The sequence below is a fragment of the Haliotis rubra genome, unplaced genomic scaffold (genome assembly GCF_003918875.1).
Source record: "Haliotis rubra isolate DU_JTF1 unplaced genomic scaffold, ASM391887v1 Scf1, whole genome shotgun sequence".
In the NCBI taxonomy this organism is placed as follows: Eukaryota; Metazoa; Mollusca; class Gastropoda; order Lepetellida; family Haliotidae; genus Haliotis; species Haliotis rubra.
Genome location: NW_025764891.1, coordinates 9,624,532 through 9,768,710, shown reverse-complemented (window position 1 = coordinate 9,768,710; position 144,179 = coordinate 9,624,532). Strand labels below are relative to the sequence as shown.

The window sequence follows — 144,179 nt, the reverse complement described above, 5'->3', positions numbered from 1 at the left end:
TTTATAGTCGCCACTGGACCTGACGATACGGTGATTGACATGATACGCATTAATCTACGTAGTTGGCTAACGATAACATTTATCAACCAAGTCAGCGTCTGACCACTCGATCCCGTTAGTTGCCTCGTATGACAAGCATACTGAATACCATTTCTAACCGGAACATCGCCCTGTTTTGTCAAATAGAATCAAACATAGAGGAGTAAAACCACTTAAAACCACATCAAACCACGAAATATCCCTTAAAATATCATTTTGTAAGAGCTGATATAACTGACGAGGGAATATTAATGTTGGAGGCGATGTTAAGTGGATCAGGTGTTTACTGTAGTTAGTTGACATTAGGAGGTATGCTTTAAATCAGCACTGCATATTTTACTTCATGGTTTGCAAAAACACAAAGTTTGTTATCTCCCTTTGACTGTTGTGGCCATTGTCATTGCGTTACCGGTTACACAACACCAAATGTTTTCCCATAGACTTCTATGGTAGCCTTATATTTTTTTTTAAATTATCCAGGTTATCAACAGCCATTCCATGTACACATGGGTACACTCTGGCCTTTAAACTACCATAAAAACACAATATCTGGCCAACTTGTCCGGCTTGTTTTGCGAGCACAGGAAGCGGAACACATCAACCCCAGTTCCGCACCAAATGTCACCTACTGGAAAATATCTGTACCCACAATAAGTCATGGTGATGAAAATCACAGCACTGAATACTTAAAATTGTGGTCAGTTTTAATTACTGGTTGGATATGCTTTTAAAAACATAAACATCTTACACTATTTCATCCAATCACAGCTGTCACATGTCTCTATCTCTTCATTTGTTTACATACGGTTCTCGCTCAGTAAGCAAGCGATTCTCATTTAGTGTAGTATAACCTGTAATTTTTAAACTGGTTTCACTGCTGTTTCGCGCAATAAGCTTAACGCTATTACCCAACAGGGACAGGTGGTGACATGAAGGTGTATAAATATGTATCCAGTCCTAGTGCAGTCGTTAATATACATGAAAAACACGGACCCAATCCGCTCCTGCTGATGATGTACACGGTGGGGATTTAACGAGTGCTTCAGTCGTATCCGATTTCTCTCTCGGGGCATTCTAGAACTAAATGACTTTTAAATGTTTAATCAGTAAGAATATGCACAGAAACCTCCCATGAAGGCTGTAAAGTTTGTGTCAGGGAAGTATGTATATTATACTAGAGCTATTTACACGGAATATGTTTCAATAGGGAAACTAGGACTTGGATGTATGTTACGTGGACTCTCAGATCCTACCCTTCAATTTGTTTTTAATGAGATAATTGCCTCAATGGCAATATTGCTAGGATTTAGTGAGGAGGCTATGAATTAAGCACTGTGTGTGTTGTTGCAATGAATGTTGTAGTGATGACATTATTATATTAGGTAATTAATCTCCACTGCAGGGGCGGTGGGGTAGTCTAGTGGTTAAAGCGCTCGGCGAAGTACGGATTGCGATTGACAGCAGTATATGGGAAGTCTTGCCCATCATCTGCAACCATCAAGCGATGGGTGAGGGAATTCCAGTGCGGTAGAGAGGGTCTTGAAGATGACCCCGTCCTGGTCGGCCCACAACCAGCACCAGCCCGGAAAACATTGACACCAGGTGCTCACTCTGGTAATGAGCAACCGTCGAATCTCCATCCATGAGAGATGGGTCCCAAGAATGCTCACCAGCAAAATAAATCTTACGAGGATCATCATAAGTAATGCCATGAGAACAAGATATGAACAAAACCCAGATGACTTCCATTTTAGGTTAGTTACTTGTGACAAAACGTGGATTCATCACTATGACCCTGAGAGCAAACAGGAATCCATGGACTGGAAGTACGCCAAGTCTCCTCCGACCAAGAACTTCCAGTCGTCCAGATCGACCAGGAAGGTTATGGCCATCATATTTTGGGATAGCCGAGGCATCATCCACATAGATTACCATCCACCAGGAACTACGATGAATGAGGAATATTATGGTACCCTACTAAGAAAATGAGACAGTCCATCAAGGAGAAGCGCCGTGGCAAACTCAGGCGTGGAGTTCTTCTTCATGAGGACAACGCTCCAGTCATACCAGTCGTGTTTCACTGGCCGCTGTCGAAGAATGTGGATTTGAAATCCTACCTCACCCACCCTGTTCTCCAGACCTGGCACCAGGTGACTACCACCTGTTTCCTAATCTGAAGAAGCACCTCCCTGGTAGGAGATTCGAACATGATCATGAACTCAGCTGTGGAGACGTGTCTACAGGACCAAGAAAAGGACTTCTATAGACAAGGCATAAATACCTGACAGACAAGATGGACCAAGTGCATTGATTTACAAGGCGATTATGTTGAGAAATAAATGGGGATTGCATCGATGTTCTGCCTGTAAATATTTTAGGCTCAAAATTATATCCTATTTTGATAGCCCCTCGTCTGGTATTTGCCACAGCAGTGTGTGATTCCGATAACTGTTTCCGTTGTGATCATCCGTTGGCCTTGTCCTTGGAAGGAGGAGTAGAAAGACATCCACTTGTTGGGGAACCATTCATCACAACTCACATCATTTCGTAACCCAAGAGTTCACTACGAATGGCTCATTAACCAGACAAAATGCCACCATGTAACACACATTATATTTGGGATTACGCTTTCTCAGTAAGGTACGGATTTTAGTACTTTTGTTAGGTTGAGTCCTACCCGGGATTCGAACACACACACACTCGGAGTAATGCACCTAATCGGCAGCACACAAAGTCAGATCCGGGCAAAATGTCACCAGATAAATTGGTGCGAACCACTGAAGAATCATTATTGTGCCATGGGGGCAGATAGATTGATTCCTCCCTTCCATCCACTCACTCACTCACTCATTCACTTACTCACTCCAGAAAAAGCCTGTATCATTGTATACATGCCAACCTTGGTGATTATCGAAACTATCGCTGCACTTTTGTAACGACCTACCAAGCAACCACTCGCTGTTATATCATCCTGACCTGTAGCACAAAATGATTCTAAGTTCCAATGTGTATTGTTGAATGAAGGTCAGCATGGCTCACTGTGCCTGGGGCGGTGGGGTAGCCAAGTGGTTAAAGCGGTCGCTCATCATCCTGACGACAGGGTTTCAAATCCCTGGATGGGTACAATGTGTGAAGCCAATTTCTGGTATCCCCGCTGGTTTATTGCTGAAGGCGGCATAAAAACTCACTCACTCACTCACTCACTGTGCCAATATAGAGCAATCATACTAACTAACACAAAATTCATTTTCAGGACGTGACATGTGAAAAGTTGTTGGTTGCACTAAAGCCCTTTTTCACAAGGCAGGGATTTCAAGTGGCTTATATATCACAGGTCAATTTCTATCCTTGCCAATGAAACAGATTTTCACAGTAAAGATACGTATTACAACCACATATGTTGCTCTTACAATAACAGACTAAGATATACAGACTAAATACAAAATAAGCACCGCACCGAGTCACTGCCACAAATGTTTCACTTAAACGGATGCAAAATGTGATCATAAACGTTTAGAAATGCCTTAAAATACTTCTGGGGGGTATTGCAAATCATTGCAAATTTGACAGGCGATTACACTGGCAATATTAGCCACCACATTTTCAGAATACTGATGTAAATCGTTCCCAGATCCATATGTCCATATGTCCGTTCATATGGTATATTATCTTGGTTGGTTTGTTGTTTAACGCCGCACTATATTCCAGCTATATGGCGGTGGTCTATAAATAATCGAGTCTGGACCAGCCAATCCAGTGATCAACAGCATGAGCATCGATTTACGCGATTGGGATACTGTGGCATGTGTCAACCAAGTCAGCGAGCCTGACAACCCGATCCCGTTAGTAACAAGCATGGGTTACTGAAGATCAATTCTAACCCGGATCTTCACGGGTCTCATATATTATCGCAGCACATACGACTTTAATGACAATGTCCATCTCTATAGTACCAAGCCCTATTTTGTACAGCAGCTTTGAGAAGACAAGTGGATAAACCTTCTCGTCTTTAAGCCATTTCAAACCAAAATATATTTTGAGGCAAGACAGTTATTTTGGTTCTTGTCACCTTAAACAGGCAAAATGTCCACTATCCAGTATCAAAGTCCATTTATCCACCATTGTGATTAAAGTCGCATTTGCTGTGATACGATGTGATATAATGTCAGTGTGACATCGGTCTACACATTTAACGTCCGTGTCCTCAACATGTGGTGATATATATGACGTAATTTACCTTGTCAGGGGAATATTTGTACTCACGCATTTTAATATAAACAAGTTCAGGCAGTAACGTGGTAAATGAGGAAAACATGGCTATCGGAAACACATCCTTACTGAAATTAATTATCTCGTGTAAGCTAAATCGCAATTTGTGAAACCGAGAAACGGAACTCCATGCTGTTTTCTCAGAATTAGTTAGACGTGGCACAAGTGGTGACGGAAAATTATCAAGAAACCAATTAGTATCACATCATAACATTGGCAGACACTATATCCGGGGATATAATAGCTTAATGTAGCTACACGCTATTCACATTTGAAGTACGTCTTTTGACTGAGACCATAAAGTATGATTTGGATACTCGTTGTTTCCCAGCTCTTATTTGGTTTTTCAACCAATGCCAATATTGTAAAGAAACATTGTCAACTGATAGAAGAGTACAAGGAATTCCAGACTACCATGGATACATACTTGGCATCGAGCGACGACGTCTGTCAAGGCGAAACTGAAAACTACAAGGGTGAGTATTTCTTTGTGAGATCCACGTAGAGTAGTAAATGACTTGGGCGTAAATGAAGTGGTCGATGGGGTAGCGTACTTGTAAAGGCGGTCGTTCATTACATCAAAGGACTGTTTCGTTCCCAACATGGGGATAATGTGTCCCCAGTCTTGGTGTTTGTGGAATATTGATATTAAGCACCCTATAGCGGTGTTCAAACAGTACTCACAAAATATCTTAGCGACGTTTCGGCTTGGGTACCTATAATAAAAATAATACCTGTATAGCGCTGAACTCCACCCGCACGGGCATGCTCTAAGCGCATACAACGTAATGGAAAACCCATGCTGCCTGTGAGTCATTTCACATGATCCCACCGGTACCCATTTTCTGCTGGGTGAACAGGGGCAATTTTCAACAAATTCACTTGCCTAGGGTGAGGCGTGGCCAGGACTGATGTCCTACTAAACTCTCATCGAGTCTCGCTGCCAAACACGGTCACCCATCCAAGGACTTCCCGTGACCAACGTCGCTTAACGTTAACTGTTTTGTGACCTGGGCTCTATGCGTAAGACCACACACACAACCACCAATATGATAGGAGTAACTCACGCAATTACATAATACATATCTGCGCGCACATCATCAACCTATAATAAGGTGAGGTGAGGTGAAATTGGGTTTAACGTCGTGCTTGAGCATATTTCGCTCACATGACGACGTGCATGCGTGTGTGTGTATGTGCGGCTGCTTGTACTAGCCCAGACTTAAGCTGGTTTTATAGTGCTAGCCCACTAAGATACCATGCCGCAGTGAAGCATGAATACCCCACTCAGACACATTATACTGACTCCGAGCCGACCAGTCCTTGTTGTACCCATTAATGCCGAGCGCCAGGCAGGGACCAACAAGTACCATATTTTAACGTCTTTTGGTATGACGCGGTCGGGGATCGAACCCGCGACCTTCCGCTTTCCGGGCGGACGCTCTAACCACTTCACCACGGAGGCGGTCCCTATAATAAGGGACTGTGGCATTGTCGTGTAGTTGATCCTAAGAGATGGACAAACTTGATCAAATTAACCAACATGTGACTAATTCCATGTCCCTAAAGCGGTACCAATGGTTGACCAATGGTTGCATGCTCGCCTTTTCGATGTTCGTGCTTTGAGCATTAGTTGTCTGTTTTACCAAATGACACCAATGCGATGATGTGACATTTCCGAGGTATAAATATAATTATGTAGCTGCATAGTAGCCCTGTCTTAATGTGTAAACGAAGGTGTTAAAATAGACGTCAACACGACACCGACACGTTGTTGGTTACGTCTCCAGTGCTAAATCAATCCCTATAAAATCAATGTAAACAGACTAATGTCTTGACTAACAAGAAGATGACATTAGACAACAATGCAGTTTTCTCGAGCTATTTTTTTCACAAACTGGCTAGTTCTATTCAAGGTTGCGTCTTGCGAGTCATATTTTGACAAAGGTCACTTTTCAAAATCTGGAAACTGAACGACAGAAAATCTTATACATGGTCACTCCCGTATGGCAGTAATTTCCACCAGTTATGCAAAGTCTCATCACTTTGAAAAGTTTGTCCAGTTTAAACCAGGGATAGACGACGACGCTATCAGGTGTACAGCCCAGAACGGACTTATGGAATTCGCCCTGTTAACCCTTTCGCGGTTGTATGACTGTATTTAGTGTTTTCAGTCTTCGATTGTATATTTATAAGGACAAAACTTATATGCATAATTACTCCCCCACTCGCTCATACAACAACTTCATTTGTAGACCAGTTGGACAGCTGAGGTCATTATGTACAATCCGCCGTCATATTGTTGGAATATTACTGAGTGCAGCGTTAAACAACAAACGAACAAACAAGCAAACAAAGAAAAGGGTCGAGAGGCTGAAAGTCCGACAGAGAGTTATTATACCTGTATAACTGATGCCTGAACACCAGGGTCCACTTGAATACATCCTTACATATGTACAAGTATCAACACTCTGAAATTTCTTCGTGAAATTCGAATACAATGTTGTACCTCTCATATGTTGAATACGAATCTATAATTTCAGATTGTGCAAGTATTTTGAAGGAATATCCTAATGCTGGAGATGGCGTGTACAGGATACAACCCTCAGACGAACAAGGCTCTTTCAAAGCGTACTGCGACATGACCCAACATGGGGGCGGCTGGCTGGTAAGTACATTCACGCTGCATTAACGGTAACCTCATCTCTGTGTCATCGACAACAAGAACTAAAACAAAGTAAGAATTTTGGGGGGCATGTTTCTCCTTCACGAAAGTTTGTATGTGACTGTGAATGTTGTTCAGTGTGGTGCCAGCTCTAACATGGCGACCTGGACAAGGAGTAATAGTGAAAGGGACATAAGAAGCCACCAGCCACGGTAAAACATCCAGGAGTAGGAACACAAGGCTCCCACCTTAGTCAACCATTTCCAAAAGCATGACATGCTGATGGCCTATTCTGACTGATTCATAACTAGCGATAAAAAAGGCTTTTAGAGCAGGTCAGCTGAAAAGGACTAACGATGCTTGGAAATACTATGGAATACGTTGAAGAATACGTTGGAAATTAAAGTTGAAAAACTACAGATGAATAAAGAGTAGTAAAGGTTGGATAAAGGAGCACCCCTTTGAATGTGCGTTAGTTGTCAGTCGTGTCAAATGTATTTGAGCAAATACAATCGGTCGTTGATTGTTTTAGCTTTGGAATGCATCACCTACAAAGTGCATCTCTTAAGTCTTAAAATCATAATTGATATCCATTTTCTGCTTTCTCTTGCAGCCGTCGAGTTGAGTTGAGTTGTACCATAGACCGTTCAGTGTTACTCAAATGTAAAAGGAATTGTAACCTGGTGTAGAAATACATAGTTTTGTCAGCTTTAACGTGGGTGTACATTGTTGCACATCTGCATATTTTGTGTTGAAGGTGATTCAGCGGAGAGTGGATGGGCTGGTGGATTTCTACAGGACTTGGTTTGAGTATATGGAAGGCTTTGGCAATCTCACCGGGGAGTTCTGGCTGGGTAAGAATGAGTACAAAGACACAATTGCAGATAATATTGAACATTTAATATCGTGTTATGTGATGGAATCTTAAAGTTGGAATCGATGTGTTCTTGAAAACTCGTCATTTTACACCAGCATTATGACAGTAACATAGCATAAGAGGATAATGGTAAGCATGTAGATTGAGAAAGTGGCCTGTTTGTCACACGAATGGTCACAGTGACATGTCATTAATTTCTCTCTAAATAACAAATTCAGGTAGGCATTTCTGTCCAAGTGTCTGGGATGTTTTCCTAGAGACCCTTTTACCAGGGAGAGAAGTTACCATGATGTTCATCATCAGTGACCCTTACGTACATTGAACATGTAAAGGCTTAGTCTCCAATGTTAGGATTTTAATAACTAAAGGTATTTGCAGTGGAATTTGAAGTTAGACCATTAATGTGCAGATCAACAGAAATATTTACAAAGGAAAATAAGACGTAAAACACAAATATAAATACAAAAATAAATACAAATATATGATGCTACATTTGAGTGAGTGATTGAGTGAGTTATTATTTAACGTCACATCGGCAATATTTCAGCCATATCATGACGAGAACACTTGACATTGAATGCTACATTTGACGTGCAGGAAGTACTTTATTTATTTGCAGGTAATGAGAAGATACACCGTTTAACCCACCAGACAACATACGAATTACGAGTTGACGTAATGTTTATGGATGGGAAGATTGCATATGGTCACTACAGAAACTTCCGGGTTGATAACATGTCAACCTTTTACAGGCTTGTCATTAGTGGATTCTCGGGAAGTGCCGGTATATATTTCTTCAAATATTTTAAAGTTCTTTGAGAAGTAATATTTTGTAACTGGTCTGAGAGATAAATGTATGTTCGATAATTTACTGTTGTGTCTACGGTACATTAAGTAACAAGCATTTACAAGACCGTGGTGATACAGATCATGTGCTACACTGTACCTCGACATTATAATATCACAAATACAACACATGTGCTACAACGTACCTTCACTCCACATCATCACCTGTACAAAACACGTGATACAGCGTACCTTCACTCCACATCACCACACATACAAAACACGTGCTACAACGTACCTTCACTCCACATCATCACCTGTACAAAACACGTGATACAACGTACCTTCACTCCACATGATCACATACCAACACGTGATACAACGTGCTTCACTCCACATCATCACATACAAAACACGTGCTACAACGTACCTTCACTCCACATCATCACCTGTACAAAACACGTGATACAACGTACCTTCACTCCACATGATCACATACCAACACGTGATACAACGTGCTTCACTCCACATCATCACATACAAAACACGTGCTACAACGTACCTTCACTCCACAACATCACATACAAAACACGTGCTACAACGCACCTTCACTCCATATCATCACATGCAAAACACGCGCTACACCGTACCTTCACTCCACATCATCACCTGTACAAAACACGTTATACAACATACCTTCACTCCACATCATCACATACAAAACACGCTATAACGTGCTATACTCCACATCATCACACATGCAAAACATGTGCTACAACGAACCTTCACTCCACATCACCACACATACAAAACGCCCAGAGAGCGGAAGGTCGCCGGTTCGATCGCAGGCCGCGTCATACCAAAAGACGTTAAGATATGGTACTTGTTGGTCCCTGCCAGTCGCTCGGCAATAATGGGTACAACAAGGACTGGTCGGCTCGGAATCAGTATAACATGTCTGAGTGGGATATTCATGCTTTAGTGTGGCATGGTATCTCAGTGGGCTAGCACTATAAAACCAGCTTAAGTCTGGGCTAGTACAAGCAGCCGCACATTCACATACATACACATGCACGTCGTCATATGAGCGAAATATTCTCAAGCACGACGTTAAACCCGATTTCACCTCACCATCATCACATATAAAACACGTGCTACAACGTGTTTCACTCCACATCATCACATACAAAACACGTGCTACAACGTACCTTCACTTCACAACATCACCTGTACAAAACACGTTATACAACGTACCTTCACTCCACATCATCATCTATACAAAACACGTGCTACAACGTGCTTCTCTCCGCAACATCACACATACAAAACATGTGCTACATTGTACCTTCACTCCACAACTTCAGACATAAATATATGCTTTAATATACCTTCACTTGACATCGTCACATATAAACTTGTGCCACAACGTACCTTCACTCCACATCATCACACATTCAAAACATGTGCTACAACGTACCTTCACTTCACATCACCACACATACAAAATACGTGCCACAACGTACCTTCACTTCACATCACCACACATACAAAATACGTGCCACAACGTACCCTCACATCACATCACCACGCATACAAAAAATGTGCCACAACGTACCTTCACATCACATCACCACGCATACAAAACATGTGCCACAACTTACCTTCACTCCACATCACCACACATACAAAGCATCAACTTCAATGTAGCGTCACTCCAAATCATCACATATACCGAAAACGTGCTTCAGTGTGTCTTCACGCTAGAAGTTCACCAATACAAAAGGCTTGCTGCAATATATCTTCATTCCACATCACTACACATACTAAATATGTCCTATATCTATAAAGATCACAGATTCTAAAGATGTGCCACTGTGTAGTTTCATTTCACATGACCACTCATAAAAAAACTATTAACATACAAACGTTTCATAATTACTTAAATAAACGATAAAGGCGTTTCAAATATTAACACTTATCAACATTTACAATAAAGTACTAATATGTTTACACGAAAGGTTAAAACTCAGTTACACAAAGTTATCATTTACAGTCACGTATTTGTACATGAGAATACGTCAATTGCAGGTGACCCTCTGACTGCGCATAACAGAATGCGTTTCACCGCCAAGAATCTGGATTTGGACACACACAAGACCGCAAACTGTGCTGTCAGTTACCGGGGAGCATGGTGGTACAAAGCATGTCACTCATCCAACCTCAACGGCATCTACAACGACACCACAACAAAAGGAATGAGATGGGGTAGCAAGTCCTGTCTGCGTACAAGTATGAAAATTCGCCCACAACACAGAGACAATGGAGAATAGTCTTGTTTATACTGTTCGTAATCTAATCTAGGATCTGCTTTATCGAATGCAACCAACCCATTTATTGGTAGAGCTGTGACGATATATCGTAGTATCGATGATCGTGATACTTTATCTGACGATGAATATGTCGATACTTTTTTTCGTATCGTGATATGTATTGTTGACCTTAAAATTATTAATTTTCAGCAGAAATTGGCGGTTATGTCAAAATTTACACTGTTACTTGCTATCAAAATATACATTTTGAAAGAAAATAACTAAAGATAGCATATCGTGATATGCATTGAATCGATTTGTATCGTTCCAAGATATCGCAATACGTATCGTATCGTGAAATGTCTGTATCGTCACACCTCTATTTATTGGTAGGTCTGTTTAATTGTATACGATGTGTAAAAATATCTTAAACTGTTACATCAATTCACTTTGCAGTTAAAACAGCTTGGTAAAAAACAGACTGACTCATATTCGCAAGGACTGTACATTTACCCAAATTTACCCACATTCCCCAAATGATGCAACTGGGTGTTCATATTCTAATTTCCCATTCCTTACTTAGTACACAAATTCTCTGGCCAGAGACAAAACGAGACACTTTGAGAAGTATTCGGTTTTACTTGGCCAGACAATGTCAAGGTTTGTAGGTTTCTAGATGAATAATGTCTGTGTATGAATTCATTAACCATTATTGAACGTCACTGAGCTTGTCAGATTTCACAACTACGATGTTCTGGGATCTGTACTATTATCGGTGTTCAAATGGTTATTGTAGCGATGCAGTATCTACAGCATCTGATTGGGTGGCAGCCTGAAGGTCTGCCTTTAGTAGTGACCTCAATAATTGTTTCTTACACGCAGGATGGTTAAGGTTACACAACTCCAACTGTTTTCCAACATACTTCTAAAATAACCTTATATACTAACCTTTTAAAAAATTATCCAGGCTATCAACAGCCATTCCATGTACACATGGGTACACTCTGGCCATTAAACTACAATAAAACACAATATCTGGCCAACTTGTCCGGCTTTTTTGGCGAGCACAGGCAGCGAAACACATCAACCCAAGTTCCACACCAAATGTCACCTACTGGAAAATATCTGTACACACAATAAGCATAAGTCATGGTGATAAAAATGACAGCACAAAATACTTAAAATTGTGGTCAGTCTTAATTACTGGTTGGATGTGCTTTTAGAAAACATAATCATTTTACACTATTTCATCCAATCACAGATGTCACATGTCTCTGTCTCTTCAGTTGTTTACATGCGGTACTCGCCCAGGGAGCATGTGATTCTGTAGTGGAACATTTAGCAGACATTATAACTGTTTAAGTTTTTGAAGGGAGTGGATATATCACACAGATTACATCCTTACCTTGTCAGTATGAAGGGGCGGTGGGGTAGCCTAGTGGTTAAAGCGTTGGCACGTCACGCCGAAGACCCGGGTTCGATTCCCCACATGGGCACAATGTGTTAAGCCCATTTCTGGTGTCCCCCGCCGTGATATTGCTGGAATATTGCTAAAAGCGGCGTAAAACTAAACTCAGTCAGTCAGTCAGTCAGTATGAAACTTCGTCTGCAACCTAAATACTGGGAAGGCGAAATTGCTCAAACACTCAAACAGTGTATCTTATAGAATTGTGTTTACTACCTCAGATTTTACTGTTTTAAAAAACCTAGCAAAATTTATAAATGTGATCTTTCCTACAGTATCACAATAGACATGTTATACCAACAACTGATTTTCTACAATATATTGTTATACTCCGCCGCCATTTTGACTGTATGTAATAATTGTTGTGTGTAATATGTACTCTTATACCACCATAGGTGGTCTATTGCGAATAAAGTAAAGTGAAATGTGTGAGAGGCACGATAGTGTATTGTTGTGATTAGTATTAAGAAACTATTGTAAGCTTACTACTTTCAAAGTGTACCCAATGAGCATATGCCTTTATGACTTCACGTTGTAGATGCTTCTGTACTATAGTGAATACACTAGGCTCGTTTCCTAGACGCGCTTCATATCAAAGGGCTTAAACATGGACTGGTCAGTTTGGAGTCAGTGTAATGTGCGTGCAGGGTATTCATGCTAACCTCTGACATGGTAACTCTGTGGGATGGCAGTAAAAAACATAAAACATAATACTTCTGGACTACAACAAGCAACCACACACTCGTGTACTTTGCGACACAGCTTCAATAATCTTGGAAATTAACACTCAGTAACCAATAACCCTCACCTCACCGTGAGTGACGGTATGTGACGTGCATATCATCTGTGCCACTCATACATTTAAGGGATCATCATAAGTGGGTCCAGAACCTTTTCAACTAAACCTATGGATAATTTGTCATTTTATGTTTACTTAGGAAACAATATGTGAAATGTAACGCATGATATATTTTGGATTCCACTTTCTCAGTAAAGTAGAGATTCTAATATTTCTCAGACCCTCAGAGTCCTGCACCTAATCGCCTGTACTTTAATGAGAAAGTGTAATTCCAAAAATGGCATGTGATGGGTGCCAACGGTGTTGCGATCACTTGGTATCATCACTACTTAATCGCGAATGTTTATGATTACAGAAATGTTTTTTGCCTCTTTTATTGACCGATAACATTACATACGACACGACACATAATCTGTAACGCAACACAAACTCTAATGTAACATGTAGTCATTCCACGTCCATCATTTTTTTAAAAGGCTTGACATTTGGACATTGGATATACTGCAAAGTCACACAAACAGATTTATACAGACATTACGATACTTGATTTACATACATTCTGTGTCATTTGTGAAGTTCAGAAAGGAACTGGGGTCATCACATGGCTATAACATAGGCCTTAGCGCTGTCATACTCACAGTCACGCAAGCAAATAAACAGAGAAAGTCAATTACAGGCCTGACACATGAACAAAAACACCGGTGTTGTTCTGTTGAGGAAATGGAAATTGGGGCATGTCGTTTAATGTAAACATGAGCAGGAAGTAGCATGCTACTTCAGGAAAACACTGCTGTCGTCAGAAAACTCCTTACACAAATTAAGTACCATAAGTGCAAAGAACCCTCATTTATGAAACGGAACTATGTATGTCATGATAATATTTTAGAAGTGGCACAAGTGGTGACGGAAAATTATCAAGGACCCAATTAGTATCACATCATAACATTCGCAGCCACATATATCCGCAGATATAATAGTTTAATGTAGCAACACGCTATTCACAGTTGACGTGCGTCTTTTGACTGACACCATAAAATATGATTTGGATACTCGTTGTTTCCCAGCTCTTATTTGGTTTTTCAACCAATGCAAACATTGTAAAGAAACATTGTCAACTGATAGAAGAGTACAAGGAATTCCAGAGTACCATGGATACATATCTGGCATCGAGCGACGACGTCTGTCAAGGCGAAACTGAAAACTACACTGGTGAGTGTCACATTGCGTCATCTTTTTTGTAGATTTGGGCTTTACTGATGGCCTGATGGAGAGCGTCTGCACGAGGGATGTCGTATTTCTTTATTTCATACTGAAAGGCCACAGGCCTATAGTACATTGATTAATCATGTGCGGGTAGTAGAGCATTCTTTCGGAGAATAAAAGCTTTATGGATATATATGGACAATCTTTCTATATGTGTTTTACTGGAATTATTCATCAATGATATAAACTTATGCATTTCAGGATGTACATAATAATATTTCTTTATATATCTATTTCTTAACGATAAGTATGCTGGGCAAACACATAAAAAGTGAAATTCATCTTCGACCTCGTGTAAGTTGCACATTTGGCAGATTCTACTTTCTTTCTCAATACCTTGGTATCTCCCAGTTTCAACATATAAATCATGCGCGGAGCAGCGGAATCTCGACAATGAAGATTTATATTTCCTTATGGTCAAGACTGAAAGATAATGTTCTGCATATATGGAATCTTTTATCATTTTGTAATAAAAACATTTATTAGATAATGAGAGACTAGTTATTACCAATTTTGAAGGAATATATCTTTAAGTCTTTGTTCAACTGTACAGACAAAGTGAGAATGACATTCTACAAATTGTTCATGCCAGGCATTGCCGAAGCCGATGGATGATAATAACTGTTTTATGTCTGTTACCCAATTACGTTTCCCATGGCTATCATATAGTATCATCATTTCATAACATTTTCTTGGCAATCTGTGTGAGGGCATTGTTAATAATTTCAACCAATATCTAATAATTTTTACATTTGATTCTATGTACAATGGATATCTTCCACATTCTCCGTAGACCATACAAGTTGACGTGGCTGTTTTTACGCCCAGAAATTTCTTGCATGCATACAAATTGACTTTTTCTATGACATCAAAAGTTTTAAAACCCCATACTTCTGCACCATATAACAAAATTGGGTATATTTTGGGGTCAAATATTTTGAAACAAGACTTGTAAGACAAGTCGCCTAAAATATGTATATATTTTATTATACCTATTAATATTTTCTTTGCTTGTATAGCTGCCTGTGATGTGTGTACTGCCCATGAAAGATGATTGGTAAAATGTACGCCTAAGTATTTATACGAAGTGGTTGTTTCCAGTCTTGAAGAACCATTTTTCATTATTGGCTAGCTTACCTCCATTTTTAAAAACAACTATCTTTGTTTTAGACTGGTTTACAGTTAGTTTCCATTTATCACAATAATTCTCTAGTTCAATAATTTCTATTTGTAGGCCTTTAATTGTGCTTGAAAACAATATGATGTCATCGGCAAATAGTAACAGGAATATTTGCATTATATCTGGATGTAATTGGATACCGTTTGAACAGTTTTCTTGGATTTGGGTTGCTAGTTCATTTATGAAAAATGTAAATAGAAAAGGGCTTAATATACAGCCTTGTCTGACTCCTAATTGGCTCGGAAATGTATCTGATAATACACTTTTACTCCTTACACAAATTTTCACATTTGCATATATGCTCCGCAGTAATTTTCCAATTTTGCGACTGACACCATTATGCCCCTATCTTCTTCAAATGCTTAAATACGACCCGGGCATAGTTTACTGGTTAAAGTGTTCCTTAGTCATGCCACATTTTAGAGTCTCGTCCCCATGGCACTGATTGACTATTTCTGAAAGCGTCGTAAAACCACACTCGTCCGTTTCTCATTCAAAATCTTCAAAATAGGTCCTTACCTGTTTATCTACAGCTACAGACTTGTGTATTACCTGTGTGTTAATGTATCTTTCTATGAACACCATCGGATCCCTCTGGGGTAAAACTGCCACATTTTGATATAACTGCCACTTTCTAGATGAATCCATTGTCATGTTAACGGCCTTACAAAACCAATGAAACATAGAAAATTGTAACTCGACATCCACTTGACAACACTACATTTTTAACAACTGTTGCATTTTGCCCTGTTTGAAAGATTTTCTTTGCATTATTTACCAAAAGACAAACACGTTATATTTCGTTGCCCTATCTAGAGTGCGAGGGAAAAGGGGTTAAAATGCCAGACACATGTTGCTATAACTACCACTTTCTACATGACTCCAGTGTCATGTTATCAGCCTTAAAGACGAAGTTAACCGCTTAACAGGATGTTCCCTACAGCTGCTATAGATTGGGTCCGGAGGCTGAATCCAGTCAGGATGTAAAATTAACGTTTATGTGTGACCATCGAATAACTGAGTCACATGAGTACATATGTGAAAGCATCGCCAATCTGAATTGCCTTATGAAAAAGGCATCTCCAGGTTTGACTTATGTATTTATGTTCATATTTATATTTATTTTTAGATTGTGCAAGTATTTTGAAGGAGTATCCTAATGCTGGAGATGGCGTGTACAGGATACAACCCTCAGACGAACAAGGCTCCTTCAAAGCGTACTGCGACATGACCCAACATGGAGGCGGCTGGCTGGTAAGTATATATGTATATATATACATGCACGACGCGTCGTTATATATCCGTGCTGTAATAAGCTTGGTTTAAAAAAATGGCAATTTGGCAATGTAAACAAATATTTTCAAACCCAGGAAAAGAATACATTTTGGGGAATTGGAAAAAGCACTGACCAAAAGCAACCATCCCAGCTTCAATGGTACCATGACATGATACTCATTCTTTCTACTACCCATCAAAATTACATTTTGGGTAGTGAGTGAGAAAGTGCATTGCACTTACCAAATGCAACCATCAAAGATACTGATAACATCAGTCTCATTCTTCACAAAATGTTAAATTTACAGTCTTAAATCAGCTAGATTTATTTCTGAACGTATTTCCAAATTCTTAAACAGAACAAAGGTTATTCGGTATTTATCCTGAAATGCCAACTATGCATCATGGCCACATGTACATGTAAAAGCAATCATTTGTTATTGCGTGATCCCAGGTGTTTACGTGATCAATCATACTCGTGCTTCTGAAGTTTTCTGATTTTTCAGTTTACTGAAAGCACGGAAAGGTCGGGGATTGTGAAGAGCATTAATTCATAAAAACAACTCCTTACAATTGGAGGTCATGTATGATGGATTTTTGCGTGTATATGATCCCAGAACAAGGTCAGGTGCAATCCTTGCACTGCAGCCACACACGATCATGATCTACTTGACCTTCTGAACATGTGTGATTCTAAATTCCATTTCATGATGAACCCGTGAAGATCCAGGTTAGAATTGATCTTCAGTAACCCATGCTTGTCGTAAGAGGCGACTAACGGGATCGGGTGGTTAGGCTCGCTGACTTGGTTGACACATGTCATCGTATCCCAACTGCTTATATCGATGCTCAAGCTGTCGATCACTGTATTGTCTGGTCAGGACTTGATTACCTACAGACCGCCGCCATATAGCTGGAATATTGGAATCCAGGAGGAGAAAAGGAGTGATAATCACTTGTTACTATTAGATCACAAATCTAAAATATTAACTAAATGTCTAGAGTTACCAGAGACTTTATCCTTGTATATGTACTGATTGAAGTTTGGTGTCAGTTGTTGAAAGTTCAATGCAGACGAAGCCTCTTGAGTTGTCGGTCTTGAAACGTCGATGTTAGCAGATTGATGAGCGTAAATCCAAAGTCGTCCCTTCATCTCAACACCCACCCCTTATATACCTATTATATAGTTCGAGATTTTCCTGACAAAAGCCATGCCACACCGCCAAGTTGTCAGGGCTTCCAGAATCCCACCGGAAGCAAAACAAACAAAGGGAGCAACTCCTCAGTCCACTCTTAACAGGTGAAATTACATAGCCTAAGTAAAAGATGCCAGTTCAAATCCACATTCATTAAACTCTTGTGACCCATAATAACTAAAAATGAATTAATGTGACTTCATAATCAATAAAAACGCACCCTCATAACATGTTTAAATGCGCGTCGAGCCTTGGCATTTCAAATATTAACTTTGTCTAAATTATGGACTGTAGGATGTTTGCAAAAATATTTTTCAGCTTTCTTCCTGTACATTCTTGTCTGTTTGCATTCATTTTTGAACCATGGTTTACGAATGCGTGGAGTTGCAGAGGACTTTGGAATTGTTCTGTCAGCAATGTTATTAAGTATATCCCCAAAAGACTGAATAGGATCTTCACTTTTCCTGAATAGGTCATGCTTCTAGCGTTCAACAAAGAGTCTCATATAATGACCAATCAACTTTGGCGAAGCCCCTTCTGGATACAGGTGGATCATCGCCAGGTTTTATTGTTTTGAGTATGGTGGGAAATTGATCACTCCAACATAGGTCATCATGGACCATTCATTCAAATTCATTATATAAGGTTGAATGGGTGAGTGGTAGATCCAGGAAGAATATGTTCCCGTAGCTTGATGGAGATAAGTGGCTGAATCATCATTGAAAATACATAGATTTGTATCGCAAATAAGTTCCTCAAGGATTTTACCTTTATTATTATTGTGGACTCTTCCCGAAACGGGTTGTGTCCGTTGAGGTCACCCATGATGATAAATGGGTTTGGAAGCTGACCATATAAATGTTGTAGACCCGACTGTCGAATGTCAGAAGAAGGGGGCATAGACAAGCTGCACAGAGTCGATGCAATGTGCAGGGTCAGACCAACAGCTAGAGTCTGAAGATTTGTATTAAGTGAAACAGGGCTATGTATTATACCGTACCGCATTAAAATGGAGGCACCCCTAGTTCAGCGTAAGACTAAACCCACTTGCTCACTCCCATTTGATGATGAATTCTGAAATTAGAACATGTTATGTTGAAGGTGATACAACGGAGAGTGGATGGCCTGGTGGATTTCTACAGGACGTGGTTTGAGTACATGGACGGCTTTGGCAACCTCACAGGGGAGTTCTGGCTGGGTAAGGATATATACAAAGACAAAGTTTAAAAGACCATTCCACTTTGCACATTTCTTATGGAAACTAACAAATCCACCACAATAACAAAGGTGTAGGTGTTATCAATGTTTTCAGAACTCCAAACAGCTGACAGAATAAGTATATTTTAGGAAAACGATAAGCTTATCACACTATAAGTTTAAAAACCAGTCCATTTTCCCTGACTGAAATCTTTGGACGTCAGTAAAAAAATACATTCAGTGTAGTTCAACGTTGACGAGACTAAATCACGTTTTATGTCTTTGTATTCATTGCAATTCTTGCTTTCTGCTTAACTGACCTGTTCATGTACAAATGAATGCACAAAGCCATGGCACAGTGGTCTACTTCCACGGCTTGCGAATGTTACGGAATCTGAAATTACAGTTGAGGGAATTCCCTTTCTGCCTACCTGTCTCATCATGCATAACACCTTTTGCGATATTCATTCATATTCTGGGTTGTCCCTTCCAGTTGATTTTAACGCAGAGAAACTCATTTGTATATGGCGCTGTTGCCATAATACTTTAGTTTATAATGTTCACAATGTGGATAGTTATTAAAGGGTTAGGGCACTATTAAGACTCACTCACTCACTCGAAGGACAGGAGGACAGACGATTCCCCATTTAATATTTCAAATGGTGAGGGACAGCAATGTGTCTACAGACCTCTGGGGAGCGTTATGCTTAAGTCTAATTCATGGAATGGAACAGTTTTGTGGATTGTTTTCGGTGATGATCTAGAGTGAAATAAGTGTCCGTCGGGAACCCTTTCAGGACAAGTTGACACGTGAGATCAGATTCTCTTACGACTGTCAATTCCGTTTGTTAAACCCCATGCGCCAGAATTTACATTCCAACTGGATAATTGCCCGTCTTAACACGACCGGGACTGCTGTGGTGTATTTGGACTCGTTATGCCAATACTATGGAGGTTAAACACGTTGTTCAGCCGACTTCTTATAATCGCAATATCCACCCATCAAAAGATGGGTGGACATTGTTTCTAATTTCGTTACATTAAAATATTTAGGAAAACCCGAAGAATTTGCTTTCTGTGCCCATCCTTACACATATGGCGTTGCTATGGCTATGCTATTTGGGATTATCACATTTATACAGTGGACATTAAATATGCTGTTTAGCAATCTTCTTATGATGTCAATATCCACCTACTAAATTTTTGGTGTTGTTTTATTTCCAAATTTAGAAAAACATAACAATGCAAAATGCACAGTTACTTTTTGTTTATTGCATTCTTTAACAGATGAAAATATTACTTTGAAACATTTTCATATGCATTATCCTACGTTATGAATTTACTGAATTTATTGTTTTGTATGTGAACTCAGAACGTATTATGTAGAAAGTATTATATACCACTTCAGGTAACGAGAAGATACACCGTCTCACCAAACAGACAACCTACGAACTACGAGTGGACCTCACGTTTACAGACGGGGAGACTGGGTTTGCCCACTACAACAACTTCCGACTAGGCGACATGTCGACCTTCTACACTCTTGCCGTCAGTGGGTTCACGGGCAATTCAGGTAAATGATGTCAATAGTATTTGTCTCGTATAATCGAGACTGATTATTTCGTTTGTATTTAGAATATTTGACGTATATATTCCATGGACGCCGCATTCTTGCTTTTGTAATGTTTAAGGCATATTTCACTTTCAGTTGTTTTGTTGTATTTAGTCCACCTACCTTCGTTAGAAGGTGAAATATGCATTGACATAGCGGGATTTGGCATTAGGATTTGGCGTATTGAAACTGGACCACATGTTTTTCTTCATCAGAATGAGATTGTGAAATATCGTTGTACGTTATTATTTTGTTGTTTTGAATCATGGTGTACAGAAGAATAGCAGAAGACTTAACTTCAATTATTAAAATATAAAACAGTTTCATTAAACATTTTTAGGCTATATTTTGGTCCGGCTCATCAAAAAAACAATGTTTTCCTGTTTTATAATCGCAGTTAAAGTAATTGGATTGTTGCTTGTAAAGTATGATTTTCTATTTTTCAGGTGACAAAATCACGTGGCATAATTCTAGGCGCTTCAGTGCTAAAAACCTGGAGTTGGACCTGAATAAAGGTGAAAACTGTGCTGTGAAGTATCACGGAGCTTGGTGGTACAATGCTTGTCACCTCTCCAACCTCAATGGTCTTTACAACGATACCACAAATAGAGGAATGAAATGGGGCACTGTCCTTGTTTGCACACATACAAGTATGAAAATTCGCCCAAAACACAGCACCGAAGAAGACTAGTGTGTGCGAGGCCCGATGGTGTATTGCTGTGACTGGTATTAAGAGCTAACGAAAGCATAGACTTTCAAAGGACTGTTTCTCAATGTCTTTATGTCCAATTTCAAGGCTGGACCTTCACGTTCGAGAGCGCCCCTGTAGTGTAGTGGGTATAGTGTCTGCTCTAGGAGCGGAAGGGCGAGGGTTCGATTCCTGGAGTTTTATTATTATCAGTGTTCTTTCCGTGTCTGCTGCCTCAAAGAATTAAAACATGGACTGGTCAGTTTGAAGTCAGTGTAATGTGTCCGAATGGGTTATCCATGCTAAACTGTGACATAGTACCTGTTGGGAGCACTATAAAACCATAAATAATCTTAACTACTACAAGCAAACACACGCACTTGGTACGTCGCGACACAAGTTCAATAATCAGGAACGTTAAACAAACAGTAACCCTTACCTCTTGACACTGTAAGTGTCAAGATTTGTGACGTGCATGTCATTTACGTGCAACTATAACTAAATCTTTGGCCCAGGATAATTTGTCATTTAACGTTTACTTACACCATGTGAAATGTAACGTATGATATATTTTGAATTACGCTTTCTCAGTAAAGTACAGATTATAGTACATCCGTTGGGTTGAGTCCCATCCTACAATTTGTCACAATTACATAATTACACAATCATAGGGAAGAAATTAAAGCAGCTTAAATCAAACGTTCGGGTGTACCAATTTATCAGAGCCTTGTTCTTTGATGGCAAGAAACCTAGCATATGCTGCACTCTTGTACACATAGTCCACGAAAGATAAACTCCTATTAACTAGTTGTGCCAACTATCACATATTAAGGTGGGTACATCGAGAACACATACAACTACCTCACGTAGCTTTAACATTATCAGCTTAGATTATCAGTGGTACAGATCAGAATCTACAGCACCTGGACTGGATGCCTGTTGGACAGACATAAGGCGTGAGACAGTTTCATATATAGAGGATATTATATGAGTACACATGTCATACTATGTTTACGACACGAGTGCCTAAATGTTGGTATTTCCCGAGCGAGAGCGAGGGATATACCGATATTTGGGCACGAGTGTTGTAAAAAGCCAGAAGGATGAATTTCCCTTCATGTCCAACAACATTCAAGCAGCTACAGTTTGTGAGTGAGTTAGGTTTACCGCCGCTTTTAGCAACATTCCAGCAATATCACTGCGATGGACACCAGAAATGGGCTTCACACATTCTACCCATATGGAGAATCGAATGCGGGTCTTCGGCGTCACAAGAGACGCTTTAACCACTAGACTAAACCACCGCCCCACCGCCTACAGCCTTTGCCTTCTACAATCGAGCATATTGTACCAGGACTACAGAGAGCGCAATTCCACTCTTGTCCCAAAGTTATTTACGGAGAGTTACAACAATCAAGATCTAACCAAAGCTTCAAATAGGTTTATGGAAGACATGTGGAGAACATTGGTCGCATCAGTGAGAACATATAGGACCGATGCAATTCCTTAAGTTGACTTGTGCCTTGTGGTCCCTTTTTCAGACTGATAATTTACTTACCTGTTCATATGTTTGTGATGGTTGCCCACCGGTTTGACAAACATCAGGTTTCATCAGTATTTAATTGCAAATCATGAACACTTGCTATAGTTGCAACCGTCCAATGTCCTTTGAGTATAGATTTCTTATGATCATAGAAATGCATTTTGCCTCTTTTAATGCCAGGTAACATTACAAACGACTCAGCAGATAATCTGTAACGAAACACAAACTCATTCCACGTCACATGAAATTATTATACATGTACTCTCTTCTTGTAAAAAGCTTGACATTTGGACATTGGATATACTGCAAATCCACACAAAAAGGAACTAGGATCATCACATTGCTATAACATACGCCTTAGCATCGCTGTCATAATCACACTCATGCAAAGCGAATAAACAGAGAAAGTCAATTACAGGCCTGACACATGAACAAAAACACTGGAGTTGTTCTGTTGAGGAAATGTTAATTAGGGAATGTCGTTTGATGTAAACAAGAGCAGGAAGTAGCATGGTAAAGCAGGAAAACACCGCCATCGTTAAAAATTCCTTACTCAAATCAATTACAGTAAGTGCAAAGAACCCTCATTATGTTACGGAACTATGTTTGTCATGATAATATTTTACAAGTGGCACAAGTGGTGACGGAAATCACCGAGAAGCCAATTAGTATCACATCATAACATTCGCAGCCACGTATATAATAGTTTAATGTAGCTACACGTTCTTTATATTTGGAGCAAGTCTTTTGACTGAGGCCATACAATATGATTTGGATACTCGTTGTTTCCCACCTCTTGTTTGGTTTTTCAACCAATGCGAACATAGTTAAGAAACATTGTCAACTGATAGAAGAGTACAAGGAATTCCAGACTACCATGGATACATACCTGGCATCGAGCAGCGACGTCTGCCAAGGCGGATCTGTCAACTACACTGGTGAGTGTTACATTGCGCCATACCTTGTTAAGATTTAGACCTCTTATAGCTTTTGGTCCCATAAATGGCCTAATGAACAAAGCGTCTGCACGGAGATCGCACAGTGGGTGGTTTGATCCCCATAGCTGTGTCATGCTTAAATATCGTACGTGTTCCTTCCCTGTCTCATCTCACCATGACACCTTAAAATGTTTAAACGACTAGTGGATAACTAACTGGTTAAAACATTAGTCATGACACATATCCTAAGCCCCTATTCCTCGAAACGTTCGTAGTCCTAAGAATTGTTAACTTTGATCGTAGTCAATGTGTTAAGAATGGGTTTAAGAAGTTCCTAGGGCTACGAACGTTTCGCGAATAGCTTGCCAGGTCGATTGCAAACATGGGAACCAGGCATAAAGCCACTTTCCAGTGTCTCTTCCCATGGCAGGGATTATTTCTGAAAGCGGTCGAAAACCGTATTCGTTCGCTCCTCACTGAAAATCTGAGTGTATTTTCACTATGTGTTAATGTGTCTTTCCATGAACACCATCAGGTCCCCAGTGTCACGACTTTCGACAACACTACATTTTGATCAACTGATCAACATGTTGCCATGTTTAAATGATGTTCTTTGCATTATACCAAAAGCCGAACACGTGACATTTTGTTGCCCTATCTAAACTTCGAGATAAAAGGCGTTAAAATGTCAGACAACGCTACGTGTTTATTGTCCTTAGTACTCCAATGGACTTGTTGAACTTCTTTCCAGTGGTGAATAATCCACCAGGTTTTTTTTCAGCTTGACATTGTATTTTTATTATATTTCATTCAAATCTGGTCCCCAACAGCTTTTCAATTTGGTGATGGGGCACATTTGGTCGAGTCCTCATACTGCCTTGAGTTACCTTCCATTATTACCTATTATTGTGTGTTCGAATCCAAGATCCGTCCTTATTAAGCATTTTAACCTGAATCCACTTGATATTTTAAGTCTAAGACCTTGGATTTTCCGCCACATCAAGCTGATACACCATGATATTACTGCTTTACTGATCTCAGTGTTAGCAATTATTTGCAAGAGGGTACATGTGTGGGTCATCAATCTAATATTGCTTTGTAAAAATAGGTCCTACTTGGTATATCTACACTTACTGTTTTGTAAACATTCCCTCACTCACACATTCATTCATTCAACAGCTTCATGCTCACTGCAGCTACAACATTTTGGGTCCGGAGGCTGAATCTCAACAGGATGTAGATTTAACGTCCATGTCTGGTCATTGAATACCTGGTTCCAAAAGTACATATGTGAAAGTATCGCCAATCTGAAATGACTTATAAAAAGGCATTACCAGGTTTAACTTATATATAAATATCTATTTTAGATTGTACAAGTATTTTGAAGGAGTATCCTAATGCTGGGGATGGCGTGTACAGGATACAACCCTCAGACGAACAAGGCTCCTTCAAAGCGTATTGTGACATGACCCACCATGGGGGCGGCTGGCTGGCAAGTATATACATTATATAACCTTCTCATCTGACAAGTGCTGAAATAAAGGTGGTTCCAAAAATGGTTTATTTGCCGGCAATGTAAACAAATAGAAAAACATACATTTGGGGGAATTAGAAAGAAAGCACTGACTGAAGGCAATCATTCGCGCGGTTCAGTGGTACCATAACATCAGTCTCATATTTTGGGGTATGAATGAGAAAGTGATGACCAAAAGGAACCATTAAATATTTTGTGGTACGATAACATCAGTCTCATTCTTCCCACACTGTCTTAAACGAAGCTTGACTGATTTATTTCCTAAACAGAGCAAAGGTTATTCGGGATTTATCCTAAAAGGCCAAGTATGTATCATGACCACCTGAATATGTGAGATAAATCATAGATCAGTCGTTGAGTCGCGTCAAACGATTTGTATTTATACCATAACATGTCAAGAGATTGGGTCGTAACCTTGTGTAGAAATACATAGTTTGATTGTTTTGTAATCTTGTAACGTGGGTGTACATTGTTGCACATCTGTATATTTCGTGTTGAAGGTGATTCAGCGGAGAATGGATGGGTTGGTGGATTTCTACAGGACTTGGTTTGAATACATGGACGGCTTTGGCAATCTCACCGGGGAGTTCTGGCTGGGTAAGGATGTGTACAAAGACACAAGTTTAAAAGACTTTCTACATTACTTTTCACTTATCTCATGGACAGAAACAAATCTACCACAAGTACAATGGTTCAGACTTTATGGATGTTTTACGGAAATCCAAACAGCTGAAAGAAGAAAATAAAATACAAATTACTCATACATTTGTCCCACAATTATCTCGAACTTATATTTTAGACAACATATCATATGATAAGCCTAAAGGCACTATGTCACACATTTTCGATAATATTTTGGCATATAGTATACACACTGGGGCATTTGCGCGTTTACTTTAGCTTCCTATTGATGCAATAAAAGACGTATTACCCTTGCCACTTGCCTGAAATCGATAATTGAAACTTCGAGGCAACAGAGAACATTCGCCATATATGGAATGTAAACAACTGCCCCGTACATCAAAAACTGTCGCACGTAGTGTTGTCAGTGTTTGCCGAACTGGTTTCTGTGTCCAAAGTAGTTGTAGGATATTCGTAAAGAGAGCTCCAAATGGACATAACTCTATGGGTTCCACTTGAAATAATGTTCGGCCGGCAGAGGGCGCGAGGGTCGAATTAATGCAACGTTGCATTAATTCATTCGAAGGTTTTAATTTAATACTGTAATCTAAATACGTAATTTGGGGGGAAATCTAAATATGGTATCTTCCCTGAGGGCGCGATAGTTTATATTTTTGACAGAAATGCATTATTTATCTTCAGAGAAGTGATATAGTGCCTTTAACAACCAGCCCATTATTTACAGTGTGACTGACATCTGTTGACATCAGTCAAAACATATTCAAAGGAGGATTTCAAAAAGACAATATTATTTGTTTTCTTTGTATTCATTGCAATTCTTGCATTCTGATCAGCTGAACTGGTCACGTACAAATGAATGTACAAAATCATGGCACAGCAGTCTACTTTCACTACAATCGAATGTCAGAGAAAGTACTTACCACCATTTCAGGTAACGAGAAGATACACCGTCTAACAAAACAGACAACGTACGAACTACGAGTGGACCTCACGTTTACAGACGGGGAGACTGGGTTTGCCCACTACAACAACTTCCGACTAGGCGACATGTCGACCTTCTACACTCTTGCCGTCAGTGGGTTCACGGGCAATTCAGGTAAATGTTGCCAATAGTATTTGACTGGTTGTTTTCGTTTGTATTTAGAATATTTGACGTTTATATTCCATAGACGCCGCTGTAGTGCTCCAGTGGTGGGAACTGAGGTATAGTTCACTTTCATCAATGGATTAAAACACAAAACTTTAAAATGTCGACCTTCTACACTCTTGATGTCAGTGGGTTCACGGGCAATTCAGGTAAATGTTGCCAATAGAAAATGTCTCGGCGGATAATCGAGACTTGTTGTATTCGTTTGTGTTAAAATATTTGACGTTTATATTCTATGGACGCCACTTTCATGGTTCTGTGATGTTTTCAGGCAAATGAACAGTTTCCCTACAACATTAAATGACAGGGTTATGTGTATAAGTAAACAGTTACTTTAACAAATACCCAGCATTAGATAAGGCGTATTGAAACTGGACTACAGTAGTATCGTATATTCACAATGTACAATAACTTTAGTGTTTTAAACCACCATGTACTCAAGTGTAGCAGAAGATTAACTTCAGTAAAAAGATAAAGCAGTTCCATTATACATATTAAGTACATATTTCTTTCCGGCTCATCAGTAAAACAATCTTTTTTTTCTGTATACTATGAACGTCTAATATGAAGCATGCTTTTTCAGGGGACAATATGAAGTACCATAATTCCAGGCGTTTCACTGCTAAAAACCTGGACCTGGACCTGCACTCGACTGTCAACTGTGCTGTGAGCTATCACGGAGCTTGGTGGTACAATGCTTGTCACCACTCCAACCTCAATGGTCTTTACAACGACACATCAGCTAGAGGAATGAAATGGGGATCTGTCCATGTTTGCACACATACGAGTATGAAAATTCGCCCACAACACAGCAACGAGGAAGACTAATATGTGCGAGGCCCGATGGTGTATTAAGACTTTGAAAGGAGTGTGTACTTAATGGCTTTATGTCCAATTTCAAGGCTGGAACTTTACGTTCGAGTGCGCCTCTGCAGTGTAGTTGGTATAGTGTCCGCTCTAGAAGCAGAAGGTCGATGGTTCGATTGCTGTGCCTCCATTCACTAATGTTTCAGTGTTCTTTACTTTTCTGCCGCTTCTTATCAAAGAGTTAAAACATGGACTGGTCAGTTTGAAGTCATTGTAATATATCTGATATGGTATCCATGCTGAACTGTGACATGGTAACTATTGAGAAGCACTATAAAACCATAATAAATCGTGACTGCTACAAGTACACACACACACACACGCGCGCGCGCTTGGAACTTGGCGACACAACTTAAATAATCTTTAACGCTAAAACCAAGTAACCCTTACCTCTTGACACCGTAAGTGTCAAGATATGTGACATTTGTCAACATTAAATTCATCATAATTTCAAGCAAGAAAATAAACAGCTTGAATCAAAATTTCTAGTGTTCCAATGTATCTGAGCCTTGCTCCATTGTAAGACACCTGCAATATGCTGCACTCTTGTACAAATAGTCCATGGATAAACTAGATCAGTGATTGTTGGTTTTGAGCGGCTATTTTCGTTGCAGTTGTCCAGGACAGTTTTTCATTTGACGTTTACTTTGGAAGCAATATGTGAAATGTTGGCCTTCCTTATGTAAAGCATCAGATAGGTATCCCGTCAGCAATGGGGGCAGAGTTAAGACACAGGTACATACAGACTCATGAATACTGGAACCTTGCAAAACGCGTCAAACAAGAAAGTCCTCAACCTAGCCGAAACTTTTACACGTGTCAAGCTCTGTGGTGGAACTTGAACTGTAAACCAACTGAGCGAGGTCAATCTAATTTACCAGCACTTTAATTAGCTGCTATTCACAATCAAAACAAATAATATATAATAATCTTCTGTCACCGGCAATATGATTCATAATGTCTGCCTTGATTGGCAAGAATAGTGAAGGGAATAAGTCCAAGAAGATTAACTTCATAAAATGGTTGTATCTGACTGGTTTGGGTTTCTTCAATAACGATGGAATAGCAAAGACAGTTCTATTGATTTTACTTACCAAGCTGAACCATAAACAAAAGAAACCAGTTAAACCCCATCATCACTAATGTCTTTCATTTGTCGATATAAGAAACCTTCAGAGTGACAAAAACGCTACTTGAGACATAAGGGTAACCTAACTTTCCAGAGTCAACTTTCCCTTCATGCCCAACAACATTCCAGCAGCTACAGTTTGTCAGTGATTTTTGTCTTACACCGCTTTTAGAAACATTCCAGCAATATCACGGCGAGGGATACCAAGAATTAACTTCACACGTTGTACCCATATGGGGAATCCAACCAGTGTCTTCGGCGTGACGAGCGAACGCTTTAACCACTAGGCTACCCCACCACCCCAACGCCAACAGCCTTTGCCTTCCACAATTCCACTCTTGTTCAAACGTTATCTACCGAGTCTTACAACATTCAAGATCTAACATAAGCTTCCACAAGTTTTATGGCAGAGAAAATAGGTCGCATCCGTGAGAACATTTAGGTCCGATGCAATTCCTTAAGTTGCCTTGTCGTCCCTTTCTCAGATTACTAATTAACTTACCTTTTCATACGTTGTGATTGGTGCCACCAGCTTGACACCCGGTATCATCAGTATTTAATTCCGAATCATAAATAAATGCTTATGATATAATCGAAACCATCCAATGCAGTAGGGATTTCTTATGATCATAGATATGCTGTTTGTCTCTTTTATTCACAGGTAGTATTTCAGACGACTCTGCACATAATCTGTAATGCAATACAAACGTTTATGTAGCATGTAGTCATTCCACGCCACATAATATAGATTTACTCTCATCTTTTAACAAGGCTTGACATTTTGACATTGGATTAACTGCAAAGCCACACAAACATTTTTATACAGACATTGTAAATCATCACTTTTCAAACATTCACAGAAATACATTCTATATCATTTGTTAAGTACTGAAAGGAATTTGGATCATCACATGGCTGTAAAATGCGCCTTACCATAGCTCTCATAATCACATTCATGCATCCAATTAAATGAGAAAGTCAATTACAGGCCTGACACATGAACAAAAACACTGGTGTAGTTCTGTTGAGGAAATGGAAATTAGAGCATGTCGTTTAATTTAAACAAAAGCAGGAAGTAGCATGTTACTTCAGGAAAACACTGCTATCGTTAAAAAAAACTCCTCAGTCACATTAATTACCATAACTGCAAAGGACCCTCATTTATGAAACGGTACTATGATTGCAATGACAATATTTCAAAACTGGCACAAGTGGTGACGGAAAATTATCGAGGATCCAATTAGTATCACTTTATAACATTGGCAGCCACTATATCCGGGGATATAATAGTTTAATGGAGCTACACGCTATTCACATTTGAAGTGCGTCTTTTCACTGAGACCATAAAATATGATTTGGATACTCGTTGTTTCCCAGCTCTTATTTGGTTTTTCAACAAATGCCAATATTGTAAAGAAACATTGTCAACTGATAGAAGAGTACAAGGAATTCCAGACTACAATGGATACATACTTGGCATCGAGCAATGACGTCTGTCAAGGCGAATCGGTCAACTACACTGGTGAGTGTTACATTGCGTCGTACCTGCTTTAGAATACAGCCTTCCTTAGTCATGCCTCTTTTTAGCCTTTCTTCCCATGGCTTTGATTGACTATTTCTGAAAGCGACCGAAAACCACACTCGTTCGCTCCGCATTCAAAATCTTCGAAAATAGGTCCTCACTGTTTTATCTACAGCTACTGCGTTGTATTTTAAGTGTGTGTTAATATATCTTTCCATGAACACCATCGGGTCCCCAGTGTCACGCCTGGGGTGAATCTGCCACATATTGATATAACTACCACGTTCTACATGAATCCATTGCCATGTTATCATCCTTACAAAACCAAGGAAACATGGACAATTTTAACATCGACTTGACAACTCCACATTTTGAACAAGTGTTGCATGTTGCCCTCTTTGAATTATTTTCTTTGCATTATTTATCAAAAGCCAAATACGTGACAGTTTGTTGCCCTGTCTAAAGAACGAGGGAAAAAGAGTTAAAATGCCAGACAATGCTGTATAGTTGTTGTCCTTTGTACTCCAATCGACAAGTTGAATTGCATTCTTAACAAGAATAACCCAGAGCGATATTGTTTCAGCTTGAAATCGTATTTCTATTATATTTCATTCAAATCTGGTCCCCAACACTTTTTTCAATTCGCCGATGGGGCACATTTGGTCGAGTCGTCATGCCTACCTTGAGTTGCGACCATACAACCTAATATCATGGGTTCGAATCCAAGATCCGTCCTTATTAAGCACTTTAACCAGAATCCACTTGATACCTTCTGGATTTCCCACCACATCAAATTAATACGCCATGATATTACTGCTTTACTGATGCAAGGTTTAGCAATTATTTGCAAGAGGGTATTTGCAAGAGGGTATTTGTGTGGGTCATCAATCTAAAATAATTTATTGCTTTGTAAAATAGGTCCTAACTGGTTTATCTACACCTACTGCTTTGTAAACATTCCCTCACTCACACATTCATTCAACAGCTTCATTATCATTACAGCTGCAACAGATGAGGTCCCGGGCTGAATCCCAGCAGGATGTAGATTTGACGTGTGATCATGGAATACCTGGGTCCAAAAGTACATACGTGAAAGCATCGGAATTGCTTCGCCTTCTGAAAAAGGCATCACAAGGTTTAACTTTCATAAAATTAATATAAATATCTATTTTAAGATTGTGCAAGTATTTTGAAGGAGTATCCTAATGCTGAGGATGGCGTGTACAGGATACAACCCTCAGACGAACAAGGCTCTTTCAAAGCGTACTGTGACATGACATGGGGGCGGCTGGCTGGTAAGTATAAACGTTATATAACCGTCTCGTCGGACCTGTGCTGAAGTAAGCTTGGTTCCAAACGTGGTTTATTGTAGGCAATGTAAACGAATAATCATAGACCCAGGAAAACATACATTTGGGGGAATTAGGAAGAGAGCACTGTCCAAAAGCAACCATCCCAATTTCAATGGTACCATAACACCAGTCCCATTCTTCCTACTGTCCAGATAAAAACACATTTGCGAAGTGAGTGATAAAGTGCATTGTACTTACCAAAAGCAACCATCCAAGATACTGTGGTACAGTAACAATAGTCTCATTTTTCCCACTGTCACAATCAATTTACAGTCTTAAAGGCAGCTACGTATTTCCTAATTCCTAAACACAACAATGGTTATACAAGACAAATCTTATGGATAACAACTTCTTGATTTATTTTGCACAACGTTTCTGGGCTGGTTCTTGCCCCTTCGTCAGGTGGATGACACTTGTCATCCATAAGATTTGTATTGTATTACTATACCAACTTCTAAATGTCTTTGAAGAATTTCATTAGAACAAGGTTATTCGGGATTTATCCAAAAATACCTAGTATGTATCAAGACCACATGTACAGAGGCATGTTTTATGTGATCAATCATACTCGTGTTTTGGAACTTTTCTGCTTTTAGTGTACTCTATCTGCAGAAGCACAGAAAGGTCGGGGATTGTGAAGAGTATTAATTTATAATAATAACCCCTTACATTTGGAGGTCCTTTCTCATAAATTTCTGCTTTTGTATGATCCCAGAGTATGTAAGGTACAATCTTTGCACAACAGCCACACATGATCATGATCTACTTGATCTTCTGGGCATACATGATTCTAAGCTCCATTTGATGATGAATTCTGAAATACTGGAGATGTTTACATGGAGCATGTTATATTGAAGGTGATACAACGGAGAGTAGATGGCCTTGTGGATTTCTATAGAACTTGGTTTGAGTACATGGATGGCTTTGGCAATCTCACCGGGGAGTTCTGGTTGGGTAAGGATGTGTACAAAGACACAAGTTTAAGAGACTTTCTACTTTACTTTGCACCTTTCTCAGGGTTCAGATTATATGGATTTTGTTCAGAAATTACTCATACCTTTGTGCCACAATTGTCGAATATCACCAACGTATATTTTAGGAAACATATCACACGATAAGCTTAACAACCAGTCCATTTTCTTTATAGCGTGATTGAAATCTTTGGACATCAGTCAAAAAATTATTCAATGTATTTTAACTTTGAAAAGACAATAACACGTTTTTCTTTGTATTCATTGCAATTCTTGCATTCTGATTAGCTGAACTGGTCACATACAGTGAATTGACAAAACCATGGCACATAGGTCTACTTCTACATAAACTACTTCCGAATGTCAGGGAGTCCGAAATTACAGTTGACAGACAGACAGATTGATTCAATAAAGAGGCCTTGGGCCCATGATACATACTTTCTTGGTGATACCATATAACACCTGGGTGAGAATATAGCTGCTGAGCAGGCACGGGTATGAAAATTTGAAATAAATATTATATGGACAACAAAATGCATTTATAAATTATTGGTTTGAAATGATGAGCTTTACTGTGTACCAGTGATAACTGAAGGGCTGTGCTTTGGGTTAATAGTGTTGGGTCACAGTTTCCATACTTTATATAAATACAGACATTTACTATGCAGGATAGAGACATTACTGTGTACCAGTAATAACTGCAAGGCTAAGTGTTTATGGATTAATAGTGTTGGCTCTCAGTTTCCATACTTTATATAAACACATACGTACACTATGCAGGATAGAGACATTACAGTGTACCAGTAATAACTGCAAGACTAAGTGCTTATGGATTAAATTACAGTTGAGGGAATTCCCTATCGCCTTACCTGTATCATCATGCATAATACATTTTTGCGATATTCATGCATATTCTAGGTCGTTCCTTCCAGTTATTTTTAACATCGGGAAACTCATTTGTATACTCTTCAAAAACGGAACTTAACATGCTGTTTTGGAGTTTACTTACTGAGTGCATATAACTGATTTAAACATGACATCATTGCTCAGTTACAGTCAAATCATCACTTCACAAATTTCCAAAACATGATTATCGAGAAAGTGTGTGGTCAAACCACAGAGGGCTATTAAAGCCACTTGATCAGAGTAAAATGTTAGTATCTGGTGTGACCACCATGAGCATCGATAACAGCTTGGCAGCGGTGACCCATAGAAGAAAGGAGATACCGAATGCTGTCTTGAGGAATGTTTTGATACACTTGCTGAAGTGCAGTGTGCAGTTCTTGTACATTGTCTGAGGTGGCGGATTACGCTGGTGCAAGCGTCGATCAAGAGTATCCCATAGATGTTCAACGGGGGACAAATCCGATGATCGAGAAGACCAAGGTGACAACTGAACATTGTTTTGCTGGAGGAAGACCTGTCAAACACGCGCAACGTGAGGTCGAGCATTGTCATGCTCCAAAGAACACGTTGAGGTAGGGAACGACGTGACGTTGAACTGGTCTTCTGGCAAATAGTCTGGCTTCCATAGCCAATTGCTCACTGTCTGGTCGGAGATTCGGAGCAGTCCAGGGGTTTGAATTGTTGTGGATGATGCGGGTGTGGTGTTTGAACGAAAATGTCTCAACCGGATGTAGCGATCCTGGGCGGCGGTGGTAACTCCAGGTCCACCTGACCTGGGTCTGTCATTAACACCCCCAGTATTTTTGTATCGGGTCCATAGGTTTGAGATGGTCTGTCTAGACACACTGACACGCTGTGCCTTGCCACATCATGCTGCGATGTCGGTCCTTGTAAACGGCCGATGGCGTTGTGTCGTTGAGCTTCTGTTAGTCTTGGCAATCTCTTGTCGTAAATAGTGTCTTAAAGCAATGCATTTGAAGTACCATTGATGTGGCTTTTAATAGACTACAGTCAAAGGCTTCAGCTCAAGGTGTTACACAATTTCATGATGCTCGTGCATTTCATGTAGGGTGCGTTTTAGCGATTCACTACAGACGTGAGTGTAACGCTACGTTTTTGTTAAACGTTTCTTTTTTCAAAGATTTTGTCGTCGGCAACCATTTCCCCACATGCTGGGATTCAGCATGGACTGGTTTGTGTCAAAATATTTTCCTAAAATTCATATTTGTCCTATTTCAAGTTTCTTTTTTCTTAAGAGTGTATAAGGCGCTGTTGTCACAATACTATAGTTTATAATGTTCACGATGTCAAAAGTTATTCAAGGGTTGGGGCACTGTTACAATTCACTCGCTCTCTCACCAACTCACTCACTCTTTCACTAACTTACTTACTCTTTTCTTTCTTTCACTCACTCACTCTTTCACTCACGCATTTCCCATGGTGAGGGACGGCAATGTGTCTACAGACCTCTGGGGAGCGTTATGCTAAAGTCTTAGTCATGGAAAGGGATAGCTTTGTGGAGTGTTTTCGGTGATGATCTGGAGTGGAATAAGTGCAGGTCGGGGAACCCATTTAGTTCTTGTTCAGGGCAAGTTGACACGTGTGGGCTACAGAGATCAGATTCTCATACCAGTGGCAATTCCGTTTCTTAAACGTCATGGACCAGAATTTACATTCCAACAGAATAACACGTCTTAACACGACTAGAGTTGATACGGCGTATTTTGACCCGTTAAGTCAAAACCAAGGACATTAAACATGATCTTTAGTCGTCTCCTTATGATCTCAATATCCACCTATCAAATTGTTCTATTTTTAAATTTAAAAAACAAGAATGCACGTTTTCTTTTTGTGGGTAGTATTCTTTAACATGGAAATAATACTTGGACACATGTTCATATCTATTATCCTATGTGCATTAATTTACTGAATTCATTGTTTTGTACATGTACTCGAGAAAGTACAATATTTCGTTTCAGGTAGAAGATAAACACACGTTAATGAATTTATTTACGTTACTGTTTCCACTTTACAGTGAAAAGTACTTAACACCATTTCAGGTAACGAGAAGATACACCGTCTCACCAAACAAACAACGTACGAACTACGAGTGGACCTCACGTTCACAGACGGGGAGACTGGGTTTGCCCACTACAACAACTTCCGACTAGGCGACATGTCGAGCTTCTACACTCTTGATGTCAGTGGGTTCACAGGCAGAGCAGGTACATGCTACCAGTAGTATTTGTCTCTGCGGATAAACGAGACTGATCGGTTTTGTTTGTATTCAGAATAGTTGACGTGTATATTCTAAGGACGCCGCTTACCTGCTTTTGTGATGTTTACAGATATATCTCACTGTCAATAATGAGTTAACTTGTTTTGGAAAAGAAACAACTTTGAAACATTTGAAATTGTGTTTAGTCCACCTATAAAGTAAATTATGCATTGACATAATCTAGTACTAGGATTTTCATAAGTGAACATTCACCGGCAACCACAGATGACCGGGTTATGTGTATGAGTGGACAGTCTCCCTACAACTTTACTACAAGTTAATAGTCACTGTATATGTCGTAATATTGTATATACTGATGCAATAACTCCTTACATTCATAAATGACAGGACAAATATCCAGCATGGGATGAGGCGTATGAGTCCCGATTCACAAAGAGTTCGTAAGGTTACGACCTGTCGTAATTGTATAGGTACTCATAGGTTTACGAATGTCGTAAAGCTACTAACGCTTTGTGGTTCGGGACCCTGAAGTTTGGCATCAGTTGTATCATATTTTACAATATATTAATATTTTAGTGTTTTCAACCAAGGTATACTCAAGTGTAACAGATGAATAACTTCAACCATAATATAAAACAGTTCCATTAAACATGTTTAGTCTATATTCTGTTCGACTCGTCAGAAAAAAAATGTTTACATGTTTGATAATCGCAATTAAGATAATTGAATTTTCGATGGTTATTTCTATGATTTTCTGATATAAAACATATTGGTTTTTTAGGGGACAATTTGATCCAACATAATTCCATGCGTTTCACTGCTAAAAACCTGGACTTGGACCGGGAGGAGAATGGAAACTGTGCTGTGAGATCTAACGGAGCATGGTGGTACAATGATTGCTACTCCTCCAACCTCAATGGTCTGTACAACGAGACTACAGGTAGAGGAATGTACTGGGGATCTGTCCTTGTCTCTACACGTACAAGTATGAAAATTCGCCCACAACATAGCAACGAGGAAGACTAAATAAGTGCGAAGCCCGATGGTGTATTGTTATTAAGAGCTAATGTAACAGAGACTTTGAAAGGAGTGTGTACTTAATGGCTTTATGCCCAATTTCAAGGCTCGAACTTTACGTTCGACAACTTTACACCTCTGTCCGGAAGTGGGTATAGTGTCTGCTCTAGAAGCGGAAGGTCGATGGTTCGATGTCTGGACGTTTTTAGATTATCAGTGTTCTTTCCGTGTCTGTCGCCACTTATCAAAGGTTTAAAGTTTGCCAGTTTGAAAACAATGTTATATGTCTAAATGTGGTATCCATGCTAAACTTTGACGTTGTATCTGTTGGGAAACACTAGCAAATGATAAATGGCATAATTAATCTTGACTGCCACAAGCCAACACATACATACTTGGTACTTGGCGACACAACTTCAATAATCTTGAACGTTAAAACCAGTCTGGTAACCCTTACCTCTTGACGTCCATACCCTTTTACACTATTACATTCATATACCATCATTAATGTATCGAAGAAGACAAAACAGCTCAATCAAACTCTCCGTTGTACCAATTTATCTGAGCCTAGTTCTTTGATTGCAAGAAACCTAGCATATGCTGCACTCTTGTACAAATAGTCCACGAAGGTACTAGATCACAGATTGTCGGTTTCTCAGCTATGAAACTATCAACTTAAATCATATAAACTGAATAAACACCTATTAACTAAAGTTTTATGTTTTGTTCCAACTGTCACATATTAACATGTGTAATGCCACGTTGACACTTGCACGAATTTTGTCCCCGCGTGTCAATGCGTGTCAGCCCGATTTTGACCCTCAACTAAACGATCTTGATACAAATGGATGACGGTATGTCCGGCCAAAATGGGTGTGTGGTCGAAGCAAGCCCTCTGATGGAGTGGTCCTTCTGTCTATTACGTAACAACCAAATTCAGGGGCCACTACGGGACAACTCGTTAAGAAGGTGTGAACGTGGGGGCCAGTGTGGGACAACTTGTTAGTTGTCAAAACAAAGAGTTAATCTGCTACTGTGGGTAGAAGGTGATAACTTCAGAGTACAAAGTAGGGTCTGGTTACCATTAATTTAACATGAATGGTTTGTGTAATATATTTATCTTAATCTACATTTCAGAGGGTAATGTTGTTAACTGCTTTGTCCTGATTTCGTCAGATTGTTGAGGAGGAAGTTTGTGTAATAATCTATCTCATCAATTTTGTGTGTGCCTGTTTATCCTTTTCTCATAGACGATTTTGTTATAAGCTAGACTTCTTAGGGGTAAATGACTTCCAAGCTGATTCCATTTCTATCTTTTTACCCATGATATTTGAAGGGAAAGATTGTTCCTGGTATGATAAAATGGACTTTGATTTATTTGAATATAAACTGATGCCATTGCTAGAAGAATGGACATTTTACTTAGGTAAATTACATATTTTAGCACAGCTTGTGGTCATTGCACAACTGAACAAAACAGTGTCGGCCCATAAGTTTTCACATGCAATTAAAATTGCACTTGAATTAATGTGAACTTTAGTGATATGACCTACACGTGTTATTTGTCATTGACTTGTTGCTCCCCTCTCAAAGTGAGGCATGTAGTGATATGTAAAATTAATATTATGGATGATCAACGCATTTTCCGATAATACGCTTATTGATTAATTGCTTTTATCTTACACAACGTTTCTGGGCTATTATTGTGATATACAATTAAGAAGAAGTTGTCATCCATAATATTTGCGTTTTACTTGAACACCAACTTCTAAATGCCTCTCAAGAACCTAGTGATATGTATATGCAAAGCCAAGAATAATATAAATGAATCGTAAAACACTTTTTGGTTTGTTGTTTCTTTTTAATCAGAGCTCTTTCAAAGCATCACACCTCCCTAATTAGTCCAGCACAGTTGTTAATTAAGCTGATTGGATTAAGAGAGGCCAGTGTGGGAACACTTAAGTGTTCAGGGGCCTCTCTGGGAAGGTTCGTTAACAAGGCGTGAAAACTCTGGGGCCACTGTGGCAAGGGCCACTCCGGGCATAAATAGGTTGCAGGACAGCCTGCCTTGCAACATCTCCAATGTACACTTGTATTGCGTCTCTTCTGTATTCTGAATTAAAACCTTGATAGACAAGGTTACGACCTCCTTGCGTATTAGGAATGAACTCTAGATTTACCTGTACGTTAGCCAAGGTCATGAATGATGTTGACATTTTCCTGTGTAATATATACCTATTAACAAGATGAGTTTATGCAGTGAGAACACGGATAATTGGTGAGTTCATACCAGTCTGACAATCTATCAGTTTGGAATCTCTCCCAAGGCCATGAGTTTAGTTCATGAGACGATCCCTTTCCTTATAACAACATCACTAATCCTAATCCTCTACAGGCTGCCTGCACAGTGGATAAACCTCCTCCACACACCTAACTTTCTATACAGGGAACGTGACGGTTATATCCCAAAACTTCCATATCCCAAAACTTCCATATCCCAAAACTACCACACATTGTTAAAACAACAACTCCTCATCATCCCTTTTTAGGTAATAGGATAGCCCAGGAAGTGCACTGGACTGAAACAACAGATAATGATACATCACCTGGGTTCTATGCCGAATCTTCCATATCCCAAAACTACCACATCCCAATACTACCACACATTGTTAAAACAACAACTCCTCATCTCCCCATTTTAGGTAATAGGATAGCCCAGGATGTGCACTGAACTGAAACAACAGATAATGATTCTGATCACCTGACTGGTTTTCTTGTAATGTACATTATAGGTGTAATTGAATAGTCCAGGAACTTTGGAGGAAGTGCACTTTCTTTGTTGCCCTAAACAGGGAACAGAAGAGTAGTAGAGACTTAGCAGAGTAGAGATTTCGTAGAGAAAGGAGCAGTTAGTTAATAAATTTGAAACATATATATATATATAGATGTTGAAAGTGCTTCATTTCATCATCATGGCAGGTTTAGTGAAAGTGGAGTTTGTATTGTCTCAGAAAGGAACGCAACAGATCCATGTGAATGGCTATTTGTACAACAGGCATGTTGTAAGACAGTCGTGCACACATTGGAAATGTTCAAGTACAAAGTGTAAGGCGAGATGTACCACTGTAGGCGAGATTTTGAGGAATTCTACCGAACACTCCCATCCACCAGAAGATTCCAACAAGGTCAGATTCATAAGCAACATGAGGAAGAGGGCCCGAGAAGAGATTACATAGAAGAACTTGTGTCTCACTTGCCGAGACGCAGAGAATAGATTATTTCGCCTGCGAAAACAACTGAGACATGGACAAAAGACACCACTCCAATTTCTCGATGCTGTTGGACATTATTTAGGGTTTTGACTCTGAAAAGTTCTTGTGAAATCTTGGATATTATAGGACAGAAGTTCTTTATAAATATGTAGTTCTATATATATATAAATGTCCTACATAGACTGTTATTTTAATGTATTTTTATTAATACCCATGCCTTAATAAAATATACAATCTATTACTAAGTGATTGTTTGTATTCATTACTGATTAATGGGCTAAACCATTACAGACTGAGGTAATCAGTATGCAAAGCGTGTGCAGTCAACCAGAAATGTTGTTGTTACTTATGTGGAAGTACTGGGATGTGGAAGTACTGGGGTTACTTATGTGGAAGTACTGGGATGTGGAAGTCTTGGGGGGATACCAACGTGACAATAGCCACTTGAGCTGTAACCAATGCAGCGAGGTCAGTGTATCGTAACTGCAACAAGCAAAACAAAACATAACAATGTTTTGTCAATTCGAATCATAATTTCTGCATAGATTGGCAAGAGTAATCAAGGGAATTAGGCCAAGAAGGTTAATTTCATAAGCTCGTAAATGACTGGTTTGGAGTTGTTCGATAAGGTAGAATACCAATGCTTTTTCTACTGATTTACCCATCTAAACCATAAACAAAAGAAATCACTTAAACCCCCTCATCTGTTTCATATGTCGCTATCTGAAACCTTCAGAGTGACAAAAACGCTACACACGACAGAAGGGTGACTTAAGATTTCCAGTAGTCAAGCTCCCTTCATGCCGAACAACATCCAAGCAACTACATTCTCTGACTTCTACATTCACTGTATTTGAGGTACAATCGAGTGTATTGTACCAAGACTACTGAGAGCGTAATTCCACTCTTGTTCAAAAGTTTTACAACAGTCAAAATCTAACCTAAGCTTCAAATAGTGTTCTTCATTTAGGTCCTTAAGTTTACTTGTGCCTTGTGGTCCTTTTTTCAGATTAACAATTTACTTACCTGTTCATATGTTTGTGATGGGTGCCACCCGTTTCACGAACACATGGTATCATCAGTATCTAACTGCGAATCACAAACACTTATTATATAATCGGAATTATGCAATGCACTTTTAGTAGAGATTTCTTATGATCATAGAAATATTTTTGCCTCTTTTATTGACAGGTAACATTGCAAACTACTCGGCACATAATCTGTAACCCAGCATAAACGCTAACGTTATCATCATCAACATCTTTATTACGTATGAAGGCCACAGGACCCTATAAATATTATTGTACATATTCCGAACAGGTATGAAGGCGTAAACGAAAAGAGAAAACAATTTCTCAAAGATTCATAGCATTTTACCTGTCTATCTGCTTAGATTATCTTACACCCCCAGTGAAAAATTATTAGTAACATATCTCTGTATGGCTGTACTGGAAGTTTTTAGAATTTTAATACCTATTTCTATGTTTGAACTTTTCTCTCATTTTGTAGGCATAATAGATAAAACGAGCTAGATTATTAATGTCTTCGGTTTTGTTTTGTTTAAGGATATTGCTAAACTACATCATATTAACTTGCAAATTCTTTGGCAAACAAGACTATTTATTGCACTATTTAATCGCGAATGTTAATGATTACAGGAATGTTTTTTGCCTTTTTTGACAGGTAACATTACATACGACTCGGCCATAATATGTAATGGAACACAAACTGTAACATGTAGTCATTCCACGTCACATGAAATACATTCATTCTCATCTTATGAAAAAGGCTTGACATTTCGACACTGGATTTACTGCAAAGCCACACAAACATTTTCATACAGACATTGTAAATACTTGACTTTTCAAACAGTCACAGAAATACATTCTATATCATTTGTGAAGTTCTGAAAGGAATTGGGATCATCATAAAATGCGCCTTAGCACAGCTCTCGTAATCACACTCATGCAAGCAAATAAACAGAGAAAGTTAATTACAGGCCTGACACATGAACAAAGCACTTGTGTTGTTCTGTTGAGGAAATGTAAATTAGGGCATGTCGTTTAATGTAAACAAAAGCAGGAAGTAGCATGGTAAACCAGGAAAACACCGCTATCATTAAAAACTCTTTACACAAATTAATTATCAAGTGCAGAGAACCATATTTATGAAACGGAACCATTTTCATCATGATAATATTTTAGAAGTGGCACAAGTGGTGACGGAAGTCATCGAGAAGCCAATTAGTATCACATCATAACATTCGCAGCCACATATATCCGCAGATATAATAGTTTAATGTAGCAACACGCTATTCACAGTTGACGTGCGTCTTTTGACTGACACCATAAACTATGATTTGGATACTCGTTGTTTCCCAGCTCTTATTTGGTTTTTCAACCAATGCAAACATTGTAAAGAAACATTGTCAACTGATAGAAGAGTACAAGGAATTCCAGAGTACCATGGATACATATCTGGCATCGAGCGACGACGTCTGTCAAGGCGAAACTGAAAACTACACTGGTGAGTGTTACATTGCGTCATCTTTTTTTTAGATTTGGGATTTACTGATGGCCTGATGGAGAGCGTCTGCACGAGGGATGTCCATGGCTGCTTCATACTAAATGAAACCCTTAAACCCTATTTCACTATTTCACGTTTATGAAAGGTTGATCAACCAAACAACCAAAATTCAACGTTGATTCAACGTTGATTCAACGTTGTGTGCCCGCTGGGTAGGGTCTTCTTCAAATGCTTAAATACGACCGGGGCATAGTTTACTGGTTAAAGTGTTCCTTAGTCATGCCACATTTTAGAGTCTCGTCCCCATGGCATTGATTGACTATTTCTGAAAGCGTCGTAAAACCACACTCGTCCGTTTCTCATTCAAAATCTTCAAAATAGGTCCTTACCTGTTTATCTACAGCTACAGACTTGTGTATTACCTGTGTGTTAATGTATCTTTCTATGAACACCATCGGATCCCTCTGGGGTAAAACTGCCACATTTTGATATAACTGCCACTTTCTACATGAATCCATTGTCATGTTAACGGCCTTACAAAACCAAGGAAACATAGAAAATTGTAACTCGACATCCACTTGACAACACTACATTTTTAACAACTGTTGCATTTTGCCCTGTTTGAAAGATTTTCTTTGCATTATTTACCAAAAGACAAACACGTTATATTTCGTTGCCCTATCTAGAGTGCGAGGGAAAAGGGGTTAAAATGCCAGACACATGTTGCTATAACTACCACTTTCTACATGACTCCAGAGTTGCGTCCATATCAGTTATCAAGACGAAGTTAACCGCTTAACAGGATGTTCCCTACAGCTGCTATAGATTGGGTCCGGAGGCTGAATCCAGTCAGGATGTAAAATTAACGTTTATGTGTGACCATCGAATAACTGAGTCACATGAGTACATATGTGAAAGCATCGCCAATCTGAATTGCCTTGCCATGAAAAGGCATCTCAAGGTTTGACTTATGTATTTATGTTCATATTTATATTTATTTTAGATTGTGCAAGTATTTTGAAGGAGTATCCTAATGCTGGGATGGCGTGTACAGGATACAACCCTCAGACGAACAAGGCTCCTTCAAAGCGTACTGCGACATGACCCAACATGGAGGCGGCTGGCTGGTAAGTATATATGTATATATAACCTTCTCATCTGACGATTGCTGAAATAAAGGCGGTTCCAAACATGGTTTATTTGCTGGCAATTTGGCAATCGAACATATTTTCATAGCCAGGAAAAACATACATTTGGGGATTAGAAAAAGCACTGTCAAAAGCAACCATCCCAGCTTCAATGGCACCAACGACATTCTACTCATTCTTTCCTACTTGCCCAAAAAAATACATTTTGGGAAGTGAGTGAGAAAATACATTGTACTTACCAAATGCAACCATCAAAGAGACTGTAGTACGGTAACATCAGTCTCATTCTTATATTTGAAACATAGACTGTTAAGTCTTAATCAGCATGTTAAGGGGTTGGGTCATGACCTTGTGTAGCAATACACACTTTGATTGTTTTATAATCTTGTAACGATTGTATACACCGTAGCACATTTTGTGTTGAAGGTGATTCAGAGGAGAGTGGATGGCCTGGTGGATTTCTACAGGAACTGGTTTGAGTACATGGACGGCTTTGGCAACCTCACCGGGGAGTTCTGGCTAGATAAGGATGTGTACAGAGAATTTGAAAGACCTTTTTCATTACTTTGCACCTTTCTCCTGGAAACAAAAACTCCAAGACGAATACAAGGGTTTAGATTTGATAGATTGTTTTCGGAAATCAAAACAGCTGAAAAAAGAAAGCAAAACACAAATTACTTATAAATGTGTCCCACAATGGTATGTTTACATGTACATGTATTATCATGCATTTTGCGATATTTATGCATATTCTGTTCCAGTTGATTTTGAACATATGGGAACTCATTTGTATAAGATATCGTAAAATATAGTCACAATAATATAGTTTATAATGTTTACAACGTTGACGGTTATTCAAAGCCTGTAGTACCGTGAAAATTCTCACACGCACGCACGCACGCACTCGCTCAAACTCAATCACTCACACTCAGTCTTTCACTCGCTCTCTCGCTCGCTCATTCGCGCATGCACGAAACTCGCTAACTCACTCACTCATTCATATGCGAGCGAAGGCACTAACTCGCTCCCTCTCTCCTTCACTCATTCACACACGCACGAACTCACGCACTCAAACTCTCTCACTCAAACTCATTCTTTCACTCACTCGCTCGCTCCCTCATTAATGCAATTATGGACAAGGATTTACAATCCAACACGATAATTGTCCGCCCTAACACGGCTGGGGTTGCTACGGTGTATTTGGATTCGTTACGTCAATACCATTGACATTAATATGCTCTTCAGACGTCTCCTTATGATCTCAATATCCACCTATTATATTTTTAACTTTATCTTAGTTTCAATTTTTTCATGGAAATATTACTTGGGAACATATTTACCTGAACGTATTGTTTTGTACGTGTACTCGAAAAAAGTATGATATTTCGTTTCAGGTAACGAGAAGATACACCGTCTTACAAAACACACAACGTACGAACTACGAGTGGACCTCACGTTTACAGACGGGCAGGCTGGGTTTGCCCACTACAACAACTTCCGACTAGGCAACATGTCGACCTTCTATGATCTTGATGTCAGTGGGTTCACGGGCAATTCAGGTAAATATTGCCAATAGTATGTGTCTGATTGTTTTCGTTTGTATTTAGAATATTTGACGTTTATATTCTATACGCGCCGTTGTAGTGTTCCTGTGATGTGAACTGAGGTGTTTTCACTTTCATCAATAGATTAAAAGAGAAAACTTTAAAATGTTCTTTATTGCGTTTAGTCCACATACGTTGTTAGAAGTAAACTATGCATTGACATAGTAGGTACAGCCACAATACAAATTCACATGACATGGTTATGTGCATAAGTAAACAGCCACCCTACAGCCTTACATGACCACATTATGTGCATAAGTGAACAGTCAACCTACAGCCTTACATGACCTGGCTATGTACATAAGTGAACAGTCAACTTACAAGCTTACATGACCTGGTTATGTACATAAGTGAACAGCCACCCTACAACCTCACATGACCACATTATGTACATAAGTGAACAGTCACCCTACAGCCTTACATGATCTGGTTATGTGCATAAGTGAACAGTCAACTTACAGCCTTACATGACCTGGTTATGTGCATAAGTGAACAGTCAACCTACAACCTTACATGACCACATCATGTGCATAAGTGAATAGTCAACCTACAGCCTTACATGACCTGGCTATGTGCATAAGTGAACAGTCAACCTACAACCTCACATGGCCACATTATGTACATAAGTGAACAGTCAATAAACAAACTCACATGACCACATTATGTGCATAAGTGAACAGTCAACCTACAGCCTTACATGAACTTGTTATGTACATAAGTGAACAGTCACCCTGGAACCTCACATGACCACGTTATGTACATAAGTGAACAGTCAACCTACAACCTCACATGACCTGGTTATGTACATAAGTGAACAGTCAACCTACAACCTCACATGACCACATTATGTACATAAGTGAACAGTAAACCTACAACGTTACATGACCTGGTTATGTACATAAGTGAACAGTCAACTTACAACCTTACATGACCTGGCTATGTGCATAAGTGAACAGTCAACCTACAACCTTACATGAACTGGTTATGTACATAAGTGAACAGTCAACCTACAACCTTACATGACCTGGCTATGTTCATAAGTGAACAGTCATCCTACAACCGTACATGACCTGGCTATGTACATAAGTGAAGAGTCAACCTACAGCCTTACATGACCTGGTTATGTGCATAAGCGAACAGTCAACCTACAACCTCACATGACCACGTTATGTACATAAGTGAACAGTCAATCTACAACCTTACATGACCACGTTATGTACATAAGTGAACAGTCAACCTACAGCATTACATGACCTGGCTATGTTCATAAGTGAACAGTCATCCTACAACCTTACATGACCTGGCTATGTACATAAGTGAACAGGTCAACCTACAACCTTACATGACCTGGCTATGTGCATAAGCGAACAGTCAACCTACAACCTTACATGAACTGGTTATGTACATACGTGAACAGTCAACTTACAAACTTACATGACCTGGTTATGTACATAAGTGAACAGCCACCCTACAACCTCACATGACCACATTATGTTCATAAGTGAACAGTCAACTTACAGCCTTACATAACCTGGTTATGTGCATAAGTGAACAGTCAACCTACAACCTTACATGACCACATTATGTACATAAGTGAACAGTCAACCTACAGCCTTACATGACCTGGCTATGTGCATAAGTGAACAGTCAACCTACAACCTCACATGACCACATTATGTACATAAGTGAACAGTCAATATACAACCTCACATGACCACATTATGTACATAAGTGAACAGTCAACCTACAGCCTTACAGAAACTTGTTATGTACATAAGTGAACAGTCACCCTGCGACCTCACATGACCACGTTATGTACATAAGTGAACAGTCAACCTTCAACCTTACATGACCTGGTTATGTACATAAGTGAACAGTCAACCTACAACCTCACATGACCACGTTATGTACATAAGTGAACAGTAAACCTACAAGCTTACATGACCTGGTTATGTACATAAGTGAACAGTCAACCTACAACCTTACATGAACTGGTTATGTACATAAGTGAACAGTCAACCTACAACTTTACATGACCACGTTATGTACATAAGTGAACAGTAAACCTACAACCTTACATGACCTGGTTATGTACATAAGTGAACAGTCAACCTACAACCTTACATGACCTGGCTATGTTCATAAGTGAACAGTCATCCTACAGCCTTACATGACCTGGTTATGTGCATAAGCGAACAGTCAACCTACAACCTTACATGACCACGTTATGTACATAAGTGAACAGTCAACCTACAGCATTACATGACCTGGCTATGTTCATAAGTGAACAGTCATCCTACAACCTTACATGACCTGGCTATGTACATAAGTGAACAGTCAACCTACAACCTTACATGAACTGGTTATGTACATACGTGAACAGTCAATTTACAACCTTACATTACCTGGTTATGTACATAAGTGAACAGTCAACCTACAACCTTACATGACCTGATTATGTACATAAGTGAACAGTCAACCTACAGTTTCACATGACCTGGTTATGTACATAAGTGAACAGTCAACCTACAGTTTCATTAAACATGTTTGGTCTATATTTCTGTCCGGCTAATTAGTAAAACATGTTTGATAATCGTAGTTGAGGTAATTGAACTTTCGCTTGTAGTTTCTATGCTATTCTAATATAGAACATATTCTTCTTTTCAGGGGACAAGATGAAGTTACATATTTCCAGGCGCTTCACTGCTAAAAACCTGGACTTGGACCTGAGTAAGACTACAAACTGTGCTGTGTACTGTCACGGAGCTTGGTGGTACAATGCTTGTCACAACTCCAACCTCAATGGTCGTTACAACGACACCACACATAGAGGAATTAAATGGGGTTCCAGAGTCTGCACACATACAAGTATGAAAATTCGCCCACAACACAGCACCGAGGAAGACTAATGTGTGCGAGGCCCAATGGTGTATTGTTGTGACTGGTATCAAGAGCTAATGTAAGCATAGGCTTTGAAAGGAGTGTTTCTCAATGTCTTTATGTCCAATTTCAAGGCTTGACCTTCTCGTTCGAGAACGCCCCCTGTCCAGTAGTGGACATTGTGTCTGCTCTAGGCGCGGAAGGTGGATGGTTCGATTCCATGACGTTTAAAGATTATCAGTGTTCTTTCCTTGTGGGCCGCCTCTTATCAAAGGTTTAAACATGGACTGGTCAGTTTGAAGTCATTGTAATGTGTCCGAATTGGGTATCCATGCTGAACTGTGACATGGTAACTGTTGGGCAGCACTATAAAACCCTAATTAATCTTGACTACGACAAGCAAACACACACACATTTGGTACTTGGCGACACAACTTCAAATATCTTGAACGTTAAAATCAGTAGCCCTTACCTCTTGACACCGCAAGTGTCAAGATATGTGACGTGCATATCATTTATGTGCAACTATAATTAAATCTATGGTCCATGGTCTAGGAAACAATATCTGAAATGTAACGCATGATATATTTTGGGATTACACTTTCTCAGTAAAGTACAGGGCCCTTATTCTCGAAACGTTCGTAGCTCTAAGAATTCTTAACTTTTATCATAGCCAATGTGTTAAGAATGGGCTTGAGAAGTTCGTAGGGATACGAACGTTTCGAGAATAGCTAGCCTGATTCTTGCACTTTTGTTGGGTTGAGTCTCATCATATCATTTGTCACAATTACATAATTACACAATCATTAATTTAGGGAAGAAAATAAAACAGCTTAAATCAAACGTTCTGGTATACTATTGTATCTGAGCCTTGTTCTTTGATGGTAAGAACCCTAGCATATGCTGCACTCTTGTACAAATAGTCCACGAAGGCAATAATTATTAGAGATTATTGGTTTTCTCGGATATAGAACTATCAACTAAAAAGACTAAACTGAAGTTTATTGATTCTTTATGAATTGAATAAACTCATATTCCTATTAACTGAAAATTATTGAGATGTGTCAACTATCACATATTGTGGCGTGTACATCGAGAGGACCTAAAACTAAAACATGAAGCTTTAACATTATCAACTCAGATGGTCAGTGTTACAGATCAGAATCTTCAGCATCTGACTGGATGCCTGCTGGACAGACATAAGGGGTGATATGACTCACAAAGACAGTTTCATATATTTCCGTAATCCAGCAAATACAACCATAAACTGTGATATAAGGAAGAATTTCTTCATATTCACAGTAAGTATTTGAAACGAATCAAATTCATATTATGTGGATTCTAAAGATCTGCTTGAATGTTTCAATCTCAAAGAACAAACTTCAGTTGTCTTAAAACATTTGGGGTTCTCAAATTGTACACTGCTATTCCACAGAACACACTTAAAGGTCACATGCAACGTAAAACACAACTTTGCAGATTCTGATACCTTTCGGTATGGACTTACCGAAACAAATCGTCAAAAATGCAAATTCAACTTATCAAGTTGAAAAATAACGCGATGGAAAAAAAACGCGCGAAATCCTAGTTCAAACGATTCACTAATTTTCCCCCAGCGTTTGGGGGGAATTCAAGTGGTTTCAACAGCTGGGCTGCGCTCATAGCACGTGCGCAGTGAAATAGTTTCGAGCAGCTTGGAAGCGGGTTTGTCGGTGAGTACTGGGTGAAGGCTTTGGTGTGAGCTATTTTTCGAATGTTTTGTTAATATCTCACAGGCGCGAGCTTTTTTATATGTTATGACAGTAAATTAACTGTTTATATAATTTCATTTGTCTATTTCACCACACGTTCTTCTTACCGAGTCACTTTCTCAGTTCGATACTTAAAAGCAATGTCATTATTTAGCGTTGACAGAATTTCTAACTGTGATATAGATATGTCGTTGTCACAGACAAAACTCATTGTCTTGTTTTATTGACACCTGTGTGTCTGCCTGCCTGTCTGCTAATGACAATATTCAATACACAACTACTATCACTGACCACATGCAATTTGAACTTAACACCAATCAGGCTATACACCATAAACAAAATGCATTGATTTATGGCCCGAGTTCGGTCTCTGTCACATTATGTAATTACACAGACAGGCAGGTGTGATACTTGAACACATGACATGTTATGATGTCTGTTGATTGCAAAATGTTATACACAAAAAAATGAGCATGTATTTACAAAACCCAACATCTCTATATATACACACACTATGAGCCGTGAGAGCATCTGCAAATGAACCAGCCGTTACACTTGAGTACACACACCCACCAGCTCTGACTGGGTTCGTATCCCGGCTGCTTCGTTTCTTGGGAAGTAAACCGAAGTACACAATATTGCACTTTTGATTTGCGATTGTACGCTTATAATTTTGTTTTTTCATAATCAGCAATGTATATTATATGTCATAAATAAGTGATAATTGTGTTTTAAGTATGTTTGATTTTTTTGGTTGCATGTGACCTTTAAAGAAAAGCTTCATTCCTTGAGCCATGGAGCGTACGTCAGTAAACGTGGTGACCTTAGTTGCAGTTGTCCAGGATAATTTGTCATTTGACGTTTCCTTGTGAAACAGCATGTGAAATGTTGGGCTTCCTCATGTTCAGCATTAAATAGATATCCCATCAGCAATGGGCGCAGAGACACGTTGCAGGTACACCCAGACTCATGGGTACTGTAACCTCGCAAAACGCGTCGAATGAGAAAGACCTCCACACAATCGATGTTGCTTTTTTTATATCGGAGGTACGCGTCAGGCTCTGTGGGGGAACCTGAACTGTAAACCAACAAAGCGAGGTCAATCTGATTTACCAGCACTTTAACTAGCTGCTATTGCCAATCAACACAAATCATATATAATAATCTTCTGTCACCCGCAATACGATTCAGAATGTCTGCCTAGATTATGAAGACTATTGCATGAAATTAGGCCCAGAAGGTTAACTTCATAGGATTATTGTATATGACTGGTTTAGGTTCGTACCATAACGGTGGAATAGCAAAGGCAGTTCTACTAATTTAATTTACCAATCTGAACTATACACAAGAGAACCCAGTTGAACCTTCTCATTTGTTTCATATACAGATATATGTTTTATATTGCATGAAATTAGGTCCAGAAGGTTAGCTTCATAGAATTATTGTATAGGACGGTCTGGGTTTGTTCCATAATGGTGGAATAGCAAAGACACTTCTATTGATTTAATTTACCAATCTGAACTATACACAAAAGAAATCAGTTAAACCCTCTCATTTATTTCATATGTCGATACAAGCAACCTTCAAAGTGACCAAAACACTTTAAAAGGCAGAAGGGTGACTTCAACTTTCCAGAGTCAACTTTCCCGTCATGTCCAACAACATTCCAGCAGCCACAGTTTGTGAGTGAGTTAAGTTTAGCGACATTCCATTAATATCACAACGGGAGACACCAGGAATGGGCTTCACACATTGTACCGATGAGGAGTTATGGTACCTGGGTCTTCGGCGTGACGAGCCAACGCGTTATTCACTAAGCTAGACCACCGCCTGCAGCTTTTGCCTTCTACAATCGAGCATAATGTACCAGGACTACAAAGATCGCAATTCCACTCTGGTCCCAAAGTTATTTTCCGAGAGTTACAACAATCAAGATCTAACCAAAGCTTCAAATAGGTTTATGGAAGACATGTGGAGAACATTGGTCGCATCAGTGAGAACATGTAGGTCAAATGCAATTCCTTAAGTTGACTTGTGGTCCCTTATTCAGATTAATAATTTACTTACCTTTTCATGTATGTGATGGGTATCATCACTGTTCAAACATCTGGTGGGTTGGCGGGGTAGCATAGTGGTTAAAGCGTTGGCTCGTCACGCCGAAGGCCCGGGTTCGATTCCCCACATGGGTACAATGTGTGAGTTGCTGGTGTCCCCCGCCGTCATATTGCTGGAATATTGCTAAAAGCGGCGTTAAACCATACTCACTCACTCACTCACTCAAACATCGGGTATCATCAGTATTTAGTTGCGATATATCGGAACCATTTGCCCTTTTAGTAGAGATTTCTTGTTATCAAAGACATGATCTTTGCCTCTTTTATTGACAGGTAACATTACATACGACTATGCACATAATCTGTAACCCAGCATAAACTCTAACGTAACATGTAATCATTCCACGTCACATAAAATACATTCACTCTCATCTTTTAAAAAGGCTTGACATTTTCACATTGGATTTACTGCAAAGCCCCCCAAAATTGTATACAGACATTGAACATTCACAGAAATACATTCTATATCATTTGTGAGGCTCTGAAAAGAATTGGGATATAAAAAGCGCCTTAGCATAATCACATTCATGCATGGAAATATCAAATGCGCTCAAGCATCGCCGTCGTAATCACATTCACGCAAGCTGATAAACAGAGAAAGTTAATTACAGGCCTGACACATGAACAAACACACTGGTGTTGTTCGGTTGAGGAAATGTAAATTAGGACATATCGTTTAATGTAAACAAGAGCAGGAAGTAGCATGTTACTTCAGGAAAACACCGCTATCGTTAAAAATCTCCTTACACAAATTAAGTACCATAAGTGCAGGGAACCCTCATTTATGAAGCGGAACCATTTTCATCATGATATTATTTTAGAAGTGGCACAAGTGGTGACGGAAAATCACCGAGAAGCCAATTAGTATCACATCATAAAATTCGCAGCCACGTATATCCGCAGATATAAAAGTTTAATGTAGCAACACGCTATTCACATTTGAAGTACGTCTGTTGACTGAGGCCATAAAATATGATTTGGATACTCGTTGTTTCCCACCTCTTGTTTGGTTTTTCAACCAATGCCAATATTGTAAAATATTGTCAACTGATAGAAGAGTACAAGGAATTCCAGACTACCATGGATACGTATCTGGCATCGAGCGACGATGTCTGTGAAGACGAATCCGATAACTACACCGGTGAGTGTTCCATTGAGTCGTGCCCTTATCAGAGTGAGTGAGTTTAGGTTTACGCCGCACTCAGCAATATAACAGTTATATGGCGGCGGTCTGTAAATAATCGAGTCTGGACCAGACAATCCAGTAGTCAACAGCATCGGTCTGCGCAACTGGGAACCGATGACATGTGTCAACCAAGGCAGCGCGACTGACCACCCGTTAGTCGCCTCTTTCGACAACCATGGGTTACTGAAGGCCAATATTCTAACCCGGACCTTCACGGATCGTACCCTTTTCAGAATATGGCCTTACCCTTTTCAGAATGTGGCCTTATTGATGGTCTAATGGAGAGTGTCTGTACGGAGAGCTCAAAGCCCCCTGATTTGATCTCCATGGCAGCATCATACTAAATTATCGTACGTGTTCTTAGCCTGCCTGGCAGATTTAAACCCTATTTCACTATTGAAGCTCACCTAAGATCTTCTTCAAATACTTAAAACGTCTGGGGCTTAGTTTACTGGTTAAAACATTCCTTATTCGTGCCCATTGTTCATGTCTCTTCACATGGCATTGATTGACTGTTTCCAAAAGCATCGTAAAACCACACTCGTTCGCTCCTCATCAAAATCATTGTCTATTTTCACTGTGTTGAAACCTTCCCTAAGCCATGCATTTATATACTCCGTGTCATTAATGAATGGTCTAGGTAGTGTTAACACTATTTCTTAAAAGTTGTAAACTCTTCGTTTTTGTTTGAAATTATATACAACTGAATGTTTTACAAACTTTCTTAACAGTATGGAAACACATATCAGGCCGTTGAAATGTCATTATTACGTTCGTTAACGTCCAATACATTCTGTTACAAATGACACATATTTTATTCAAATTGTCAGTATGGAAATCCACCTGCCACTTACTGTCAATGATTTGCACGTGCAAGTCGCTCTATCCAGAGAAAGTGGAGGACAATACACATGCCTTAATGCAGTTCACTGTTGTACCTGTTTGAAATTGCAGCTTAAAATTTGGGACGTTTTTGTGACACGTTCTGAAAGGGGTCAGACTATAGGCCTTTCGGAATCTGGACAGGTTGCTGTCCACTTTAATGTGAGTGCTATTGGTAGACTGCGGAAGAGATTTCAAGGCAATGGGTCCGTGGAATATGCACGCCGAAAGGGGTGTCCCAAGAGTCACAACACTCCGAGATGATGGGCACATGATTAACACTGCGTTACGTAACAAATTTCTTAGCGCAGCAGATCTTCAGACAGAACACGTCAAGGTTAACAATGTAAGGATATCCAGGAGCACCGTTCGTCGACGTTAAGGGCAGCCGGACTCCTCTGTAGGCGACCTGCAGTTCGTCCACTACTAACACCACGTCACAGGCAGGCGCGTTTGAGATGGAGTAGACATCATGCCCGCTGGAATCAACGTCAATCGTCTCGTGTGCTCTTCACAGATGAAAGCAGATTCAATTTGTCCTTCCATAATGGTCGGCAGAGGATTTATCATCGCAGTGGAGATGCAACTGTGGCCACGCATAACCGATTTGACAAGGGGGCGGGGGGGCGGTCATGGTTTGGGCAGGGATAACTCCTACTGGACGTACTCCATTGCACGTGGTCGACCGGACAGCGTTATCGGGACGAGATTCTGGTTCCTATAGTGGTACCATTCCTGCGAGCTGTGCATGGCTTTTATGCTCGACCCTCTTTACTGCAAGACGACAACGCTAGGCGTCTTAGAGCGGGTGGAGTGGCCAGCATGCTCGCCAGACCCCAATTGAGCTGGCCTGGAATGAACTCGGTCGACGTGTGTACACACGTTACCCAGCACCAGTGGATCTCCCAGGACTTCGCAGAGTTCTAGTAGAGGAATGGAATGTGATTCAGCAAGCTTTCTTTATGAACTTGATAAGGAGCATGAGAAAAAGATGCACCTGTGTTTTGGACGCGCGAGGAGGGTGCACAAGATATTGAATGACCGAGTGCTTCATTGTTTGTCATTTTCATGTTAGGGGGTTGGTCTATACAACTGATTTTTGCTGGTGATGCTTGAAGTTTTTGTCTGTATGTCACGATGTGTCACGTTTGTCAACACATTAAACATTATGATGGCACTCTTAGTTCTATTATTTCTGAGAAACTTTTCTTTACATGTGCTATATATTATTTGAACCTTTATTGATTACGCCTAGTATACGGTGTATCTAGACTGACGCTTAATCCCTGAATGTATATAATTTTCATAGTTGATAGTTTAAATTGAAATGGAGCCCCAGTGAGTTGAGGAAATCTAGACTTGCGTCATTTATGGCTTTAGCATTGCAGGGAGGGCTAGGCATTTGGGAAATAATGTGGTTCAGGGACTGTGAGACAGACTATGGTTTATCTACAGCTGCTGGAATATTACTCTGTAATATAACCTTGTGTCAATGTAATTTGCCATGAGCACCATCGGATCTCCAGTGTCACGTCTGGGGTACAACTGCCACATGTTGGTATAACTACCACGTTCTACATGAATCCCTTGTCATGTTATCGGCCTTACAAAACAAAGGAAAATGAGACAAATGCAATCGTTTCACATAGAAATCTACTCGGCTACATGTAGGTCAACTATCTGCTTGTTGCTATGTATAAGTGATATTCTAAGCCAAAGGCCGAACGCGTGACATTCCTATCTAAAGTGCGGGAGAAAAGGGGTTACAATGTCAGCCAGTGCAACATTTTTATTATCCTCAGTACTCATCTTCAGCTACTGCTTTGTAAACATTCCCTCACTCACACATGCATTCAACACACATTTGCACTACACAGATTGGGTCCGGAGGCTGAATCCCAACGGGATGTAGATTTAACGTCCATGTGTGACCATTGAATACCTGGGTCTACATAAGTTCATATGTGAAAGCATCGGAATTGCCTCGCATCACAAGGTTTAACTTTCATATAATGAATACAAACATTTCTTTTCAGATTGTGCAAGTATTTTGAAGGAGTATCCTAATGCTGGAGATGGCGTGTATAGGATACTGCCCTCAGACGAACAAGGTTCCTTCAAAGCGTACTGTGACATGACCCAACATGGAGGCGGCTGGCTGGTAAGTATATATGCTATATCGGGTGGTTCCAAAGAGGGTATTTTTGCAGGCAATATAAACCAATACTCATATACCCAGGAAAAACATACATTTGGGGGAATTCGAAAGAAAGCACTGACTTAAAGCAATCATCCGAGCTTCAATGCTCAATCTTCCTAATCCCCAGACAAAAATATATTTGGGGCAGTGAGTGGGAATGTACATTGTATTTACCAAGAGAAACAAGACATGATCATGGTCTACCTGATCGTCGAGAAAATGCTTGATTCTAAACTCCATTTGGTGACGAATTCTGAAATTAGAACATGTTATGTTGAAGGTGATACAACGGAGAGTGGATGGCCTGGTGGATTTCTACAGGACGTGGTTTGAGTACATGGACGGCTTTGGCAACCTCACCGGGGAATTCTGGTTGGGTAAGGATGTATACAAAGACACAAGTTTAAGAGATGTTTTGCTTTACATTTTTCTCCTGAAACACAATCAAATCCACCACAAGTACAATTTCAGATTTTATGGATTTGGTTCAGAAATACAAACAGCTGAAAGAAGATATGAAAATACAAATTACTCATACATTTTGTCCCACAATTGTGGAATATCACCAACGTATATTTTAGGAAACATTTCACACGATGAGCTTAACAACCAGTCCATTTTCTTTACAGTGTGATCGAAATCTTTGGACATTAGTTAAATTAATATTCAATGGATTTTAATTTAGACTTTGACTGGCTGACTTACTGACAGTTTGGTTTTACGCCGCTTTTAGCAATATTCCAGCAACATCACGGCTTGGGTCACTAGAAATGGGCTTCACATATTGTGGGGAATCGAACCCGGGTCTTCGGCGTGACGAGCCAACGCTTTAACCGCTGGGCTACCCCACTGCCCCACTTAGACTTTAAAGAGATGATTTGGAGTGGAATCGGACAACCCCTTTAGTTCTTGTTCAAGGCAAGTTGACACGTATGAGATACAGAGATTAGAATCTCGTAAAAGTGGCCATCCCGTTTCTTCAACGTCATGGACGAGGATTTTTTAGAAAAAAAATAGAATATTCTTGTTGTGGCTAGTATATTTTAACAGATGGAAATATCATTTAACAACATGTCCATATGTATTATCCTATGTGCATAAATTTACTGAATTGATTGCTTTTTCGTGTACTCGAAAAAGTATTATATTTCGTTTCAGGTAACGAGAAGAATGAACTGTCGCACGTTAATGAATTTTTTTTTACCTTACTCTTTCTCGAATTTTTAGTACCTTTATCCCATTTCAGGTAACGAGAGGATACACCGTCTCACCAAACAGACAACGTACGAACTACGAGTGGACCTCACGTTTACAGACGGGGAGACTGGGTTTGCCCACTACAACAACTTCCGACTAGGCAACATGTCGACCTTCTACACTCTTGATGTCAGTGGGTTCACGGGCAATTCAGGTAAATGTTGCCAATAGTATTTGCCTGATTGCTTTCGTTTGTATTTAGAATATTTGACGTTTATATTCTATGGACGCCGCTATTCAGCTTCTATGATGTTTAAAGGCATATCTCACTTTCAATGAATTAAGTTGATATGAAAAAGACAAAACTTTAAAACGTTTTATTCTGTATTTAGTCCACCTACATTGTTAGAAGGTAAACTATGTATTGCAGGACTTTTAATAAGGGAACGTATTGAAACTGGCCTACATATTTGGCTTCATCAGCATAAGATTGTAAAATATGGATGTACGTTAATATTTTATTGTTTTGAACCATGGTGTACGCAAGTATAGCAGAGGACTAACAATTAAATATATTTTAAACATGTTTAGTCTATGTTTCTGTCCGGCTCATCAGAAAAAAACATGTTTGATAATCACAATTAAAGTAATTGTTTTTTCGCATGTAATTTCTATGATAATCTAATAAGAAACGTATTCTTTTTTCAGGAGACTCTATGGAGTATCAAAATTTCAGGCGCTTCACTGCTAATAACCTGGACTTCGACCTGAACGAGACCGACAACTGTGCTGTGATGTATCACGGAGCTTGGTGGTACAATGACTGTCACCACTCCAACCTTAATGGTCTTTACAACGACACCACATATAGAGGAATGAAATGGGGTTCCAAGGTCTCCATACAGGCAAGCATGAAAATTCGCCCACAAGGTAGCTTCAAGGAAGACTCAATGCCCGATGGTGTATTGTTGTGATTCCTGAGGTTCGATTCCTGGACGTTTAATTCCTGGACGTGTTCCTTCCGTGCCTGACGTTTGTGACCAAGGGTCAAAACATGGACTGGTCAGTTTGAAGTCAGTGTAATGTGTCTGAGTGGGATATCCGTGCTCAAGTGTGACATGGGAACTGTTGGGAAGCACTTTAAAACTATAATTAATCTTGATTACTACAAGCACACACACACACACACACACACACACACACACACACACACACACACACACACACACACACACACACACTTGGAAACAACTTCAATAATCTTGAACGTTAAAACCAAGTACCCCTCACCTGTTGACACCGTAAGTGTCAAGATATATGTGTTATTTGTCACCATTGAATTAATATACAATCAGTAGTTTAAGGAAGAAAATAAAACAGCTTGAATCAAACTTTCTGGACTTCCAATGTATCAGAGCCTTGATCGATTGCAAGACACCAAGAATATGCTACATTCTTGTACAAATAGTCCGCGAAGGAACTAGATCAGAGATTGTTGGTTTCTGGGCTATTTCAGTTGACATTGGATTCACCGAGAACCGTTTGGCACTACATTCATAGATACGTATGTCTACAAATATAGTAGTTTAGTGTAAATACTTTGAGTCAAATCGTTCTTTGCCAGTTCGTTTTGCTTTTCCAACCAATGCAAATACTGAATTAGTCGACTGACACACTGGCGTGTGTTCATGTCACACCGTTTATAGCTTTGAGCCTCAACGCATTGTCCATTACACCATCACACCATCACACCATCGGCCGGACACATTGTCCATTACACCATCACACCATCGGCCGGACACATTGTCCATTACACCATCACACCATCGGCCGGACACATTGTCCATTACACCATCACACCATCGGCCGGACACATTGTCCATTACACCATCACACCATCGGCCGGACACATTGTCCATTACACCATCACACCATCGGCCGGACAATGTCTCTGGCCGATAGTGTGATGGTGTAATGGACAATATGTCCGATGCATTCAGCAATAATCCAGTCTGTAAATATGATTGAACTATAGCTAGTTGAGATACGATGACATGTGTGAACCAAGTCAGAAACCCTGATCACCCGATACTGTTACTCGCCTCTTACGACAATTATTGGTTGCTGAAGACCAATTCTAAATCGGATCTCATTGGTGACAAGAGAGGAAGTCGCCTTGAAAGAGCTGGTGCAGCATAACATTGACGCACGCACACGCACACGCACATATGCACACAAACCGTTTAACCCCACCTTACTGCATTAAAGGAGAATCCGAACGAAAACAAAACATTTGATATATTGTAAAGGATATTCTAAAAGTCACCTTCCGTGATTTAAATTGAACAAACAGTTTGTTAAAATAGCAATAAAAACACAATAAAAGTACTCGTATTTCCGCCCTTTACGGAAACACCCGACAGTTAATGAGCAGAGGGGGTATCACGTGACATGACGTCATATGTGCCTGTTGCTGATGGCTGCCTCTGATTATACCTCACAACTTAACAGTGTCCATGGATCCTGAAGCAGTAAAAGGTGTTCCTGATGTCATTTCTGAAATGGATGTTAGACCGTATCAATACGATCCGATTTTACATCTTGCAAGACAATCTTTCAGTGAAGAAGAAGAATCAAGCGAAACGGAGGCACCGCTTGAGTTAAAAAATAAATTTAAGAACATACCATATAATTTAACAAGAATACTATTTGACAGCAAAATGTGATACAGTTCCAACCAGCAAACCCACCCCTATAAGTATATGACCAGTTCCTAAGAATTATATTTTTTGCAATGTGATTGCAGTTCCGTTTGTGTCAAATGGGTGACTGTAGGGTGTCTGGGATTTAAAAACACAATAATTATGCTTCAGACGGGGGAAAATAGAAATTATCTGCTACAAAAATTACACTGGAGTTATTTTGTTGAAAAAAAATTAGGATCCTAGTTCTCATTAATAACGTAGCAAGTCTCCACACAAACTCCATGCCTGGTCGAGCAGAGATAATATTCGCGACGCAGGTAAGTTATTCCCCGAAAACTGGGGAATTATAAAATACTTGTCAGGACAATGTATGTTTCCCCAGTGTTTGTTTATGGAAATAGATATGGTACTCGGCCATAGCCTTAGAATGGCATCTTGTCAGCCAATGTGAACACAGAACAACTTTCACGGCACACACTACTGACAAATAGCGAGTCTGATGCCGACGTGCGTAATTGGACAAAATGGAAAACAATGAAAGCAACAAGTACTTCAAAATTTGCCGTTGTATTCAGCAATGTTTCGGGTAGTCTGCAGCATTTTGGGCTCCAAACCGAAAAGAACGTCATAGAGAAACATTTTCAAGCTCATGTGAAATCTCTTACTGATTTTGATAATATATATCTCATAGGTACAAGTGGAACTGCCGCAGCTACAAAATGCCCCAGCAAATTTGGTCTTTCATTCTATTTTGTTCAAATTTATTTAAAATGATTAAATATATGCCGCAAATGCATAGTTTTTTGTCAACTTTGATATTATGTTCTTCAAATAAAAGTTATTAAGAAGTAATATTTCTGATAAATGTTCCATCAGTAAACGCTTAACTATGTATATACTTTTATATGAAGAACATAATATCAAACTTGACAAAACTATGCATTTATGGCCTATATTTAATCATTTTAAATAAATTGGGGCATTTTGACTACTCCCCATGGGGCAATTTGACCAAAACTCCGGTGCAATTTGACCAAATTTGCTGGGGCAATTCGACTGGCAATCGTACTTGATTTAATTTATGTTAAAAATACCACTGACAGTAAGCTGTAACAGGGAATGATGGAGTATAAATGAATCTCGTGGGTAATTCTTCCTTCTTCAGTCAAGCTTTGGGATTTGTATGCCTCATGTGTGCTTGTCTCTTTCATATGCGTCCGACTCGGAATGATCGGAGCATTTTTCCTGCCTAAGTCTGTCTCTTTACTTGGAAAACGGAAGAAATGGTGGCTTTCCATTGTTCGAAGATTCCGTGCATCCCCAGGCAACAGAATACACCATCGTACCATTTACAAAACGACAGAACAACACGATTTGTACTACTGTAGCGCTTGGTCTTTGGCAATATGGCAGACTCTGGGCACATTTGACGTCACGAGCGGAAAGGTCACGTGGGTTACAGCGAAATATGCATAATGGCCGAAGCTGAGATTTACAGAAGTTGTTTTTGCGATTAAAACATATTTATACATAATTTGTAATTGAAAATTTGGGAAAATGTTTCTGATGACTTTATCTTTCACCTAGCAAATTATTGCAATTCACTCGTATTCTCCTTCAATCCAACCGCCATATTGTGGACTTACGTTTTCTAGAAGCTAAAACAGGTTCTGCCACGTCCTTCACGAGTCGATACAAAGGATCAAACTCCGTGACTCTTCTGCTGTCTAGTCAGCACCTAACACAGTTCGAGTGATATACAGTCTTTCAGTTGTCTCCGTGTGGTAAGGCTAACTACTCGTGAAGATCCGGGTTAGAATTGGTCTTCAGCAACGGGTAGTCAGGCTCGCTGACTTGATTGACACATGTCATTGAATGCCAACCGCGTAGATTGATTCTCATGATGCTGATCACTGGATTGTCTGGTCCAGACTCGATTATTTACAGACGCCGTCATATAGCTGGGATAGTGCTGAGTGCGGCGTAAAACAACAAACAAACGCAACGTTAGGGTAACATCTCAGTGTAACAAGACATCAGTGTCCTGAAAAACAATAAAGATGACAACTAATACTAAAATATCGAACATAATTTTAATGATTATTTCATATTATGATACAAAGTGGACATGTCGGATAGAGAAACAGGGCCCCTGGAGACGTGCCTCACACAAGAAACTTAAAAAAATTAAATTTAGAGACTAGTGGACATGTATCGTAATAACGATACAGAGCATGGACTTGAATTACTGAGGTCATTATCGCCTTTGTGTTTTGGAGGTTTGATCCCTCTTTGTCAGTATACTTTCAGATACAGTAACAGTAAGCGTGACCCCGGAACCAACATAACTTTCAAATGTTAAGCCGTATTTCTATGTACTTTTGAATTAGATAAACCGGCAACACGCACACAATCTTTGTGACTTGTAAGTCACAATAAAACATTTTTTTCAAAATATTTACGGTGGTTTCCGAAAATTAATCCCAAGACACCAGGAGAGTATTTCAGTTTAGTTTACTCAGATACTCATGTAACGGCAAAGGGGTCGGGGTTGTGGCAGTTTCTAGGAGGCACGCTTTCTGGGCAATACAAGTTCATCGTGCGAACTACGAGTGAGTGAGTTTACTTTTACGCCGCCTTTAGCATGGGTACAAGGGTGTGAAGGGGCGTGGGTGTAAAAGCCCATTTCCGGCGTCCCCCGTGGTGATATTGCTGGAATATTGCTACAAGCGCCGTAAAACCCAACTCACTCACTCACCCAAATAATACTGACAAGACTTCATCCATGGTTACCATTGAGTTGAGATATGATTAAACTAGTTTATGAGCCTTCCATGTTTTCAGTCACGAGGTTCAATGGATCCCTGCAAAATCCCATGATGGTTGCATTTCAGGAGGCTATAGAACTCCTTCGTTTATTGCCAGTCATAAGCCTACACATTTGTGGTTTTCACTGTCATGTTTTTTTAGGTGTCCATTGTCAAGTGCAAACCAGGACCTGAAAACTTTCCATTTCGTATGAACTAGTTCACGGATTTTCCAAAACCTCATGATAGGATTTCGAAATTTAAAAATGAAATAAAAACACATGTTATCCTGTGTAAGTATTGTGAGTTGGTGAAATAATATTTGTTTTAGAGTCAAGTAAAAGGTTTATTTTCTTTCATTGACACATCTTAAAAGTTTTAGAAAATCGTTTAGTTAAACAATCGTTTAAAAAGTATTGGCATCGTCAATTGTTTCGCCGACGGTTCCGTAGTTGGAAAGCCAGCCTCGGCGTCCTCGCTTGTACAATGTATATGTTTCATTCCGCATTTTTACACTCGATTAACGAGTATGGAAACTTTCGTGAGTTTTTAGTCCTAAGCTATCCGTGAATTATCAGCGAAGTTGCAGAATGTCGGTAGATCATTTGTACGAACTGGGTCAGAGTGAATCCATGGAACGCAACGTTCTCCTGGAATCGTACATGTCAGAACGAGTTGCTTCCCTTAGGCCGTTTCCTAATTTCCGCTGCGTCTCCATCTGGAATCTCAAACAACTTTCTTCATAGAATCTGCCTTTTATGGTAAGAACTTGTGTGAGGTTTTCATTTACGTTGTAAATATATTATGATAAGTCACCAGCAAGAAACTGCATGATTCATCTTGCACTTGTAGCAGGCCTGTGGTATATTGTCATAACACGTATATTGTCATTACTCTGATTTTAGCAATATTTCAGCAATATCACGGCAGTGGACACCAGAAATGGGTTTCATACATTGTACCCATTTGGGGATCGAACCCGGGTTTTCGGCGTGATGAGCGAACGCTGTAACCACTAGCTTACTCATCGCCCGACGTATCCAAGAACGACGAAAAAGATATGGACGCTTAGCTCTTAACCATGACCCACAAGACATCAGCACTGTTCATGTCTTTTCACCACGATTGCGGCAAGTTGTAACTCTGTTCTCACTAATCTGATTGGTTCTCTTTTGTCTGGATGAACGGGGTTTCAGACAAACGAAACAGGGCATTTGATTGGCTGAACACGTTTTCTGTAACAGGGCATGACAAATACTTGTATCCGATTGGTCACACATTACCACAGGTCGAAACAGCGACTATTTGATAATGACCATTTCACTGACAGCAGAAGTCGATGTGATTGAGGTATGTTTTTTTCATGAGGTAATACTGTAACAAGCTTGCCATATGATCCAGTTTAATAAATAACCCAAGTGAGCGCACGCGTGATGACCATGAGATTGATCTCCCTTTGTTCAAGCACGCTTCCGTTTCCAAGCATGCTTCCATATATTTGATAGACACACCGTCGAATGAAAACGATAAAAGATAGCTAGAGGGCTGGATATGTGAGTGAAAATATTCCAGGGCAACACTCCAAAAAAGTCAATTTGAATAGGGTTAGCTTCTGATTGCTGGACCTCAAATGTGTTTATTCCCCACAAGGCAATATTTGAGACCAGCAAAAACGTAACAAACTCTCTCCCTGGTTTCCGTCTCTCGTGGTCTTTGACATACGCATACCTCCTCAGAGCGTTCATAATAAACACAGTTTGTACAGTAGCTTGAAACATGCGCAGAACGCTGGATATAATGATAAGAAGGCTCTGCGCTTGCGCGGAAATGAAGGCGGCCGAGATTATGCTGAATAGGGGAAAACGTGTAGATTCCAAGCAGAGATATGAGAATAAGAGATTCTTCTAAATCCAGCGTTTTCTCAAGACGGAATCGGAGACCCTGCATCTTGTAGAATGCTAATATTACAGCCAACGAGGTCAATATGTAGATGACGATTTCTGAGAGATGCTCAACCATGATAGCGGCTTCGTTTCTCTCGTGGGAGCCAATCAGAACAAAGAACGTTATGACGGAAATGACGACAGCTACCAATACGAGGATACCGAGGAATAAGCCTCGACTTGAGCCTGTACAGTCGAGGCTGAGGCGTTGAGCCTTCGCCTTAGCCTCCCTCTGTTCTTCCTGTTCGCGATTGATTCCCCGTTTGCCGATGTTTCGCCACATGACGAACAGAATACCTGTAAACAAAAATACAAAATCAAATTCACAGAATTCTCTATATAGCTTATCACTCGACAATCAAAATTACCGTAATCATTCTTATCTGATTCCTTGTCGATTGACGATGAGATCAAGGGACAAAGACATTCAAAGCATATTTTCACACACTAGAACGTCATTAGCAATGGTCGGATCCGCCAGTCGTGTGGTCGAATCCCAGATACGACGTTCACAAGGATCCGTTGTCCATCACCATGCTACTGGATTTTAATATTGTGGTAAATTATCTTAGGTCTGGGTCAGTTTTCTCCCACATTATGGACACGCCGTAATAGGTACGGTATTATTGTTTAATCGGTGTTAAACAATCTTGCTCTTTTTCTACACACGATGAATTCTAAAACCACTGACAAACATAATCAGTATTTATTGTCTATTTTTGTTCCATATAAGTGATTGTTTTTGCGTAATATTCACGTTTCTAATACGAATTATAAACTTGAAACAATTCACTTTATTTTAGTGTTAAAAATGCAAACGATGGCTTGTAATATTTTGTTAAAGAAACAAATACAGATCGAAAGTCGTGAAGTTTCAAAATATATCCTCGAATAACAACATCGATCGTACCTGCGCAGATAAGGCTGTACTCAATACTGCATGGGTAAAGGTACGGCCCCGACCTCTCCACGACATTCTTCATCAAGCTCTCCTGATGACAGTGTCGCCCCGGTGACGGAGTAGTAGTTGTTGTAAACGCTGCAACAAAAGATGGGACTGTATTGAGGAAGTAATGATATATCATTATCTACATATCTTGAACTGGCTTTAGTTTCGTAATCAGTGTAGATACGTTCCACATGTCTCGTACCACTCGCCATGCTGAGGCAAACACAATTCATTTAACTAATTAACAGTTCCTCCGCAGTGGAGGAAAAGGCTGGAGGGTTCTGAATGGCTAATTTCTCGAACCTGGGTTACTGGTTGCTGAAGACCAATTCTAATCTGGATCTTCACGGGTCCCTGAACTACGTGGTGAGGTGAGGTGAAATTGGGTTTAACGTCGTGCTTGAGAATATTTCGCTCATATGACGACGTGTATGCGTGTGTATGGGTATGTGTGGCTGCTTGTACTAGCCCAGACTAAAGCTGGTTTTATAGTGCTAGCCCACTGAGATACCATGTCGCAGTGAAGCATGAATACCCCACTCAGACACATTCTACTGACTCCGAGCCGACCAGTCCTTGTTGTACCCATTAATGCCGAGCGCCAGGCAGGGACCAACAAGTACCATATTTTAACGTCTTTTGGTATGACGCGGTCGGGGATCGAACCGGCGATCTTCCGCTCTCCGGGCGGACGCTCTAACCACTACACCACGGAGGCGGTCCTGAACTACGTACCTGGTTGAGGAGTTGCTATAGTGCTAGACTTGTTGGCCGAGTGGACCCTAACAGAGATGTTCCTGATGATGAGAGGCCCCTGTCCCATCCTCATCTCACTGACGTACTGCTGCAGCTCCACCAACGTCTCCTCCACGATGTTCTCCAGCCACACACATATGTTCGTGGCAACCAGATGCATCACGCCAAAACGCGACAGAATCTTGAAACGTTGGATGCATATCTGAAACAGTCATTAAATGTTATATTTTGAAACATAGTTCGTACGTATCTTGATATAGGCGGCTGCTAGAAATACTTAGAGGGTAGGTAGGACATAAATGACGAAATATCCAGCCTGGTTCTCTGGGTACGCTGCGCTGGCGCTACTTCCTATAGCGTCAACACAGTCTACCCAGGGAACCAGACAAATAAATACGTATACATTACACTCTAGTTGCTGTATTGGTTACGATAATTATAGTTAAGAGTAATATTTGCATGGTTTGCTGTTAAGTCTCATAAGTCAAGATCCGGGTTAGAATTGGTTTTGAGCAACCCATGTTTGTCGTAAGAGGCGACTAACGGGATCAGGTGGTCAGACTCGCTGAGGTGGCTGCCACGTGCCTTGTATCCCAGTTGCGCAGACCAATGCTCATGCTGTTGATCACTGGATTGTTTGGTCCAGGCTCGATTATTTAAAGACCGCCGCCATGTAGCTGGAATATTGCTGAGTGTAACTTTAAATAACAAACACACAAAGCCTCCAACTCGCTTGGACATAATACATGCCAAATACACAATACAGACACGCATAATACACAATACATACATGCATAATACACAGTACATGCATGCATAATAAACCGTGGAGGTCTGGCCCTACCTTTGAGTTGAGGAAGACGAAGTACAACTGTGAGAATGTGAAGACGAGATGGATGATGGGGCAGATACCGTGCATGATATCCCGACAGTTCGACATGACGTCACTCTCGAAGAAATCGCCGAACTGTAGGCCACTTTTTATCATGCTGCCGATGCCGAACCCTAAAGGAAATGATTGTATAATATGTTTCATCTTGTGGCTGATGATACCAATAGAATCATTAGACTGAGTGGAACATGCATATCACCCTTAATCTATCCTGTAGCTGTCTCGCCTTAAGTGTCCCATGAATGCATTAGCCCGACGTGATAAGTGATTCAAACCCATGATCACAGGATTCTGGCATGTCAGGGGACGCAACTCTGAACAACTTGGCGGCATCTTAGATTTCCGACTGTGCCACTTGTGCCAACTGAATACTGGATGTCTTGAAACAAATATATTGTGGATGAAATCTAATGTTTGGCTCTTCCTATCAGAGAAATATATAATGGTTGGTGCCTAGATGAATAACTTGCTCACTCACTCACTCATGCACTCACTCACCGACGGCACCGAGTCTAAGGTAGAAGCTGCCTGTGTGAGAGTGTGCTGCCTCGGAGAAGGTGAATCTGTTCTTGAAGTCTTTGTCCTGCAGGGCCGCTATGAGGGGATCCCGACGCCGCCTCTTCTTACAAGGGCACCTGCAGCTGCATCTGTGGGTTCTCAGGACGAAGATGTACATGAAGAGGAGGAAGAGGACGCTGACGGCGTACAGGTAGATGTAGAATCCCTGGGGGAGGAGAACAGGATGGTCACGCACTTTGTAAGGGAGTCCGATTTCATATCATCATTACCAAGGGTTAGTTGATGTGTGTAAATACATTTGAAGTTGTTAAAGTAGACATTGGGTAATAGAGAATTGTTCCTCTTTCATGCTAAGATATTTTGTGCAACCTATCCCATTTCACAGTTGGATGTTGTCTTCCTGTAAGTCACCTTAAGGGAACACCAACAGAGACACGAAAAGTTGGTTGGTTGTTGTTTAATGCCGCATTCAGCAACATTCAAGCTATAAGGCGGCGGTCTGAAAATAATCAGGTCTGGACCAGACAACCCAGTGATCAACATCATGAACATCGATCTACGCAAATTGGATACGATGACGTGTGTCAACCCAGTCAGCAAGCCACGATCTCGTTAGTCGCCTCTTACAACAAGCATTGGTTACCGAAGATCAATTCTAACCCGGATCCAGACACTTGTGATGTATGTGTGTTACGACCATGACTTTACCTGGAACAGATAGGCCCGTGGCTCAGTGGTGAATGTCTCCGAGATGGGAATGACAAAACCTAGCACCATGACAAACATGGCGTACAGAGCGCTGAGGTTGACGAACAAGCTGTCACTGCAAGACAAGATGTAGTTCACTTTCACAATCATTGTGTATTCTTAATAATGACTCTTTGAATGACATTAAAAGTGATACACACGAAGGGGAAATGTATAGGGATGTCGACGTGTGTAGTTTGTGGAACACGATCTTTCGGAGTATGCTCTTACTCCGTCATCGGCAATGGATGACAGTTTCTGTGATATGAGAACGATGTTTTGGATTATATTCGTATTCCTCTATCAGATGAATGAAGAAGAATGAATATAATCCGAAATGTCATATTCCTCAAATTACAGATGTTGACATCCATAAAATTTCCCTTTTGTAAAATAATGCCTCGAAAAATTCGTCTTAAATATGAACATTTTTTTCAAAAATTAAGAATACCAGGTTTGTGTCCGCTATTTTCTGTTAGTAGAAACATTCTCACAGACGATAAGGAAACTCTTCTACTGAGAGCTGGACGATATTTTCAAAGGAACTTAAAAACCGTTTTATTGCATTCAAGCAAATCCTATCGACCGACTTTAACAAAACATTTCATTAGACAACGTTCAAGATGACCCATACACACGGGTCAGAAACACTTGATATCAATTTATGAAATATAAACAGGAGTTTAAGAGAAATTACACAACAAATATGCCCTTCTTTATATATAAAATGATAAACTAATATACATCATTACAGTCCGATTGTTCCAATCCAAGATGGTAAATAACCTTGACATTTGGGTTCCACTGTACTTATACACAAACAATATTGATTGTTTGTATTGTTAAGAGGTACAAGTACATACGAACGGTTTTACAGAAGAAAGAAAAACATTTGTCCGATGCCGTGCAACCCTCCATATAAGCAATGAATTTTTAAAGACTAGGATGTTTAATCATACAACTATGACTCGTACAGAGGCGTTGGGGTAGCCTAATGGTTACAGCGTTCGCTCGTCACGACGAAGACCCGGGTTCGATTCCCCACATGGGTACAATGCGTAAAGCCCATTTCTGGTGTCCCCCGCCATGATATTGCCGGAATATTGCTAAAAGCGGCGTAAAACTGAACTCACTCACTCACTGTATCGTACACTTACATGAGAGGTTCCTGTACCACGTGGTCATATGAAGACCTGAGGGCGTTGTCCCGGCGTTGTTTGTAAACAGGGGTGGGAGGAGGGGTGTCCGGGAGAAATGCATCTTCGGCAGTCGTAGGACTTGCCTCGCTTCCGTCTTGGCATATACCTGGACATACAGACAGTGAATATACCTGGACATACAGACAGAGAATATACCTGGAAATACAGACAGAGAATATACCTGGAAATAGAGACCGTGAATATACCTGGAAATACAGACAGTGGATATACCTGGACATACAGACAGAGAATATACCTGGAAATAGAGACAGTGAATATACCTGGAAATACAGACAGTGAATATACCTGGACATACAGACAGTGAATATACCTGGACATACAGACAGTGAATATACCTGGAAATACAGACAGTGAATATACCTGGACATACAGACAGTGGATATACCTGGACATACAAACAGTCAATATACCTGGAAATACCAACAGTGAATATATATGGACATACAGACACTCGAAGTCACCGCGATCCGCAGTGCAGAGCCGCGTATCATGGGAGTGCAAGAAACCTGTGATTGTGGGTTCAAATCCCACTTCAACCCACTATTTGCCAGCACAATACCCGTGTTCCTGGGTTTCACTGGTCAACTGGGTCTATAACCTGTATCACTTCGGGTTTCCCTCCCACGACAAACAGACACGCCGTACTGTAGCTGGAATATTGACAATGTTCCAGACGGCGTTAAACCCAACTCACTCACTTACACTCACTGTTTTCTATTGTAATGTTTTTTAAATAATGTCTCAAATAACCTTCGACAAGACCACAAACCAAAATCAACAAACCTATAACACTACAAGTTGATACATTGTTACAAAACGATAACATGACAGTGATCTGTTTCCAGAGGTATGTATTTATTCTGGAAACATCGAGGTTAAGTAAAAATTATCTTTCATATTTTTGGACAGTCTATGGACTGTATCCAGTCTAGTAGAAGACATACGCATGCACGCGCGCGCGCACACACACACACACACGCACACGCGCACACGCGCGCGCACACACACACGCACACACACGTATTTGACTCCTTCCGAAATACTTTGAACAGATCTGTCTATGGCTCGTATCAGCGAATAGGCCCTACCATGACATACACGGTGACTTGCTTTAATTTAACGGTACTGTCGGTATTTTCCAAAAGTCGATTAAAGATTAAATGCGATTAAAAACAACTTAAGCCAGTATCTTTGTTGTGGAGGTCGGGGAGTGCTCCTCAGATGAAACGCTTCCTGTCAGAGAAGGGCCATTCGTCCGTGATGCTAATCTCAGCGGCTATCCATGCAGCAAATAACCCAACGAGAGTGTCTTCAAATGAGATAAGGCAGTGGCAATAAAAGCCAAGATGTGTTAGCATTACACTTGAGAGTTTGCTTCAAGGAATGACAAGAGCGTTAGGAGTTCGAAAGGTAATTGTGTTGTATGGACCAACCGCTCCCATGCTGACACCGACTGTTAATAACAATTTTGAAAGATGGCGTTGAGTGTCACATGACTAGGTAGGTCCCTGGGTAAACAGTGTTAACAAGTGAGTGTAATTTTATACCGCTTTTGGCACTAGGCAGACAGACAGATAGTCTTATTTTTGTCTCGCTTGTTTGTACAACCAATCGCTCAGCGATTTATGAGAGATACTAAAACAATATTAAAAAGCTAAAACATATATAATATATAATACATAAATGTATATCATTTGTATAAAACATCACGCCGTATAAGAAGCATGTTATTGAGGCCCTGCCACTATCACAGGTTAAAACCCATATGGAGAATCGAACCCGGGTCTTCGGCGAGACGGGCGAACGCTTTAACCACTAAGCTACCCCACCGCCCCCTGTAACGATTGATTGAAAGTAAAGTAGGCAAATTGTGTATGTGGACGGTCGCATGTCATTTGCTTTTTCAACAAGAAGACAAAGTCATCAGTATCCCTCGCAATCTACTAGTTATGATTATGTCAAATGTTTTGGCGTGTATATAGCAAAGTGGAAGGAGAGTATTGAAAGGCTTTTAAGTTCTGCTCCGGAAAAGAGCACTACCACCAAATTCAGTCGAAGTCAAACGTGTTGCCATGGAAACGCCAAAAATAATTTATTCAGAAATCCAAAACTACCAAAAGGGACCAGTTCACCACCAGACCTATCTATGTACCAAGTTTGTCAAAAGCATAGTGGACCGTTTTTAAGTTCTGCTCCGAAAAAGAGCACATGTACAGTCCATGATCGCTTTGGTCTCCATGAACTCCTTCATAAATTAGAATTGTACGTTCATATTCTTTTCTACCCGTGAATGTCCGGGTTAGAATATTGATCTTCAGTAACCAATGCTTGTCGTAAGAGGCGATCGTAAGGATCGGGTGGTCAGGCTCGCTGACTTAAAAGACACATGTTATCGGTTCCCAATTGCGCAGATCGATGCTCATGCTGTTGATCACTGGATTGTCTGGTCCAGACTCGATTATTTACAGACCGCCGCCATATAGCTGGAATATTGCTGAGTGCGGCGTAGAACTAAACTCACTCACACACTCATATTATTTTCAATGCCCAGCATGTCTGTTTCAAGAACAACCAAGATTGGTGGAATATTTAATTTAATTTTTCAACAAGAATGGTATTCAAAATCATGTCAAATTTATCCACATCACTAAAGAAAACCTTTTCACCGTACCAACTTCTTAATATCCCTATTCACCTATGATTTACGGCACCAATGAATAGCTGCAAGAATGTACATGCGGCGTTGAGCAATAATCACTCCCTCCCCAATGAATAGACATCTATTCCAGGAAAGAAAAGGTACTAAATATACCCCCAGGATTCCCACGGGCTAGCTGATTCTGCTACCACTGTAGCACAAAGAAATGTCAGATGTCATATTTTGACGAACGGGTGCCTGCTCTCCTTGAGTAGTCAATCCCCACCCATCCCCCAAGTCCCATCCTTAACAAAGACAGCTTTGAGCACAGTCTGGATGCTGTGCTTGTAACAGTGAGTGAGTGAGTTAAGATTTATAGTCGGCAATATTTCAGCCATATCGTGGCTAGAAAAGGTACACCTTCATAATAAACACAGTTCAATTATTAAAACCTGTCGACGAAGGACAATAAAATAACTATATTATCACAGATAAAGAATTAAAACCAGCACGTAACTTTAAAATTAAACCAATATTACCGACAATACAATATAGAAACAAGTTGGACATCACCAGCAACGGAATGAAGATCAGCATGGTAGGTACTATGGGGACACGAGACAGACTTTCAATGACGCAAGCCATAATTTAGTAGTATGGTGTCTTTTTTCTAAACTTGGCATGCAGGTCGACACAAAATGTTCACAAAAGTGGAACAAAAAACATTTTTCGGCCATTTACTCTTTACGTTGAGCCTTATCGATTTCAGTAATAAGTAATATCAATCAAATTAGGTAAAAAGGAAACAAAGTTATCGTCTTACTTGTCAGTAAAAAACATGACGTTATAAATTTATTTTTTCTCAAAGTCACTCGATGGAAAAGTTGTGTCAGAGTTTTTAAGAAAGTCGTTAAGCAAGTGATTAAGGAAGAGGCCTCACCTTCCAGCTCACTGGGTTGTGAAATGAATTACAGTTTTCTCAACGTTTTCAGTGCATTTAATCATCCAATGACATTTAATTCCACAACTTTCGCAATCTTTTTTCTATTTATGTAATTTTATTTCCAAAACCAAACTACCCGAATAATCACTTATCTTAATTTGCCTATATGACAAAAACCGGAATTACATTCCTTGTTAATGTTGAAAAACATCTTTGTAAGTCAATCTTTATGATACGGCAATACTCAATAACAGTTCTTCAACCTGGACGTATATTATTCCGAACGATTTCACTCACACGGAATTTGACAGTTTCGGGATTTAGAAGTCACTGGAGACTGCCTTTCAAAAACAGTGGTTACACAAACCACTCAAAATGGAGCTGTACTTGGTGAATTCATTGAACAGCAAAATACTTAAATGGCAAAATTTTCGGTGTCTATTACTTCAGTAACGACGATGAGTATGGCAGCTGGTTCACGCGTGCCTAGACTCACAGTGTTGAGATAAGCTTCTTCACGACCGCAGTGGGTGGGTATTAGCCGGGTCTTAGAACCCGTGACTGTGTCCACAAACACTTTCGGTCTGGCAGCTGTGTTTGGTCGAATCAGCATACATTACGTAAGGAGCCCCACTGTAGCGCTTTGAACTCGCTTGGAGCTACCCGTGTTTACAAACTCCTAGATCTGACATCCGCCGATCGGTGTTATTGTCTGTGTTCGAGTGTGTACATCTCCCTGGCTAGTTATTGTTTCTATTGACTTGCAGAAGTCTCTGAGGGAATGATTATTAGTTTAAAATTATTCATCACAAGTTCCTTTGTGCAAGGCTATTGTTTCCTTGTAAGCCCTTTCCTTTCCTTACAAAATGTTGAAGGTCTGTTGAGTCGAGTTGAGTTTTACGTCACATCGGCATTTTTCCAGCCACATAGTGACGAGCTGTTGAAGGTGTGAGTGAGTTTAGTTTTACGCCGCACTCAGCAATATTCAAGCTATATGGCGGCGGTCTGAAAATAATCGAGTCTGGACCAGACAATCCAGTGATCAACGTTGAAGGTGTAACAGAGCTCAGGTCATTATGTATACATAATCATTCGAGAGCCTCACCCTCGTGGTCAGTTTCTTTGGAAATCTATTTCGACGAATAGCACAATTTGCAAAGGCAAAATATTTATAATTGATTGGCATTTTAAAAGTTGATGAAAAGTAAGAAAAGTCTAATACTTTATAGATGACAACTTCCTTATTATGTGATGCAACGTTTCGGTATAGATTCTTACAAGCTTCTTGTCAAGCAAGAGCAAACGTGTTTTAATATAATATTAATATTTATAATAAATCAGCCGTCATCCATATTATACCATTCTTGAAATATTTCTAGTTACAATAATAATAATGAAATAAACAATTTTGTGATCAAACAATGTGTTTAAACGTTTATAGTGTGCAAAGGTTTGAAAATGCTGGTACTCTTATATCTGGAATTTGCTAATAATTCCCAAATATTATATATAAATACAATTAAAGATCTTTCGACAGTGGAGAGAAAATATAAATTAAAGTTCTAGATGTAACTATTATTATATATCTTATCATTTGAAAACTACCTTCTCTCTCTCTTCTACCTTCTTACCAGACAGCGCGCTGGAAATACCTACCGAAAGAATTTAGAATCTCTATGCTTCTCGCCAACGATAGCAGAGAGTTTCGGTATCTATTCAAACGTTCAGCTTCGGAATATACTTGATCTCAAAATTCATTTTTCTCGTTATTATTGCCAATTGTCAAACCTACATTTATATGCAAGTCAAAACCCGCTGTGTTCCCATAAACATTCTGCAGTTTAGACTCTCTCTACATTCATTGTAAATGAAAGGTGAAGATGCGATCATAATTATTAAAAATATTTGTGAAAATATACACATTTTCCCGTACCACTGAGGGTTATTTGGTGGAAATGAAATGAAATAAATTGACTATATGTTGCTCTTGGCGGTTGGGATTCTATTTCTATGAGGCAGTAAACATCGACTAGACGACAAAACCAACAAACATGTATTGTATTGGGAACACTGATTTACGATAAGAAATCTAATCACCATCTTAACCTTATGGCCAGACTAAAATGCCGAATGACCAGCTCTTGAAGTTTAAAGATCTCAACTGCTTATTTTCAATGGTCAAGTTTAGCGTTAATGGCCAACTGTCGAAATAACCATGTGTGCTTTGACTATAAATCTACCGCGGACATTGTCCAGCTTCTCTTGACCCCTGAAGGGCGACAGATGGGGGATTGAGTTCCGACGTAAAGAGGAAATTGAGACGAATGAAATATCTAAGCGCCTCGTCAAGTGGCAATCCAGTGGATAGCTTGACATTTACACTCTACAAAGGTTTGCTTTAGGGTTCGCTGAAATTAATAAATGCCTAATATGTGAAGGCTTAAATTTCAACATTAACCACTGATTATTTAAGTAATTTGTGAATACATATGTTGAAGCCGAGCATGTGTAGGAAACAGAATATGCGAGCGTTGTTTGACATAGGACAAGAGCATCGTTGAACAGAGAGTCAGACCTAATTCGATTAACACAGGACATCATATAATGAAACGGTGCATGGGGGAGAATAGAGTGCACAAGCGCCGTTCGAATAGAGAAGGAGCGTAGTTCGACGGAGCATCAACTTAATTCGATTTACACGGGACAAGATATAAATTGAAGTCTGAAATTTGGCAGAATAATAACCAAGATGGGCATGTTTAAAATTGTCATTTCAAAAGTCATCTCACAGACACCAGTTTGTCACCAGGGGGCGTCTTTCCTCAGTATCTCGTATGAGCACCACGAGCTGCAATCACCGCACGGCATCTCCTTGACAAGAACGGATAAGACGCCGGATTCTTTCCTGGGGAATGGCTCTCCACTCCTCCCCTGCAGTGCAACGCCGAGTTGTTGCAGCGTCTGTGGCGGCGGCTGACGTTGACGTAATGCGTCGACCCAGAGTATCCCACAGGTGTTCAATAGGGTTGAGGTCTGGTGATTTTAGAGGGCTATGGCAAGACATTGACGTTGGAATTCTGCAGAAAGTTCATTGTTGCACGCAGTATGAGGCTGGCGTTGTCTGGTTGAAAAAATTCAGTGTCTGTTGGTCAATAATCGGGAGAAGCGTGAGGCTGTAACACGTGGTTGATGTAACGCTGGGGCCGCTCGTGGGTTCCCCTTCAACGATCACCAAGTCTGATTTCTACAGGTATGAGATGGATCCCCAAACCATAATCGCTTTCTCCGCCAAATCTGTCCCCCTGTCGGACGCAGATGGGCGCAAAACGTTCTTTATAGTGTGCAAAGGTTTGAAAATGCTGGTACTCTTATATCTGGAATTTGCTAATAATTTCCAAATATTATATATAAATACAATTAAAGATCTTTCGACAGTGGAGAGAAAATATAAATTAAAGTTCTAGATGTAAATATTATAATATATCTTATCATTTGAAAAATACCTACCTTCTCTCTCTCTTCTACCTTCTTACCATCTCTCTCTCTTCTACCTTCTTACCAGACAGGGCGCTGGAAATACCTACCGAAAGAATCTAGAATCTCTATGCTTCTCGCCAACGATAGCAGAGAGTTTCGGTATCTATTCAAACGTTCAGCTTCGGAATATATTTGTTCTCAAAATTCATTTTTCTCGGTATTATTGCTAATTGTCAAACCTACATTTATATGCAAGTCAAAACCCACTGTGTTCCCATAAACATTCTGCAGTTAAGACTCTCTCTACATTCATTGTAAATGAAAGGTGAAGATGCGATCATAATTAATATACACATTTCCCCGTACCACTCACGGTTATTTGGTGGAAATGAAATGAAATAAATTGACTATATGTTGCTCTTGGCGGTTGGGATTCTATTTCTATGAGGCAGTAAACATCGACTAGACGACAAACCAACAAACATGTATTGTATTGGGAACACTGATTTACGATAAGAAATCTAATCACCATCTTAACCTTATGGCCAGACTAAAATGCCGAATGACCAGCTCTTGAAGTTTAAAGATCTCAATTGCTTATTTTCAATGGTCAAGTTTAGCGTTAATGGCCAACTGTCGAAATAACCATGTGTGCTTTGACTATAAATCTACCGCGGACATTGTCCAGCTTCTCTTGACCCCTGAAGGGCGACAGATGGGGGATTGAGTTCCGACGTAAAGAGGAAATTGAGACGAATGAAATATCTAAGCGCCTCGTCAAGTGGCAATCCAGTGGATAGCTTGACACTTACACTCTACAAAGGTTTGCTTTAGGGTTCGCTGAAATTAATAAATGCCTAATATGTGAAGGCTTAAATTTCAACATTAACCACTGATTATTTAAGTAATTTGTGCATAAATATGTTGAAACCGAGCATGTGTAGGAAACAGAATATGCGAGCGTTGTTTGACATAGGACAAGAGCATCGTTCAACAGAGCATCAGACCTAGACATCACAGGACATCATATAATGAAACGGTGCATGGGGGAGAATAGAGTGCACAAGCGCCGTTCGAATAGAGAAGGAGCGTAGTTCGATGGAGCATCAACTTAATTCGATTTACACGGGACAAGATATAATTTAAACAAAACCTGGATAGGAGGACATAGGTCTGTTTCACAGTCCCTGAACCACATTATTTTCCCTACTGCCTTGCTCTCCATGCAATGCTAAAGTTCTAAATGAAGCAAGTGTAGATTTCCTCAGGTTCTGAAGTTCCCATCTCACTGGGTCTCCTTTTCAATTTAAATGGGTTTATTCGAACCAGACAGTCTAGTGATCAACAGCATGAGCATCTATCTACGCAACTGAGATACGATGACATGTGTCAACCGAGTCAGCGAGCCTGACTTACGATGACTTCGCCTCTTACAACAAGCATGGGTGGCAGTGCCAGAACTGGACGACCGAGAGTGACCAACCTATTCTTTCAACATATATAACACGTGTTGGCAGTTTGATGATATTCCCTCTCCAAAAAGCGAGTGATTATGGTTATAATATTCTAGCAATATCACGGTGGGGTCACTAGAAATGGGCTTCACATATTGTGGGGAATCGAACCCGGGTCTTTGGCGTGACGAGTGAACGCTTTTACCAATAGGCTACCAAGATGAATTTAGAAAATGGTCATCTTAAGATTAAAAAATATTGCAAGAAATAACGTTATTGGTGAACCTGAAACACAGCCCACCCGTATCGGCTGATATTCCACAAGGTGTCTTCCTCAGGCATGATGCTACCATGAGCAGGAAGTTGTGCTGGTTGTGCCAGGACGGTGGAATAGCCAGCACATGCACATACATGTACTTCTTCTGTAACGTGTGTACTCACATTGTAATATTCACATATGTCCTCCAACAAGCCATGAACAAATCACAGAATGAATCTACTGGAGGGTTACATTAGTTTTGGCACAAAGCAAATCTGGCATCTAGCAAAGTCCGACAATCTTGAAGGTTTTCAATAAAGCTTTAAAGTTGCAGTAAGTTCGGCATTATGGTAAGTTTGGCATATCATAGAACTGTGACGATTTCGACGACATTTTAAAAAAGCAGGTCAATTACTTCAATTTCACAATCGTAGAGCTACAGCTGTCAGTTTAGCAAACCTTCCACTGAACGTAAAACAGTCGCCAAATGACCGCCGTGGAGACCTCAAAACTAAACGTGTAGCGTCAAAGTCTCACTAAAGATTTGCAGTGGCGCTTCAAATAACAGAGATTTAATTAGCTTGACGCCAAAGTTGTCTCATGGACTACTCACTGTCACACTGGCGCCGTGATTCCACAGTAAAACCTTAAGTGAGGGTTGAGTCGGTACGAAGTGGCGGGTACAGCCATCTGCTGTACAACACAGACCTGACTCCCTGGAGTCAAATGTGAAACCAGTTATATGTTCCATGATATGTTAACATGTGTGTGATGCTACATTTCCCTCGTGGTACTAGTATGTGTGGCTATAGTTGTAGTAGGGGTGCGCACCCCACCTCCATTTTGTCCTGAAAGTTTATTAAATGATCATTGAAACTCTGGTGAAAACGGGTGAAAATGAACTGCACACACAACACACACACATAATCCCTTTCTCAAATAGCTCTCATCCGCAAGATACTGAGTAATAGTAGTAGTAGTAGTAGTAGTAGTGGTAGTGGTAGTGGTAGTGGTGGTGGTGGTGGTGGTTGTGGTGGTGTAGGTTGCACCGGAAGTGGCAGTGGCAACAGTAGTAATGGAAATAGTATTAGCAATAGTAGTAATAATGAAAGGTACAGATGCAGTGGCAGCAATAGTAGTCAACTTTAGACCACAGTCCTCCCTCCCCATCTCTCGCCAGTACACGGTACATCTTGAGTAGATTATTTTTGTTTATCTGCCACCGTTTCATCGCAAACATCCGGATACGACATAAGTTAACCTTTACTTATCTTATAAACACCTCACCGCTGAGCTGCTGGCGCGGGCCATCATCAGTCGTATCCCCGTGGTTACACGTGATCAACAGAAGCCTCGAGAGATGGACCCAGCTCCGGCAGGTGGATGTGCCCAGGAGACCTTTCATGTTTACGAATATCTGCAAACTCTTGGACGATATGCATCGGATACATCCCATGTTCATTCCTAGCAACTCGACCCTTTCCGTAACCAGGAAGAAGAATCGTCCCCTTTCAATGAAAGCTACGCGCGCTAATCCGACTCATGCATCACAATGCGTCAGAACTTCGCAAATGCTTCGGTCAAAGGATCCTTCAGGAATATTGGCATTTCAGACCATGGTTATAATGTGTGATTAAGAGGATGCAATCTTGTAAATATATCAGAAATATATTTTGCATGATATAATGCAGTTTGTACAACATTTCGTGGATGACCATGTGATCTTGTTAAACGCCTCTGTAGTCAACACTTCAGTTCGACCATTCGTCTGTCTCACAGTCCCTGAACCACATGATTTTCCCTACTGCCTAGCCCTCCCTGCAATACTGAAGCCGTAAATGAGTGAGTGGGTGAGTGAGTATGGTTTTACGCCGCTTTTAGCAATATTCCAGCAATATCCCGACGAGTCACGAGTTTTCGGCGTGACGACCGAACGCTTTAACCACTAGGCTACCCCACCGCCTCAGGTTCTCAATCTCCCATCTCACTGGGGCTCCTTTTCAATTTAAATGGGTTTCTTTTGTCACTATCAAACTTCTACACATTCAGAGACTAAGCGTCTATTCTACTATGGGGTGTCAGGTTGTTGGACGGACGCCCGAAGTTATACAGAACTTAAAGGGATTACCTCGTTGGAGAAACCGAAGACAACGGGTGTGGTGCTGATAATAAACGAAACATAATGTGGGATTCGAACCCAGGACCATAGGTTAATGCACAGCGAATAGAAGATGTTTACCACAACTGCTGGCCCACACACCAGTATACCAGTCGCAGAACCAGTTAAGCTAAGTCGGACTTGTATACAAACAGTGTCACTTTCTAATCACCATCAGTTCCGACTTTCTCCATCAAATTTGCCAGCCTTATTCCCCACTGACAGCAGGTAATATGTAGCAAGAGTTCACACTCAGGTCAACTTGCACTTTAAAGATAAGTAAAACCAAACTTATATGTGTACGGGACGGATGCATGTCGTAAAATAGATCACCATGTCCATCAAGAGGGCCTGCACAGACGGGCTATCAAGAAATTGATAGATAGTCCGAATGAGCAGGTCTCACCGGAGTTGATGAGACAGGTGGCTTTCTGACGTTTACTCGTTCACTTTTTCATGGAGGAAACATATGAGAAAAACGTTTTTTGGAAGGCTGTACATGAGTCAGTTCATTTGGTTCCACGAAATAGGGAGCAGCATGGGCAGCAATTTCTATATAAATTCTCCGAAGCGGACATGTCAGCGTGCGTTTGTTGTTTAACGCCGCACTCAGCAACGTTACAGCTATATCGCGTGGTTAGATCTCACAATCCCTGAACCACGTTATTTTCTCTACAGCCTAGCCCACCCTGCAATGCTAAAGCCCGAAATGAAGCAAGTCTTGATTCCCCTATGTTCTGAATCTCCGATCTCACTGGGCTCTTTTTTAATTTAAATGGGTTTAATTGTCACTATCAGTATTATATATACATTCAGCCACTATGCGTAAGTCTAGGCGATGATCTGTAAATAATTGAGTCTGGACAAGACAGTCTAGTGATCAACAGCATGAGCATCGATCTATGCAATTCGGATACGATGACATGTGTCAACCAAGTCAGCGAGCCCGACCACCCGATCCCATCAGTCGCCTCTTACGACAAGCATGGGTTGCTGAAGATCAATTCTCAACCGGATCTTCACGGATACACGTCAGTGAATAACATCGTTGAAACGGTAGAGGTCCCAGGGATACAGGAGGAAAGGAAGACAATATAGTGTGACCCTTTTTTTATTACATGTCAACTCCCGCCATAAGGGCGACATATTTGTTCCGTTTGACCTCTAAACAAAATATTTCCTGAAGAAGCCAACGTCCATTGATGCCCCTTTAAAAAAAACTACTGAACTTCTCTTCTTAAATAGTCTCCCCCTCCTTCCCTAACTTCACCCCAGAACTCTAGTGGTCGGTACCTTCTTCAACGTGTTTTTAAGCCAATACACACTCTCTCACACTAATAATAGTTGTTGATGTTACTGCAAACAGGTAGCGGGTGAGATCATCAAGTTGGCAGAAAATATCACTTCAATCTTGACATTTTGTGAGACACTTGATATTAGACTTCACCTATAATCTGTTTATCTAGACTTGTTTCAACGTAAATGTTACAGGGAGTGGCGACATACACTTGCATACACCGATAACAGATATGACGGTAATTTTACAGCTGGTTTTGCAAAGATTTCAAAGAGCGTCCAACCAATCTTGCTCAAACTTTGTTTGACAACGGTTACATCAAGCAGTATACGTAGGAAGAGTTTTTGAGATATGTTTCGACAATAAGAGGCATCAGTGACCAAAATGATATCTGAAGCAGTTCCATATATTGATTTCTGTAAAATATGTTCCTATGATTTCAGGTGATTCACATGCCTTTGCATGTGTTTGTGCCACTGAACGATACAGCTAGACTAACAGCCATTTTACAGAAAATAAAAGTTTATAAATTAAAGTTATAAATACAATAAAAAGGAACCCAGAGACTTTCTTCATTTTCAGAAGCTGTGGAAATCTAGGCTTGCCACATTATCTAGACTTGCGTGGGCTTTCTTGGATATATTTGCTTCAGGGTCTCTATGACAGACTAGGATGCAGCAGGATATGTTCAACTTTCCCTGAACTTCACAGTTTGGTATTTCATAAACATATGCTGATGCTGCTGTATCCGGAATCGTTAATGGACAGAGCTTAGGCAGACATTTCTTGTGATTATGAATTGGTTTTGTAACTTGTATTTACCTTCATCTCGGTCACCAAGGAAAACCCGTAATCAAGTGAAAAGGATAATTATTTACCTGTTGGTCTGTTTGACTTCAGTGGTGAACACGATTGTTAAATCATATAAACCATCATGATCTTGACCTTGACGAGAGAGCAAGATTTATGTGTTTGGGATTTTTGTTGTTGTTGTTGTTGTTGTTGTTTTGTTGTTGTTGTTTAATATTCCAGCTATATGACGGTGGTCTGTAAACAACAGTGATCATCATCATGAGCGTCGATCTACGCAATATGGATACGATAACATGGCTGTATCAGCGAGCCCGATCCAGTTAGTCGCCTCTTACAAGTATGGGTTGCTGAAGACCAATTCTAACCCGGACCTTCAAGGGTCGAGAGGACAAGCGTAAAGCATGACTGCTTTGCAAGTGCCTTTTAAGAAGAATAGAAATACATCATGAAAATAAATTCCTTCTACCTGGAGCTTCAAAATATCAGCAGTATCCTAACTCCCAAAACGTCTAGATAATATTTATCCTCCTCATCATCCCCGCTGAATCGTTTTCACATATCCAGGGGCATGTATATTTGGTCCTACATCTGGAAAATACTCGACACAATATTGATGTTTGGAGCGCATATCTCACACGTAGCTGCCGCAGTACCATGTGTACTCTGACATTTGGTAGGGTTTGCTGGTATTTGGCTTAATGCTCATCTGATGATGCATGTACATAGCTTGAAATATGGACCTTTGAGGGGGGCATGTGTAAATAAGCATGGCAAGTTACAGGTGTCTTGTAAGCTCTTTCTCCCTACAGTCTGGCTGTTGCAGAACGGCCGCTAGGAGGCACTAGTGAGTATGAGTGTACGTGCTGTCTATCAATAACCAGCCATATTGAATTCATATATTGGTTGTTGTTGTTTTTGTTTGTTTGTTGTTGTTGTTTTGTTTGTTTGGTGTGGGTTTGTTTTGTTTGTTTTTTTGGGGGGGGGGGGTGTAGGAGGTTTTTGTTTTGATTTGTTTTTGTTTTTGGGTTTTTTTTGTTACTCGTCGCACCGAACGGTATTTTAAGTATATGACGATAATCGGACCTAGACAATGCAATTCAATGCCTGACATGATCATCGACCTGGATTCGGGTGGTCAGCCAGCCGTTGATGTATGTCATACCAGACCGATGCTCATGATGTCAATCACTGGGTGTTCTAGATACGGCCCGATTACCTACAGACCTTCGTCAAAAAAGCTACAGTATTGTTAAGTATAACGTTCAACAAACAAACCAAGAATGGACCCATGCGGAGAATCGAACCCGAAAGATCTACTTGAGCTATCTACCTTTGTTAGGGCGACCCATAAACTGTTGCGCATATTATTGTTCATCAGTGACATGCGTTATGGTTACTTTTAGCTGACGGAAACATCAGGTGTGGTCGTAAGGTGTGTATGACGTACAACTGTCTTTCCACGACTAATCAAGTAATTTATAAATTAATGTGATCAGTTGAAGTATTTCCTGTATTTATTTATACTTCATTAATACACGCTAGGTAACTAGCATCTTGTTTGGGAGAACGTTTCAAACTGTCCTGGTTGTGGTTGTCAGTTGATGAAAATTGGCATAAAATTACGTTTGGTTCACTGAAAGGTGTTCTCATATAATCACGGTGTGCGAGTTTGGGCCGACATAATCATTACTAACTAACCACAGAGTATAATTGGATACGTATCTCTATAAGTACCTTTCTGGTGTCTTTCTCACACACACGCGCACGCACACACGCACATGCACGAGCACGCACCCACAGATGTTGGACGCCGACGACATGAGCACGATGTGTAAAGCCCATTTCTGGTGTCCCCCGCCGTGATATTGCTGGAATAGTGCTAAAAGCGGCGTAACACTATTGTCACTCTGGACCCGTGATCGATGCTCATGCTGTTGATCACTGGATTGTCTGGTCCAAACTGGATTATTTACAGACCGCCGCCATATAGCTGGAATATTGCTGAGTGCGGCGTAAAACCAAACTCACTCACTCAGAAAGAGTGTTTTAATTTGTCGGAGATAACATTGCTCTTTAATACTGTTTTTATGTATGTTTCTTTTCATATTATATATAATCTCCTCAAAATGTCGGAAAATGCAACACGGTTAGTACAACTAGCACTAGCCTTCATCCTCCTCTGTCATCTATAACGAGCCGTAGTGAAACACTAACGAGATGTTTAGAAGCATGTTACCTCCTTACATACTGTCTGTGTGCATAGTGGCTGACAAAACGTGTGATAGATGTGTCTCTCCGTGACACATAATGCGATACATGGCGCCGCGCATGTGCAGTCACGCGGACACGAATGATGAATGGTCTTGCGCATGTGTACTGACCCGGAACTAGAATGTGAAAGATTTCAAGATGTCACTTGAATGACAATGTGAGATTGGACGAGATTTGGAACTCGTTCGTGACCACAGCTCGTGTGAAATTACGGCAACATCTTAAACTGCAGTTTGGGTGGTCGTGGTTTTATTGCACTGGGGATTGTCGCCCGAACAGCTCAGTTTGTTTGATTTCGTGACACTGTCAATATCAGTTTCATCGACTTTACAATTGTCAGTGTTTCCCACAAAGAGGGCACACAAAGCCATGACCTTTTCGTTACCTGACCACCGAAATCAGATTGCTACTGTATAGGAAAGCTGTATGACATCGTGGATGAGAGATCCTCCATGATCAAACAGTGCTGTAAATAATATGTTATCACAAAACGCCTAGTATGTGTGAATTACCGGAATGTGTTGGACCACTTTGGAAAAATGAATAAATTGATTCTCCCAGAGACCATATATTATATGGTCTCTGATTCTCCTTAGTCAAATTTGGTTGTTGTTTGGAGCCAAGCTCAATATTTCAGCTTTATGAAGACGTGTATAATCGCGTCTGGACCAAACCAGTGATTGACATCATGAACATCGATACAGGCAACTGGGATACGATGACATGTGGGAACCAAGTGGGGACCACCCGATCCCGTTAGTCGCCTCTTGCGACCAACAAGGGTAGCTGAAGACCAAATCTAACCCGGTTCATAACGCGTTCTATAGGCAAGTGACTATGTTCAAAATATGCCTCTTTCCACCAAGTTTTGTTAGTTTGCTGTTGAACGTCGCACTCTGCAATATTCCAGCTGTAAGGTGGTTTCCGCCAAGCAGTGAATAGCTACAATAGAGATTGTTAATGTGACCCTGGGCTGTTTAACTTCCTTGAGACTTAAGAATGAAAATCGAGTGATTTCTGATCTAATGATCAGGTTTCGCGGTATGATCATATAGGAAAAGGGAGTTTAACCTTGTACAAGTTGTATTATTAGATGAAAGGTGTCCTTAGATTTCGTCCCAGTTGCCCTCCTTGAAAATGAATGACCATTACATTATACACGCAAAGGTAACACTAACAATTGCCCTTAACGACTTATATATCAACACTCTAAGAACTGTGCCTTATGTCATCTCAGACTGTGTAATCTTCGATGTCATAACGAATATAACAAGCCATTTTCTAATAATCTCAAATACATAAGATCGTTATTCATTATACGTCAAGTTGAAACTCAAATGCACAGGGCGCGGTTAGTCTGTCTCACAGTCCCTGAACCACATTATTTTCCCTTCAGCCCAGCCCTCTCTACAATGCTAAAGAATGAAGCAAGTCTAGATTTCCTCAGGTTCTGAATCCCCCAATTTCAATGGGATTATTTGTTACTATCAAAATTAGATATATTCAGAGACTAAGCGTTAGTCTAAGGGCGCGGTCTGATGTTCCGCAATTCAAACATGCAGAGTTGTATACCTTGGGCAGGCCAGAGGCCCATAATCGTGTGTCCGAATTCGGGCTCGCCCGGATTTTGTTTCCAGGTTTATCTGCACCATGCCATGCCAATGCCACAATGGTAAAAGTCTCAGACTTGCATCACTTCTGGCGTTTGTCTCAAATAAACTGATATAACTCGGATTATTGTTTAAACGACCTTACCTAAATTCACTCACTCAAGTGAACAATGCCGTGATGTAACTCAAGCACACTCCAAAGGGACATAAACCATCCTCACTCACTCACTCAAGTGAACAATTCCGTCATGTTAGAGAAACACACAGCGGCATAAACCAAACTCTCTCACCACAGACAATACAATATTTCAATGATGGCATCAGTTTGTGACATACCTCCAGGTCAAGTTATAAGCTTGAGAATCAATGCGAACAATCCTGGACAACGCAACATAGCTCAATGAGTAGATCTCCATGCTTACGCCGTCGTCACGTCTTACAGGGCTTGCAACACCAGCATAGATATAGTACGTGACATGCTCAACATAGAGCCGTATGATCTCAGAAATCAGATACTTCTATCCATTGTGAAACCAACATTTTTGAAAATTGGAAACACGTGGTGCTCATAGATATATAAAGACGCCATATGACATGAATGACTTAATCCCTCACTTTGAAGGTGTAGGGGTGTAGATAACCCAGTAGGCCAAAACGCTGCATTTCGCTCTGCGGAGATACGTCACTAACGTCTTATGAAGTTCTAATGATAGTGGGTTCTAATCTCAAATTCATTTTGAATAATGATCCTTGGATTGTTTGTTTGTTCTTAGCAATATTCCAGCGATACGTCGACGGTCTGTAAATAATCTTGTCTGGACCAGACAATCCAATGATTGACATGCGCAATTCAGATACGATGACACGAGTCAACCAAGTCAGCGAACCTGACCACCCGATCCCGTTAGCTGCATCTTACGACAAGCATGGGTTGCTGAAGACCAATTCTAACCCGGATCTTCACGGGTCCTTGGTTTGTCCGCAATATATCCATAACCCTCGTGGAAAGATCTGCATCGCCTTGCGTATTGCTTTCTTATCAAGCTGTCATACCAGGATATATTTTAAATACTGTTCATATTGTCTGCTTGATTGTATTGGTAGGCTTTCGTCCAACGATGCTCTTCAACGATAATGCATTGGCCTCCTTCGGAGTTTGAACCAAACTGTATGGATGTCGGAGTTTGCCTACTAGAATTTCGCAGTTATTGGATTTAATATGGTATGCTTTATAAGGATGTCATATAAAAAAGTAACTTCTCAATAATGAAAGAATAGATGAAGAGCTCAAACATATACACTTTTGAGCAGCTAAACAATATTGATATAGTGTGAAGATCTATCATAGATCAAATAGTTTGAAACCAAGAAATATCTCATACAGACCCTGAAACAAAACCAACTGCCAAAGAATGTCTAGATTTCGTCAATATCCCTGTTCGTCTCAAGCGTGTACGGAAAGAAAAAATAAAAGGCCTACGGCATCATTTCGAGATATTGACGCCTTTCAAAGAAGAAACAGACACAATGAAAGCAACAGAAGTGGATCAAGTTGTTAAGACCATACCGATTAAAACCAGTGTAAAATGACTTCCAGTTTAACGTTTATCTCAGTTAATCGAGTAGATATTATCCCTCTAGTCAATGGGGTAATTCAGACAAGTAATCCAAGCTTAATCCGACTTAATATCAACTAGACATGCAAGATCAACATTTACAGAGCTGAGTATTGGAGAGAGTTCCTAAATTTCTTTACGATTTGGGAACCTAGTCCCAACTGGTTTAACGTAATCCGTAATGATAGGTGTATGTTAACCACATAATCCTTATATGAATAGTACCATGTAGGTCAATCGGAATGTACCGGGTTGACCGGTAGGTGTATTGTAACCTTGATGGTTCCACAGATTCAAAATAAACAATAGCCACTGTAACCATTGTCATAGACCACGGCAGAGTTACAGTCAAGAAATAACTAGAGTTTACAGCTATCAAGGTCGACAGGTATTATTACGACTGTTGCAGGTATCAATAACAACATAACTAGTGTTACAGATATTATTACACTTATATGATAACAGTTTTACAGATATTAATAAGTCCTTGTTGCAGTATTACAACGCCATCTGAGGCTACATCTACGTCTGAAAACTCATTGTACTACAGCTATCAATACCAACCTCTACAGTTTCAGCTGTCAATACTAACCGCTACAGTTACATATATCAATACCAACTGTTACAGTTACGGGTATCAATACCAACCACTCGGGTTACATCTATCAATGCCAACCGCTACAGTTACAGCTATCAATACCAACCACTGCAGTTACATCTATCAATGCCAACCGCTATAGTTTCAACTGTCAATACCAACCGCTCCAGTTACATCTATCAATACCAACTGCTATAGTTTCAGCTGTCAATACCAACCGCTCCAGTTACATCTATCAATACCAACCACTGCACTTACATCTATCAACACCAACCACTGCAGTTACATCTATCAATACCAACCACTGCAGTTACATCTATCAATACCAACCACTGCAGTTACATCTATCAATACCAACCACTCCAGTTACATCTATCAATACCAACCACTGCAGTTACATCTATCAATACCAACCACTGCAGTTACATCTATCAATACCAACCGCTATAGTTACGGGTATCAATACCAACCGCTCCAGTTACATCTATCAATACCAACCACTGCAGTTACATCTATCAATACCAACCACTGCAGTTACATCTATCAATACCAACCGCTATAGTTACGGGTATCAATACTAACCACTGCAGTTACATCTATCAATACCAACTGCTACAGTTTCATCTATCAATACCAACCGCTATAGTTACGGGTATCAATACCAAACACTCCAGTTACATCTATCAGTAACAACTGCTACAGTCGGGTATCAATACCAACCAATGCAGTTACAGCTATCAGTACCAACCGTTACAGTTACGGGTTTCAATACTAACCTCTCCAGTTACATCTATCAATACCAACTGCTACTGTCGGGTATCAATACCAACCACTCCAGTTACATCTATCAATACCAACCACTGCAGTTACATCTATCAATACCAACCACTGCAGTTACATCTATCAATACCAACCGCTATAGTTACGGGTATCAATACTAACCACTGCAGTTACATCTATCAATACCAACCACTCCAGTTTCATCTATCAATACCAACCGCTATAGTTACGGGTATCAATACCAACCACTCCAGTTACATCTATCAGTAACAACTGCTACAGTCGGGTATCAATACCAACCAATCCAGTTACAGCTATCAGTACCAACCGTTACAGTTACGGGTTTCAATACTAACCTCTCCAGTTACATCTATCAATACCAACTGCTACTGTCGGGTATCAATACCAACCACTCCAGTTACAGCTATCAGTACCAACCGTTACAGTTACGGGTATCAAAGACAACAACTGGTGTCACGCCTATCAGTGTCATTTACCATTGTAGCCCCACCGCAGGTGTTATGACTACTATCGCTGCCAAATGCTAATAGTTCTGAAGTGGCTGTTGACAACACCTACCGACGTTGCAGTTGCCCGGCATACAATATTTGTAGTTTCTGTCAGCAGTATCAGCTATCGAGACACCAAATATACCTGCCCCAATCAAAAGGTCACGTACAGAGTTCAACCTTGTGACAAAACATTTATCCCACGTTATACGTACATTGCAATAAACTGAACGTGATTCAAGTGAATGTAAACAATGCGCGATGTAATTATTTATAAATATTTTCAGGATATGTCAAGATACACCTTATCAACATGCACGAGAGTACTGCTTGATACATGAACCTCGTGTCAATCTCGTGGAGATATTCCCCAAAATGCATATCAGTCATGGGCGTAACCAATGGATGATGCTATACCATGTTTTGCATATATGCATGACATGTATATGGTAAACGGAAACGTTACTCGATAAGTTGTGCAGTTAAAGTACATGCACATGGTATTGAAATGTATGTTAATGAAATGAACACGATATCCCCTGAAATAAACAGCATTTATGTGAGTGTAACCAATGGATGATATACCATGTTGTCACATATGGATGAAATAAACATCATAAACGGAAACCTTACTCCATAAGTTGTGCAGTTAAAGTATGCGCACATGCTATTGAAACGTATGTTGATGAAACGAACAAGCCATCCCCTGAAATGAATATCATTCATGTGAGTGTAACCAATGGTTGATATACCACGTTTTGCTTACATACATGAAATGTACATCATAAACGGAAACATTGCCCCATAAGTCGTGCCGTTAAAGTATGCGCACATGTTATTGAATGCACGTAAATGAAATGAACACGATATGCCCTGAAATAGACATGTTGTCAACTCACCTGAATCCCCATTAGGTAGAGAGTGGGAGAAGCTAGGTGCCTCGCTCGCCATGTTGACAGTGATGCCCTGTCGCTCCTCTCTCATTATGTTAATCCTGCGGGGTAGGTTCGGCTGGAGGTTGTTGACAAAGGGAGCCCTCCCTCCCTCGCCACTCGACCGTGAATCTCCCCCTAGTGTACCCCCATTGCTCATCGTAGCGTAATAGGGGACAGGGCGACGGGGGCAGGGCCGGTCCAGAGAGTTTTCCCCTGGGGTGGAGCTTTTGGCTGAGTATCTCTCCAGGGACTCGGAACCTGACTGTCCGCTGCTGTACTGGCGGCCGACGGGCACCCAGCTGGAAAGAAAATACACGAGTGTTCACTTAATGATTGCTGGGTGTGATAGTGGGTGCTTTAGGGGTAGGTGGGCTAAGTGATTGGGAGGTAGTGTTGGTATTACCTGTTTACATTACCTCCTAAAAGGAATAAATCTCAACAAAAACACACTGCATGTAATTAGTGGGGGTTATTTGAGAGACTTGGGTGTCGTATGGCAGGAATACTGCTGAGCGGCGTTAGACAACAAACAAACACTTACTTTCTTATGCAAAGTATGTGAGTGGTGAGTGCTAAAACTCCAAATACACCCGGTGTTATCCCGATTTATAGTGATCCATTCATATAATTTTCGTCACAATTTTGCTTCTTATGCATCCTTTTCAGCAGTTAATTGTTGATGTTTTCATGTGAAATTTGCAAGTCAGCAAATTTGCTGACTTGCAAATTTCATGACTAATCCAAATAAACAACAATCATATAATCCTCATCCAAAGATGAAATAACATAATCGCCACAGATCTGTAGTACAGAATAAGAAAAGCAACATCACCTTGAATATTCAGAAACACGTATTTTAGATGCCTCTAACATTAACATATCAATAACATATTTTGAAAGCAATTTTACAAAACAATCGTAAATTACTCAAACATAACTGCCTCATACGACCAAGTCAACTAAATAAACACAGGAGTAAACACGTATTAATATACATCACAAATATAGGCAAATCATGTATGTATGTACCTCCCTTGAAGCAGTGACAGAAATGTTCATATATATCCGACAAGGCTCGAAATCCAGGTACGCCTCCTCAGGCAGGTAAAAAACTAATTAGAGGTCCGGCCACAACCTCTAGCACAAAACCTGCCTGTTGGAACACCCCGACATGTCAACAAGGCTGTATATGTGCAATTTATATGTCAACTGGTCGACAGGGCTTACGTATTCAGTCCGCGTGAAAGCACGTTGACGCTGTTATCTCCCGTAACTTATACCTCACTGGTCGTGAGACAACACTAGCCCTCTCATTGGAAGGAAGCCCCAGAACATTGCATATTTTGTGTCAAGGTCGTTCATGAACAATAGGTAGTACACAATAGGTAGTACGTACATAAAAGGCTTCGTCCAAACAATAAGTGAGTTTTCTTATACGCAGCTTTTAGTCGACCTCATTAGAAGGGAAGCCCAAGATCATTGCTCAGTTTATGTCAAGGTCGTTTGTAAACAATAGGCAGTATGTACATAAAAAGCTTAGTCCAAAATATATAAGTGTTTTTGTTTTACACCGCATTTAATAATGCTCGTTGAAATGGAAGCCCTAGAACACTCCTCAGGTGGTGAAGGTCGTTCGTGAACAATAGGTACTACATACATGACAGGCTTCGTCCAAACTATGATGGAGCATTGTTTTACGCCGTTTTAGCAGCATTCCGTCCATCGGGGACACAGAAAATGGGAGTTGGAGGCAGGTCTCAGGCGTGAGCCCGAATGCATTCACCACTATGCTACCTTGTCATCCCTTGTTCAAACTATGATCACACTTTTTATAACAGAAAGTGGGTTTTTGTTGACTAATGATTGTGAGCCCATGATCAATGAAGTTTGGGCGTTTGTTATATTCTAAATTTCCCAAGTCGTATTTGTCTAATTGAGTGATTAGGTTTAATTTTACGCCGCTTTTAGCAATATTCCAGCAATATCAAGGCGGGGGACACCAGAAATGGGCTTCACACATTGTACCCATATGGGGAGTCGAACCTTGGTCTTAGGCGTGACGAGTGAACACTTTAACCAATAGGCTACACCACTGCCCCGATGTTGTCTAATAGCGCATATATATGTCCGGCGTTGTTTAAAACATTATACAACGCAGTTCCGATTCATTGGTACGTTGGTAGTATTCGGAGTTGACAATCCTATTTGCATTACCACTTATGTGGATGATTTATGTGGATGCCAATCTGACGCCACCAGAACACATTTGCGTTTCTCTGTGTGGAGATCCATCACATCGTGGTCGGACTGTGTCCCATTCCTCTCGTTCACTGAACCTTATATTAATGAGCCATAACTGTCGAGACCAAGTACCGAGAAAAACAGAAGTTCACTGGGTTTGTTTTTATACCCCGTTCCGTTTATTTTTCTGCTCGGATAAGTTCTATTTTTAGACCCTTAATTCCAAAATCATCTTGTATTACACACATTGGTAGAACCCGAGCTGTTTGGAAAAGCGAGATACTGCTCAATTCTCTTCGTGAGAAAATTAACTGTGATTTCATCATTGCCCTATAGTAAACAGTGTTAAAGACCACGCTATCTGTCTCTGGGTCTTAAACTGTCAGCTGATCAATGTTGTCGATTTCTTGAAATATACACAGGTGTGTGACTTGAACATATTATGTCCGACTCTCCGTTGATAACAATCGCCTAATCGCTTACAGAAATACCGGCCATGGAAAACCAATCAATTCACTTATAATGCCCTGCATTTGAAAAGTACGGATATGTTTATAATTTTTCTTTTTGCATGGCGTTTAAAAAAAAACCTTTCTAATACTTTTCACAAATTAAGAAATTTAATCTACCCTCACTCGGAAATAAGGCATATCTCAATCGTTGAAGATTATAATCAAACATTCGCTTTAGAAGCGGCCATGAACATATTGAAGTTCATCAGCGTGTCAAATATTCATTAGATAAAAAATTGAAATCCAAGATGGTATATCATAAGTATTTTTATATCATGTTTTGATTATCAGTTTATGTTTTGGACGATAGATTCAACGAGCTGTGGTGACATTATCAATGTTTTAAGTAACCAGAAAAAGTCATGTTTCCTGTGCTTATCAGCGAGCCCCGTCAGTGATATCCGACATGTGGCGGGGATCTGAGTAGTGCTTCCTTAAAGATGATGATAAGTACCAGTGCTGCTGGTGTAGGTGCTGTTCCTCGTTTGATGTATCCCCGTATACTGTAATAGATCACTGTCACTACTGTAGAAACTGACGTGGTGTTGGTTGTTAACGTATGAAGACGTAGCAACAGCAGTAGTAGGTGGCAGCTATAGTAGTGAGTGAGTCTAGTTTTACGCCGCACTCAGCAATATTCCAGCCATATGGCGGCGGTCTGTAAATAATCGAGTCTGGACCAGACAATCCAGTGATCAACAGCGTGAGCATCGCTCTGCGCAATTGGGAACCGATGACATGTGTCCACCAAGTCAGCGGCTGTAGTAGTAGTAGTAGTAGTAGTAGTAGTAGAATCAGAATAAGTAGATGTATTGGCAATAGTAGCTGAAGTAATAGAGGTGAGGTGAGGTGAAATTGGGTTTAATGTCGTGCTTGGGAATATTTCGCTCATATGACGACGTGCATGCGTGTGTATGTGTATGTGCGGCTGCTTGTACTAGCCCAGACTGAAGCTGGTTTTATAGTGCTAGCTCACTGAGATACCATGCCGCAGTGAAGCATGAATACCCCACTCAGACACATTCTACTGACTCCGAGCCGACCAGTCCTTGTTGTACCCATTAATGCCGAGCGTCAGACAGGGACCAACAAGTACCATATTTTAACGTCTTTTGGTATGACGCGGTCGGGGATCGAACCTGCGACCTTCCGCTCTCCGGGCGGACGCTCTAACCACTACACCACGGAGGAGGTCAATAGAGGTAGTAGTAGTAGTAGTAGTAGTAGTAGTAGTAGTAGTAGTAGTAGTAGTAGTAGTAGTAGTAGTAGTAGTAATAATAATAATAGCCGCACCAAAAACACCAGTAGTAGTAGAACAGCATCAGAATGAGTAGAAATATTAGCAGTAGTAGTAGCTGAAATAATAGAGGTACTAGTAGTAGTAGTAGTGATAGCAACAGTAGTAGTAGAAGCAGAAGTAGTAGTAGTTGTAGTAGTGGTATGTGAACTTGTGTGTCTGATTTTACCATCTGGACTGGTTCCGTTTTTATAGTGTCCTTCTGAGACTGAGACACCACGGCTGGTTTAACATGGATAACCCACGGAGAAACAGTTTACTGACTTCAGGGCGACCAGCCGTTGTTTTGTACCCTCAATACCTGGTGCCAGGTAAGGTATGACGGGTTCGAACCATTGACATTCCCCCATCCAGGCCGATACTCTCTCCACTGGACCACGGATATGGATCTTGAAGTAGTAATATTTACAGTAACAGAAGAAGTAGCAGTTGTAGCATGTAGTAACATCAAGCTGTAGCAATGTCCTCGTACAGGATACAATCAGCAGCCAGTAGCCTTAGTGTGTGAGTGAGTTTGGTTTTAAGCCGCTTTTAGCAATATTCCAGCAATATCACGGCGTGGGATACTAGAAATGGGCTTCACACATTGTACCCATGTGGGGAATCGAACCCGGGTCACTGGCGTGTTGAGCGAACGCTTTAACCACTAGGCTACCCCATCGCCCCCAGTAGCCTTAGTGGCATCAGCAGTAGTAGGAGCATAGGTCGTAGCTCTTATGACAACAGCTGTTTAAAGTTAATAAGAGTTGTTGCAGTGAGAGCAGGAGTTATTATAGTAGTTCCCTTTGACGATCCGGGTTAGAATTGATCTGCAGCAGCTCGTGCTTGTCTTAAGAGGCGACTAACGGGATTAGGGATGAGCTCGATGCATGTAATCGTAATCGAGTTAGATCGATGTTCATAATGTCAATCACTTGATTTTGTGGCCAAGACTTTCAGACCCCCGGCATATAGCTGGAATGTTGGTGAGTGTAGTATTCACGTGGCCCCATCTAGCCATCACAGACGATAAAATCACAATCTGTACGTGCAGCTTTACGTTCAATTATTATATATGTATTTTTTAACAAAGCTTACTTTCTCATTCAAAACATTTAACACCGCAATATATATTACCAGACGTTTAATGGAGAAAGAAGATAGGATCTCACCATTAACAACATTCCATTTTAAGTATACGAAACACTATCAAATATGGAAAATATTCCACACGTGATGTTTTTATCGCGCCAGTGGTTCCATAAGTTTGAAAGGTAGATACAGTCAAACCATACGTGGGTGTCAGGTAAGTAGTGTGAAACTAGCGGCCGTCTCAAAACGACGAAGGTGTATTTTACTGTTCTGAATATATGGGTTAATGTTTCTTTAGCGTGCTTTTCATGTTTATCCCGTGATCTGTAAAGGAAATGATGAATGTAAACGATAAATGATAAGCCAAGAGCGGTTTGATAGCAAGTTTTCACACGTGATTAGGATTTAGATTAATGGGCAAACTGTGTATTCCGTGTCATGGCGGCCGGGGAACTTCCGGTGTCAGTGGTAAAACTCTTCCCTCACAGTTATTATCACCAAAATAATGTGGATCTTCTTGGATATGGACCAACCGAGTGAAACAACATCAGTTACTTAGTGGTGTGATATATACCCATGGCCTGCATCAAGCTTGTTTGTTTAGTTTGTGTGTTTAAACGGTTAAATATTGGACTATCGGTCAAGACTGATTGATTAAGTGAGTTTCCAGCCATATTTCGAGACGAAGTTTAGTCGGTCAAGAGTTAATGGAACGCGTGTATTTACAGGTTGTTATATATAATTGAACGTAACTCATTCACATACTTCATAAATTCTATGTGACATACCAAATGACGTAAATATGTGGTACTTGTTGTTGCCCTGTCTGGCGTTCAGAATTAATGGGATAAAACACGGACTGATCGGCGCGGCTTTAGTCCGTAGCCTAGTCTGTGTAACAGACCCTGAAATAAATATATCGAAAAAAGTCCATACAAGTCTAGAATATGTGGCAAGTATAGATAACCACAGTTGAAATTGAAAGTCTCTTGGCTCATTTTCATTACCTTTTATGATTATAATTTAGGAACCTTTTTTCTGTAAAATATGTTCATTTCAGAGACTAAATGTTAGTCCGGACCCCAAAAAGCAGCAAACGTGAATACTGGTCGCTTTACAAGTGCAGTAATCGTAAACGTGATGCTGAACCAAATTTCACCTCACCTCCTGCTATCGCCGTCTACATCGACAGCTGTCATCACCCTCCCATGCCCATGCGTCTAAATGACCTGTTAGTTAGTAACTGCCTCATTAGCTCACCTAAATTGCCCTGTTTCCAAAATGGATGCCCCTTGATTCCCCGAACACATCTGATGGATGTGTTTAGATCATCACATTGAGCAAACTGGGTTTAGATGAAACGTCAGTGTTGAGCGCCTTCTGCCAGAACTGTCCAAACATAGATTAACGTCAATTAAAGCACCAGAGTAGTCGGTAGCATGGCCCGGCTAATTACAATCTCTGTTCACCGCAGTAATAGATGGCTCTGGCAGAAGGGAGGACACTGGTTTGGTTCCTCTATGCTAGTCTGTCGTACAGACCCTGAAGCAAATATATCCAAGAAAGCCCACGCAAGTCTAGAAAATGTGGCAAGTCTAGATTTCCTCAGCTTCAGGAAATGAAGAAAGTCTCAGGGCTCCTTTTCATTATATTATATGTTTTTTTAATATGAACTTTTTTCAGTAAAATATGTTTATTTCAGAGACTAGTTGTTAGTCTAACTCTATGCTTACAGTAACGTATGGGTATAGGTGTATAGAATGGTCATGAAGAGTCATTGGATGGGTGACTGAGCCAGCTTGACTCCTGAGAGTTTGCAGGACTTCTGTCCTTCCCCACAACGAAGTATACGTGAAACTTGTGGTCCCAAGTGAGTTTGTTCAAAATTGCCTCTGTTCACCCAGCAGTGAATGGGTACCCGGTGGAATACGTCATACTACTATTGACCTTATAGTGCCTCATAGGGTACTTGGGTAAAACTTGAAACTGTGGGAAGACTTGCAAAATATTCTTGACTTGCATGGACTGCATTGGGTCTATTTGATTCAGGGTCTGTATGGCAGACTAGGCAGAGGGCGGTAAGCGGTTTTCGTGCCCTCGGGCGCAAGTCATGTCAACGAAAGTGATAACGGTCTAACGTGTAATTGTCTTGTAATGGACACCAGCCCATCAACTGTCACTTCCCCCGCTCTTGGCATGAGGCAGGTTGTGTTGACGCGTTGAAAGTGTTATTACTGCCCTAGAAATACGTGAATCACGACATGTAATGTACACTTATTGATGATGAAAGCTGAGTTAAAACCCATATGGGGCAGCATACAGCCCTGTAGACTCCCTTGTCTCTCACACATTATAAAGTCTCCGTCACAGATCCCTGGGCAATTATATTTGATAAAGCTTTCACCCCATCCATTTTCATCCCTTTTTCAGCTCAAGCAGCCTATACTCATCCATTTTCAGCTGTTAGTGCCTATACTCATCCCTTTTCAGCTCTTGGTGCCTATACACATCCCTTTTCTGCTCTAGCAGCCTACACCAATCCCTTTTCAGCTCAAGCAGCCAACACCAATCCCTTTTCAGCTCAAGCAGCTTTCACCAATCCCGTTTCAGCTCAAGCAGCCTACACCAAACCCTTTTCAGCTCAAGCAGCCTACACCAATCCCTTTTCAGCTCAAGCAGCCTACACCATCCCTTTTCAGCTCAAGCAGCCAACACCACTCCCTTTTCAGCTCAAGCAGCCTACATCAATCCCTTTTCAGCTCAAGCAGCCTACACCAAGCCCTTTTCAGCAGAAGCAGCCAACACCAAGCCCTACTGCTTACACAGCCTCACGTCAAAACAGCCATGGGATCAAGAGCGTTCTCTGCTGCAGCCCCCTATCTCTGGAACATTCTACCACTCACCTAGACTGAGGCTTAGTCTCTGAATATATATAATTTTGATAGTATCAAACAAGCCCATTTATATTGAAAAGGAGCCCTAGGGAGACCAGAGATTCAGCCTGAGGGAATCTAGACTTGCTTTATTTAGGGCTTTAGCATTGCAGGGAGGGCTAGGCAGTAGGGGAAAAAATGTGGTTCAGGGACTGAGAGACAGACTACCACTCACCCTAAAAGAAATAGAATCTGCTGATGCTTTCAAAACTGCCCTCAAAACTCATCTGTTCAAACTCTCTTTTCCATAGACATTGTCTACAATCTTTTCTCTTCATAGCGCCATTGAGCAATATCTTTTGGAAATAGGCGCTCTATAAATCAATTATTATTATAATTATTTTATTATTATTACACCAAACCCTTTTTCAGCTCAAGCAGCCTACATCAATCCCTTTTCAGCTCAAGCAGCCTACATCAATCCCTTTTCAGCTCAAGCAGCCAACACCAAGCCCTTTTCAGCTCAAGCAGCCTACACCAAGCCCTTTTCAGCTCAAGCAGCCTACACCAAGCCTTTTCAGCTCAAGCAGCCTACACCAAGCCCTTTTCTGCTCTAGCAGCCTACACCAAGCCCTTTTCTGCTGTAGCAGCCTACACCAAGGCCTTTTCAGCTCTAGCAGCCTATACTCATCCTTTTTTCTGATCAGACAGCCTATGTTCATCCCCTTTCAGCTCTATCTGTCTGTATTCATCCACTTTTTTAGCTCAAGCAGCCTCTATATTCATCCCCTTTTCAGCTCTAGAAATCTAGACACATACCCCTGCAGCTCTTCAAATACCAAATGTTTGGGCATATTTATGTTCGACGTAAGAACGGTTTTCGTTAAGAAGTACCCCTAGAACTGGATTTCTATTTAGAGATAAATGAACATGATACTAACATTTAGTCCCATGAAAAATCTATATCCACCAAATAAACAGAAAATTCAAAGGGAGCCCCGAACAAAGTCTCTGATTTGAGGCAATCTGGTTCTGTTTTTTTAATATATTATCTGGAGCCACGGCGATAGAGTAAGTATACATGTCCAAGTTAAAGTAGACTGAATATATATATTTTTGATAGATACAAATAATTCCATTTAAACTGAAATGAAGCCCCGTGAGAGGGGGTGAAATCTAGACTTGCTTCATTTATGGCTTAAGTATTGCAGAAAGGGGAAAGTAGGGTGGGGGATAATGCGTCGTAAGCACTGTAAGACAGAATAATCTTAAAGTGACGTGATGAGTTTCATTCGCGATCTCGTGTTTGGGATGTTTGCAAATGTATTTCAAAGTGGCGTTTGCTACTGTTTTGATCGCCGCCATATGTCAGCAAGTTGGGTCTAGCCTCCATTGATACAATTCTGCGAAGTTGTGACGCTCTGTGGTACGTTCAAAGTGGGTTTTAGACTCCAAATAAGAATACAGATATAAGATAATATGAGATATATTTTAAAGTATCATACAACGTACCAAGTACAGGGGAAAAAACACGATACATATAACTAACTGTAACACTGTAAATAAGAATTGCTATTGGCTGATATATGTTTCAAAGAATATAGTGTATTCTGTCAGTATACACTAGTTCCATGTTAATAAACATACAGTATTATACTATATATTACATGATAGTTAAGATAATGGGGATTTTAAAGTGATGTGACACTTTCTTCACAGCAGATTTAGTGGGTTTTTTCCGATATTTTAAATCAAAACAATTTCAACATGTTTCATTTCTACCACAGAGATTTGAGGTAAGTCTATCTTCCCAGATACTGTAAACGATATGTCGGAACAGTTGCAATGGCCTGCATGATACGCTCTTGAAGCAGGCTGTATATCACCGTGTAGGCAGGAAAGGGTTTTGGGTTATATTTGTTTTTCCTTTTAATATTTGTGTAGATGAGAGACTGATATAAGACACATCTGGGCGTGTATCTGGGTGGGGCGCCAGTGTCATGCACAACATTCGGCACGACTTCCGAATAACGTCTCATTTAATCTTCAGTCCAGGTTGTATTACGATCTAACAAAAAAGGCTTCTTTGTACGTTATAAGCGTGGGTGGCTTCTGTGCAAGAGTATCCAGACACATCTGCTAGACTAACGCTTAGTCCCTCAAAGGTACAGATAAGCTGCGTATCTGTGTAAATTACGCAAATAGTTTTGTGAAAACTCAATTCTTACTAAGTATTGCGTACAGGTACGCTTGAATTTTTGTAAATAATCAATACATTTGATCTTACATGCGTACACACAAAAATATATAAAATAACTGAGGTATATTGAGAGGTCGTATTTCAGCACATGAACTTGGCAACTTGCAGTCTTTTGAGTGAGGTGTGTACAATATATTTGGTTACTCAAAGGAAAATTAGGATACCCAATTGAGATGAACAGAATTGAGTACATAACTCAATGACCCCAAAAGTTATCTGCAGCTCTGAGTTCCTGAATATATATAATTTTGATAGTAATAACCAAACAAAATTATATTGAAAAGGAGCCCCAGTGAGTTGGGGGGAGAAATCTAGACTTGCTTCATTTAGAACTTAAGTATTACAGGGAGGGCTAGGCAGTAGGGAAAATAATGTGGTTCAGGGACTGTGAGACAGACTAAACGTACCCGTACTACTACTGATATTTTTGTTTATCATTACTCGAAGTACTGCTATTACTTAAGCTAGTAAAGAAATATTATTGTAAATATTTAGTATAGAACCAATTCCAAAACACTTTAAAAAAAGATGGAAGAGTGAGTATTTCAGTTGCATAACTTCGTGTCATCTTAAAGTTGAAGTAAAGCATGCAGTGACACCGGTCTTTACGTTTCCCTGTTTGGCGAGTGTATGGACAGACAGATCTTAAGGCTTATTGTTAGGAAATCAGTGAACACTTAATACAGCTCTCCACAGCATACTGTAAACACTAAGACAGCTCGGCTACAAGTAGTAGCAGCAGTAGACTAACGCTTAGTCTCTGAATATATATCATTTTGATAGTAACAAATAAACCCATTTAAATTGAAAAGGAGCCCCAGGGAGACCAGAGATTGAGGAAATCTACACTTGCTTCATTTAGGGTTTTAGCATTGCAGGGAGGGCTAGGCAGTAGGGAAAATAATGTAGTTCAGGGACTTGAGTAGTAGTAGACTTGCACAAGGTAATTAATTGTTTAAATGATAATTTCTAAAAAAATATAAATACCAGACTGGGGTCCTTAGATGTACTGTCCGCTTATCTAGACTTGCCTCCTTAAAGAATAGACTTACTATACATCCATGGGTTTAGAACTCAGCACAGCCTCGAAGCAAGGCGCGAGTAGCAGCAGCAATAGTATTAGTCATGGTGATGGAGCTGAGATTACTAACAGTAGCAGCAGCAGCAGCAGTAGTATGCCTGATAACATCCCTTCTGATTGATAACTACAGGTAAAGCATCATGTGTGATAACATCCGTACTGTATGATAACTAAAGGTAAACCATCTTGTATGACAACTATACAATAGTAGTAGTAGTAGTAGTAGTAGTAGTAGTAGTAGTAGCAGCAGTAGCAGCAGCAGCAGTAGTGGCATTGGTGCTAGCAGTAAGTAGTAGCAGTAATGGTCTAGTAGTAGACGTACTATTAAAAGGAGTAACAGCACAAACAGCAACAACAGCAGCAGCAGTAATGGTGGTTGATATTATGAGCGACGCCTCATGTCGTCGGGGTTTCGATGACATGCAACAACATAGCATTGTTAGATGATGAACACATACAGAACATGAACAAGCGACAATTGCTTTAAGTACAAATGTACCGAGATGATATACACGAAGTACATACAACAGTTCATAATCTGTGTTTCGCGTGCTGCTACATAACAGGTGTTTATCCTCTGATCTGTAAGGTTAGGATATCTTACTAAGTACCCCAGAACTTCTGAACATTCAAGCAGAACAAATACAACAACAGGGGTTAAGGACGCGATTGAAATCAACCATATCCTGTGTGTAAGCTGTACAGTCAGCCGTCACGATTGATAAGGTCGGCGTCTTGGGTTTACAGGTATGGTTTACTGAGTGAATAATTTATTTGACATTTATTGTTATTTACAATTTATGCAATATGCTAATATGCAGTTTGCGTGATGACATCAAAAGAGTAAACAAAAGGACATGTAAGATGAAAGTGTATTCTTTTCAGGCCATCTGTGATAGTTTTCTGTTTCAGGTACTGGTAGTTGTCATGTTAGACTAACGTTTAGTCCCTGAATATATATAATTTTGATAGTAGCAAATAAACCCTTTTAAATTGAAAAGGAGCCCCAGTGAGACCAGAGATTAATCTAGACTTGCTTTATTGAGGGTTTTAGCATTGCAGGGAGGGCTAAGCATTGGGGAAAATAATATGGTTCAGGGACTGTGAGACAGACTATTATGATGTCTGAGGCTGTAGTTTTGTGTTGTTAGTTTATCAATTGTCGTTGTTGTGATATCACACCCGACATTCGTATTGTTTGCCCTTCTTGTCCGGTTTGAATGATTCAAAGAGAATAATCATGTTATATTTTGCATTTGGATCAAATCCTTTTCTTTTTTTTAGTTGACGTATTGTTGTGGTAATGTAAATATATTTCCTACAATCAGGAAATTGTATTTATGCAAGTCTGGGAAGAAGGAACAAGTTTGTTTTGTCACCTTATCACATAGATCGATGCGTTACAAGTCGTTGTGGGGCGGTAGGGTAGCCTAGTGGTTAAAGCGTCCGCTCGTCGCCCCGAAGACTCGGGTTCGATTCCTCACATGGGTACAATGTGTGAAGCCCATTTCTGGTGTCCCCGCCGTGATATTGCTGAAATATTGCTAAAAGCGGCACAAAACCATACTCAATCACTCACTCATTCATTCACTCACTCAATCACTACAAGTGGTCGTCATATCGCAGGGCTAAACAACAAACGCACAAACAGACAAACTGGGCTGATAACGCGGACAGTATTTGCTGAAAACTGCCACCCACGGTTACAGACTTAACATAGACCACACCTGTGTCATATCAATTTGTATTTCCTAAGCCTGAACAGCGTATCTGCCAAATCTGTCTGAGGATGAAGTTTTACTCATTCTGGAAATCCAGACCCAGTGTTTAAGCAGATATCAGTGCAGGGGTAACAAGCGTGTCCTCCTGGCTAGCAGGGGAAGTAACAGAGCTGACGTTTACTCCTAAAATCTACTGAAGTTGGGTTTTGAACCCAGGTTGGATTCTCAATGGTGTATGTCTTTATGGCTGAAGATTAGAGCTAGATAAAGGGTCGGGTAACGTTTCTGTGAAAATATTACGGTAGCTGTCTTGAGTTTGCAAAGTTTGCTTTGATCTCCGACTCGACCACGTGGTGTTTGTTCAACCTTTTTAGTTTAAAACGTGCTGCGACGGACATCGAGATTTGTCGAAGGAAAATAAAGTGGGACTTATAAGTTGTGAATGTACTTTGTCATAATGCATTCCATTCATGATATACTTTCCAATTACCGTACACTTGCAAGTGTTGGGATAGGGACACAGCTTGGTAGATGTAATGGTCGTGTTGATGCAAGAGCATTTGCAGCTTTTTGGAAACGGATGGTGCATTTTGTAATTTATCTATGGAAATAGAGCACCAAATAAGCAAATCATTGTGGTATTATACCTTTTTTATTTATCCAGTCATATGAAAAATTCACAAACGCAGAATATTTTAGCATGCTTCAACAAGGGGTTGTTGCAAATATTTAAGTAAAAATACCCCCACACCCATCGGGTTCTTAAATCCAGCAGCCCATCATCATCTCCTTATAAGGTAGGAAATTAGGACACTTGGTGCTTTCTTAATACTCGAGTGTATATTTGAATAATTATTCAGCCTTACACTCACACGTTTCGGGGGTCTGTGGTAGTACTAGTAATAATATGTACTTAAGCTACAGTGAGCATTTCGTATAGATTATTGAATATATATAATAATATAATATTCCTATTGTCAAATAAATAGTATAATACTGAATACATTACCCTCCTCTAATAAGAAATAACCTCTCGTGCTGATGTACCTAGCTAGAGTTGTTTTTTCATAAGCTAGTTGGTTTATTAACGAACATAAACTTTACAGTAATGGTGCAGGACTAAGCATACCTCCTTGCGGATACACCTGCGGGTTTATAAAGCACTGCACAGAGACTAAAAACCATGTACACAAACCTATCATATTTCTGACTTGATGTGAATGCACTGACTTGGCTGCTGTGTTCAGAATCTGACAATACAAACACTGAATTGAACCTTTCTTCAAAATTACCGCAAGCTCTCAAGACCGCATCATGCGCATGATCTTCCTTTCAGAATCAGTCAATTGGTGACCCTAGGGCGAAGGATGCTATCGCTCATCAGTAAATACCATCATGGGTTCTTGTTGATTCAGACAAAAAGTCATGATGATATCGGGATGCTTGTGACATAACCACTCGCCGTCCAAACACCCTGCCATCTATTACACACGGACCCAGGGAACATGAGATGCAAGAGTAAACGCTCTGCCCAGACCTGCCCCATCACACGGACCAACCAGAGTCACTGTCGTCATCTTCTCGCCAAGGTCTCGCTAATGATCCGAGATCGAGCGTCACTGTGTACTGTGAGCTGATAATACTGTTCAATGGAACTGTGCACAGTTATGCTTTGTTGTTCTGACTGAAATGTTTGAATAAAATGGATTCCTTAAATAATTGCGATTTGATCGTGTTGAAATAGACCGAGATCCAGAGTACAAGCGTTGCTTGTGACATAAAACGTTTTTGTAGACCGGGTTTCAAGTTGAGGTCGGAGGCTATAGAAGAGCACAAGTGTAGCTTGTTCACACCGTGTATAATATCTTTGTTGAAATATGAACTCGTTCAGTGAATAGACGTACCCAAAGCGCGCATCAATGTCATTTTAAACTTTCGATTTCGATAAAACGTATGAGCATTAAAGACAATAAAACCATATTTTTAAGAATTCAGGATGATTTCTGAAATAATTTTATGGCCTTCGTTCCAGGTCATATTGCCAAGTTACAATGTTTCACGACAGACAGGAAAACAGTTCCATGTCACACATTTCGGAATTCTATGTATGAAAAGTGAGTTGAGTTTTACGCCGCCTTTTACAATATTCCATCAATATTAGGACGGGGCACACCAGAAATGGTCTTCACATATCGTACCCAAGTTGGGATCGAACACAAGTCTTTAGCGTGATGAGCAAACGCTTTAACAAAAAGGCTACCCCAACGTTTCACTTCATGTATGATCGAGATACTCACACAATTTGATTAATATTCTAGAAAGGGGCTTGAGTTTTCTGTGAAAGGAGCTGAACATTCCTTTTTTTCATAAATCATTCTTTATTGGACACCTAGCAAAATGTTCTGTTTAACTCCAAAATTAATGTTTGGTAGTTTGTGGTTTGTTTGTTTGTCCGTCTGTTGTGTAACGTATTCACTAATAGTCCAGCTATTAACAACATCAACGCAGCTGGGCACCATGACATGAATCAACCATGTCAGATGGCCTGACCACCGATTCCTTTAGTCGCCCCTCACGACCAGGTTACTATGGTTGTGAATACCATTCCAATCCTCATCTTACATGGGATCCAGACTGAAGACACATCTGTTCTGTGAAGATTCAGCATGTCCATATTTTTTTGTGGAAGAGTTTTATAGTCAAGGCGATGATTTCGGTTCACGCAGATTCTTAATCGGCGAGTGACGTAAATGAACCACTTCACATAAGTTACATCAGCAATCAACACTACTATATCTACAGATTTTAGCATATTTCTAACAAAATGGTTGATATGGGATCACGAAGTAATCCTGAATTTTACCCATCGCCAGAAGGTTAGGGTTTGGACCAGGTAACTTGTATACCTTCCCACCAACCACAAATCACCAACCGCCAACCCCAAATATGCCTCTAATATCCCGGATGTACACAATCTGAAACCTGTCACGACAATAAACACTGGATAACCAGAAACAGATTCACCACAACAGACAAGCACCTTTCAGCCAGGCATGAACCCAGACAAATACTGGTGTCAAGCTGCCAACAATAGGGCTATTTCCGGCTTGTCTAAGTACCGCCATACTCGGCACCGGGGAACAATTAGTAGTGTTTGTGTAATATTACCCTAACAACATTACCCCAGACCATTCATTCAGATGTTTGCCCACTTATTGTCTGGGGATTCCACAATTTGAAGGTGTTTTCCTTACGGCTTTTATCTAATATGAGAAAAAAATAAAAAGTGAAATGCAATTCTACCTGAAAACATATTTTGGTCGTTCGTATTAGAGTATCAGTCGAAAGGAAAAAGACAATTTCATGCAAAAGACCACACGTATATTTAGAGACCATTTGTCAAATTCAAAGTCAAAAGAGTATATTGTTTATCCGGCCCACATACAAATGTCCTTACACCAACGTTCACACCGGCTTGGTTCCCGCAGAGACCATATAATAGATTTTATGGTTCCTGGTTCCCGGGGTCTGCTGCGCTAATGCAGTGTGGTAGCGTTAGCGCAGCAGACCCCGGGAACCAGGCTGCGTTCACACCAACAACTGTCGGCAAGTGTACACGCAGACAAACATCTAGTTTCTGAAATGAACCCATTTTACAGAAAACCGTTGTTTAATTATGTTAATAGTAAAGGAACATATAGACTCTCTTCAGTTCCAGTCCCATACTGCTACAATCTAGACTTGCCAACCATTGTAGACCTGCATGGTCTGGTTTGGATATAGTTGTTTCACGGTCTGTAGGACAAAGTTAATGTCTCCTAGACATTAGAGAATAAACAGAATAAAAGTCCATTTGGATTCTTTCTATAGATGTGCTTATATAATAGCATAACTTTAGTTTGTGGACTTAATGTCAGTCTAGCACACAGTTGCCGCCATATTGGTGTTCATGTGGTGATTGACAGGTTAAAAGGGTTGACATTCAACACACTGTGAGTATAGAACCCCGACTGTGGAAGCCCGTGAAGAGCAGAACTCTACCCACTGCGCTCAAACATACCTCAACGACATTTACCGTTAATGGAATTTGCAATTGCCTCTGTAGCCATCATCAACACTGTGAGTTAACGTAGCTAGAAATGTTACAACAGTGTTCAGAGAACATTAACATTGTAACAGTGTTGGCACATCAGTGACGGTGTAACGGTTTCGGGATATCGATAAAGGGTTAACAGCGTTGAGGCATCTATAATTGTCAACAGCGTTGAGGCATCAATAATTGTCAACAGCGTTGACACATCTATAATTGTCAACAGCGTTGAGACTTCTATACTAGTAATTGTCAACAGCGTTGAGACTTCTATAATTGTCAACAGCGTTGACGCATCTATAATTGTCAACAGCGTTGACACATCTATAATTGTCAACAGCGTTGAGACATCTATAATTGTCAACAGCGTTGAGGCATCTATAATTGTCAACAGCGTTGACACATCTATAATTGTCAACAGCGTTGAGACATCTATAATTGTCAACAGCGTTGAGACTTCTATACTAGTAATTGTCAACAGCGTTGAGACTTCTATAATTGTCAACAGCGTTGACACATCTATAATTGTCAACAGCGTTGAGACATCAGTAATCGTTAACAGCGTTGAGACATCAGTAATCGTTAACAGTGCTGAGACATCAGTAATCGTTAACAGCGTTGAGACATCAGTAATCGTTAACAGCGTTGAGAACCTGTACTTTTTTAATTGATATCGGATATCAAGAATGGTTTAATGATGTTGAGGTATTAGAAACGGATTCACGGTATCGACACATCAGTAACAGTTAATAGGTGTCTTAATATCAGCTATGGTGCAACGGTGTTGAGATATCAGAAAGGATTTGCCCATATTATGATATCAGTACCGGTACCGGTTTAAGGGTGTTGCGATAACAGTAATTGCTAAACGGTGTTGGGGTATCAGTAATGGTTTAGCGATGTTTATGTATGGGTAATAGTTTAATAATGTTGAAATATCAGTAGTTTTGTGGAACATAAGTACCAGTATAACAGTGTTGTGATATTAGAAAGAGTTAACCGTCTTGAAATATCAGTAGAGTTACCAGTGTTGATATCAATAAGAGCTAACGGTGTTGAGATATAAGTAACGGTGAAAAGACATGGGATATCAGGAACTTTTAAGAGAGTCGGGGTATTAAGTAATGGTTAAACACTGTCGGGACATCATATTGAACAGTTGAACATCGTTGGATATCCGGATATGATTAACAATACCTGGTGTCAGTTATGGTACCAACAGTGTTAAAACTGTCTGGATATGAGATAACAGTAATGGTTTAACAGAGTTGAGATACTAGTTATGACCAAACAGAGTTGAGATGACATCTATAGTCAGGAATCGGTGATTGGAGAAACCCTCCATAACAAAAGTAAGGACCATATCAGTTTACACTAGGAAATCGGATCATCATCCGGAGAAACCATCCAGTCTTGAGACAAGTCTGTCTCACAGTAACACAGCCCTTTCTGCAAAGCAGAAGCCCTAAATGAAGCAAGTCGAGATTTCCTCAGTTTCTGACTCTCCCACATCAAAGGTGCTCCTTTTCAATTATAAATCAATCACTTGTCAAAAATATTAAAATTATATATATATATACACAGACTAAGTGTTAGTCTACGGAGACTGCAGCAGTGGAAAAACCATATCGCTGTAAATGAGCATCTATGCGCAGTCCCCACCACCATCGTCAGGGAAACAAGGCGGGGGGGGGGAGAGATTAGGGGGAAGGAGGGGCGCTATTGGAATTCGCCGATACTGATCAGTTACATAACCGACAGGATTGCTGCAGACATTAACATTTAAGATTACAATACAACCAACGATTGATTAATCTACCAATATTCTGTATACCGGACATTGCGCGTTTAAATGGTGCATTATTAATATAGATTACTTGGGAACACAATTAGGACTCGTTTACAACAACAACGTCATCTGAATAATTCATCTCGTTTAGATTGTATTAGCACCAAACGCCTAACAGTGTATGCAACCGTCGCGCACCTGTCACTGGTGTAATGACGCGTTTCATTTAATATGTGACTTAAACAGCAAATGTCCAAACTCAATACCTGTCACACGGATGAACAATATACACGATATACATTTCATTCCAATGTGTGTCATTTGCTATTTGTTTTATTTAGTATGAATTTTAAACGCTGTTGTGATCAAGAAATACTACAGAGGTGATGATCGACTAACGCTGAATCTCTGAATATATATAATGTTGATAGTAACAAATACACCCATTTAAATTGAAAAGGAGCCTGAGTGAGTTGGGAGATCTGGGGAAATCTAGACTTGCTTCATTTTGGGCTTTAGCATTGCAGGGCTGGCTAGACAGTTGGGAAAATAATAAGGTTCAGGGACTGTGAGACAGACTATTGGGAAGAATGTGCCCAAATGTATAACTGTTGAACGTCGCCACCAAAACAGTTGGACAAAGTTTCAGGCACTACAGCATCACATACTGTGCTGTAAAACTCTTTAAACTTTGCTCATGTACATCATACTGTATATATTATGAGATTAAATAATCCTGGAAAACATTTTGTGAAGGCAGAGTGGGTTAAGAAAACAATGATTTGAATGGGCGAGGCAAGCTGAAATACATCACAAAAGAGATGCAACGGTAACGTGGTAAGGCCCTCAAGTTGCGACACAATGCATGCTGAGTATGAGCAGAGACCATCTATTATATGGGCAATAACGAGAAATGCAAAATGTGGAATAAATAAATCATTATAAATGTTTTCTGACATTTTTCCTTCGGAGTCAATCTTATTCAGCAGTTAACGCATCAACTATGACACCATGTTACAAAAGATGCACTGTCTTCGCCAGCATCATGCTCCATTCTGACGAGTAACCTCTCATAGTTTACCACGCTGGCTGGCTCAACATAATCCACAATATATTTCCTTACAAACTGTCAACAATACCGGTCTATTCAGCTGCCTTAACATTGTCGTAAGTTTAGTATCTGGTAATTCAGTATTTTAATGAAGTATAAATAATCCCCCGAAGTATATATTTACCCATTGGCATAATCGCTGGAGCTGCACGTAAATATTATCTCGCCCTCAAAAGGCCATTTCGCACGAACTAATTGTTGAACGTTCAAACATGCCGCGGGTGACTGGTCACAAACAACCCCTACTTATAGTCTTCATGAATGGGCTTTGTGTTATCGCTACCCACCCGGAAAGACACTTCAAATATGTACTACCGCTACAACAGCAAGTTTTTCAAAATTTCAAAAATTTAACTTACATTTGTGTGTCTTCAGATTCTGATGTGCTGGTAGTATCATCAGTACCTTGTCCACCCCTGTCCATCATTGCATCACTGTCCGTGCCGGTGTCCGAATCCGTATCCATGGCAACCGGACCCTGCCGGACAATGGGTGGCATGGGGAGTTCTCCTTGACCATCCATCCCTCCCCCTTTTGCTAGATCGGGAGAACTCGTGACAACCCGTTCACTTCTTTCAAAATTGCTGAAGTCATCTCCAGCATCTATCCCTTCCTGAGAGGCCATGTCCTCACGTGCTTCCAGATCCGGAGCCTCTCCGGATGTGCCGTTGGAGTTATCCATAGAACAGCCTTATCCCGCTTCCTAGTCAAACCCTAGCAACCCTCGACATCGCTTCACTGCAGTCCCGAGACAAAGAAAGGCGCTACCCCCGCCGCAGGAGGATAGCGTTGGTCACGTGGCATTGCTACCTCCCTCCCATCCCCTCGCCCCTTGTGGCCCGCTGACAGAGAATGCCGCTGGGTCATTATCGCAGCCCGTGGGGAGGGGCTAGTGAACTGTACCAGAGTTTACCGTAATCACAGGGGCGAGATAAAGGCGCGAGGAGGGAGCTGGTTTGAATTCCTCGAAAACGGTTTACTTTTCAGAAAATGTTTTGAACATCTTTACCAAAGAAAGCCTTGCATTGTGATGAATGACGGGGTTTTTTTTAGATTTTTGTTGAATATGGACTTCTAGCGTTAAACCAGATTATTCATAACACTATTTGCTAAACAAACACACAAAAATCAGGTGACCTTTAAACTTGACAGAGTGGTGGTCAATAGCAATCAATCAAATTTTCAAAAGCCAGCGGGGTAAGATTTTCGCAAAACGGGATCAAGTTTCTGAAAATCATACAAAGCTTTTCCTGTTTCAACCAATGATGAATGTGTTACACAAATGCGTGATAGTTTTATAGCTATCAAAAGTATTGAGAGTATAAATAAATATTGTATAAGAGACGTGAACCCTTCTCAATTTCATATTTCAAATGAAATGAGGTCTCCATTGTATTGCTGTCTCTAGCCATGGGCAAGACCTGTACCTCCAACACACAGGCATGTGTATACGGTGTGCGTTTGATGTTGATTTCAATTGGCTCGTTACTGGTCAATATCCTCGACCAGTACTAAATATGCGATTATGCCCATTTCGTGCTTTCTAAATTTGAATTCACCAGAGTGGTTAAATATTTGATGGTTGAGGCGGCCTTGCAACAAAAGACAACCCCGGAAATAATTTCACGCTCATGGTCAGCGCTCTTGACCGTTGATCGTCAACATGACCATGCAACTGTTGACAGCAAGGACATTAAACATTTGACAGCGTTACCATTTAAGCTTATTATAGACACAATTGCTCGTTATGACTATTATCCTGCATTTATCGTCGTGTTCACATTCACTGACGAGGCGTCTAAACATAAAACATGATGGCTCGTATTTAGCATCAGCTTGAATCTTATTACAAATTACATATATTATAAATTCACCATTTTCAAACAGATGTTATAATTAAAATTTAGATCAGTAATGAAATAATGATAAAATATCTAGTATTAATACTTGTGTCAAAACTGAACACGATTCGCAAGGAATATACTAGTATTCATTCACACAACAAAAACCGAAGATATTTCTGCAGTTGCAAGCCTCTGAAGATGTTGTACGAGAAGAAAAGGCAACATTTGGAATTGACAGCTGTATCTGGCTTGTACAATTTCTTTTCTTTGAATTTTTTCACAGTTTTTTCTCAGAGATGCCGTGATCTTTACATGTTTATTTTCTGCATTTCAAAGCATTATCATTTTGTGAATTTCGGGGGAAAGGGTTGTTTATTCAAGCAACAAACCGCAATCGTTCACTCAATATCTTTCAAGTGGCATGTTTTTAATACCGCCAGCTCTTAGTCTGGCACGAGAATTTATCTTGGGGTAATGGTGGGTTCATTAAAAATATGGCATCGAATTTCAGACGCCTTTTTTCTTTATCTGTTGTAAGCGGAGACTCTTTGCGCGGCGTTCTTCTGGAGGAGCTGCGATTTTGTCAGCTGTTTTGACTGCGGGATCACGGATCTGTTACAGCATCAACACATGATGTAAATATCGCCGCTTTATTAATAGTAGCTGAGTTTTGGGAGCATTATGGATGAACTAGACTCATCGCAATGAAAGTGATGATGAACATATTTCATATAGAAGTAAATGGATTTGTTTATTTGGCCTCTGTCTCACTGTCCCTGAACCACATTACTTTCCCTACTGCCTAACCTTCCCCGCAATGCTAAAGCCCTAAATAAAGCTAGTCTAGATTTCCTCAGGTCTGAATCTCCCATCTCACTGGGGCTCCTTTTCAATATAAAGGGGATTATTTGTTATTATAAAAATTATATATATTCAGAGACTAAGCGTTAATCTAAGTTGGTCTCTGAAGGCCCAAAAGCGGATATATTTCATAAGCAATCAACCATTCATTTTCATCCTAATTTCAACTCTAATATTAATCTTGGAAGCTCGTTGATGCTGTATCAAATAATGTTTTAAATTTTCTATCTATTTTACTAGACCAGTGATCTTAAATCTCTCTAGTCGAATCTAGAGTGGATCAGACAATCCAAAGATTGATATCATGATCCATGTTAATCAGAACTGATATCTAGTCTGTCTCACAGTCCCTGAATTATTTTCCCTTCTGCCTGATCCTTTCTGCAATGCTAAAGCACTAATGAAGCAAGTCTAGATTTCCTGAGGTTCCTAATCTCCCTTCTCACAGGGGATGCTTTTCAATTTAAAATGGTTTGTTTTCTGTCAAAATTATGTATGTTCAAAGACTAAGCGTTAGTCTAAGGTTTTTCCTAAGGGGCGACTAAATGGATCGAGTGGTCAAACTTGGACGATTGCACGTCAATGTAGTGTATTGTTGAGAGTGACTTTAAAAGTCTAATAATTGATAAAGGCGTATTGTAAGAAACAGAAAGTCACATAGTCTTATACGATATGTCAAGTTGCAAAACGTTTGAGTATCTGAGATTAGGCACTGAAGACAAGGCGTGCTAATTAAGGAGGTGCTGGGAAAGGATGAATTAACTGTCGTAGAAAGTTGGTAGAGGTTGCTTGATCGTTTGGTAGCTGGTATTGTATTACATATATTAACCTAGATGTTAATGTTTACCAGTGAAGAGTCTGGAGTTGCCTTGTGGTTAAAGCTTTTTTTCGACACACCGAAGATCCGGGTTCATTGTGGACAATGTGCAATGGTTATTTCGGGTAGCCCACTCCGACGTATTGCTGGAATATTGCTAAAAGTTGTTTCAAACCTCACCCACAATTACCCCACTTACGTGTGTATAAAATATGCGCAAAAATCCCTACAAGACTTGAACGAATAACTAGTCCCACACATGGCAGTAATTACATCGTCTAGACCTAGATTGGAACTGGTTTCCAGTCTACGGGACATGTAAAACAAGTAACGTGTTGTTTGAAATTATAAAACGAATATCTATTTTGAGATATAATGTTTGGCAGCAGGAATTCTACAATTCTGTCCATGAAAGCTGTCTGGTAGGTTCTTGTCACAAGTGACCTTTTGTCATAATGGAATGAGTTGTCCCTGTGTTTGTTTGACATGAAATGAAGGTTTGTCTTGATCAGCATCCGCAGTCATCGCCGCCGTCGTCGTCATCAATCCGATATGATCCGGGTTACAAATTTAGCAACCTATGCCTGATGGTGCGAGCCACGGGATCGGGTGGTCAGGCTCGCTGACTTGGTTGACATCGTATCCAAATTGTGTAGATCGATGCTCATGATGTCAATCACTGGATTGTCTGCTTTAGACTCGATTATTTACAGGCACCGTCATAATGCTGAAACAACAAACAAACCAAAATCATCATCGTGGTCTTCAACATCATTCTGAAAACACGCACAATCCACTGTTCCAGTAACAATACTCGATGGAAGCACTGATGGGTATAATTAGGTCGGTAAAAAAGCAAACATGCAATCTGTTTTAGCACTGTAAGTAAATATATACGTGTTATTGTATATTATTTGTTGGATACTCGTAACTACTTACATGTCTGAGCTGATTGGACTGAATTCACTGATGACATTCTCGAGGTACATCAACACATGTACAACAGCAACGCTACATGTGTAGGTGAAAAACACCATTTCTTCGACACAACCGCGTTGAAGATAACGAGGGAGGTATTTCTGGGCAACGTACTCGATAGCCTTGCTCCAAAACTGTACTGAATGCTAAGCCCAAGGATGTATAGTATTTCTATCCTTTAAAGCGGCAAGTCTAGAGAAGCGGAAAGTACAATCTAAGGACGCCAGTCGTTTTGAGGGACAATGCTTTAATTGTATTTATATATTTTTAGAAATTATCATTTACATTATTATTTATTGCCTTACAGACTTGTGCAAGTCTACGGGGCAACGTACTCTCCAACAACACAGATCCTTGTGGGCAACCTAGTCTGTTATACAGACCCTGAAACAAATATATCCCAAAAGGCCCATGCAAGTCTTTAATATGTAGCAAGTCGTGAGCTCTCCACAGTTTCAGGAAATGACGAAAGCCTCTGGGCTCCTTTTCATTATATTTTATGATTATTTTTTATGAACAGTATTTTTCTGTAAAATATGTTCATTTCAGAGGCTAGACGTTAGTCTATGGGCGGTCTACTGTAACCTAGTACCTCTCCCATCGAGCGGTCAGCGCGTCAACGTGTTGGCATATATCAAGATCACATCGACACTACCATAATGTTAGTCTGTCTCACAGTCCCTGAACCACATTATTTTCCCTACTGCCAAGTCCTCTCTGCAGTGCTAAAGCCCTAAATAAAGCAAGTCTAGATTTCCCCAGGTTCAGGATCTCTGGTCTCCGTGGGGCTCCTTTTTAAATTAAACGGCTTGTTTGTTACTATCATAATTATATATATTCAGAGAATAAGCTTTAGTCTACCATAATGTAGATAACGAGAGTTGTAAAAATGGTCATGAACGGAACGAGAAAGTTGTCTTGAGATATCCAGTGTTGAGATAAAGAGAGCGCTGTTCAAGATAATCTTGTTAGACATAAAAAGCGTCATTCCGAGATAACTGAACTTGTAACGGTAAATTTGAAAACGCTTGCCTTTCGTGATTTGACTGGGTTTGGTCAGTTAAGAACAGTGCGTCTTTTATCTTGTTGACATTTCAACTTCTCTACATCCCATGGATAACTAAACAACCCCAGCATTGGCTGAAAGTTCCAGCCATAAACCAGATACGTTCCATGAATTTAACGAGTACCATCACAGATCTGAAAACATGTTGACATGGGCGCCATATTTCGGCCATGTTGTTTTCGGCAACTGGATTGTGCTTGGGTTGGGTTCCAATTATGTCTTTCAACAACAGCAAGGCGGAACTCTCACTGAACCGTATCAGAATGACCATCGCTAACGTATCTGAACCATTCCCGAGTGACCTCCTCACCTCAAAAAATGAAATTTTGTTTTAGAGGTTTAGAATTTTTAAATGTACCACGATATTTTTATAAAAAGGTAAAATATTTGTTGATATTCCCGATTTCGATCACCCTTGTATTTGTTCGCCCCTCCAAAAATAATGTATATGTGTGGTTCAGGAAAATAAATACGTTGCAGGAACAGAACATGAAAAATGTGAGCTGACAGATCCGTGGAGAACGCTCTGCGTGTTATCACTTTTGACGTCAAGAATGAAACTTTGGTGTATCTGAACCGCCAAAAATACATGTATTCAACAAATTGGCATTTATGAATACATGATGGGGGATTTGTACTGGCGCTTTTAAAGTTTTTAAAGAAGGGACTGACTGAACAGCTGCGGGGGCATCATCTCTAATTATAACACAGCATACGTTCTGAGAATTACACTGTGGCCCACAGCTTGACATTGGTAATGACATAGGAAAGGGTTAATATGATTGTTGTGCTGACCCAAATGTTACTACTGAGCCACAACATTCTGTAGCTCACCTGAACATTTATTGGTTATATAATAAGACAAATTAACAAGAAATGTTAAGCAATTGTACGCAGCATTTCAGATATAATGTATATATCTGCATATGAAGGTTTCGTAGTGTTATTTTTATAGCCAATTTTTTTAATAGTATGATGAAATGTAAATACAATATTGTCTTTTAGGACTTTTTGCTGGGTTGGGTTTTTGTTTTGTTTCTTTGTCAAGTTCATCTGCAAATAAAACAACTGTGCGGTTTAATATTATAATATAAGGATATAACGAACTGAGCTTGAACCGTTAACCGAACAATAAACCATGTCTTCACTATGATTTATCACGCGAAGAGCAAACTTCGAGGAAAGCGAAAGTGATTTGATGGCCCCATGGACTTCGCCACTTCCGGTGAAAGATATATCATAGATCACGTGAAGAGCAAACTTCGGGTAAAGCGAAAGTGATTTTGATGGCTCCATATGTAAGATATGTCATTGGATTGTGTGTTGAGGACTTATTGAAACGCAATTCTGTTACTATATAATAATGAACCTGCCTAGGGTTATCTCGATATAGAATCTTTCCTCTGTGGTCAAAGTAGTGACTTAATGGATTAGGTGGTTAAGCACGGCGACTTGGTTGATTGTGTGTCCGTGTAACATAACGGCGTTAGACGTTGGTCATAATATCAACCACTGGTTTATCTGTCCTGCCAGATTATTGTTCACAGGCAGCCGTCATTAAGTAGAAATGTTGCTAACTACAGAGTAAGACATTAATCAACAACAAAAACATTTCACGACATATATTTCACGGGCTCGATGCCCCACATAGATACATGATATTGCTGGAATATTGCTGAAAGCGGCGTAAAACCGCACTCACTCACTCGCAGCAAAATGTGACGGTTCCACCACAGTGTTTTATACACTGTACCGAGACATTGTTTTCCTGTTTAATATTACTTACTGTAAAAAAAATAGTATGGCTTTAATTTGTATCTGTGTCTGAACGCTAGCTGGAGTATTAGTACAATGATAGTCTGCCATACAAACCCTGAAACAAATATATATCCAAGAAAGCCCATGCAAGTCTAGAATTAGTCTGCGTCACAGTCCCTGAACCACATTATTTTCCCTACTGCCAAGCCCTATTTGCATTGCATTATATATATTCAGGGACTAAACGTTAGTCTAGTCTAGAATATGTTGCCAGTCTATATGTCCAAAGTTTCTGAAAATGAAGAAAATTGTTTTGGTCTTTTTTCATTATGAACTGTTTTTTTTATTTGTAAAATATGTTCATTTCAGAGACTAGTTGTTAGTCTAGTACGATGGCATCTATCTTTATTTTACATTGCAAGTATGCTCATTTGTTCGTTCTCATAGAATATGCTGGGTGGCTTTTCTATCAATACAGCATCTCGAAACAATGTTTACTTCTTAAAATAACCAAAACATTTTATTAAAAACAAATTTGGGGCTACTTTTACTTTCCATTTTATTATTGTATTCGGTGATTTTCACAATCATTTTGTGTGTTGTACAAACATTAAATTAAAACTTCTTGTCGCGAAAACCCTTTTTATAATTTTGGCGAATATTTTCGTAAACCTTCTTCGAAATTGATACGTCTTTAAAATATCGCAGTGCAAGTTTTCCTAACTGTTTTTTCAATTAGCGTTTCCCTTCACGACCGAGGTCAAGTTTGCCGCTTGCCTCCCATAAACATATGTTGTGGGAAGCTGCTAATTCAATCGGCCAGCCTCGTCGATTTCCGTATAACGGCGATGTGATCCGAGTGAGTCTCTCGAGACATGATGAACATATTAAGCGTGTTGTCCCACATACAATGATGGTCCGTGTCTCGCTCAACACCACATGTCAAACAGCTTCACGACACTCTGGATCTCAAACACAGCTGTTGAAAATATAAACCCTGACGTTAGACGACCAGAATATCGCTGATAATGAAGATAGGTGTCATGTAAACACGTATCCCCCGGAGATCGGCTTACACCTCGCAGATATGTTTCTTGGAAATACTACGAATTCGTCCGTAGTAAATATCGGATAGAATAAGTCTGATCTGGCCTAGTGGAGCTGCAGCTCTTAATTTAATTCCTTTGTTTCTTCGTGCCGATTGTATAAATGGGAGTTTGTGTCACGTGTTTAATTCTCCTCATAAGTTACACTGTACAAAAAGATTAAGGGATTGGTCTCCAATACAACGATATTGTGGTCTCCCAGGATATACAGTTTAACAAAGGGAAAACACTTTGCGGAAACACAGCACAGTATCTAGACTAACCAGGGGCGTAGGAACGGTTTTCAGTGTGTGTGTGTGTGTGTGTGTGTGTGTGTGTGTGTGTGTGTGTGTGTGTGTGTGTGTGTGTGTGTGTGTGTGTGTGTGTGTGTGTGTGTGTGTGTGTGTGTGTGTGTGTGTGTGTGTGTGTGTGTGTGTGTGTGTGTGTGTGTGTGTGTGTGTGTGTGTGTGTGTGTGTGAAGAGAAAATATGGAAAATCAAAATGAAATTGCAGTTATGGTAAGGTAGATACGGTTTCGTCTTGAAAAAAGTTTGTTTTGTTTTGGGGTTTTTTTGGGGGGGAGAGAAACGTTCGCATGGTCTGGTCGACTCCAGTAGCCATGTCATTGGCGGATCCAGAGGGGGGTGACTAAAGACCGCATTGAAGTTAATGTTTTGCATTGGCGAAGCCAAGGGGTGGGGGGTGTCGACACACCACACACACACACACCACCACACACCTTTGAAAATTCCTGGATCCGCCTTTGCATGTGAAGAATACCTTCTTTGTATTATACACTGAAGATACAGGTTGTAAACTGATGTGGGAATATTTTGTTTATAAGCATACATCTTTGGAAAATTAGCACGATTGATGTTCTTAGCTGTTGAGATTGACCTGACAAGTTGATAATTGTAGAAATTCAATCCCCGGTACACTAAGTGAGCACCAACGCCATTAATGCAAAGAAATGGTGATTTCGGGTTGGCATTTGAATATCAGTCAAATGATGTACCGCTAGACAGTGTTATCTTTATCAAACATCAACATAAAATCTTTACTCAAATCATAGCCACTCAGCCCATGGTCAAAGATAGGTTTGTTGTGACTAAATCTAATGAATATGCATGAATGGGGTAACTTTGTCTTCTAATTATTGTTTTCAACGTGATAAATGCAGATAAAACGGTGTTGGTCTTGTTCCGTCACATATTTCTCGATAAGGGGAAATAAAATCTCAAATGTTCATTTAACAATGACGGACACTATCCATTCTTTGATGTTTCAATCAACTTTTTAAGCATTTCAGACCTTAGCCAAGAAACATGTATGTATAATGAACCTTTGTTTTGACATGTAGTTCCTGGAGTATTTTTTATATTACAAACATATATTTTGCGTCTATGATTGTTGCACTTAAAATGAATTAATTCTGAGTAAAAAGCACTCCCGAGTTGATTTATACGAAGATTCGTGACCGTAGTCAATATTCCTGATCCCTGTTCATAACAAAGGCTGTACCCCGCGGTCAAACAATAACTCACCCCCTTGGTGACTAAACAATACTTTAAAATCATGGCAATAAAACAGCTCCAGACTGAACCTTATGATAATGAAGCAATCCTCTCATTTATCGACCATGATAGATGAAATCTCGTACATGAACGAAATCCCGTGTGACAGACACGTGACCCCTCGCGGCCATAGACGATCTGGACTGTCACGCTTCAGTGCTATGAGTCGGACATCTTTCTTTGTAGGATGATAATTCTTTTTGACAATACAGGCTTTGCTAGAGTGCTTAATTAGCCAGATGTATTTTCATCTGGGGTCGAATTTCTGTATGGTGGGATATGAAAAGGAGGAGAGTGTCAAATATGATGAATAATTTCTATCACGATTTAGACAGTGCTCGCAGAGGTTTAATCGGTTTACCATTTTGTTTCAGTGTTGCTTCTTTGTTGTACAAGTTGGTTCAAATCCAATTGTCGCGACAACAGCGCGACAAAGAACTGGCTAGCTATTCTCGAAACGTTCGTAGCCCTACGAACTTCTTAAGCCCATTCTTAACACATTGGCTACGATCAAAGTTAAGAATTCTTAGGGCTACGAACGTTTCGAGAATAAGGGCCCTGGGCATTTGTATAGTATTCTGAATTGGTAATAACGTCAAAACAATTTGTGTTGTTGCTTGTTGCATATGTGAATAATTTTCAATGAAGAAACTGATGTTTTATAACGGAGGGTTTTGTTTAGCTCTGTTCAAAGTCTGTTTTGAAAGATATGTCAATAGATTATGTGCTTATAAAAGGCAAGTCGAAGAACGTTTGTCTTTTTTAACAATATTTATATGTTTTAGAAATTATTATTTAAACCAATAATCATTTGTGAAAGTCTAGGTTATTTTTTGAAAATACGGTAATTTATCACCACGACTTGGTAGTGACTCACAAAGTGATCCCCTCCTTTGATAATGGTCGGAAACATACAAGGGATTCTGCCAGTGGCGTGGGTTTCCTACGATTATAGAAAGGGTTTATCATGTTATCTGGAAAACCTTTCGTTTTTAGACGTTAGAGTGAGATGATTTTTTTTTTTTGATAGTTTTAACTTTACATGTTCGGGATGGACAGTCAGTAATACATTTGATCTTAGTCTGTCTCACAGTCCCTAGACCGCATTATTTTCCCTCCAGCCCAGCCCTTTCTGCAAGGGCGGGGGACACCAGAAATGGGCTTCACATACATTTAGAGAGCCTTCGTTTATTGGAATATCAGTGACGGTTTAAAGATTTCGGGATACAAGGCCCTAGGAAGAAGTTTACAGCGTAAAACCACGAACCTTTCGATCAACATTTGAAAGAAAAATTACGCGAGAGTACGAGCGACGATCTTTCTCTGGTGTAATCACACGCACGTGCGACGCAGACGACAGGTGACACGGTCTGATTGGAAATGATAAATAGCCGAATATTCACTTCCTTGGACGAGATATTAACTAAGTAAGTTTATACGGGACACGTGGATTGATCGGTCCCCGACTGAGACTGGTATTTTGTGTAGGATCACCTGTAATGTGAGTCTAATTATTAATTTCTTGTGAAGTCCCTGAACTGTTACACAAACGTTTGCTTTCGGAAAATAACTAACGCCCTTTGTACGACTTTAACTAATATGTTTGGACCATTTTTTTGCAAGGTAATTATTACAAACGACACGTGAAAGGTAAAATCTAGATTTGTGTTAAGCTTTGATTTTGTTTAAACGCTTAACAATGAATTATTGACATGGTTGTCAGATGTTTGTCTTGAAAATAGGTCAATAAGAGAGTATGGTTTTGCGCAGCTTTTAGAAATATCCCAGCAGTTTCACAGCATGTGACACCAGAAATGAACTCCATAAACGCATGAAAAGAGTTGTGGGTTTAAGTGGTGCCTAGTGGTGTTTCCTGTGAGAATATATGTTCTACGGACATCTTTGTGCTTGTACGTGAAGATTCTGGTGTCCCCCGCCGTGATATTGCTGGAATATTGCTAAAAGCGGCGTTAAACTAAACTCAGTCAGTCAGTGTACGTGAAGGAGTCGATGAAAGAACGTCGGATGGATTGAATGTAGCTTATCGTAACTCGTAATCGTGGATTATTGTACATGCATCCGATCACAGCATTGTCTGGTCCAGGATACATGCTCACATGACATCATGCATGATATACATCACAGGGGCGTGTCACGCTTAGAAACAGCGTTAGAAAGACATATAGGTATATAGACCCTACCCTAGTACTATATAAAAGGATATATTACTAGAGTAGGGTCTATATACCTATATGTCTTTCTAACGCTGTTTCTAAGCGTGACACGCCCCTGTGATATACATGGGATACTGACGGATAAGGACAGACAAAGAGCATGCCATGTCTGTACTCGTGCTTCGTTACTTACATACAGACAGGTGAGTTGTACCAATTCGGACTGCCCAGTCGTCTAAGGCGAACAATTCACTGTGCAGAGTTACGCCTCTTGGGCACCCAGAACCGTATGATTTTGGATTCGAATCTCGTTTCGTCCCGATTATTTTTCCAAAGTTTGTCAGCAGTGTACCCGTGCCCGCAGTACAAGGTATGTGCAGTTAATGTTACGCCATAGGATCACATGACATCCACATTACACGTGGAGTGTCACACTGGCGTCGCCTGAATTATGTTCTTAATAGTTAGCGAGAACAACGTATTCGGGTGTACCTTAGCATGTGCTGGTCTTGTAGTCTGTCTCACAGTCCCCGAATTAGTTTCCCCTTCCTCCCAGCCCTATCTGCAATCCTAAATCCCCAAATGAAGAAAGTCGAGAATACCCCATCTGTAAAAGGAAATTTGTGTTCTATCATAATTATATATATTCAAAGCGTTAGTCTAGCCTTGTTCCACAAAGATGGCTAGAAGGTGCGAAAAGTATAGATAGTTATGTACTGATATCGGCTCTTACTATCCAGTATCTGTTGGTCTAATCAGTGGATCTCAGATGGTAAATGCATAACAGGTATAAGCTTGGTACGATTTCCAAGCTATTCTTATTACTCATTTACTTTAATTCCAAAGTACTCTGGCACACAGACCCTGCAACACAAATACCTCCTACAGCCCAAATACGTGTACAAGTCTGTAATGTTTGGCAGTTCTAAATTGCCACAGTTCCATGAAAACGAAGAAAGTCTCTGATCCCTATTGATCATAGCTTATGAACTTCAAGATATTTAAGAAAGTTGCTTTCTATTCCTTTCATGGAATAGATATTAGTTTATTGGAATGGGAATAAAGTCGCGAATTGATTTCGTAAGGAATGTATTAAATTTTAAGCTACAAATTTTACATAGACATTATCAGTTGTAAGGATATTACTATTCAGATCAGTTTGGAGAACGGCTGGTGTCGTTGAGTATTCCAAGAAGATAAACGAAGTTATCTCCCTTTTCCTTTTAGCTCATTGAAAATTTGACGCTACCTGCTTATTGACCTTATTGAAATTCATCGACTACAACATCTCTTAGTCTATTTGACGAGCTTTCTAAAATGAATTACAAAAGTGTAAGGTTTGGGACTGCCGAACACTAAAATTTAAAATGCTTTCCAGATAAAGAAACAGAAACAGTAATATAAAGCTTCGCAGAGACGAACTAAATGAGCTTGCAGTTCAAGTATCGTCCGTTGCAGATCAACGCTTTGTTTCGCGTGATCCATTCTTTCTTACTTCGCGGTAGCGCCCGCACCAAATGTCGTAAATATTCTTGAACGGTATTTTTTGCATCCCACCGAATTACTGAACATGTGCACTTTCAGTAATACAAACCGTGACGTTTGTGGTGAGTAAGTTTTAGGAGGCTTTTAACAATTTGCTTCACACATTGTACCCATGTGGCGAATCGAACCCAAGTCTTCGGCGTAGCGAGCGAACACTTTAACCACTTGGTTTCCCGACTGCCCCTTCAAGTGAGTGGATATTGTAAGGAAAGTACTATATTTCAGTTGGCTCGTCACGCCAAAGACCCGGGTTCGATTCCCTACATGGGTACAATGTGTGAAACCCATTTCTGGTGTCCCCTGTCGTGATATTGCTGGAATATTGCTAAAACAAAACTCACTCACTACCATATTTCTTTAAAAACAGTAATATGTAATAACCTACTATGACAAATACGTTACGCAATACAGCATTTGTATTTTATTTATTATATTTGTCTTTACCGACCACAGTAAGTGATAACGTAGAACAATAGAAACTTATGTCGTTTGTTTCAACCCCAAAATTTATGGGTTCATAAAGCAAAAAAAATTGAATAATTTCTTGAAAGACCTATTTGTCTAACCCCTTGAGTCGATGAATGGAATGAAGATGGCCTTTATATTTTAAGAGAGGCTATATTAGTCTTTTCACAATAGTCTTTCTCACAGCTTCTGCAGGAGACATAGTATTTTCCCTTCTCGCCTAGCATTTATGTTACTGATCTTGATGAAGCAAATCCAATTTTCCCAGCTTTTGAAACCCCTGTCTGAGTTTCTTTTCCAATATAAACAAAGTTTACATATTGTCATATACAAAGAGCAAGTCTGTATTCACACGTGACGTTCGGTAATGATGAACCGTCCGTAAAATCACCCGTCTGAACAGTAAAGCAGATTTAGATGACGTTCATCTCATACCCTTGTCAAAAGAGGTGTCGGATTGTCTTAATGACCAATACAAACGTGCTATTTAATCTTCTGGTTTTGAATGTTGTTTGCAGAGTTGGGGGTTCTTTTTCATTACATAGTCGGGCTGCAGTCGGAAATTTTACTGTCGCTTCACTGCAGTTTTTGCATGTGGAAACTGTATTCTTATCCCATTTTTTTGCACACTTAATACCTGTCTGCACACTTTTTCATAATCCTTAAAGCTGACTACAATTAAAACAAGACGTTTCAGTGTGAACGAACACTTCCCACGAAAGAGTACGAGTGTATCTCAGTTCTGGTTGCGACATATGCGATGTGTTCTCAATCAGTTTCCGTTAAATTCTCTGCTAACTTTTTGTTCAATGCTAACTTCCAAAATGGCTGTCGACGAGTTGGGAGAGGTAAAACAACTTTGAAAAGTATTTCTCTTAAAGAAGCGCGAGGGTTTGAGGTCATTTTGTTTCCTGATATATAATCTCTCGAACACCATGGAAGCAATTATTTGCGTATTTTGTTTGCGAAAATGAAAACTCCGTTTCACGTGAACTATTTCAAGTGTCATAATCAAGATTTTCATTCAAGCACACTTTTATAATCATTCAGGTTAGAACTAGGTTAGTGATCACAACATATTTGTGATAGCACCCATGGTAAAGTGGCTAATCATTCTTCGAAAAGATTTCCGCCCGTAACCCCCGTGTTTTTATATATTACTTACCCTGTACATTTCAATTCTCCATTAAATACAGCTAGCTGCCTATCATTTCAAGGGTGGGTTACGGGCGGAACTCTTACCGAGAAGGCCTTGCATTGTGAGGCCCCTCTTGATAAAACTATTAAAATTATTCTTGAGAATAATTTAATTTGATAATGCATTTTATTTGAAAATATTTGATAATGATACTACTCTTTTCGTTTTACTTTGAAGATATTGTACATAGATTGTAAGAAAATATCAAAAGACAAAGGCTAATAACCCAACTAAGCTTGAAGCCTTGAAAATGACAATTGAAAGCCTTGTAAGGGACTTGAATTGTACTAGGTGTTCCTTATCAGTATGAACCTTGTTGATCTACCTCACTGAATAATGTGTGTCAGTGGTTACATTCTGTTGCCAGTGCCACGTTATGATTGTTATCACTGGTTATCTATTTATTGACAGCCAATGCAGCCAGGCCACTCCAATCAAGGAGTTGGAAGCACCAACACTTTGTCAATGAGGGAAAAGTCACATATGAAAAGAAGAGTGAACAAGGAGCACAATAGCAACTTCCGTGCTGGCTATATCAATATCAATGAGGAATACCTACACAAGACAGGAATACGGGGAAGAAAACGCTACTTCCTCTACTGCTTTGTTGGTTTCCTGGTGTTCCTTGCTTTGGTCAATGCCTTGGTATGGCCAACATAACTTTATGAAGTGACTTGGGGTTTTTTATATTTTTTTTTTTTGGGGGGTTTTCTTTTTTTTTTGTTAAGTCAACCAGCCTCATAAGATAAACAGACCCTTGAAGATTGGGGTTAGAATTGATCTTCAGTAAACCATGCTTGGTCAGGCTTCATGACGTCATCTTGGTTGATGCATGTCTTTGTATCCTGATTGCATATATCACTACCCATAAAAGCAATCTCTGGAATTCTGGAATAGTGCTGAGTGCCATTAATAAACAACAGGCAAAACAAAACAGCTTCAAGTGTTTGCATCTGTAAGGTTCTTTCACTTGAACCCTTTTAACTTGCTATGCCATGAATCCATTATGTTCTATCCATGATGATCTTATGACATTTGACGTCCATTCATTACCATGTCTTATCAAATAATTAGGAACTGTTCCATCATGTAACTGGTGAATATGGATTCTTTGTTAGAAACATGATTACTTATGGGCCATATTGAAATCTTTAGAAATATTTTTCATTTATAGGTTACAGCGTGGCTGATTTACAAGTTCAGGATTTATCATGTTGGGATGAAGCCATTGGAATTTGTGTCTGACATGAATATGCTACGTTTCTTGGAAGAGTCTGAAGTCCAAATCATCAAAATGTCCAATGCAAGGCTGGGCGGTCGGTATGAAAAGGATCTGAGCATGATTTCTAAAAATTCCACAGTAAGCACTAGTTTCAAAATGTCTTGTATTTAAGTGCCACTGGTTCAGTTGAAATATGTTCCCTGTGCCTCTAGTATATAAACATGATAAATGGTATACTTAAAAATCATTAGCTAGTGGGGGTAGCCTATGGGTTAAAGCGTTTGCTCGTCGTGCCAAAGACCTGGGTTAGATTCCCCACATGGTGTACAACGTATGAAGCCCATTTCTTGTGTTCCCGATATTGCTTGAATATTGCTAAAAGCGGTGTAAAACCATACTCACTTACTCATTAGCTAGTGAAAAATTATTACTGATTATCGATATGAATATTGTGTCATCAATAGTATCATACATAAACTTACTCACACAATAGACAAAGTAAGGTATTTAGGGGTGCTTCTAAATTATGTTCAGGACGTTGTTTTGTTAGTAATCGATATACTGGTAGAGTTTAACTTGTTCATTGTTGAAAGAAAGTCAGCTGCTTGAGTGTCAGTGTGATTGTGATGATGATGCACTACTAGAGTTGTCTTCCCTTTCAGATGTTCATTGGTGCAGAGAACATGCGGGGATCAGTCTGTAAGTGTATCATTGACTTCTAGATATTTAACTTTACCGAAAACACTGCTCTTGCAAATGATGTGATCATTGATAGTAGGTGATGGCATAGACTTGAGATTACAGTGTTTTGTCGTTACACCTGAAGCCTTTGTCTTGAGTATAGGATGCCAATTCCTGTCATGCTATTGTTGGAATATTGCTAATACTTATGACTTGGTTGATTGCGCCTGGTGATTTTGAACTAGCCCTGCTATTCAGAGAAAAGAAGAAAGCCATTATTTTAACCCAAAACCCTTATTGGCTGAATCAGCATTTAATGGGAGATATGCAAAATATAGAGACGACTTGTCCGATACCTAATCTACTGTTGAAAAACACATGATGCATCTTCAGAGTTTCAAAGTCAACAATACCATTATTCATACATGTACGAGTGCAGCTAAAATATATTTTCCTACATGCCTGGCACTTTGTTTTCATGGGTTGGGCATATTAATTGAACACACCTGAGTGATACAGGTTTGATATCAGAGGCAAATATCTGCTTTTCATGAGTTTGAAGGAAACAGTCAAGTGAATATTGTGTTGTGAATGGTGGTTAATTACATTGTTCTGTTTACCATGTTTCAGTGAAGCTGAAAAATGGCCTGTTCCGGGTATCAAGTGATAACTTCCTCGTCAAGGACAAAAACACAGGTGACACTTTGCTGCAGACAGGAATTGAACAGGTGGAGGTTCCTTTGAGACATGCCAAGAATCTCCATGCACTCACAGTCCAAGTTGGGAAGGTACCATGAGTGTCCGTGCATGATCTCAGCCCGTAGTGATCAACAAGGAAGTCAATTGCCCATGCTGCATGATGGAATGGTATATTAACAATCTTGCCAGGTACATGTCATTACTTAACCCTTAGTGTGCTTGTGAGACTCAGAGCATGATTTGTATGAGTGACGCATGCTATATTTGATGTGTAAATATCCCACTTAGAAATCTAATCTAGGATTCCAGATAATAGTAGATTGCTAGCAGCCAGTGCTGTTTTTGTGAAATGCCTTGATTGATCATTGTGATTTTGTTGATGGCATGTCATGGATATATCATGGGATGATGCTTATAACATCAGTCACTGGATTGTCTTGACCATCTGCTGGATAATGGGACCGCCTCCGTGGTGTAGTGGTTAGAGCGTCCGCCCGGAGAGCAGAAGGTCGCGGGTTCGATCCCCGACCTCGTTATACCAAAAGACGTTAAAATATGGTACTTGTTGGTCCCTGTCTGGCGCTCGGCATTAATGGGTACAACAAGGACTGGTCGGCTCGAGTCAGTATAATGTGTCTGAGTGGGGTATTCATGCTTCACTGCGGGATGGTATCTCAGTGAGCTAGCACTATAAAACCAGCTTCAGTCTGGGCAAGTACAAGCAGCCGCACATACACATACACACGTATGCACGTCGTCATGTGAGTGAAATGGCCTACCTTTAGAATACAGCACCACAAACTTTAAAAATACGTCATAATACCCTTTTACGTAATGTAATGTGATTTTGTTCGAAAGGACGTTCTAGAAACAATGCCCTATGACGCCTGCATGACAACACGGTTGTCCGGCTCACCGATAAGCTCCGCCACTGGTGCTCCATCTCTATGAGCTATGTCATTGCATAAGCCCACTCCAGTAGTTGTTATCATCTCTATTTTGAAGCACATGATATCATTGCATAAGCCCATATTTATTTGATGGGCTGCTGAGGTGTTTCCAGTGTATTGTATTTTGTAATTTACATATATATTTTGTCATTCAGTAATTTGCACAATCACATAGTTTTTATTAGTATTTTATTTTTCATAATAATGCATTACACTAGACCGTCCAGTCGGTCTTTGTGCCTTCGGTCAATGCATTCTATTTATTAGGATTAATTCAAGGGATTAGGGTTAGGATTAGGGCTAGGGCTAGGGTTAGGGTTGGGGTTGGGGACCTAATGCAATATAGTAGGTACATGTCCGGTCAATGCATTCTATTTATTAGGATTATTTCAAGGGGCTAGGGTTAGGGCTGAGGGTTTAGGGTTTGTTAGGGTTAGGGACCTAATCCAATATAGGTACATGTTCGATTGTAATACGTGAGTACCATTTGTTGTGTAGACTACTTTTTTGCAATGGCAAAAAACGGAAAGTACATTATGAAATGGTTAATGTGGAAATTTTGGGCTAATGGAAATTGGCAATTGTCCGCCTCTTTCACACGCAACAAAATTTTGTAAAGTAATGATTCAAGTCTAACTCACCTCGTGCCGGCACTACACATGCTCATGTCTCCCTCGCTCCTTAGTGCGATCCACATTATCCTTACAGTGTTCCTACATCACTTTTCTGTCACTCACCGATTTATATAAAAGCTGTCATTCATGCATGCACCGAGGAAATCTACATTGGCGCCTGGCGCCAACAACCCTTTTCAGTTTGAGGCATATCGGCTCATACCAGGAATTTGTAGATTACGAATGGGGCGAGTGTGCCAAATGGCATCGGATCCATTCGGCAATTGTCCGAAGAAAATCACGAGACACCAAGTCTACCCGTAGCATTTTGTCACATTGTGCAACATTGTGGCGTCACAGGAATGACTCGATAAATTTGCTTGTGCAACAGTGTGGACGGTTAGCTTAGCGAGCTAACAATCCGAAGGTCACGAAGTTCGCGTCCGGCGGGTTCTCACAAACTGGTTGCTTGTCTTAATGACCGTGACCTACGGCAGAGATCGTCCTCACGAGAAGTTGTGGTGCTGTATTCTAAAGGTGCTCCATTCGTCCCGTAGCATTCGTAATTGTCCGTGACCTATTCGACTCTTTCCGTTCATTTCAGTGTGGACGTGCTAAATTATCAGTACATTGTATGGAAGCATACAGATTTAGGTTCGCAACTGAGCTACGTCCACACAGTGTGGTCACGGACAATTACGAATGCTACGGGACGAATGGAGCACCTTTAGAATACAGCACCACAACTTCTTCTCAAGCACGACGTTAAACCCAATTTCACCTCACCTCACCTGCTGGATTATGGCTGGAATACTGCAGAGTGTGGCATTAAACAGCAAACAAACAAACAATATCCATATGGTTTTTGTCTGGTAATACTCAACCCTAGGGCTGTGTGTTTGATGTAAGAGCTGACAGTAATACTGATCAATTTTGATTTGCATCAAAGATGTTTAAACAGTCTTCTTTGGTCTTGTTCTGTTGAAGAGCAGTGCACTCTCTTATCTCAAATTTACGCCTACAGTTGGATTTCTTTTTATACAATTATTTTCTCAAAAATGTCAGTTCATAGTGATCAAGCTAGCTATTCTTGAAACAATCCAGCCCTACGAACTTCTTAAGCCCATCCTTAACAAAGGGTCAAAGGGGCTACGATCAAAGTTAAGAATTCTTAGGGCTAGGAAAGTTTTGAGAATAAGGGCCAAGGATGGATGTAGCAATGTTTGTTTAACATGTTAACCGCACAAGAACTGTCAAAAACAGATTGTTACATAGTGATTTGCAAACTGAAACTCAAAGGTTAACATGGTTAACCCTGAAATCATTTTTAATTCATACAGAACTAAACTGTGAAATCATTAAATAACCCGTATTCTTGAAACGTTCATAACCCCAAGAATTCTTAACTTTGATCGTAGCCAATGTGTTAAGAATGGGCTTAAGAAGTTTGTAGGGCTACGAAAGTTTCGAGAATAGCTAGCCTGGTCTATAAATTATCAGTACATTGTATGGAAGCATACAGATTTAGGTTCGCAATCGAAAATGTCAATACAGTGGGTCAAAGAAGTTGTAGCGGCAGCTACAACAGTGAGTAACAGGCCTTAGAAATGCAAGCAACCTGGGAAATGTTAAGAATTTTGTCGGTTTGATAGGCTTGACTTAGGCTTCAATCATCTGGAACAGTGTTGGCAGCTGGCAGGAATTGGATCCAATGTGTATCCAATCCAAGGATTGTGGACGTGACACAAACCAAAGTGAAAAGGCTCCTTTGGTTCTTATAAATTGCGCAGATCGATGCTCATGTTGTTGATCACTGGATTGTCTGGTCCAGACTTGATGATTTACAGACCGCCGCCATACAGCTGGAATATTGCTGAGTGCAGTGTAAAACTAAACTCACTCACTCACTCTTATATCGGTACAGTCATCCTTCTTGAAACTTTCTATCATGAAATATTGCAAGTGATCAGGCATGCCATGTACATGTTTACACAAAAGCTGAAAGCACTATGTTTTTCGCTAGCTCTTTATATTTTACCATTGTTTCCATCAGTTGATGGGGCGGTGGGGTAGCCTAGTGGTTAAAGCGTTGGCTCGTCACGCCGAAAACCCGGGTTCAATCCCCACATAGGTACAATGTGTGAAGCCCATTTGTGGTGTCCCCGCCGATGTTGCTGGAATATTGCTAAAAGCGGCGTAAAACCATACTCAGTCAGTCAGTCAGTCCATCAGTTGATGCCACTAACAGTTACTACAAATATAGTTACAAGAACCTCTACTGTCACATGGAAAATATGCATGGTATGGACTAGTTACAGTTGAAAATTTTGCCAGACACTGACATTTAACTTGTTGGTTTTACATGTTTTAGCAGACTGATGTTGAGATTTGTAATAATGACAGAGCTCAGATAAGATTTAGCTCATGTGGGTACTGTACCCACTGTATTTTATTGGAGTGGGTATTATGAATGTTGAGTGGGTATTTCATTTTCCATTAACCACTGCTTTCAGATATGTACAGTCATTTTACACACCTAAGTATTGTGTCATTGAGTAAGTTTACTAAGCAGGTATGTTCTGCCTTATGTCATACCTAATCAAAACCAACTTAAATATAAAGGGAAATGATTTCATAAAAATCAATCAGTCCTATACTGACAGTACAACACTTGTCCTATACTAACAGTACAACTTGATAGCAATCGATGTCTTTTTCATTACGCAAGCGATTTTTATTAGTATATTCCGTACGCATTTGTTTTAAACTCTTTGCGTATCTAACATTTTAAATGCGTAATTGGTACGCAACAATTATTTTTCAATGCGTAATTTGAAATTTTCTATGCGTATTTTACCCGGATACGCAGCTTATCTGGGCCTCTGAATGATATTGGTACTAAAATGTTACAATGTTAGTAGTGGACCCCTTTAATGTAACTGTGCTTGTTGACTGTGTGACATACAAGACTGTATGACATGTCAATTGTGTGTTGATTTGATATTATTACTTGTCAACAGTCCCATTTCTATCCTGATATGGATATGTGGTGTTGTGGTTAGAGTGAGTGAGTGAGTTTTGTTTAACACCACACTCAGCAATATTCAAGCTATATGGCAGCAGTCTGACCACCTGATCCCGTTAGTCGTATCTTACGACAAGCATGGGTTACTGAAGATCAATTCTAACCCAGATCTTCACAGGTCTGTGGTTAGAGTATTTGCACCACATACTGATCGTGTCACATGTCACTGGTTTGTATGGGCCCTTTTGATCTTAATGTCTTAAGCGTATGTTACAGTATGAGAATTACAATCCTCTTAGCGTCAAGATCATCTTGTGCAGTTGGATCCAGATGGATTCTGTAAATTGACATTGAGTCCCAGAAAATAGTGAGTGAGTGAGGTTTTCCGCTTTTTGCAACATTCCAGCCATATCGAGGCAGGGGACACCAGAAATGGGCACATTGTACCCATATGGGGAATCGAGCCTGACAGAATACCGCATGATGAGCGATTGCTTTAATCAATAGGCTACCCCACTGCAACCCCAAGAAAATAGTTTTCATATTTAAAAATATACGTCTACTAAAAATGTATCCCAAAGGAGCCCAGAACAATTGTCATTTTTCAACTGAGGCAGTCTCGACTTGCCCAATTATTCTAGACTTGAATTGGACTCCTTTATGTTTATTGATTTATGTTGTAATGTCTGGGAGACAGACTTAGTATGCTGTGACAAAGAGGAATGGTGTGGTGCTCATTAACCTTTGCATTCTCCCTCTCTTTGGGACAGATTTCTTCACATGGTTTTTATCTACACTAAACCAAATCTGTGGAGAGTACATGTGCGGTTGTGTGTTTTGCAGCTTAAAAGTCGAAAAGGCTACCCGGATATAGTGTTTGAGTCCCAGAAACAGATCAAGGTGGTTGGATCCGAGGGGGTGCAGGTGGAGAGCGGCAAGAGCGTCTCTATCGAACCCTCGAACTCTGTGAAACTCAACGCATCAGTGAGTACAACAACTACGCTTCCATATTTTAATGTCTAATAACAAGTATGCTTAAAATTTGAGATAAACAATCCATACATGTTAACTGTTTAATCCAGGTAAAAAAGTTCAAAGTTGTCAAAGTTTTGTATACTTAAACATTGCAACAGTTGTCTGGACAGGCATTCAATCCTTGGATAGTCAGCACTATTATATTCTGGGTTGTTAGACCCATAAAGATCCGGGTTAGAATATTGATCTTCATTGAACCCATGCTTGTCGTGAGAGGCGACTAACGGGATCGGGTGGTCAGAGCTGCTGACTTGGTTGACACATGTCATTGGTTTCCATTTGCGCAGATCGATGCTCATGCTGTTGATCACTGGATTGTCTAGTCCAGACTCAATTATTTACAGACCGCCATATAGCTGGAATATTGCTGAGTGTGGCGTAAAACTAAACTAACTCACTCACTCACTGGGTTGTGAGTGGCTCATTGTCCACATTGTCTTGTTTGGCAGTTCAGAGTTGTGTCCCTTAGGTGTGTCAGAACATTGTAATCAAGGCCTCAACTCAATATATGCCACAAGTATGTTTCTGGACTCAGAGCCGTTATGTGCATGAGAGTTTAGGCTTCCTGTCTGGGGTATTATATTACAGTTATGTTTTGTTTGTTTATTTAAACAGGAGGGCTCTATTCACTTTGATTTTGGGAGCAACATCTATCTGAACCAGAGTTTGCCAAGACTGTCACCTGGGTACCAGATTGACCCCAATCTTATCATCTACAAACTCTGTGTTTGTTCTGACAGTGGGAGAGTGTTTCGTGTTCCGATCACCGGATCCAACTCGGGTTGTAATACATTGAATGAAAGTCAGAACCCATGTGACTAGGGCTTCCACGGGTACTCGAGTACTCGAGGAAGAGTCGGGTTTAGCTGGACTCGAGTCCATTTTCTAGGACTCGAGGACTCGAAAAGGGGAAATAACTCAAATTATTGGGTTACATTGACAGACTGTCTGCCATGTGCTGAGCATGAGCGGCCGTTAACGTCTAATATTAAGATAAGATATAACTTTATTATCCCGGAGGAAATTCCCATACATCCAAACTGTCTCAAAATGAATATGTACACAATTCACAAAAATATACACAATAATTACATGCATAAAACGAAAGCTATTTACACAATAAAACTCACATGATATAATTCAATTAACCACATAGGTAAAGAGGCTGAATAATTCTAGTTGTTATCACATGGTGATAATTCAAATATTTGTTGCATTCACGAATACTTGGTGGTATGAAAGACTGTGAGGTCTGTTTGTTTTGAGGGAAGGTAATCGACAGCAGCGTCCAGAAAGAAGTACTTCAAAATGGTGAGATAAAATATGTTAACTATCAAATCTAATTTTAGTTGCCTTTTTGACAATCTGGCGCTCATAGATAAAGGGAATATACTCGAAATTTTGTTGGCAGTATTAACAATTTTGAAAAGTTTGTTTTTGTTGCGATCAGACAGACCCCCATACCAACATAGAAAATTGTAGGTCAACACACTTTGAATAAAGGTTTGATGAAAACTGTCATTACGGTTTTGTCAATGCCTTGACGATAATAAGGTTCAGAATCAGAAATTTGGCCAGTAACAGTGGCGTCATCTGCGAATTTCACAGTAAACAAGTCATTTAATGACAAGTAACAGTCATTGGTATACAAAACGAAGAGTACAGATGAAAGAACACAGTCCTGTGGAGCTCCAGTAGAGGTTGAGAGGAAAGAAGATTGATAGCCATTGACACTGACATACTGAGTTCTATGTACCCTGAATTCTTTAACCCATCTGATAATGATTTTATTAACGCCTAGATTAAATAGTTTACTCCTCATAAGGTGTGGCTATATGGTATTAGTTGTTAAAGTCTGCAGATGAGAGTAATTATTATACAGCGTTTGAGATTTCACTTCCTAAAATAATTAGGTAACTATCTTAACAGACATGGAGAACGATAAAAAATCAAATGTATGGGCGTATCTTGATCTGGATAGTGAAAAGAGAAAAATAACCAAATGCCGCCTGTGCGGTATATCACTGCGTTATGCAGGCAGTACAACCAGTACGATGAAAAAACAACATTTGGCAAGTAAACATCCAGATACTGATTCTGACCAATAGGAAATGTTAGTCACACGACGATATAAAGTCGGAAAGAAGCGTTCACTTGTGTGGTCGGAACACATGTCATGTCGGTTACGCTATCGTTTGTTTGAAAGGTATGAATTTCGAGTACTCGGGTCCGAGTCGAGTCTCACCCCTCGAGTACTCGAGTCCAAGAAAATGGACTCGTTGAAGCCCTACATGTGACTTATAACCTGTGCTTGTCCACAAGCCTCCATGTATTGGGAGAGAAGCCTTATTTAACCTTAATCATGGCTGTTGGTATGTAGACATTGAACTATGCAAATGTGATACTGATATAAACTTTGTCACTTTAATAAGCTCTGACAAATATGTTCAGCTTCAGCCTCTGAAATAAGATGCTTAGAGGTGCTAATGGACGAAGGGTAATTTGATTTTGAAGTTAGTTGAAATGGTATGACAAGATATTGACAAATCTATAAATCTCAGTGGACTGTCATAATTTTGTAAAAGATAATGCAAGATGGGGTTTGCACTGCTGGAAATATGGCCTTACATGATTGTGATTAGCTATACCATGGGAAGCTGTCATTATTCAGTACGTCCATCTTCTGATACCTCTCCCTTTGCTGTAGGTAAACACGATATTTTGCAGTTATGGCAATTATTGTACTTTGTTAAACGTCAGTACATATCTAATGTAAGGTTGCTTACCTTAATCAATTGAATTATCTCCCTTATAAAATATTTGTTGGGGTTTTACAAATGGGGAGCTAATTATGTTGATTATCTTTATGGTATTTATAGAAATTATATATTTGTATTTGATATCATACAGATTACAGTTTTCACGAATGTTATATTGTCATTTATATGTGCTTACACTGTTACTATGGACAATCATGTGAAAATATTCTATATTTATACCTATTTGCCTGCAAGGTATGCTTAATCCGTCCATCAGTCAAACATTATACAGATTTGAGCTTATAACTGTACTGCCTACATTCATTCATTCATGTTGATATAATACAAACAAATATTTATAAAATGTCCAATATATCTAGACTATGATGTTCCTAATGTTGATTATTTTTAAGACAGTTTTGTACCAGCTGTCTTGTGAGACATAAACATCATGCTGTAGTCACACAAATGTTTTATCAAATGTTTTAAAAGTAACAACAGCCTTATTTATTATGCCATTTCTTTTGTTTTAAGGTTTGAGTTAAAATTGATTAACAAAGTTTGCAACTGTAATGTTAGAAAATGCCTGTCCTATGCTGGTGTTTACTCAAGGGACTTAAACATGGAAAGGTTGCAAGGAGATTTTTAAATAAGTAAGTTATTACAAGGATGAATGGAATAAAATATTCATTTGAATAGATGAACTAAGTTTGAAATGTGTTACTGATCAAATGGAGGAACTTTGAATGAAATGAGTTATTAATCAAATGGATGAACTAAGATCAGATCTACCACTACACATAGTGCGTAGAGTAGCATGCACTGAGATCAGATGAGATTGTACTTACTGAGAGTTGGAAAATGGATAAACATAACCAAATTTGACAACTGTTCTTCCAATTTTCAATTTCATAAAATAAAAGTCAAACTCGGTATTCTTTATTTCACCACCACCACCACCCCCACCCACACACACTTATACATCAGTTCCTTATACAAGCTTTTATTTGCATGGCTAGATACTTGTGTATTTAAATGAACTGAGAATGATTGAGGTGTCTCTTACTTTTTTCTTCCTTTTATTTCTGTTCACTATTTTCTGGTTTCATTCTTGTGTGTATTTTTCGTTTAGTTTCCTTGTAAAGTGGTTTGTCAATTATTACAAATATTCTTAGGTTTTAGTAAACTTAAACAGTATTGTGATATATAAAATGTTGTCATTTAGTTGATAAATCATTAAATTCTATCTTGTTTTGTTATTGCCTTCTTTAACCTGAAAAAGAGACATTACTGTTTATTGATCATGAAGATATGGTGTCTTTCACCAATGTCCTTTTTTCAGCTTGCCTTGATTTCATCAAGATGTCAAGCAAGGTCTTCTTTGGTCCTGTGGGGAAGCCTATTGGTTAAAGCGTTCGCTCATCACACTGAAGACCTGGGTTTGATTCCCCACATAGGCACAATGTGTGAAGCCCATTTCTGGTGTCCTCCGCCTTGATATTGCTGGAATATTGCTAAAAGTGGCGTAAAACTAAACTCACTCACTCATTCTTTAGTGTGCAGTCCATCTGTCTCTCAGCACTGAACTTAAAGGGCACGCAAACTGAAATAAGGGATTGTGATTTTGTTCATATCTTGCTTTCCAGATACATCAGTCAATATGCACGAGAGCCAGATATATTTGTTGAAAGTTCTTTAATGTCAAAATGAAAGTGTTGAAATCACAAGTTCTGCAGTCGCCTTCCAAAACAAACATTTTTGAGGTTGTGACCTAAAGCTACTGGCACAGTATCCTGTTTGGGAACATTTCCAATGAACTGAACATTGACCACTTGCACAAAGCAGTCTAATCCTGCGTGAATAACTGCAGCACAATCAACCACTTGGCAACTCAAGCCTCAGGAATTGAGTGAGTGAGTTTGGTTTTACACACGCTTTTAGCGATATTCCAGCAATAGCATGGCGGGGGACACCAGAAATGGGCTTCATGCATCATAACCTTGTGGGGAATCAAACCCGGGTCTTCGGCTTGACGAGTGAACGCTTTAACCACTTGGCTACCCCACTGCCCTGTCAGGAAGTAAACACAAACACAAGTAAATAGTAAACAATTTATTGCTCATGTATGCCAAGATACACGTCCAAATGTATCACAATAAAACATGATCACATGGTGTACAAGAGGAAAACAAGAGGCACTTTAATCTGTACCAGAAGAGGAGGTGCATGAGTGAACAGTTATAGGAAATGCTGACATGTATGCAACATACAACTGCATGAACTGTGGTAATCTATACGCTACTGTTATGACAGGGAAATAAACTGTTGGATAGAATATTAATCTATAAATCTATTAAAGGACTGATGATTTATTAAAGGGTGGACGTGATGGTGGGATTCTTTTAAAGACTGCGTCAATTTTTGCTTACAATATCTCCCCTGCCACCTTCAATATATTCCACATTCATTTCTCTCTTTCCAACGCTCCCCTCCGAAGTTGTTATTAATTTTGGTGACCCTGTGTTATTTTTTCATGACACTCCCAATAATGATTGATCAGTCCCTAAATGTAAATATAGTAACAAGTACATTTTGAATAAATTTCTGGACAATATTCTACATAGATAATATCAATTTTTGTCTGAAGGTGTAGAGGACACATGACTAATGATGTGAATATACTCATGGGAATAAGAAAGGGAACAAGATGCATTTATCTGATATGTACTGTCAATATTACTAAAGTTTTTACCAATTCTGTCATGCAAAAGATACTAACAATCTATGATATTATTTAGTCCTTAAGGAAAATAATTATGTCAATGCAACATTATATCTATTTCTGCACTATTTGTACAATATAATGTGTTATAATGTTTCCTGTCGGAATACATATCGTCATGAACTTTGAGCGGTTCTGTACATGTCAGCCTGATGTAGATGGAAACCCACAAGTGATATACATCTTAGCTCTTAACCACTGCGGTGAAACCAATAAGCAAAGACATTCAGCTGGGACTGAATGATCAGAGGATTCTGGCACAAGTAAGGGACACAACTCTGCACAGCCAGTTGCAGCACCTCAGAAGACTGGGCCACATATACCTCCCTTTATGAAAAATAAAAGAAATTAACAAATGTTGATATTTTACAGATATGCCCTTAAGGCTGGAAAAGGAATATAATATTTGTGACATTCAAAGTATTTTTAAATGTATTTTGACTGAACAGGTACAAGACGTGGAATGTGATCACTCACAGAACTATATACACAAAAATCAATTCAGAAACAGAAACCAATTTCAAGGCATATTCAAACATAATTAGTTCCTAAATGTATAACCAAGTACTTGGGTTAATACGGAAATCAGTTTGGATTTGACTCATCTCTTACTTGTAAGATCATAAATGTATGGTGAGTGAGTTGGGTAATATGCCAATTATCAATATTATCAATTATCAACCTCAGACCCAAGGGGTATCCCCGGCCTTCAGCCACTAAGCTACCCAACATCCTCATTAAAATGCAAAGAAACTTCTCATAATTTTACAATCACAGCAAGATGGTAAAATGTGTTTCGAGTATTGTCAGTTTAATGCTATTGGCTGACTTGACCATAACATCCTTGTTGTAATACTGAAAGGTGTTTTAATTTTTTTTACAGTAATGATGATGATGATGATGAGTGATGTAATAGTGTGATGATGTTTGTCTACAAACAAATCTGAAACAAAACCAGAATAGTAGATAATAGTCCTAGATATTTAGACAATGCTAAGATGAGTGGATTCACTCCTGGTGCACAATCAGCAGGTCCACATTTTTACTTTTGACTTTTGAGCCCAACTTACACCACATGTTTTAGCTAAAATATATGGAGAAAATTAATGAATAATATTAATTCCACTTAAAACACTATTTAAGTCATATGATCTGAGAAATTAGCCTGAAGTGATAATCACTATTAGTATGGTGCAGACAAACCTAGAAATGTTACCAGGCGAAATCTGGGATTTGAACCCAAGATTACCTGTGGGATGCAACTCTGTAAAGTGCAGAATTGTGCTTCCAATGTCTGTGCCAACCATTCTCTCAATGTTTACAGGAGGTATATAAGAGCTTAAGAGAAACAAACACAGAAAACCTGTATTCATCAGACAAACTACCTAACTGGAAAGCACATTAAACGATGTTTTACATTGAAAGCATTGAAATATCATTATTCATTATTCAAATATAATGCTGTAAAAATGTTTCGTTTTTAAAATTAAAATATGTTAAAATGTTGTGTTTTTAAACAATTGCTCATAATACTAAAAATGTATCACAAAAAGCTATTTTGGCTACAGTTGGCTCGAGGCCCTGCATGCTAATAATTCTATACTAAACAGTTAGACTACAATGAAACCATATTAACAGGGCTGTAAGGGTCACAGACAATACACCTCACATTTGTTTCATTTATGACAAGGGGATATTGTTTCATTTTACTTGTTTAACACCACAGGCAGCAATATTCCAACTCTGTGATAGTGATCTGTAAATATCAAGTCTGGACCAAACAATCCTGTGATTGACATGACAAGCATTGATCTTCACATCCATGATAAGAAGACATGGATCAACCATGTCATCCACTCTGACAATCTTGTCCTCTCATTTGGGGCAGTGGGGTAGCCAAGTGGTAAATGTAATCGCTCGTCACACCAATTCAGTTCCTCACATGGGTACAATGTGTGAAGTCCATTTCTGTTCCCCGCTGTGATATTGCTGGAATATTGCCAAAAGCAGCATAAAACCATACTCGCTATTAGAAATATTCCAAATATAACTGCCAGGGACACCAGAAATGGGCTTCAAACATTATACCTTTGTGGGGAATCAAACCCGAGTGTGACAAGCGAATAAGGCTCCTCAACCACCCTGCCAATATGATGCTGATAATGCCACATTAATGCTGAAGATTCACAAAGACCATATTTTTTGCAGCATCTACCAAGTATATCATGTGGTTGTCCTCATAACAGTTATGTTCGTCACGCCGAAGACCCGGGTTCGATTCCCCACATGGGTACAATATGTGAAGCCCATTTCTGGTGTCCCCCGCCGTGATATAGCTGGAATATTGCTAAAAGCAGCGTAAAACTAAACTCACTCACTCACTCATAACAGTTAACAGGTTTCAGTGTAGCTTTCCCATTCTAAATGCATGATATAGTTCAACAATAATCCTGAAACTAGGATACATGAATGTTCATAAACTAACAACTAGGAAACAACCTGTTTCCAACATTGGCAAAAGGAAATCTAGATTGATAAGCAGCATTAACACAAAGGCCACTTTCTGAAACATCCTGGCTAATCCTTTCCAATACAAAGTGCACGGACTAGAATTTACCTTAAGCATATTCTGTGACAAGGGTTAGGCAGGGCTGTTGACAATGTTGACAAATTCACTGTTTGTTTTTTGTTTGATGTTTTACACCACAGTTAACATTCCAGCTGCATCATGGCAGCCTGTTCATTTTGGGTCAGACAAGCCAGTGATTCAATTCCACTTCATCAGACAACCAGTGATTCAATTCCACTCCATCAAGCATGATGTCACACAATGAACAAATTTGCCTGGCACGATGACACACGGTCAACCGTCTGACCCTATTTATTAAGTTACCTGTAATGACAAACACAGGTGACTT

General features: G+C 39.9%; 6 protein-coding genes across 8 annotated transcripts; 5 read left to right on the top strand and 1 right to left on the bottom strand.

Moving 5' to 3' along the window:
* Positions 1-4,439: 4,439 nt before the first annotated feature.
* On the top strand, positions 4,440-11,152 carry LOC124282952 (fibrinogen C domain-containing protein 1-like). Its single transcript, XM_046719031.1, has 5 exons — positions 4,440-4,784; positions 6,852-6,976; positions 7,731-7,827; positions 8,470-8,634; positions 10,725-11,152. The coding sequence occupies exons 1-5, from the start codon at positions 4,613-4,615 to the stop codon at positions 10,964-10,966; spliced, it is 801 nt and encodes a 266-aa protein (XP_046574987.1). The 5' UTR covers positions 4,440-4,612; the 3' UTR covers positions 10,967-11,152.
* A 3,057-nt stretch (positions 11,153-14,209) lies between these two features.
* Positions 14,210-28,482, top strand: LOC124273952. The gene is made up of 11 exons (XM_046712669.1): positions 14,210-14,418; positions 16,782-16,906; positions 19,225-19,321; positions 20,729-20,893; positions 21,379-21,622; positions 22,506-22,576; positions 23,913-24,101; positions 25,469-25,593; positions 26,136-26,232; positions 27,209-27,373; positions 28,008-28,482. The coding sequence occupies exons 1-11, from the start codon at positions 14,247-14,249 to the stop codon at positions 28,250-28,252; spliced, it is 1,695 nt and encodes a 564-aa protein (XP_046568625.1). The 5' UTR covers positions 14,210-14,246; the 3' UTR covers positions 28,253-28,482.
* Positions 28,483-30,925: 2,443 nt separating this feature from the next.
* Positions 30,926-38,140, top strand: LOC124283068 (fibrinogen C domain-containing protein 1-A-like). The gene is made up of 5 exons (XM_046719124.1): positions 30,926-30,942; positions 32,118-32,237; positions 33,152-33,248; positions 36,232-36,396; positions 37,192-38,140. The coding sequence occupies exons 3-5, from the start codon at positions 33,209-33,211 to the stop codon at positions 37,434-37,436; spliced, it is 450 nt and encodes a 149-aa protein (XP_046575080.1). The 5' UTR covers positions 30,926-30,942; positions 32,118-32,237; positions 33,152-33,208; the 3' UTR covers positions 37,437-38,140.
* A 4,845-nt stretch (positions 38,141-42,985) lies between these two features.
* LOC124282798 (fibrinogen C domain-containing protein 1-A-like) lies at positions 42,986-59,578 on the top strand. 2 transcript variants are annotated; one of them, XM_046718860.1, is made up of 5 exons: positions 42,986-43,225; positions 56,827-56,951; positions 57,271-57,367; positions 58,237-58,401; positions 58,896-59,578. In XM_046718860.1, exons 1-5 carry the CDS (start codon positions 43,054-43,056, stop codon positions 59,159-59,161), a joined length of 825 nt encoding a protein of 274 aa, XP_046574816.1. In that variant the 5' UTR covers positions 42,986-43,053; the 3' UTR covers positions 59,162-59,578. The 2 variants fall into 2 exon arrangements, with proteins under 2 accessions (XP_046574816.1, XP_046574885.1); XM_046718929.1 differs by lacking the exon at positions 42,986-43,225 and adding an exon at positions 53,670-53,863.
* A 3,395-nt stretch (positions 59,579-62,973) lies between these two features.
* On the bottom strand, positions 62,974-112,951 carry LOC124282704 (proton channel OtopLc-like). The gene is given in 10 exon segments (XM_046718761.1): positions 62,974-65,555; positions 65,557-65,939; positions 66,553-66,681; positions 67,327-67,549; positions 68,192-68,352; positions 68,738-68,963; positions 69,467-69,581; positions 70,663-70,810; positions 92,048-92,382; positions 112,489-112,951. Coding segments are annotated over 10 exon segments (2,439 nt in total). The 5' UTR covers positions 112,812-112,951; the 3' UTR covers positions 62,974-65,159.
* Positions 112,952-115,613: 2,662 nt separating this feature from the next.
* On the top strand, positions 115,614-138,386 carry LOC124282479 (beta-sarcoglycan-like). Of its 2 annotated transcripts, none has more exons than XM_046718584.1 (8): positions 115,614-115,618; positions 127,906-128,139; positions 128,669-128,854; positions 129,379-129,415; positions 130,028-130,185; positions 135,529-135,669; positions 136,336-136,532; positions 138,012-138,386. In XM_046718584.1, exons 2-8 carry the CDS (start codon positions 127,909-127,911, stop codon positions 138,022-138,024), a joined length of 963 nt encoding a protein of 320 aa, XP_046574540.1. In that variant the 5' UTR covers positions 115,614-115,618; positions 127,906-127,908; the 3' UTR covers positions 138,025-138,386. The 2 variants fall into 2 exon arrangements, with proteins under 2 accessions (XP_046574540.1, XP_046574477.1); XM_046718521.1 differs by lacking the exon at positions 115,614-115,618 and adding an exon at positions 127,115-127,144.
* Positions 138,387-144,179: the final 5,793 nt, after the last annotated feature.

What these genes read in the sequence shown, in the direction of transcription:
- LOC124282952 (XM_046719031.1), top strand. Translation starts at nt 4,613, where the DNA reads ATGATTTGGATACTCGTTGTTTCCCAGCTCTTATTTGGTTTTTCAACC. An exon ending in CGAAACTGAAAACTACAAGG is followed by an intron (nt 4,785 to 6,851) that starts GTGAGTATTTCT and finishes CTATAATTTCAG; the next exon opens with ATTGTGCAAGTATTTTGAAG. An exon ending in TGGATTCTCGGGAAGTGCCG is followed by an intron (nt 8,635 to 10,724) that starts GTATATATTTCT and finishes CGTCAATTGCAG; the next exon opens with GTGACCCTCTGACTGCGCAT.
- LOC124273952 (XM_046712669.1), top strand. Translation starts at nt 14,247, where the DNA reads ATGATTTGGATACTCGTTGTTTCCCAGCTCTTATTTGGTTTTTCAACC. An exon ending in CACAGGGGAGTTCTGGCTGG is followed by an intron (nt 19,322 to 20,728) that starts GTAAGGATATAT and finishes ATACCACTTCAG; the next exon opens with GTAACGAGAAGATACACCGT. An exon ending in TGGGTTCACGGGCAATTCAG is followed by an intron (nt 27,374 to 28,007) that starts GTAAATGTTGCC and finishes ATGCTTTTTCAG; the next exon opens with GGGACAATATGAAGTACCAT.
- LOC124283068 (XM_046719124.1), top strand. Translation starts at nt 33,209, where the DNA reads ATGGATGGCTTTGGCAATCTCACCGGGGAGTTCTGGTTGG. An exon ending in CACCGGGGAGTTCTGGTTGG is followed by an intron (nt 33,249 to 36,231) that starts GTAAGGATGTGT and finishes ACACCATTTCAG; the next exon opens with GTAACGAGAAGATACACCGT. An exon ending in TGGGTTCACAGGCAGAGCAG is followed by an intron (nt 36,397 to 37,191) that starts GTACATGCTACC and finishes TTGGTTTTTTAG; the next exon opens with GGGACAATTTGATCCAACAT.
- LOC124282798 (XM_046718860.1), top strand. Translation starts at nt 43,054, where the DNA reads ATGATTTGGATACTCGTTGTTTCCCAGCTCTTATTTGGTTTTTCAACC. An exon ending in CACCGGGGAATTCTGGTTGG is followed by an intron (nt 57,368 to 58,236) that starts GTAAGGATGTAT and finishes ATCCCATTTCAG; the next exon opens with GTAACGAGAGGATACACCGT. An exon ending in TGGGTTCACGGGCAATTCAG is followed by an intron (nt 58,402 to 58,895) that starts GTAAATGTTGCC and finishes TTCTTTTTTCAG; the next exon opens with GAGACTCTATGGAGTATCAA.
- LOC124282479 (XM_046718521.1), top strand. Translation starts at nt 127,121, where the DNA reads ATGGCTGTCGACGAGTTGGGAGAG. An exon ending in TTGCTTTGGTCAATGCCTTG is followed by an intron (nt 128,140 to 128,668) that starts GTATGGCCAACA and finishes TTTCATTTATAG; the next exon opens with GTTACAGCGTGGCTGATTTA. An exon ending in GAACATGCGGGGATCAGTCT is followed by an intron (nt 129,416 to 130,027) that starts GTAAGTGTATCA and finishes ACCATGTTTCAG; the next exon opens with TGAAGCTGAAAAATGGCCTG.